General features: G+C 42.4%; 10 protein-coding genes and 1 long non-coding RNA gene across 16 annotated transcripts in view; 5 read left to right on the top strand and 6 right to left on the bottom strand.

Moving 5' to 3' along the window:
* The window catches only part of LOC133507332 (uncharacterized), a 43743-nt gene extending 33331 nt beyond the window's left edge, over positions 1-10412 (bottom strand). The window contains exons 1-3 of one of the 2 annotated variants that reach the window (XR_009796799.1): positions 9615-10412; positions 9390-9494; positions 9227-9293 (exon numbers count right to left, since the gene is read on the bottom strand). This is a non-coding gene — a long non-coding RNA (uncharacterized LOC133507332). Of the gene's footprint in view, positions 1-9226; positions 9294-9389 lie in introns of both variants that reach the window. The other variant, XR_009796798.1, reaches the window with a different exon arrangement.
* skib (v-ski avian sarcoma viral oncogene homolog b) overlaps positions 1-21626 on the top strand; it is a 56291-nt gene extending 34665 nt beyond the window's left edge. Inside the window, exons 2-7 of the mRNA XM_061832254.1 lie at positions 16829-16942; positions 17156-17259; positions 17433-17629; positions 18485-18765; positions 19542-19772; positions 19946-21626. Of these exons, the coding sequence (XP_061688238.1) occupies positions 16829-16942; positions 17156-17259; positions 17433-17629; positions 18485-18765; positions 19542-19772; positions 19946-20113 (1095 nt within the window). The 3' untranslated portion in view covers positions 20114-21626. The remainder of the gene's footprint in view (positions 1-16828; positions 16943-17155; positions 17260-17432; positions 17630-18484; positions 18766-19541; positions 19773-19945) is intronic.
* Positions 21627-25452: 3826 nt separating this feature from the next.
* On the top strand, positions 25453-34163 carry plch2b (phospholipase C, eta 2b). The gene is made up of 19 exons (XM_061832253.1): positions 25453-26192; positions 27079-27322; positions 28714-28843; positions 29042-29212; positions 29282-29375; positions 29453-29656; positions 29764-29884; positions 29963-30134; positions 30351-30461; positions 30535-30621; positions 30686-30786; positions 30943-31031; positions 31112-31297; positions 31372-31479; positions 31568-31692; positions 31784-31868; positions 32241-32387; positions 32492-32565; positions 32628-34163. The coding sequence occupies exons 1-19, from the start codon at positions 25961-25963 to the stop codon at positions 33678-33680; spliced, it is 3534 nt and encodes a 1177-aa protein (XP_061688237.1). The 5' UTR covers positions 25453-25960; the 3' UTR covers positions 33681-34163.
* Positions 34164-34553: 390 nt separating this feature from the next.
* Positions 34554-46140, bottom strand: si:dkey-183j2.10 (glutamate receptor U1). Its single transcript, XM_061832257.1, has 12 exons — positions 46015-46140; positions 45420-45441; positions 44769-44864; positions 44605-44686; positions 41407-41438; positions 41144-41323; positions 40853-41076; positions 40370-40467; positions 38569-38786; positions 37738-37957; positions 35873-36117; positions 34554-35524 (listed from the first exon to the last, which is right to left on the bottom strand). The coding sequence occupies exons 4-12, from the start codon at positions 44663-44665 to the stop codon at positions 35408-35410; spliced, it is 1395 nt and encodes a 464-aa protein (XP_061688241.1). The 5' UTR covers positions 44666-44686; positions 44769-44864; positions 45420-45441; positions 46015-46140; the 3' UTR covers positions 34554-35407.
* A 470-nt stretch (positions 46141-46610) lies between these two features.
* On the top strand, positions 46611-61116 carry brpf3a (bromodomain and PHD finger containing, 3a). 3 transcript variants are annotated; one of them, XM_061832252.1, is made up of 13 exons: positions 46611-46952; positions 48152-49651; positions 51064-51220; positions 51711-51842; positions 51919-52047; positions 52852-53164; positions 54256-54537; positions 55891-56388; positions 56811-56865; positions 56967-57055; positions 57501-57598; positions 57687-57841; positions 60178-61116. In XM_061832252.1, exons 2-13 carry the CDS (start codon positions 48174-48176, stop codon positions 60362-60364), a joined length of 3573 nt encoding a protein of 1190 aa, XP_061688236.1. In that variant the 5' UTR covers positions 46611-46952; positions 48152-48173; the 3' UTR covers positions 60365-61116. The 3 variants fall into 3 exon arrangements, with proteins under 3 accessions (XP_061688236.1, XP_061688234.1, XP_061688235.1); XM_061832250.1 differs by having other exon boundaries at positions 46613-46952; positions 55870-56388; XM_061832251.1 differs by having other exon boundaries at positions 46613-46952; positions 48148-49651; positions 55870-56388.
* A 3757-nt stretch (positions 61117-64873) lies between these two features.
* mon1bb (MON1 secretory trafficking family member Bb) lies at positions 64874-75434 on the bottom strand. 2 transcript variants are annotated; one of them, XM_061833561.1, is made up of 6 exons: positions 75068-75434; positions 70949-71037; positions 70257-70784; positions 69204-69996; positions 67902-68049; positions 64874-66133 (listed from the first exon to the last, which is right to left on the bottom strand). In XM_061833561.1, the coding sequence occupies exons 2-6, from the start codon at positions 71019-71021 to the stop codon at positions 65906-65908; spliced, it is 1770 nt and encodes a 589-aa protein (XP_061689545.1). In that variant the 5' UTR covers positions 71022-71037; positions 75068-75434; the 3' UTR covers positions 64874-65905. The 2 variants fall into 2 exon arrangements, with proteins under 2 accessions (XP_061689545.1, XP_061689544.1); XM_061833560.1 differs by having other exon boundaries at positions 70257-70787; positions 75068-75426.
* A 515-nt stretch (positions 75435-75949) lies between these two features.
* Positions 75950-77200, top strand: tcta (T cell leukemia translocation altered). Its single transcript, XM_061833391.1, has 3 exons — positions 75950-76342; positions 76426-76477; positions 76555-77200. The coding sequence occupies exons 1-3, from the start codon at positions 76132-76134 to the stop codon at positions 76595-76597; spliced, it is 306 nt and encodes a 101-aa protein (XP_061689375.1). The 5' UTR covers positions 75950-76131; the 3' UTR covers positions 76598-77200.
* Positions 77201-78586: 1386 nt separating this feature from the next.
* On the bottom strand, positions 78587-86495 carry glyctk (glycerate kinase). The gene is made up of 6 exons (XM_061833389.1): positions 86331-86495; positions 84693-84765; positions 82984-83344; positions 81974-82125; positions 81724-81899; positions 78587-80621 (listed from the first exon to the last, which is right to left on the bottom strand). The coding sequence occupies exons 3-6, from the start codon at positions 83322-83324 to the stop codon at positions 79749-79751; spliced, it is 1542 nt and encodes a 513-aa protein (XP_061689373.1). The 5' UTR covers positions 83325-83344; positions 84693-84765; positions 86331-86495; the 3' UTR covers positions 78587-79748.
* Positions 86496-86737: 242 nt separating this feature from the next.
* prelid3b (PRELI domain containing 3) lies at positions 86738-92948 on the bottom strand. Its single transcript, XM_061832125.1, has 6 exons — positions 92387-92948; positions 90504-90672; positions 89720-89809; positions 89378-89448; positions 89198-89300; positions 86738-88351 (listed from the first exon to the last, which is right to left on the bottom strand). The coding sequence occupies exons 1-6, from the start codon at positions 92416-92418 to the stop codon at positions 88232-88234; spliced, it is 585 nt and encodes a 194-aa protein (XP_061688109.1). The 5' UTR covers positions 92419-92948; the 3' UTR covers positions 86738-88231.
* A 610-nt stretch (positions 92949-93558) lies between these two features.
* LOC133507263 (tubulin beta-6 chain) lies at positions 93559-99853 on the bottom strand. 2 transcript variants are annotated; one of them, XM_061832124.1, is made up of 4 exons: positions 99759-99853; positions 98471-98579; positions 98291-98401; positions 93559-97755 (listed from the first exon to the last, which is right to left on the bottom strand). In XM_061832124.1, the coding sequence occupies exons 1-4, from the start codon at positions 99813-99815 to the stop codon at positions 96599-96601; spliced, it is 1434 nt and encodes a 477-aa protein (XP_061688108.1). In that variant the 5' UTR covers positions 99816-99853; the 3' UTR covers positions 93559-96598. The 2 variants fall into 2 exon arrangements, with proteins under 2 accessions (XP_061688108.1, XP_061688106.1); XM_061832122.1 differs by having other exon boundaries at positions 98291-98579.
* A 4547-nt stretch (positions 99854-104400) lies between these two features.
* On the top strand, positions 104401-140030 carry gnas (GNAS complex locus). The gene is made up of 12 exons (XM_061833034.1): positions 104401-105619; positions 108361-108433; positions 112627-112681; positions 112762-112881; positions 117622-117719; positions 133016-133070; positions 135709-135782; positions 135915-135973; positions 136048-136168; positions 136279-136409; positions 137498-137565; positions 137982-140030. The coding sequence occupies exons 1-12, from the start codon at positions 105475-105477 to the stop codon at positions 138126-138128; spliced, it is 1146 nt and encodes a 381-aa protein (XP_061689018.1). The 5' UTR covers positions 104401-105474; the 3' UTR covers positions 138129-140030.
* Positions 140031-141648: the final 1618 nt, after the last annotated feature.

The raw sequence follows: 141648 nt of genomic DNA, 5'->3' as shown, positions 1-141648 counted from the left end.
TGCTTCTTAACCTCCGGTATTCATCCCTTTTTCATCTTTCCAAATAAACCTGCCACCTGCCTTCCTCCCCACCGACTGGTTTTGAGCAGTGCGTTCGCGGTTCACGGCGAGGGGTGGGGGTGGGGGGTGCGGGGTTGCATGCGGTCATGCGGCTCATCTTACTAGACGCGACGTTGCAAAACCGCAGCGCAGCTGACTTCTGATCTGTTTTTGTGTTTTGATATTTTTAAAAATAAAATTCCAGTCCTCGACATCCCTTTGGCTCACCAAAATGTCTGCGTGTCGCTTGGTACAATCAAATTGCTTGTGTGAATTTATATAAGAGGCCACAGGCGAGACATTTTGGAAGCCGTTTTAGGAAACATAAAACAACTCTTCATTTGTTGCAAAACAAAAAAGCAACGCTAACTCTGATTGATCTTTTACATCTTTTATTTCCTATTCATGCTCACTGAATGGAATTTTTTCAGGGCATTTTCTTGTTTTCATTTAAAAACAAAAAAAAGTTACTAAAATGTATATATTTTTTTTAAATCAAACTCCATTTAAAAAGCAGATCTAATATTTGTTGTCCAAAAATGTCCCATATTTAGTATTTGTCAAATGCATCATGATTTAAAATAAAATGAAAAAAAATACATATAAAATGTATAAAATTCATGTAAAAATTTTAGATTATTTCATTTTTCATTGTATGATTCTTTCTTAAAATGTGAAATACAAAATGTCCTAGATTTGTTTTCATTCAATCGTGCCTTATTTTCAACTTAGAAAACATTTTCTTTAGTTGGATGCCGCCTTAAAAAAATCTTTAAAATATAAGATTTTTTAAAAATGCTGGTTATATTGTTTTTCATTGCATGTTTTTTTCACAATAAAAAAGGGAACAGCAATCTTTTCTGAAATTTAACTGAGCATTTTTTAATCCAAAACATTTTATTTAAATCCAGGATGTTTTTCTCGTTGCGTGATGCTTTTGACTTTGAACAGATTACATGTTTTTTCATGGTGGTTTGATTTAAAAAAAAAAAAAAAGAAAAACTCACATATTTGTTTTGGCACTTTTAATTTTTTTAAAAATATATTTAAAGTTATACTTTATACTTTACTTTTAGTAGCCCGCATCCATCCGACCATTTGCTCCACTGCTTGTCTCCATTATAAAAAAAAACAAAATAGGAATATGTAATCATTTTTGTTTTCATTGCATGGTGCTTTAACCTCACGCAAGCTTTTGTTTTCAAAACTGTTTCACGGAACTAAAACGTGGTCAGGGTCTCGGCCCGAGCATCATTAAGGGGCTTAGCTTTGCCCCTGGCGGTGAACAATGGGACGTGCCCATGTGTCCCTGCGGCCCGTCCAACTCCTAGACTGAGAAGTCTCGACACTCCCCGGGGGATAAGATGGACCTGTTGTGCCTGGGCCTCTTCTAAGAGGTGTGATCCAGTACCTGCTGTTGCCACTGATACTTTCTGTGTGTGTGTGCGTGCGTGTGTGTGTTTGGAGCTGTTACTGTTTGGGTTGCTGCGAGGTTATCCGGTGACATTTTAATCGTCTTTGGGCCTCCTTTGCCATGACATTAGAATTAATCTGCCGGATTAAAATCTCAGCCAGTCAGACAGTGATGTCGCTGTCTTGCTGTGTGGAGCGGAGTGTGTTTTGTTTTTGTTTGGGGGAGGGGGGGAGGCAGTGGGGGCTTACACGCACCAACCAATGTTTTGCAGTCTACAAAACAGACAGATGAGAGGAGGAGAATTGCGGTTTTTGAGGGCAGAGAGTGAGAAACCACCATCTTGTTCCGCTCCTCTTTTATAAGGGGGGGGGGGCAACGATTCCCTCGTAAAACACACACATTACCCATTTGTGACTCAGTTGGAATGGGTCGTTCTTCATCTTGCATCATAGGTCAAAATGTGTGTTATGGCAGAAAAAAATATTTCCATACATTGTGGTCAAACATCGCTATTTTATTTCAATTTTTTTGTTAACTATGCAAACACAAACACACCATTCAATTAATATCTTCAGTTACTCTGTACTATAAAGACTGGAACAAAAGAATCTATACAGTTAGCGTATTATATCACTGACAAGTTTCGATATGCTCAAGTCAAAAATCAAGACTTTTGTTTAAAAACCAAACTGTTTTAGGGTAATACACAGATATCGATTTGTGATACATTTAATGGATTACATTATCGCTGATCGATAGTAAGGCACCACATTATTGAGAAACCATATATTGGTCTTAATATAGCCATTGTTACTATTTTTTTTTTTATTTTTAGGGCAAAGTATTGAGATTATACAGTATTTATTTTAGCGGTCAAACAATAATAATGGAGTTCAGCCTGCAAAAATGAGCAATTACGATTGCACTGCGGCGAACGCGAGGGTCGAGGTCGGTGAGCTGAACACGAGCTGCGCACCGCCGGCCGAGCACCAGATGAGGGTCAGTATAATGCCAAGGGATTAAGCTCGCATAGCCAAGATGGCGTTGGCACTGGTGTGGCGCAGAGATCAAGTTCTGTGGAGGCACGCACATGCACACACGGACACGTATGGAGCGCAAGTCTGGAAATAAAAGAATCAGAGGAAGCGCCGCGGTGCTCGCTCCAGCGGATTTGCAATTTGCGCGGCTCTGCACGGAAAGCAGAAGAAGTAATAATGAAATAAGTAATAATAAGAGGAGGTCAGATCTTTCTCTCTCTAACCTTCACCCCCTGCAGCCTCCTGCTTAACATCACAGCTGCTTCTGCATTGCAATCGTGCTAAATGTGAAAAGAAGCAGAAAAGCAAGAGGGTGCGCGTGCGCGCGTGTTTTAGTTAAAGCTCATAAATAATTCTCTAAGTTATCGCCCCTCGTAATTCAATTGCATCACTGTATGGGTTTGTCTGAAAGAAACCAGAGTGTGCTTTAAAAGATCATGAAAATAAACAAATTGATTGAGAGGAAAATAAAACATGAAAATAACAATTAATATTAGTATAGTCACCACTGAGAACTAGTGGACTTTTATTAATATTATTATTATCTTCGTGGCGGCATGGTGCCGCACCTGGAAAGCGTTGGCCTCACAGTTCTGAGGACCCGGGTTCAATCCCGCCCCCACCTGTGTGGAGTTAGGGTTAGGGTTCTTGCCGTGCCTGCGTGGGTTTTCTCCGGGCATTCCGGTTTCCTCCCACATCCCAAAAACATGCAACGTTAATTGGACAAATAAAATTGCCTGTAGGTGAGATAGTGAGTGCGGCTGTTTGTCTCCATGTGCCCTGCGATTGGCTTACAACCTGTTCAGGGTGTACCCCGCCTCCTGTCCGTTGACAGCTGAGATAGCCTCCAGCATTCCCCGCGACCCTTGTGAGGATAAGCGGCTCAGAAAATAGATGGATGGATATTATTTTAGTACAGTGAAGTTTTATGGGTACCGCCCAATGACTGCTGTTGAGAGTGTAGTGCAATAGCGGTCTAATTGCATATCTCCATCTAATCTATCAATATTTCATGCAAGATAACATTCACCTGTATTGAAATGCAGATGTACTGGCACCCAATCTTAAAAGAAGGACTTATATGTCAAAATTGGAATTAAACCTCAATTTATCCCTGTATTCATTTGATCTAACCCTTTCTGTGCTCATTTATGTCCCCAAATTTTGACCAAAATTACATCAGCCCACTCGAGGTCTGCGTTAGCTCAATTGTCCATAAATTGTTGTTCCATTTTGAATAAACTGGGCATGTGAGGTCTCTGCCAGAATACATTAAAAGAGATGGATCGTTTTCTTAAAAAAAAAAAAAAATTATCTTTCGATCAATGTAATAATATTACATGAAATCAATCATTTTCCTCGTCAAAAACAGTCCCTTTTAGGCGATTAGATGGGATTGACAGGTCCCCGCTGGGGTTTACTGTCAATCTGGATGAGAGCCACAACAATATTCATTAGCATAATATGGATACTGTCAACACAGTCATTGGAAGCTCTCAAAAGACGAGCTGCTGTCACGTAAGCTTCCTAAAACTTTGTACTAATAAACATATTGTTAAATGAATACCTACTCCGACCATACCGGTCAAAACCAAGCTGGTAAAAGCAGAAAATGGTTCTTGAATTGGATACAAATTACACACGTGCTTTCCAACCTTTATTGAGCCAAGCCACCGATTTTACATGAGCGAAACATCACACAGCACCGAAAAAAAATATCGCATCACGTACATAAAGTATAATGTACGTTGCAGTAAAGATGGTCTTTATACCCTCTATCTGAAATCTGGGCTTGTTAACCACGAAGCTATTCTGTTGTATGAATGGTAACAGTTAAACAGGTTAATTGTCGCATCTGCCATCTAGTGGACCTGTTGTGCCTGTAACACCCTCAATTTGCAGGGGAGTGGGACGGAGCCCTGTCAGAAAACAACAAAAATTTGCAAGCAAAGGACGGTTACCCGCCATAGGGCTTCATAATTGCCTAAAGATGCCACAAGATGACGGCAAAGGGCTCCCTCAATTCACTTCGACATAGTTCTTCAGGACCTAGCAAGTTTACCATAGATTATTTGGAACAAATTAATAATAATTTTCAAACCAATTTGGTGAAATTGGAGAATTTCCCACAGCACCGAGGTCGGGCAGTTCCCGCATTTGACTGTGCAGGTGTTCCTAATCAAGTGTCCTCCACAAATCGTGCCTCTCTCTGGCGAATTTGCCACCACGCATCTATTAATACTCGCCAAACGTTTTGTCCTCCAAAAATAACTTTGACCAACACGCCGGCGCTAATAACGTCCCAATTGCGGACATATCGGTTACCGGCCGCCTTGGTTCAGGGCTCGCCGCTTCTGTTGAAATGACTTACGAGCTCCAAATGCGGTGAGGTCATGCGTCATGACACGGGACGCCTCCGTCAACAGGCAGGTGAGCACGTCCCGTTGTTATGGTCGCCGTGTTTGGACCTCAATCGGAATGTCTCGCTTTTGATTCGGCGCGCAGAAGGGTCGTTAATCGTCCGGGCCAAATAACACTACACGCTTTTTTATTATGACAACAAAGAAAGGAGAAGAGGTTTGATTATATTATGATCGCCCGTGAACCAGGACGCTTCCAGGGCACTTGGTTGAGTTTTAATGAGATCCAATACAAGAGCCATTACTATAAATATGCTCACATTTGACACTGTCGGAGAGCTACTCGATTGAAGTGTTTATTCTAGTGAGTTTTGTGTTTTCCGCAGCTACTGACTGCGACAAAATGTTTAGTTCAATAGTGGTCTAAGTTCAAACGAGTCCAATCTATGAATATTTTTTGAAAGATGAAGACATTTACCCATACTAAAGCAAAGCAAAGCAAATTTATACGTATAGCACACTTCATACACGAGGTAACTCAATGTGCTTGATTAAAGGCATTTGAAAAGAAAGAGATATAACATTTAAAATGGGATAAAAACAATAAAAATGACAAAATATTTTTAAAAAAGACGCACACAGTGCAACTAATATGATCAAAAACTGGATATATTCTAAAAAGCATGGGAAAAAAAAAGAAGAGTTTTCAACCTGGATTTAAAAACATTGACACTTGGGGCTAACCTCACCTCTGTTGGCAACTTCTTCCATTTGTGTGCAGCGTATTATAATAGCTAAATGCTGCTTCACCCTGTTTGCTTTGGACTCTGCGCTCCACTATTTGACCTGAGTCAGCCGATCTCAGAGCTCAACTGGGTTCGTATTCCGTAAGCATTTCTTTTCTGTATTCAAGACCTAAATCATATAGTGATTTATCGACCAGTAGCAGAACTTTAAAATCTATTCTAAAGCTGACTGGAAGCCAGTGCAAGGACTTTAGGGTTGGAGTTATATGCTCGGACCGCTTTGTTTTGGTCAGAACGCGAGCACCATTATTCTGAATGAGCTGCAGCTGTTTAATACTATTTTGGGGGAGTCCAGTCAGAAGACCATTACAATAGTCAAGTCTACTTGAGCATGGATGAGCTTTTCCTGCTCTGTTTGACACATACAAGACTTCACTCTGGATATGTTTTTCAGATGGTAGAAAGCAGTTTTTGTGATTGATCTGATATGATTGTTGAAAGTCAGGTCGGAATCAATCAGAACACCAAGGTTTCAGACTTGGTCTTTGGTTTTTAAAGATAGAGAGTCCAAGTGTTTACTAACAATAATTCTCTTTTCTTTATTGCCAAAAACAATTGTCTCGGTTTTGTTGTGATTTAGTTGAAGAAAATTTTGGCTCATACAGTTATTTATCTGATTTAGACATACTAACATTACATAGACAAACTAACGTGCAGATGCACTGGTACCCCAGTTAAAAATAAAAGGTCTGCGTGCTATAATGGGCTGCCCACTCTATGTCAAAATTGGAAGTAATCCTCGTGACGATAAGCTCCCTCTCAATTCATTCCTGCGAGATAAAAATGACAAAAATGGAATTAGCCATTCCAAAGTCAACCTGCTTCTCCCCTCCAAATTCAACTGGGATAGATTCCACCTCTGTATGCATGTCAGGATTACTGACGACTAAATTGAGCTACTAAGAACTCGAGTGGGCTAAGGCCATTTTTGTCATTCGCAGGAGAGTATTACGGTTGCCAATACAGGTTTAATCGAATGATGGTCTAAGTCCAAACACGCGTCAAATGGGACTGAATGCAAAAATAGATGGCCTCCCTACGCCAAAACTGGAACTAAACATTGATTAAACCAGTATTCACCTGTCAGCCTAATAACATAGTTGCCAAAGTCATTTTTGAAAGTTTTCAGAAAACAAATTGACCTGGATGATTGACAAGCTAAAGTGCACTGACTTAAAGATAGGTAATTTTTTTTAGCATGCACATTTTTTTTTATTTTTATTGATAATGTAACAGGGCGGCACGGTGGATCAGCTGGTAAACTGTCAGCCTCACAGTTCTGTGGTCCCGGGTTCGATCCCGGCTCTGACTGTGTGGAGTTTGCATGATCTACCCGTGCCTGCCTGGGTCTCCTCCGGGTGCTCCGGTTTCCTCCCACATCCCAAAAACATGCAACATTAATTGGACACTCTAAATTGCCCCAAGGTGTGATTGTGAGTGTGGCTGTTTGTCTCCATGTGCCCTGCGATTGGCTGGCAACCAGTTCAGGGTGTACCCTGCCTCCTGCCCGTTGACAGCTGGGATAGGCTCCAGCACTTCCCGCGACCCTCGTGAGGATAAGCGGCAAAAGAAAATGGATGGATGGATGGATGGATGGATGGATGGATGGATGGATGGATGGATGGATGGATGGATGGATGGATGGAATGTGACAGTAAGTTAAATAGGACTTGGGCAATTATGCTAGAAGAAAAACAAGATTCATTTCTGCACTGAAAAGTGACAAAAATGGAGTTAGCCCCCCTGGTCAATTGAGTGGCTAAATGGTCCATAGGTGGTTTGTCTATATGTGCCCTGCGATTGGGTGCTGAACAGTCCAAGGCGGTGTGAGTCGCTCTCACCCAAAGTCAGATGCGACAGAACACACGTGACCGGAATGATGTTTTCGAAAATTATTGAATGGACAACAAACGTAAAATATTTCCTGATTTTGTTTCCTGTGATTTGGATGGTTACAGCTATACTGGAATAAAGTCCGACGCTCGGATGGAGACATGTGGGCTGTTAAGCGGTTGCGTCGCATGTCGCGCCTTTTTTAGGGCCGGCGTTTCCTCTCGACTCGGCATCTCATCCAGTCTCGAGCCCAAAGGCAATTAGGACAATCCAATAAGCTTGGCTGTAATGCCGACCTCATGTCAAGCCCCTGAGGCTCTCCCCCCACCCCACCCCCCGTATGTGTGCGTCAGGGCTGTCATGGCCGGGTGCAGCTACATAAACACCATGACCCTAAAAGTAGAAGCGCTAGGGAATAAGCTTAAGAGAGGGGAAATTAAAGCAGAACGCTGGGATGGAGTTTCACGGACATTTTGGTTAGACACCCCAGACCATCCTCCAACTGTTGCAAGGTGACCACAGCGGACTTTATATAACGCAAAGTCCTACAAGTGATAGCGAGGACGCATCCGGCAAACCGCGGGGGGGATCCGATGACGACGAGCGGACCTTCCCAAACAGGGATGCCGTTTCCTGAATGAGCCGTGCCAGTTGGCGTGTCCTTGAGGGGAGACAGTGTCTCCCCCCCCCCCCCCGCCCCCCCCAATCAAGTGCACGTGGAGTTGGGGGATTACGCCGGTGGGGTTAGTGGAGGGAAGGAAGCCGTCATCCGAAACTGTTGTGTCTTCTCGGTTGTTAAAGCAGAAGCCGGGGCGACGGTACGGCGCGAGAGTCGTCGCCCCAGGAAGTTCAGCTGGGGGAGACTATTTCCGTCTCGACGGATAAGATCCGACTGATGTTGGGCTCCTGAGATAACTTTCTTTACTTTGGTTGTTTGTTTGTTTGTTTGCTTGTTTTACGCGCCGCAACAGTTGCTGGGTGAGTCCTCCTGTCATTGCTATGACGTGTAAAAGTAATGAGGACAAAGGCATTTCCTTGCAAGGACATATTTTGAGAGGTTTTATACATCCATCCATTTTCTTTGCCGCTTATCCTCACGAGGATCTTGGGGAGTGCTGGAGCCTATCCCAGCTGTCTACAGGCAGGAGGCGGGGTACACCCTGGACTGGTCGCCAGCCAATCACAGGGCACATAGAGATAAACAGCCACAATCACAATCACGTCGAGGGGCGATTTAGAGTGTCCAATTAATGTTGCATGTTTTTGGGATGTGGGAGGAAACTGGAATGTAAGAAAACGGGTTTTAAATATGTACACAGTATATACTTCATATATTTATTTGTTTGTTTTACTTTCGCTCTGGGAATTATCACTGTTAATATCACTTGACCACCAGCAGCTTTGCAACATTCTGACCAGTCAATCAAAAAGAAAAAAAAATTGCTATGACTACTACTATTAAAAATAATAATAATAACAGTGAATGCGGAAAAATATATTTATGTGACAAAGCACTTTACTTAAAAGTCATGATAGTTGAAAAAATACATCACGTGTACGGTTTGTGTCCAGGGCTGAACAGTATCGTTTTTAAGTTCAAGATGTAAAAGAAATTCAGCGAAAATAAATAAATGAGAAACGCAAATTACTACATTGTTTAATCATAAAAATTAAGATTTTTTTTGTAGCTGTAAATTCATTATGTATACATATATATGTATGTAAGGTGAGACTTACCCATGTTCATGTCGAGGAAGCGATGTCAGGAGATCCAGCTAAAGAGCCATTAAGGGCTACAAAGGTCCTGCAAGACAAGACAATCAGAAACTGTCTTTAGACTTTGTTGGTCAAAAAAATTAGCAAGCTCAAAAAGAAAAAAAAAAGTTCTACGTGGTCATACATGATGGATAATCTGTGCAGAAAGGAGAACACTGAACAAGCTTCTGTCTGTTATGGACAATCTACAGCATGCACTGGACACCACCATCTCCATACAGGGGAGCGCCTTCACAGATTGATTGATCGACTTATTTATCATTTTTTAAAAAAGTGTTTTCAAACAATTTCACATAAAACTGGAAAAAGTTGACATTTCTCGTGACGCTAGCGATTCTAGCGATGCTACGTCCACGGTCGAGAAGCTTCGCGCTATCTTTGGCAATGCTCCACTTGGCAAAATATGAACAAAAAGATGATTCCTCAACTATGCCGGCGAATCAATACGTTTGTGACGTGAGGCCCACCCCTGGAATCGCAGAGCGGCTCTAATTAAAAAATAAAGCATGTCTGCTCTGGCCCGGGCGGCTATTAGAGTCTTGTTTAGCCTGCAGATTTGCTTTGAAAGGCCGCTTCATTAAAGCACCTCAAAGCCATATCATACAATGGTCAGTTGAAAAGGCCAAAGCTTGAATGGAGTCCTAAAGACGTGAAGGGGTGGGGGGGAGGTTGGACTTGGCCTTCAAGTAAACATTCCTGCAGCTCACTGTTTCCTCTGTGTTCCCGCTCCCTCGGCCCACCTCCCTCCCACTCCGGTTCCCACAGGGGACTCGCTCACTCGGCCACAGGAAGTCTGAGGAGGCAGGCGGGCTGCGAAGTCTCCGGCGCGATACGGCGCTGAGCAAAGGAGGGTTTTGGTTTGGTGTTTGCAGGCCGCGCTGTTTTCCTCCGTTGCCGTAGTTGGCGCTGTGCTTCCCCTTCAGTCTCTGAGGTTTTGCCCTTTATTTCCCCAACCAAAAATATTTCAACAAGCCAGACGGTGGAAAACTATATCATGGGGTGCAGTAATTGGGACATTGTTAATCGTAAGACATCGAAGGACACCATTTTTGCTTATGGGATGGGGGTGGCCCAAAAATAAAAAATTTGAAGTTAGTATTCTCTTCCTGGTTCATGACGGGTGATGAAAGATGACAGGGCTTTCCCATTTTTTTATTCTGGCGTTAAGATACAATTTTCCATTGTGACTGAAACAGCAAAAAGAGCAAATAGATGTGGCGGAAAAACCCATAAATTGCTGTATTTTTCTTTGTCCTTCCATTTTCATGTTAGCGCGCTACTTCCTGGTTTACAGAGGATGATGAACGACGATTGTACCATTTTTGATTCTGAAGTGGGAGAAGCAGTTCCATTGTTATTAAAATGGAAAAATAGAGAAATTCAAACGGCAAAAGCAGCATAAAATACAATACAAAATTGCTGCATTTGTTCTTATACATAGATATAATACTGCTTGTCTTCACTAGTATTATCTAGGGCCTACCAATTATTCATTCATCCATCCATTTTCTTAGCCGCTTATCCTCACGAGGATCATGGGAGTGCTGGAGCCTATCCCAGCTGTCAACGGGCAGGAGGCGGGGTACACCCTGAACTGGTTGCTAGCCAATCGCAGGGCACATTGAGACAAACAGCCGCACTCACAATCACACCTAGGGGCAATTTAGTGTCCAATTAATGTTGCATGTTTTTGGGATACGGGAGGAAACTGGAGTGCCCGGAGAAAACCCATACAGGCACGGGGAGAACATGCCAACTCCACACAGGCGGGGCCGGGATCGAACCCGGGTCCTCAGAACTGTGAGGCCAACGCTTTACCGACTGATGCACTGTGCTGCCACTACCAATTATGATTTTCGGCAAAAAAAGAAAATGGGATAAAATAACCATCCATTTCTATATCATCTGTCGTTATTAGTACACAGAGCGAGCCAATCAATGTTGAGATTTGGCAAGTCACTTGTCATCTGTCAACTGCAGTGCGCACGAGGACAAAATTCCAGTCGCACTTATACACAAGTTAGAGTCTTCAATGAACCTAACATTTTTGGAATTTGCCAGAAAGCCAAGTATCCTGAGAAATCACAGGGTGAACATGCAATCTGATATTCAAACCCAGAACGCGATAACTCGATGGCAGACATGCCAGCCACCAGCATAGCTAGCCAGAGAACCAATAGACTTCCATAGAGAACCTTTTAGAACCAATGCTAGCCAGGTGTCTGGCCACCATTGCTGTATTTATTGATTTCTTTTAGGCTGGCATGCCACTTTCTGGTTCGGAAGAGATTAGATCAGACAATGGAAGCAAACCATTTTTTTGTTTTGTTAGCTGACATGCTACTTCCTGGTTGTTGTTGTTGGGGGGAGGGGGCGGTGTTGGTCATTTAACCACCGGGACATGCAGCACAAGACATGTTATGACTCCCGGGCCAAGCTATGTCTTTGAAGCCCGTGAGGTCAGCGTCGCATTTAGCCATGCGGGTCCCTAGTGGTGTCTGGGGAGTGTCTGCTTTCGGGCCTCTTGTTATGTCTGGGGAAACCTTCCCGCGGACGCAAAAAAAAAAAAAAAATGTCACAGTAGAAATTGCCACCGTCATCCTTTGTCGTAGCACGTAATGAAACACTAAAACTTTACAAACCCTCGAGTTGGGGGGGAAGGTGAGAGGACCGTTACGGAGGGCGTGCAGTCTGGGTTCAAAAATGAACTCGTACAAGACAAGACAAACAGTGTGTGAGCGCTTGCGTGTGTGTGTGTACTGTACCGTGTATGTGTAAAGTGGTGACTGGTTAAACAGGTCGAGGAGACGTGTCAGACAGACAGAAGGGGAGTGTCCAGACAAACGTCTTGTGCAACGCTCCAAGTAGAGCATGAATAGGCAGAATGACAATGCCAACTGTTTTAAAAATGCAGCCCGATTGGATTTTATACAACAAACCGGCTAATAGTTCGTAGGTTCAATCTCAGCTCAAGCCTTCCTGTGCCGAGTTTGTAAGTTGTCCTCGGTACGTGCTTGGTTTTCTCCACTTACTCTGGCTTCCTCCCGCATTTCAAAAACATGCATGTTAGGGTCACGCTATCGTCTCCACGTGTGTGAGTGTGAATGGTTGCTTGACATGTCTTGTATGCGCCCAGTGAGCGACTGACGGGCAATCCGGGGCGGACGCGGGTCCTCTCTGCCAAAATCAAATCGGATAGGCTCCACTTTTACACCAAGCCCAATGAGGACAAATTAAATAGAAAACGGATTGATGGATGGCTGCGTTTTAAGTCAGCCAAACCCGATTATTTGGAGACAATTTGTGACCCTGCGCCCTTTTGAAAAATAGGTCACAGCTTCAACAACATAGAAGGACAAGACAACAGTTTTGGCCCATGTCGAGATGACAAAAACTGTTCCATAAACACTAAATCTGAACACATACAATATCGTTGCAAAGTTGTGCTCTGTGCACCAAACTCCCAAAGAGTACAACTAAATCCATAGTACCCGTCCTGGTTTCCTCAGGTGGGATCCGATTGCTAGAATTTTTCCACCCCTTAAAATGTGAACTTGCACGCGGACTGTTGGGACTTGCCTGCCTTATGGCAAATCTCCGTGAGGTGCGGCCAATGATAACTGAAGGTGCTGATACTTTTGAAGGTTCAGATAAGGTTAGTGTCAAAGTAGTGGTTTGGCCCCCAGGAAGTGACTATTAAGTCACTGTGATGTGCTTTGAAAAGAGTAGAAAATGTAGGTGTGTGGATCTGTTGGTCTGGACTGCAGCCACCACGGCTTTCACCCCTCCCAGTCGAGGCGCCGTCAGACCACACGAAGTCTTCAACATGGAGTCACGGGCCCATTAAACTAATTGCCCTTAAACGCTTGTGCAGCTCAGCCAAAAAAAAAAAAGAGAGAATGCAACGTTACACGCAGCTGCAGAAAGGGATGTTCGAACGCCGCAGTGACGTGTGGGGACGGCAGATGTTGCGATACGGAGAACTTCCTTAGCCTGCAGGTCCGCACTTGTCACACGAGAGGATGTGTTTACCTTGGCGGAACGTGGAGGCCCGCACAGGCCTGCTGCTCGCTTACTCACTCCCATGACGTTCCGCCTCCAGCTCATGTCAAGCGTTTCCATCACCTAAACCAGCGGCCCCCAACTCGTTTCACCCCACGGACCAGTTCCTACTCATGCCGTAATTTGACGGCCGTCATAGAATCATATCATAAAGTAGTCGCAGCCCAGCGCATGTTTCTCTTCAATGAGTTGGTGAACGTTTAGAGGTAACACGGATTTTTTTTCGTATATATACTGTATATATACAGTGAAGGAAATAAGTATTTGAACACCCTGCTATATTGCAAGTTCTCCCACTTAGAAATCACGGAGGGGTCGGAAATTTTCATCGTAGGTCCATGTCCACCGTGAGAGAGATCATCTAAAAGGAAAAATCCAGAAATCACAATGTATGATTTTTTTCATGATTTATTTGTTTGATACAGCTGCAAATAAATATCTGAACACCTGAGAAAACCAATGTTAATATTTGGTACAGTAGCCTTTGTTTGCAATTACAGAGGTCAAACGTTTCCTATAGTTGTTCACCAGGTTTGCACACACTGCAGGAGGGATTTTGGCCCACTTCTCAACACAGTTCTTCTCTAGATTAGACAGGTTTCTGGGCTGTCGCTGAGAAACACGGAGTTTCAGCTCCCTCCAAAGATTTTCTATTGGGTTTAGGTCTGGAGACTGGCTAGGCCACGCCAGAACCTTGATATGCATCTTACGGAGCCACTCCTTGGTTTTCCTGGCTATGTGCTTCGGGTCATTGTTATGTTGAAAGAGGCAGCCACGACCCATCTTCAATGCTGTAACTGAGGGAAAGAGGTTGTTCCCAAAAGTCTCACAATATATGGCCGTGGTCATCCTCTCCCATGTGCAGAAAAAAAACCCCAAAGCAAGATGCTACCACCGCCATGCTTCACAGTAGGGATGGTGTTCTTGGGATGGAACTCATCATTTGCCTTCCTCCAAACACGGTTTGTGGCATTATGACCAAGAAGTTCCATTTTGGTCTCATTTGAACACAAAACTGTCTCCCATGACTCCTCTGTATCATCCAAATGGTCATTGGCAAACTTAAGACGGTCCTCGACGTGCGCTGGTTTAAGCAGGGGAACCTTCCGTGCCATGCGCGATTTCAAACCATGACGTCTTAGTGTATTACCAACAGTCACCTTGGAAACGGTGGTCCCAGCTCTTTTCAGGTCATTGACCAAGTTCTGTCGTGTAGTCCTGGGCTGATTCCTCACCTTTCTAAGGATCATTGAGACCCCATGAGGTGATATCTTGCAAGGGGCTCCACTCCGAATGAGATTGCCCGTCATGTTTAACTTCCATTTTCTAATGATTGCTCCAACATGCCACAAGCTGAGCTAGTTTTGTCTAAATTAAGCTCCTTAACTCACACCATAACACCAAGATGCTACCAGATGGCACCAAAGCAATAATGTTGCACAGACCAAAAACACTGAATAGGCAAAAAAAAAAAAAAAAAAAAAAACCTCAGCAAAGAACAGAGGATCTCAGTGTCTCTGTGCTCCCCAGTACCAAATGCCCCACGGACCTCTGCCAGCCCGCAACCCTGCGGTTCGGAAATACTTAATGGGGGAAGAGCGTGCCTGATCCTGCTCATGTTCCCGTTCCTGTGCGCCAATGCAAATGGGAGACAAACCTCATTTAGCATTAAGTGAGAAGCTCTGCTCGCCATGAATCACGTCTCACAGCTTTCACACACAAAGCTCTGCGAGATTTGCTTGGTTGGTGCGAGTGTCGACGTGCATATGTGTGCGTGGGTGCATGTGTAGGAGCGTGTGTGTGTGTGTGTGTGTGTGTGTGTGTGTGTGTGTGTGGTGTGTGTGTGTGTGTGTGTGTGTGTGTGTCTGGTACAGTGCGCTCAAGGGTGGGAGGTGTTAAGTCAGGTCTGGCACATCATACCTGAGCTAGCGATGATGCACGTGGCCTCATGCTTTTCATTTTAGTCATTTTATTCCTGAGGTATAACGGGCCACTTTTTGCCGTTTCACGTTATTGTAGATTTTTCAATGATACATATCTCACTTTAGATCACAGACTTTTCACTATATCGCAGAACGGTGCGCTGAACCTAAACTCATTCAGACAAATGTTACTCCGGTAGCGAGATTTGTGAGTAGGAAAGGAAAAGGTAGAAAATGTCCAAAGTTTGGGATTATCTCAAAATAAAGTGCAACGTGTGTACTAGCACACTGAACACAGTCGCTCAAAATGTACAGGTCTCGTCAGTCATGCCCGCAGATATAAAGTTGCAGGTGTGATTAGGGATGGAATCTCAAGATCTTAAAATAACTTACTAGAGTAACATAATATAGCTGTTAATTAAAAATAAAATAAAGAAATACATAACTAAAATAGAAAACACAAATTTCAAACTCAGAAATGATCATTTCCAATTTCAACTGATATGAGTCAAACATGATATAAAACGGCATTTAAAATTTTTCATCAATAAAAATTCTTGATCTGACAAACTATCTGAAAAAAGTTAAATGCACTGGCCTGTCAAGGAATAAACACGAACGGCCTATGACTGAAACCATGAAAATCATATTTACACATGAAATGTATGAACTAGTTTTGGAATCAGAAATCAAGGGTAATGGGTTTTTCCAACTATTGTTGCATCGCCGCGACTGCCGTAAATAGGAGGCTGGCTTGCTAGAACGCGCCTTGTGTTCGTGCGCTTGATGTATTGGCCACACTTTAATCAAGCGACAAGGTGGATGATAGTCGAACGACTTTTTTTGGGGGGGAGGCACCCCATTACACGATCAACCAAAACTGCCTCGCGATCGACGCATTGAGCACCCCTAATCTAACTGAATTCCCTCTGACACGCCTCATTATGTTGCTGACTTTCGACGTAAATGCGCTCGCAGTACGTGAAGCAGCTCGGAACATGCGCTTTTGGTGTCACTTCCGTACATACTCGGTACAGTTAACTTGCATTTCCTGTTTCTGGGTGAATACTGATTGTTTTGGAGCAGGCTTGTTTTGTTAACAACGTTTATGAAATAAACATGTAAATTAGGACATCAAGCGTACACAAAATAAGCGACGTCTTTCAATATCTATTATTTCTGCTCGTGACAAATTTTACCCGGATGATTTTTCGTGCTCGACTGTGCAGATTTGCGAGTGGGATGGCGCAAACGCGCTCGTAAAATGTGAGTGACTTCTGAATGTATACCGTGAAGTGAACATTGCTAGCTAAGTTAATCGTGCGTACCACCGCTAGTTAGAATAAAAAGTTTTTAATTTATGTCAATGTTAACGTACGTGTCGGTCTCGGTACGCCGCTTCTCTCTCACCCAAAGCCGGCTGGGATAGGCTCCAGCTAACCCACGACCTTAATGAGATCAGACGGTCTAAATATGCAGGGATGTTATTCATATCACACGTGCGCTTCTGTTTTCATGTGTGAAAGGATCTCCGCCATTTAACGCCTCCTCCTCACCCCCCCCCCCCCATCCCACGCAGTCGCTGAGCCCCGTCGCAGCCAAGCGGCCGAAACTGGAAAAATTGCAATCTCCGTCAGCTGACAGCGAACGCAAAGCCGAGTGGCTGCAGTCGCTGTCCAAGTCCACGCACAAGGTTGGTAAACAGGCCGCCGAGTGTGACACGTGCGTTTGGCGTTAGATGCAAATTTGAAAGCGATGACGCACGACCTCCTATTATTGGCGATGATCGGCCAATAACAATCACGAGGAATTATTCAATGAATCTTTGAGTGTGTCAGTCACGGCCATTTGAAAACTTGAACGGTTTTGCTTCATCATGACTCACGCTTGCCGTTTTGGTTTCCAGGACCTGAAACAAGTCCAGCTCAAGCAGAGGCCTTCGGCGTTCCGGCCTTGGTCTCCAAAAGCGTCCGAGAAGGAGAAATCGGCAGTTCAGAGTGAGCACGAGAGGTGAGTTGTCAAAAATGATAGCGGAAATGGTTAAAAGCCGGCCGGGGTGGGCGCTCAAGAGCCGGGTCATTCGGAAGTGACAAATTTGAGGAAAGGATTCTTAAAAATTTAAAGGCGTGTGTGGCCATATTTTGCCCACCCATGCTTGAAATGGAACCCGGTTGCCTTTGTAGGTCCAATTTTAAGAGTCAGGAGACTTTGGCACAAGCTCCCGCGGGCCCTCTGGTGCATCCTGACAACAGCCACGCTCATGGCAGGGGGCTTTCAACCATCCAACAAGAGGTGCCCAATGGCGACACGCAAGCTGCAGCACCCCACCCCGGCGATATGGACACGGATGGGGAGATCGACGTGGATGACTGCGATGATCGTGAGTCCATTCTGTCATAGCGACGAAGGCTGAACAAAGTCCATCATTTACCGTTCAAAAGTTGCGTTGAGTACTAGAAAGAAAGCGCACAGGAAGTGGCTCAAGTGATCACTGTGCAATGGCGCCACCAAGTGTTCGGAAGTAGACATTAACAGCGCTATGATGCTGGAAAGATTTTATAATAAAGTGTTGCAAGATTAATTTCTTTAAAAATACTACAAAATCTAACATTGAAAATACTATATTTACTATTAAAAAACACTACATTTACAATGCAAACTGAATGCGAAAATTATTTTTAAAATGAAAAATAATGGAGAATTTGTTATGCAAAATTACAAAATGTATTATTAAAATCACTCATGAGATTATAAGAAATATTACAAAATGTGAAAAATTTCGACAAGATTTTGTTTTACTAAAAATTACATCTTTATGTAATTTATAAACATTATCAATCACCTGAACATGTACAGTACTATAAAATGTAAATTGTTTAAAAAAAAAATTACGAGATTTTTTGTAAAAAAAAAAAAAAGATTACAGATTTATTGTAAAATAGTACTACAAAATGTCTAATAATACTAAATACTACACAAATTATATTTAAAATGTTTCTTCAAAATATATTCTAAAAATACTACATAATTATCCAACCATCCATTTTCTTTTGCCGTTTATCTTCACGAGGGTCGCAGGGGGTGCTGGAGCCTATCCCAGCTGTCAACAGGCAGGAAGCGGGGTACAGCCTGAATTGCTTGCCAGCCAATCGCAGACTACATAATTAATTATTAAATATAATGAGAACATTTGTTGTAAAATTGCACATCCGTAACTGCGAGCATTTCTCCGCAGGTGCGTTGCTGCCCTCCTCCCTCGCTTCACCCCCCTCAGCCTGCAACGGTGGCCCTCAGACGCTGACCCCCCAGACCGCAAGTGCCTCTCCCCCCCGTGAGGCTTCAACCTGGCTCTCAGGGCCTGCCTGCCCCGAGATGGACGCCCTGAGACAGACGCTCTATACCGGTGTGGACACCAAAGAGACTCGAGAGAAACTCCTGCAGGAGGTGGTCAAGATGCGGCTGAAGCAAGAGGAGAAGCTGGCGGCCGCCATACAGGCTAAACGCAACCTTCAGCAGGTAGCCAATCACGTGTGTCTGTGTGGAAAATCAAAATACAATGAAGCAGAAGCGAGACCAGGTCAAATACTTTGAGTGGGCTGAGCCCAAGACCAAATTTTAAAGAGTACCTTTCTGAAATTTGATGAAACCTTTTAGAAATGGAAAAAACAGTTTGGTAGATAACCCAAATTAGGGCAAGCCTCGCCACTGATAATAAAAATAACTATAAGCATAATATATTTATTCAACGCATTATTGACTTATATGGTCATCTTTTCCTTTGAGTTAGAAAAAAACAAGAATATAATATATACAGAATAACTACACAAAAAAGACAAACTCATTGCCATGCAATGATGTCATTACCTTGGATTTAGACCATTTTCACTTGTTTGAAGCTAATTTTATATTGAAATAAGGGGAGTACGTTATTGTACACTCGATATACATATGTGTATACATACAATATGGAGACTTGAATCCTAAAAAGTGTATTTAATATTATTGTAAGCCAAACTAGTGTAATATGGTTTGAACATCAAGACTGCACTCAAGTATAGGAAAATAAAAATCTGCACTTAAGTACTGATTCATCCAAAATATATTCCACATAAATTAAAAAATACTACCCAAACAAATGTTTGGGGGGTGCCTGGGGTACTGTTCACAAGGGTTAAATCCAAGTGTCTTGTACTTAAAAGTCAAATACAACTGAAGTGCACTCAAAAAAATCACAAGCGTAAGATACGAAGGTGAGATATGAAATCACAAGGGATTGGCGCTCGTTTTGGCAGGAGTTGGAGTTCGTGAGAGTGGCGAAGAAAGGCCGCCTACGTGAGGCCGTGGAGGCCAAGAGGAACCTGCGGAAAGAGATCGAGCGCCTCCGAGTGGACTGGGAGAGGAAGACGAGGGAGGCGGAGGAGGCGTGCGGCCGACTCAAGCGAGAACTGGAACACGAGAGGCAGCAGCGGGGCTGCGACAAAGGATGCGAGGCCGAGAGACTCCGCGTCAAGTACGCCGCCCAGGTGAGAGGCTCAGGGGAGGCGACTGTCCTCGGTCAGGGTAGAACGACTCGGAACACTTTATACCTTCTTTGCTCAAATACCGACCTCTGTACTGCGTAGCGCACACTTTTGCTGCAGAAGTGAAAAAGGTTGAACTGGAAAGTGTGTTTTACCTCCGATCCTTTTCGCGACAGATCGACGAGCTGCACTCTCAGCTCCGGCAGGCCGAGGCGGACCGCGAGCAGCTGCGACGGGAGCTGCAGCAGGAACAGGAGGCCCGGCAGAGCCTGGAGACCGCGGTCCGAGACCTGCAGTCCCAGCTGGCGGCGCAGGATACGACGCCGTGCACTGCTCCGTCCTAAAATGGAGATCCCGCCCCCCCAAAAAAGAACAATTGAAAGAGTACTTTTATGGATGTATGATGAATGCAAAGGATGAGGTTTTTAGGAAAAGAAAACTGGATGAGAGCGCATGATGTCCAGGACTCCATCGGTGACTGTTTTTTGCTATAAGCTAATTTGGAGAGAGGCCACATCACACTTACTTGAATATGAAGGGAATAGTCACACAGTCAACATTGGTGCCACAAAAAGTATTGGTACACTCCAAGGTGTCGCTGCAGACCACTGGACCCAAGGGACACCCGTTTACCACTATTCGCTTTTAATATCAGCTTGCTTTTATATATATATATATACTGTAGAGGATGTACTTTTAAAGATAGCCTATATTGCTTGTTTATTTCATAGGCGAGAAAAGCAGCCATATACCGACGTGTACGCATTTAAAGCCGAAGTATTGGACGCTTTTTATATTATATATATATATATATATATATATATATAATATAACTCAGCTTAATATGTTCTTGTACATTCTTATTTTTAAAAAAAAAATATGCTCTCATATCAGCAATTAATGCTCTCCTAAAAGGCACACACACACGCAAAATGAGAATTTTTTTTTTTTTTTTTCGTTTTCTTTGGAATGCGGTACCTCTGTTTTTTGTATTTAGTACTGTAATTATGTTTCTATGGCTCATTTGAAAGCATTTGTTTTTAGGGCTCTTAAATCAACAAATGGCGTTTATATGAACAGCATTTCTACGTATATAAAAAAATGCAAAATGAGCATATATTTTTTTACTTCAGGAAAAACAAAAAAAAAAGAAACAAGGAATTGCACTTTTTGAACAACGTTGCGCCCGCCTGTTACATGATTTAGACAAATTCAAATGAAACACTCATTCACTCAGTATGCTCTGATGTAAATACAACAATATTGTAAATAAGATTTTGTCGCTTGCTCCTGGATTTTTTTTTTTTTTGTTGTGCTCTTACTTGAAACCAAAAAGAGACTATATTTGGATTTTGAAAACAGCTTAGTATCACACAAACAGGGCATTTAACAGACTTTGGACGAAACCCATCAAAATACGTTACCTTTGATTGTTTATTTGAGATAGAGTATTATGAAAGATATATATTGACGCTACTGACCAAAAATCTGAAACAATTAAAATGTCTGTACTTGCCACTCGGATTTAGAGTAGAAATCAGGCCTAGTTTAGACGAGAAACACGTGTATGTCTTACCAACTTCATCATCATGTTACCCTGGCTCAGTATTTGTTGGGTACAGTGTTATATAGCACTCGCAGTTTTCTTACTGTAGCTCTTGTGGTTTTGGTTTGGATATAGGCTTAATTCACTTGTTTTCTTCTTTGTTTTTACCCCCCTTCAGAAAATGTGTATAATACCAATTAAAAATCTAAGTCAAAGAGAAAGTGCTCTCGAGAGTTGTTTTGTCATCTGTGAATGCTGATGTACAATGCAGTCAACCCGTAAAGGCATTTTTGAACTGCAATTAAGCTATCTGACTGAAAAAAAATATATAAATAAATCTTTGGAAGTGAACTCACATCACAAAAAGCAGCAGTTTGCCAAATAGTGAACAATTCTTCTTCTTCTTCAAAAGAAAAAAAGAAGTTTCAACCTGTTTGCTGCCGTTCCCAGTTGAGGTTTACTGTTAAACTAAATTGGGGAAAAAAATGATATTACACGTTCTGTATTCCAAAGACCAACATAGTTTTGGTAGTTTAGCTTAATGCTAAAATTCAATTTAAACAAACAAAACGTCATTGTGTTAGAACTACAAATGAGAATTGCCACCATGCTGTAAGGGTCCAGCTAACTAACATGCTATGTGGAGGCCATATTGGTAAGGGCAACTTTCGTGTCAAAGGCAATGCATGTAGCCTTCTTAAAATGGACGAATAAATTACAACTTGCTCACTTCTCAACACATTTTCGAGAAATTGATTTGTCAACGTCTAAACGTGTTACTGGTACAAAATAATTTATGTACATAAATCAGCAAATGTAGCCAGCTATTTTAGTTATTTTATACTTTAGTTTCAGAGGCTAACGTTTTAGGTTCACCCATGAAAAATGCTTTCCGAGGGAACATATGAACTATATAATGTATTGTTATGAATATGTACATTTATACTGCACATAAAAAAAGAAAAGTTTTTAAATTGAAAGATTTTATTGGAGAGGTAATCAAACATTGTAATAAGAGCCAGATATTTGATAGCACCAATGTTGAAGCAACACATGTCCATTGAATTAAAGCACAAAATATAGCAAAAACTGTTTCACTCTTGGCATACTATATAATCACGTCAATCCTTAAATCAGAAATGGTAATTATTTTGGGGCACGAAGAGCCTGCTGTACTCTTATGTGTTTAATCATTTTCATGAACTGTTCATGGGTTTTATTAGTGGAATAATGCAAAACATTCCAAGATCCCAAATTAAATTTTTCACACTTAAAAGCCATGGCATAAGACATTTTTATCTTCAACTTCAATTTTCATGTCAAATTCAAACATTCAAAGTTTTTAAACTTCCGTTTTGCTCATCGCTATGCCCCAAATTTCCAAAATAACCAAAATTTAAAAAATAAAAAAGACTTGATCACACATTTACATCCAAAATCCTCATTTTTTGACAGAATCAAAGCATTACAACTTCACCAAGTCTAGCTCATTCCCCCCTTCCCAAATTTCAAAATAAAAGTCCCAAATGAACACATTTCACCATATCTTTCCATTAATTCAATATCATTCCACAATGAATTCCACAGCATTTAAATTCACCTTCAGGTTTTCACCATTCACACATCACCTATTGTTTAATGATAGTTTTTAAATATTCATTCATTTGAAATTTATCGCTCAAGGAGAGTGAGGGGCAGGGGTTGCTCATTTTACATAACCACTTTGATTTGCCACCCAATACGAAACTCTCATTTTCTGGAACCAAATCTCCCCGGAAATTACAACCTTACGCCGTGTTCATAATCCTTTGGAACACGATATACAAATTAAGTACAGTATATCGTCATAATTGACAAGACGCTCTGGAGTGACCATTTGCTCGTCCTTCCTATTGGTCGGGTGAAAATCCCTCCACGAAAGCAAGACTGGAGCTGCACTTGAGGATTAGCGCTCGGGAAAGATTTACAGGTGGTCACATGCTGCGCTCGTCCTGCCTTCGAGCGAGGATGCCTGCGCAACCTGAAGGTTAAGGGGCCTTTTTACGTCGGAGGATGAACCAGACCCGGTGGGATGAGGACATGTGTACAGGACATCAATTTTGCAAAGAAGAGCGGCAACGGTGCTGATGGGACAGGAGAGTCGGATGCAAATGTCCACTTCAGGGATGGCCGCCGCCTCGGGGGTGGCGCCCCCATCACCGGGGAAGAGCGGCAGCCCCCCGCCGACGGCTTCTCTCTCCCCGAGGACGGGCTCCTTCCAAGGTGTGGGCTCCCCCAAATTGCCTCCCAACCCTCCAAATACCCCCACCATGTCCATCATGAGCTCCCCCAGACTGTGGCAGAAGGCCTCCATCTCCAGACTCGCAGAGGAGTTTTTCTGGATTGGTGGGAGTGTGGTCGCTCAGCCCAAATGGAGGCTGGGCCAGTTTGGTGAGACTTTTTTTTTTGTCAAACAATTGCGCAGATTAACAAGTATATATTGGAATATTTGATATGGAATACCCACATGTGGGAGTTGAGCAAAACTGTATCACTGTATATGACGTTTGCATGCATTAGAGTCGACCTGCGGGGAGGCACTTGAGGCAATAATGGGCATATGGACTGGACACAATCCTTTAGGATTAGCCAGGATGCGTCACATGCAGTTTTCAGATTACAAACTAGTAGGGTTACCTGATCTCGGTGCGCACATGCATGCATCCACAAAACTTAAAAAAAAAAAAAAAAAAAAATACAACTGTATTTTACATAATCAAAAGTTGTGCTGCATACATGCATTAACCATCAGGTTGACAAAATGGTGGTGGTGGTGGGGGGGGGGTGTTAGGGTTATGCTGTGTAAGAAATATACACGGGTCATGAATAAATTCATAGTGTATCGCCTCCAAGCCTCCGCTCAAATGCAGGGAAGACAATAAGTATTTGAACACCCTGCTATATTGATACGGTGAACATTTCAGAGCCTTCCATGATTTCTAAGTGGGAGAACTTGCAATCCAGTCAGGTGTTCAAATACTTATTTCCTTCACTGTAGATACTGTACTTCAGTTAATCGGATGGTGAATAAAGGCAAGGAAATTGTTTTAAATGGGTTGTGCTGGGCAGCATGGTGGAGGAACTGGTTAGAGTGTCTCCCTCACAGTTCTAAGGACCAAAGTTTAAATCCCGGCCTCGCCTGTGTGAAGTTTGCGTGTTCTCTCCATGCCTGCATGTTTTCTCCTGGCACTCCGGTTTGTTCCCACATCCCAAAAACATGCAACGTTAATTGGACACTCTAAATTGTCCCAAGGTGTGATTGTGAGTGTGACTTGTCTGTCTCCATGTGCCCTACGCGTGGCTGGCAACCAGTACAGGATGTACCCTGCCTCCTGCCCGATGACAGCTGGGATAGGATCCCGCTCGCCTGCGACACTCGTGAGGATAAGTGGCTAAGAAAATGGATGGGTAACAGGTTGTGCTGCCTTAAAAAGAGAAGACGATGCACTCCTTGTGACGAAATTCATTTGTACTCAAAGATTCTGCCCAAATTCCTCAAAGCCTCATCTTGAATACACATCGTACCTACGTTGATCAGTTGGTGAATTAAATTGCGCAAAGAGGATAAAAAGGTTTGTCCTGTCTTAAAAAGAGAGAGCAGTAGGGAGTTTATGAATACATTTATTGATACTATAATTGCTTTAAGCCCCCTTTTGATTAGAGGCTCCACTTCAATTGACCCCTCCGTGGATATTGCGCAATCCGTGTCACTGACCAATCAGAGGCCAGAGATCTGCATACACCAAAGCCCGTTTTTGCTCCCGCCATTTTCTCTGACAACATTGAATGGTCCAGTATAAGTTTAGTTAGCGTTTTATCGCGTATTTGGGTTATTTAACAAAAAATATGGTTCAGAGGTGTAGTCACGGACTTTTTAATAGTGACGACAGGTATCCTGAAAGGCTAGTTGGTGGAGATCGATTCGTACCCTTTCCAAAACCGAAGACCCAGTACGAAAAATGCCTTCGATGGATCAAACTTTGTGGAAGACCGCATCATCAACTAAATTCATCTAATATCAACCGGAACACATATGTTTGCACGAAGGTATGCCCTATATTTGATTTTCAATAGATGTCTCGTATAAATGAATTCGAAGTTCTTCGCTAGCATAACACTGCTGCGTGTGAACGATTGACACACTTATACTTTGTTGAGCGATATTTAGCGATGATCGGACTGCACAAACGTATTGATTTCTTGCTGGCTCGCGGCTGAAGCTTAACCAGACTGTGTTTGCACGAAGATATGCCCTAAATTTGATTTTTAATACACGTCTCGTATAAATGAATGAGACGTTCTGCGCTAGCATAACATTGCTACGTGTGAATGATTGAATGAAATCAGAAGCATGGCGTCTCTCTCAGTTAAGAATGTATTGTATTTAGAATCTATAATATATCGTTGATTTGAATGAAATCAGAAGCATAGAGTCTGTCTCAGTTCAGAATGTATTGTATTGTATTTGCCATTTTTACTGTTTGTCTTACGTGAGCGCACGTGGCGTGACGTCACTTCAGGAGGCGTGGTTAAGTGCCCTGTACGGAGGGGTCAATTAATCACAAACGTAAACATAAGCCCTCTTGTTTGAGTTTATGCTACACATATGGCATACATTTATATGATTCGTCAGTATAAAACTCTGATTACTTTTTTTTGTGTGTGTGTGGGGGGGGGTCACTGTGCTGTAGTGGAGAGGTGCATGTGCACAATGCAAACGGGGACGCAGATGACCAAACTGAAGGGAAAGAAGAAGGGACTCATGCGCTTCTACTACTTGGATGAACACCGCTCATGCATCCGGTGGCGTCCCTCAAGGAAACACGACAAAGCCAAAAGTGAGCTGTGAATTTGTGATTCTTATTTTTTCTTTTTTAAACAAAAGAATAATCCAATGGACTCACGGTTCAGACTATGAGGAAGTCAAGATTGTTGCCATAGTATGGATCTGGGAATCACGCAGTCGAGACAATCCTCTGCAGCTTCACTTCAGGCTTGGTAGAGGGAAGAAAGAGAGTACATGTCATTTGTTCTTGCCTTATGGGAATACCCATCCAGATCAGCGTCAGTTAGTAACCCTTCTGCTACTTTTTATCTAAATGCGATTAAAATGACATTAACACTTTGCAAGTGGCAAATAAATCAAAGCCCTGGCCTGCTTTTCAGGCACTAGAAACACATGATGCGCCGGATCTATAGTACATTGCTATTAACCCTTTATTGATATCAACAGTCAAAAATCTATCTAAATATCTGTCAAATGATTTTCAGTCGCACTTTTCATCATTATGTTGATGTACACAAAATGGATGAATGGATGATAGATGGAAGCAGGGGTATGCATAGATGGACCCAAAATGGTGCTCAAGCACCAGCCCGTTTCCCTTGACAAAAACAAATGACCTTTTTGGTCTAACACCTGCCCTTTTGGCAAGGATTATTTTCCTGTCAGCAATTATTTTTAGCCGGTGGGAAATAACATCCAGCAGTCCCCAGCCAACAAATACTTTTACCGTGAGCCTTTGGAAAACTGCCACCAGTACCCCGTGCCCCCGTTCAACAAAAAATTTTAGGAACCCCTTTTTGGCATTGAAATCGATGTGCAGACCCCTGGGTGGATGTATTATAAGGTTGATTAGTCACAACATATCAAAATAATTCATATCTATCAAGGAAAATATATAACTATAACAGAGCTGTAATTAATTCCTCGTCTTGTCTTAGTTACAATTGACTCCATCCACGAGGTCCGCGAAGGGAAAAAGTCAGAGGTTTTCCGCAAGTACGCCGACAATCGCTTCGACCCAAACTGCTGCTTTAGCATTTACTACGGCGAGCGCGTCAAATCCCTGGACCTGGTCAGCACCAACGGCGAGGAGGCCCGCACGTGGATCACCGGACTCAAGTACCTCATGGCCGGCATCAGCGATGAAGACAGTTTGGCTCGGAGGCAACGGACCCGTGATCAATATCCTTTTGAAGCTGCCAGAGGTGGCAAAAGTAATCACACTCTGTACTTGGGTAAAAGTACAAATAGCGGTCAAAAGACTGATATGTTGCCTTCAAATTAAGCAAAAATATAAAGTATGGATTCTGAAAGTTACATAGAAAAGGAAAGAGGACTTTTTAGTACTAATACCCATTTTGGCAATTTACCCCAACGTAAAAAAAAATCTGTAAGACAAAGTTTCCATTTTCAAAATCATATTGCATCATTATATGCTTTTGTTTTGTTACTGTATTGAAGCAGAGGTCTTGAACAACAAGCTGCTGCGCAGCCTACTTCTGCTTACTAGTTTACCTGACAGCGCCCACCTCCGCTCTTAAAGGGGTACACTCAGAATTACAAACAGAACACGCACCCGCAACTTTATATCTGTGGGCATGACTGACCACAACTGTACATTTTTCAATTGTGAGTGACTGGATACTAGTGTAAAAATAAAAAGTACCCTGGTCAAAGTATCCCGGGCATATTCACGGGCATTCTCAAAACTCATCTATTTGCACATTTTTGCATAAAAATATCCTGCATTATTCGTTGAACCAACCTATTCTCTGTTGATATACCTAGGTTAAAGCAATAAAAGTAGAGCTAGGCTCACATTTTGTGGACTCTTGGTGCCAAGGAATTATGTTGAAGTGAGTTGAGCAACTTCATTTAGGACAAATTAGTGCTTTTCCACTATCTCGTGGAATCCCAGGGCTAAAGTTGAACTGATTTGTGACAGAAGCTGTGCTTTGTCTTCAACTCATAGCATCTAGGTTCTCAGGAAGTATCTTGAAGTGAGTTGAGGAGCCTCCTTTAGACAAAGAAAAAGCGTTTTCCCACCATCTTCTTGCGTCTTGGTGCCAATGAATTATGTTGATGTGAGTTATGGAGCTTCATTTAAACTAAAGCGTTCTCTTGGTGCCATAGAACTATGTTGAAGAGACTTGAGGAGCTTCATTTAGACAAGACTTAGTGATCATCATGTGGCATCTTTATACAAGGGAGCAATATTGAATACTATCATTTAGGAGGAAAAATTGGTCTTGGTCACCAGCTTGTGTCACCTACAAGTAATTATAAAACATTATAGTGGGGTGTCGAATTACTAGGAGAGGGCCATTCAGTGTGGTTTAGATGAATTGAAAAACTGAGTCCATTTTGACAAAGTAAGGAGCAAAAATGACAAAGAGCTGTTTTCAAATGTAGGGAATAAAAGAAAAAGAACATCAGAAAAATCTTAACTCAACTAAAAGTATTGAACCTTAAAAAAAATAGTTGAATAACAATTTTCCTAGACAGTTCCCGGCACCAAATATCGTTAGATGAATACCAACCTGCTCGTCATCAGCCTTGACTCCAACTCTCACGTGGCTTCAGCAGACTTTCTCGGAAGCGGACAAAAACGGAGACGGCACCCTCAGCATCGGAGAAGTCCACCAGCTTCTTCACAAGCTCAACGTGAATCTTCCCAGGCAGAAAGTCCGGGAGATGTTCCAGGTAAGACCTCGACCACTTACTTTCAAGGAAGACCCCCTGCCAAATTTTGCATCAGTCAGAATGCTAACATATGACAACAATTGAGTCTCCATTGTTTGCTTATCAGCATTTGGTTTTTGGTTCAGGTAAAACAGACTTATATGTAAGTAGTACAATTGTGGAAACAATGCGACCAAAGAGCGCCATATCATTTTACAGGAGGCGGAGACAGACGAAAACCAGGGTTCTTTAGGCTTTGAGGAATTTTGCTTCTTCTACAAGATGATATCCACACGGCGAGACCTCTACCTCATCATGATTTCTTACAGCAACCAAAAAGAAGTCATGGACCTGCACGACCTCGCCCGCTTCCTGGAGAACGAGCAGAAGGTACAACAGCATGTTTCAAAGTTTGTCCGGTGAAATTACACAATGTAGCAAGTTAAGTTTGGTTGTCAGATGAGAGGTCTCGGCAGAGAGCACCTGATGGACATCGTCGCCAGGTTTGAGCCGTGTCCTGAGAACCTGCAGCATCTGGTTTTGGGAATAGACGGTAAGAGCGTGACGACGGCGGAGAAATGCCGGTGAAAAGCATCCCTTGACGTTCGTTGAACTTCTCCTGCCGTCCAGGTTTTACCAACTACATGCGAAGTCCAGGCGGTGACATCTTCAACCCTGAGCACAACCAGGTGAACCAGGACATGACGCAGCCACTGTGCAACTACTTCATCGCCACGTCGCACAACACCTACCTGACCGGAGACCAGCTGCTGTCTCAGTCCAGTGTGGAGATGTACGGTTACGTTCTCCAGGCCGGCTGTCGCTGCGTGGAAGGTGACACCCTTCACCCCGACGCTCCTGTTGCAACATCAGATGTGTTCCGTAACTCTACTGAAGTATAGAACGCAAGCACTTTTCCCACCTCTTCTCGTCTTTTGCAGTGGACTGCTGGGACGGGCCGGATGGTGAGCCCATCATCCACCACGGCTACACCTTGACCTCCAAAATCCTTTTCAAAGAAGTCATCGAAACGATTAACAAATACGCCTTCACCAAATCACAGTGCGTGCACGTTCAATCGAATTAGCCAGGACCAAAAAAAAAAAAAAGTTACTTATCACATCTTGCTCTCCTGTGCAGGTACCCGGTGATTTTGTCCATAGAAAACCATTGCACTGTGCCTCAACAGAAGAAGATGGCAGAATACCTGAGAGAGGTGCTCCAGGATAAGCTCGACCTGTCCAACGTCAACACGCTTGAAAGCAAGAAACTCCCCTCCCCAGAAATGCTAAAAGGAAAAATATTAGTCAAGGTGAGGCTGATTGTTGCAAATATTCCAGACAGACTAATTACAGTGTAACCTGCAGTCAAATACATTCCTGGACTGGATTCGTTCAATATACCCACAGTACTTATCTTTCTGCCAACCTGCCAAGTCGCCGGTCTACCTACCTAGTAGTTACCAGCCGAGGTAGTTATTTAGTAGTGCGAGTAGTTATTTCACCGACAACCGTTTGCCGCGTTTCAGGGAAAGAAGCTCCCAGCAAACCTGGACCCGAATGCCGAGGAAGGAGATGTGTCTGATGAAGACACCGGGGACGAGGAAGAAGAGGAAGATGACAAAGAGGAGGATTCCCAGGCAAATTTATCTGCGATATTAAACAATTTCATTGGATAAATCCTGCATGTAGTGTACAATGTGACTGTTTTAGGAGGAAAACAGTGGTCTGGCTGCTCGACACCTGAAGAAGAAGAAGAGGCGCTTTGGCAGATCCATCATCAGGAGCTTCAAACGCAAGGTCTTCGTCTTGGTTCGGATGGATCGGAACATTAAAATAACGCTCATAAATGATATCGTTGCAGAGGAAAAAGAGAATGCGACTGAGGAGTAAAGTCAGGTCTGACGGAGAGTCGGACTACAGCAGCAGCAGCAGGGACAGGACGCAAATTGTTTATCACCCGAAGTGAGGCTCTTTTCTCAGTCAGATTTTTTTGCACTTATGGTGGGAGCATTTTCATCAAGCAGGAGAAATACAATTTGTCAATGAGTATCGTGGTGTGGTGACCCGCTTCCCCATGTCTTGGTCCGTGCTACTTTACGTTTATAACGTTGTCTTCAGGAAGAGGAAGACAATGAGGTTGTCCCGTGCTCTGTCCGACCTCGTCAAGTACACAAAATCTGTTCGAGTGCACGATATAGAAACACAAGGTACCATTCACTTTATTTTAATGAATTGATGATCTGGGAATGGGAACGGATGTTTACAGCATTTTTTTTTTTCTCGGCAGCATTTATGAACAGTTGGCAGGTGTCGTCGCTCAATGAAACCGTCATGAACCAGATCGTCCTGCTGAAGCCCGGTCAGTTGGTGCGCTTCAACCAGCGTCAACTCCTGAGGGTCTACCCGTCCAACTACAGGGTGGACTCCAGCAACTTCAATCCGCAACCCTACTGGAACGCAGGATGTCACATGGGTACAGTGACACAATAATCATTCATATTATTGTGTGAATATTGACGGTCGCTGATCGTATCCCTTGTATTCCAGTTGCGATGAACTATCAAACAGAGGGTCGCATGCTTGAACTGAACCGAGCTAAGTTCTCAACCAACGGAAACTGTGGATACATTCTGAAGCCTAAAATCATTTGTAAAGGTTGGTTTGTTCATAATTACATGCAAGATTTGATAAGCTTTCCTTTCAGTAAAGGTGATATCACCTCCCCTCCCCCCCACCATCTCAGGTGCCTTTAACCCCAATTTGGAAGATCCACTTCCAGGAAAAAGGAAGATTCAGTTAGTTTTGAAGATCATCAGTGGACAGCAGCTTCCCAAACCCAAAGACTCCATGTTTGGGGACAGGGGAGAGGTCAACTAGACTGCATAACATATAGGCTACTTCTTTTCAACCTGTAAACATAATTACTGTTATATAACAGATTTTTCTATGCCACATCCAGATCATTGATCCCTTTGTGGAGGTTGAAATCATTGGTCTACCCGTCGACTGTTCAAAGCAGCAGACCAGAGTGATAGATGATAATGGTACAGTATATAAACATTATTATTATTATTATTATGATTTCACAAATGTGCATTGAATGGCTAAAAATGTTTGGATAGTAATGTAGCTTTGTCAAGTTTTGAAAGGTAGGTAGCTAGGTTGGTAGGTCGGCAGATAGGTAACTAGGTACGGGGCAAAACTCCAAAATTAGACCAAGAATATTTTTCTTATTTCTAGTCAAACCAGTTAAAATGGGACTCATCACGTAAGAAGGAAGTGGGTGCTGATTAGTTAGGTACTGTAGGTAGAAGACAGGTATCTAAATAGATATGTAAGGCAGGTATCTTATGAGGTGCTTAAACAGTAGATCAACATCATCAAAAATATGAACGCTGTATTTGACCGTTATTCAGGTTTTAACCCCATGTGGGAGGAGACGCTCGTCTTTCACATTCTAATGCCCCAGATGGCTCTGGTGCGCTTCCAAGTGTGGGATCATGATCCCATTGGGAGGGATTTCATTGGCCAGAGGACAATAGCCTTCACCAGCATGATGCCAGGTGAGAACCACAGAACTGGCCGTGAATAAGTTTTCATGAGCAGTAAATAAGAAGCATGAGCCGTCATCTGAAATAAACGAGATCCCTTCACTGTGAACTTGTAGGTTATCGACATGTGTACTTGGAAGGGATGGCAGAGTCTTCTATCTTTGTTCACATTTCCATCATTGATGGGAGGGTAAGCTCATTGCAAAATTATGCATCTTTAGCTTTTATTTTGGACAACATTTTGTATCATAGATAAAGCCGGCAACTGCTGTGCAAGTGGCCAAAAAGCACATCCAAAAGGCAGCTCAGAAGCACATGAAGGGACCCCACAGGCAGCCGTCCCTCGACTCATCCGTGCATTCCTCGGAAGATTGGCCTCCTCCACATCTCCGCAAGGATGCAGACTCCTTCTCCCAGGACAGCAGGATTGGAGAAATGTCACCTCTGGTCCAAGGGCCCGCCTACAGGGCCGCTATGCACAAAGGGATCATGAGCGAACCCGTGAGACGTGCCCACCGTGTCAGAATTCATGACCCAGCTCAGATGAGGAGAGGCATATTCAGCAAGATGTCGTCCACAGATTCAAAACCACCGTCGACGTTAATGCTTCAAGACAGCTTTGACCTGGACAGCCCTTCTTGTCCGAACAGTCCCACTGAGGACAGACAGGATCCAGCTGCAGCTAACTTCAGTGAGCTTCAGTCTTTGTCTGAAGCTGCTGAGTTACAGATACCTCCCACGTTTGGACCAAAGGAGCTTGAACCTCCCGTGGTGGTCCGACCAGAAGCAATGACTGAACAAGAACCACCGGGGGAACCTCCACCTGAAACCCCTCAATCAAAACCACAACCCCTAAATGCTGACGCCAAAATTGTACCTCTCATCCCTCCACCATCTCCGGCCCGGGTCAGAAGGACCTTGGAGGCATCGGCCACCCCCAGACCCACCACCCCAATACGAACAAAGGTCCGCTCGCGCAGCTGCCCTCGAAAACCGACCAGCTCCCCTATCACGCCCATGGTGAGCCGCAAGCCTGTTTCCCACTGGCAGACCTGGCGAGTCCAGAGCACGGGCAAGGACAGCGGCCGCCAGGTGAGACCTATACCCAACGGTCTGTGCTTGTCAGACAGCTCGTCCAGCAGCGGGAGCAGCTCGGACAGCCTGGAGTTCAGCGACGCCCCCGTCGCGGCGGGTGCACAGCAGTGCGACGGCACCCTGCAGAGGGAGATGAGGGCGCTTTTTGACGAAAAGATGAGAGAGATCAGATGTAAATCGCCACTTTTCTTCGATGCTTGGGATGTGTGAACATGTTTGGTCCTAGATAAGCTTGTCGTTACAGGTTAGGATACCAGGATTTTGTGGTACCTTGACTCACACGTCATCAAGTCATAATTTGTTTTGTGACAGAGTTTGTACCAGAGTATGCTCGTACAGTGAAGCCCTACATATGTATGATTCATCATTCACAATTTGGGGATTTATTTTGAGAGATTATCCTCCATTATCTGATGAATGATTATTATTATGATTGATTATTTGATTTTTTTTTTGTGCTCAAGTTAAAGCCATGTGTCCTACAAAATACAACTTTGGAGCTAACTGGTGGTATCTCCATCACCTTTACTGCGATTACTGTACTTGTAGTAAAAACTTCACCCCAATAGCACTTCCTGATCAATTTACAAATCAAGATTTCTTTTGATTTCTTTTTTTACTTCTTCATTCTCCCATTGAACACCTACATATCTTGTTTATTATTGCTTTTTCCTGTTTGATTTATTTTTTCCATCTTTATCTAATAGCCTACTTTGAGCTGTTTTTGTATATGTTCAATAAAGATTGTTAAAAAATATATATATATATATATATATATATATATATATATGGTGCCAAACAAGCGCCTAAATTAAACTGAGGGCAGGGGTCTCATTTAGCCAGGTCAAAGTTTTGGGTAATGGTGTTTTTCTGTCATCTTGTGGCATTTTTAAGTAACTACAGACCTTTTTGTGTGAGTGTTTCACTACTCGTATCAGCAGAAAAAATGGGCATTGACTTTATATCAAGTATGTTTTCATTGGATTGCACTGAAATGGCACTAATCTGTTCCAGACCAACAAATTAAATAACAAAAAATATAGAATTTTTTCGTTTTATTTCTTTCCGTAGAAATATAATAAACTCTAATAAAATGTAATGTTAAGGAATTAACTTTTATAAAGTATAATTACTGCACATACTGTAGTATTCATGTGTCGGATGTGTGCCTTTAAGGGGTGTGGCCTGGTAAGTGATGTCAGGAGCTGGTTGTCACGTTGTCCAAAATAGCTTCATCTGTGCAAGAATCGTGGTTGACAGCAGCTCCCCGGTAGTGCTGTCTTTTGTTTTTGTGTTTCACTGATTGTCCCGTTCCATAAAGACATGAGAGCGCACTTGAACCCGAACATCTAATTTTGAACAAAATTACAATAATAATAATCAAGCTATAGCTCATAGCTCGAAAAGGTGGTTGGACTTGTAAATCAAGGGACTGCCATATTAATGCATGTTGGTAAAAGGACCGAGTGATACGTGATTGTACTAACAATCAAATAAATATGTGTGATGTAGTGAAAACTGTGCACAGAATAGGAAAACAGAAAAGGTTATAGCAATGCTACCAATTTGGTCAACCTTGTTTGCCTTGAGTGAGGTACGGTGACAAAAATTGATCATTTTTGCAAAGCACGCTATTGAAATTGTTGACATTCTAACCAATAAGATCCTTGTTAAAACATGACAACGTGAAATAACACCAACGAAAAATGTGTGATAGTTTTTATTTTAGGCTTCCTTAAAATTAATTTTTAGCAGCATTCTGCTCAATTGTTTACACATTTTTTTAATGCTAAGTTGGCTTTTATTTCAGTTCATAGTTAGAGTTGTTAGTTGTTTCAGTTATTGTATTAATTGTAGCGAGCTACATTGTAAATGTGAGATGCTTTCAATGGGTTACAATCCCAAATGGTCAGTTTGTCAGTGCGTGAAGAATGATTCTATGCCTTTTCTGTTTCTTTATCAGCAGGCTCTTGAGCTCGCTTTGTTGGGTTGTTGTTGTTGTTGTTCCTGAAACGCAAGCTGAACTCTTCGGACAGAACCCGGCAGAAGGATTTCTGTGGGCAGGATGTATTGAAACGAAAAATAAGAGAAACATTGTTGATGTTTCTTGTTGTATTTATGACTATGAGATTGTAAACAAGGACGCTTCAATTCATGGGTGTCCAAAATCCAGAATTTTTGGCCTTACCAACTTTAACAGAAAACTGATGTATCAGTTTCTTAAAAACAAAATAAAAACAGAACTGTTTGATTGATTTATATTAGCACGTTTGGTGAATGTCAATGTGGTCCTTGCATCCATCCATTTTTTCCTGTATGCAGTATGTGGTGGAAAAGTTTGGATGACTCTGCTTTAATCTGACCACTTGGATGAAAATGCAACTCCGGTGACGCCATCGTACCTTCTGCTCCGCCGCGCTGCGGCGACTCCTGGACGCGAGCTCCAGGACGGCCAGCAGTGTTCCCAGCGTCAGGCCCAGAGCGAGCACCGCAAACATCCCCTTGAGACTGTGAGGCTGCACAGCTGTCGCCTTGGCCTTGTCCGCGATGCAGCTGCTGGCCCACCATTTGCTCTGCAGATAGGTCAGCTCGCCCGCCTCGCTCAGCTGCAGGATGGCCACGCTCAGGTTCTTTATGATTGGAGATCCTTAGGGGAGGAGCATTCATGGTTGGTCAGAAGAAGAAAACGCATTTTTCTTTTAAAAATCATCTAAGGTGCACTCAGAGATTTGTTTTTAAATACATTAAACATGTTTGAAGAAAATCTGAAAACATGCAATGACGAAAAACTAGGCTGTGCAGTGATCTCTCACTTATCGTGGTTTGCCGATTCTGGATTAATTGCATTGCAAATTTTTTTTTTTTTTTTGCATATTCATATCATGCATAATTCACCATATGGCATGCTATTGAGTGTATGCCGTCATTTTTTTGTAGTAAAGCAAAATCCTTTGTAGCCTCAAACATGACAAATGTGGTAATAAAATGTAGCTCGCAGTACTAAAGATGATTACTGTATGTTTAAGAGGTTATAAGGTGTTTAAGAGTATTAGAAAGAATTCACGGTATACGAAGATAGTAGAGGTTAACAAGAGTGTGGAGAATATGAATAAGCATCTAGAGAGGTTCATACTGGTTTAAAACAATTAGAAGTACTGTAATTTCTGGACTATAAGCCCCTCATGATTATAAGCCTCTCCCAGTACATTTTTAAAGGAAAAAACATTGCGCACATACATAAGCCACACCTATCTATAAGCCGCATGTGCCCACTTCAAAACAAGAGATATTTACAAAGAAAGACGGTACTCAGAAAGAGTTTTCAAAGTTATAACAATATACCTTAGCTTTTCTTTCCAAACAGTACATGTGACGCGGCAGTAACACAGTAGCAATACGGTAGTAACACAGCACTAACAGGGCTGGGTAAAAAAAAAAAAAACATACTGGTAAAAATCACTGAGACACGGCAGTTTCACAGTAGCAACACGGTTCAGGCCACCTGCTTTTATTACCTCTGAAAGCTTTTTTCGTCATTTTAAATTGCTCCAGTTCTTCCCGCTGCTGTTTCCAGCGTCTCACCAGCTATTCATTGATGCCAAGTTTATGTGCAGAAGCTGTGTTTCCTTCTTTATCGGCCCGCTCGATTGCTTTTAACTTGAAAGCTGGTGTCTCCAGGGTCTGTTCATGCTAATTTTATCCATGCACAAAGCGTGAAGTTACCTTAAATTTGCGTTTTCCTCGACACATATATTCCACCCGTCTCACTCTTACCTTTTCTGCTCGAGCAACCCTGGCTGCCATTAAAAAGATGCATAAATTAGCCACATCACTGCATAAGCCGCAGGGTTGAAAGCGTGCGACAAAGGTCGCGGTTTATAGTCCGGAAATTACGATAATCCCAAAAATATGTTAGCTACTTCCTGTACCCAATTGTGGAAATAGAGAGTTCAACATTTTTTCAACATTTCAGTTTTCCTGATTTTTAGGCCTTGACTAAAATGGCACCCAGTGATAGACGTCGATGTGGAAAATTAGCCCTCTCTGCCCTACTCTACAAGAATTTGAGTGCCTACATTCACAGTTTCGAGTTACTTAGTCATGATTACAAGATCTAAGCAAATTAGTTTGCAGCTAGCGGCTTTGGTTGTGGTGTGGAAAGCCTCACGATGACCCAGTCGGGCACATTCCAGCCATCCGGTGGCTTTAAGCAGATATATTTTCGTCCTGCAGTGGCCCATTTAGCGCATTGAATATGAATCCTCACCAAGTGTGGCAGCAATGCTGTATCCCCTCATGCCGACCACCTCATGCGCTCTGACAAGGTCGCAGTGGCGCGCCACTGCCAAGTCCAGTGACACAGACTCCCCGATGAAGGCAAAGTTCCCCTCCTTTGCACGCTGGATGCCTTCATCCATGGATGATACCAGACTTTTACTTCTCTCCATGTGCTCGTAGATCCTACGATACACCGGGTTGTCTGAATTCTGGGCGAGGAAGGAAAAGTCCAGAAAGATAATTAGCTGTATAAAAATGCGGCGGAAGCTCGAATACGCTGGGGTGTGGGCCATAAAAAATGGCAACAACTACTTTTTTTATAAGCCATTTACAGTGGTGCCTTGAGATAAGGACTTATTTTCAAACCCTCCATGACCATATTCGTGAGAAGCAAATGAAAAATATGTGAGAATAATTATGTGAGTAATTACAATGTAAATAAATGAAACATTATGCCATATTTTAAAAGAATTTAAAGGTGTTGTTTGTGGTGTGTGCACCTTGGCCACCTGGGGGCAACATAATAGAGATATAGGACATATTGAGACATATCCCCAGTAAGCCATAGTTATTTTAGTTTTTCCTTGCAGAGGATAAAGAATATGTGCTTGTATCCTTATACTGTCTGTCTAGATGTGTTGTTCCACCATTTGTGATCAAATATCCATTACTTAAAGGGTTATAACACAGCAACCGCAATGCTATTCGTGAGCCCGTCTGGCGAGAGGCAAGGTGCACTCTGTTCGTCAGACAATCACAGTTTATCATCATCATTTTTATTAAGCAGCGAACCGGATGAGGAACAGTTCGTCATCCGCACCTTGAAGAAGCCCAGCGTGGAGGAGGCGCTAAGGCAGCCGTATTCAATGACGTCCTGATTTGCCAGGTCCTCGAATCCCTTGACACTCAGCTGAGTGGATTCTGGGTTTTTGGACGAGCTGAGGTTGGAGAAATAACAAGCGAGGATCACCACGGCAAACAGCCACCAGCTACAGCAGACGACGCGTCCGGAGAGTGCGCGGGGGTGCGGACCGGCACCTGGCAACGCAACACATAAATTAGCCATGTGGCATTCCTCCCCCACAAACCTCGTGACGATAAGCGGATTGGATGGATGGATGGATGGATGGATGGATGGATGGATGGATGGATGGATAGTATTTCCACCAATTGGCGCCAGGCCATAGACCACTGTGGTCAGCCAGTCGGGTGCTGCACGATGACATAACCCGCCTTAAAAACGTGGGAGCAGTATCAAGTATGTGACAATCGGTGCTAGATAGTGACGGGACCCATATTTTTTTTTTTTTTTTGCAGCAATAGAAATATGTGGAAGGCAGCTATATTAGTTAGTTATTATTAGTGAATTTCCCACCAGTAGGAGGCAACGCTCGGGGGCGATGCATCATACAGGAAGGGGCTGCATGTTGATCTATCCTAACATTAAAAAAAAAAAAAAAATCAAATAGAGTACAGTGGTGCCTTGTTATACAAACGATTCAACTAACACATTGTTCGAGATAGTCATCGTTCGGATGATTTTTTTTTTCTACTTTGAGTTATGAGCAAAACCTTCGAGCTAGCGAACACAATGTGATTATTATGGGAAGCTTCATAGATTGGCTCACAAATAACATCAGTGTTGTGTTTGAACTAGCCATCCAGCCATTTTCTTTGCCGCTTATCCTCACAAGGGTCGCGGCGAGAGCTGGAGCCTATCCCAGCTGTCATTGGCCAGGAGGCAAGGTAGACCCTGAACTGGTTGCCAGCCAATCGCAGGGCACATAGAAACAAACAGCCACACTCACAATCAGACCTACGGCCAATTTAGAGTGTACAATTAATGTTGCATGTTTTTGGGATGTGGGAGGAAACCGGAGCGCCCGGAGGAAACCCATGCAGGCACGGGGAGAACATGCAAACTCCACACAGGCGGGGCCGGGATTGAACCCAGGACCTCAGAACTGTGAGGCCAACGCTTTACCAGCTGGTTCACCGTGCCACCGTGTCTGAAATACAAGTAGTTTGAACACAACGGTGGAGCAAAGCACTGAGAGCATATAGCATATAGCAGTACTCATCAGCATATTATCTTATCTGACTAATATTACTGCATCTTACCGAAGTGCTGAATGCCTTCAATTACTGTATATCCGTATGCCTACTGTATATTAAACTTTCCTCAGATGGCAAAGGCCAGAAAGCGTAACGCAATGTTTAATTAGTGTCATTTCTTTACAGTCTGTTTAGTTATGTCATTAGTGTTTGTTTTTATACAGTAAAACTTACAAAACAGTTAACGGCTTTTCATTTTATACATTTCAGTGGGGAAAGGTGACGTAAGATGCCAGTGTTTTGAGTTAGAAGCATGGTCATCAAACAAATTAAATTTGTATCTCAAGGCATCACTAATTACTTTTTTAAAAGAGCAATATATTGTATGAGTAAAATGTGCATAATTTCTGAATTCCCAATAGCTTTGTGCCTTGCTGTGATTGGCCAGTCAGTGTTGCCAGTGTACGGTTTAGCGAAAGAAAGTTGAAAGAAAACATATCAAAGAAAGATAAGCACTCATAAACAAACAGGCAAAAACCTCCATGATGTCCAACTGCACTCTCTACCTTGCAGCGTTAGCGCCCCAGCAGCGTACCACAGGCTGTGTGGAAAGCTGAATGTGTTCTGTTCGTTCTGCGGCTGACTCCATTCACTCGGGCTAGCTCTGGGGAGGGGGAAAAAAAAAAATTAAAAAAAAAAAAAAATAATATATATATATATATATATATATATATATATATATATATATATATATATAGTCAGCAGCAAGCAATGAGTTGTATGTTTTTATAAAGTACAATATAGAATTCAATGTAATTTTGGTTACTAAAAACAATGCAAACATTTACACGGTGTTGAGTTTTTTTTATGGGATGTTTTAACAGACTAATGGCATTTCCATTCATTTCAATGTGCTTTAATTTATGAGCGTGGTCATGGAGCAAATTACACTATATCAGAGACCCAAAGTAGAATGTCCATTATATGTTCAGTTTAAAATGTTACTTCAAGCATTGCTGTACAATCCGTCAGCACATATTATGACCAACCTGGCCACTATAGAGATGCAGGCAGCAGTTACCAGGTAGGCAATGATGATACCGGCCCAGGTCTCTGCGGAAAAGGGAGTGAGGAAATCAAAGAAGCCCGCGCCCTCAGAGATGTCCTTCCTCAGCAGGATGCTTATTCCCGTCTGCATGAAGGGTTTGCTCATCCCCACCACCTTCTCCCGAGCCGCGGTGAGCGTCAGCGGGGCGATTGCCAAGTCGGCCTCCTGTGGGGAACCTTAAAATCAAGATTATTCGTATAACTTGATGGCATTCTTTTTGTCATTTTCTTACCCCTCGCACCACTTCGCCCACCATCCCGTTCCAGTGACCGTTGTCATCCTGTCTGCCATATGAGGCGTCCTTCACCAGATGCACTTTGTACCTGAAGTCCAGCTTCTTGGCAACTTCTGCCAGCAGGTCCATGCAGAAGCCTTCCAGTTGTGAGCCTTTGGACATCGTGTAAGGCTCTTGCTACAGTTCAAAGGTTAGTACAGTGTTATTAACATTTAAGTGTTATGCAGAATTATGAATGAAAAAAAAAACAGGAAGGTTACCAGGATTGTTGTAACTCTCAGCTCAGATTGTGCTGATAAAGAGGGAAACAATGTAAGTGTTACAACCAACACTTTTTCCAAATATTTTACTGACACATTTTTTTTTGGTCCTCTGCTATATTTTCCCACTTTTGGCCAACACAAAACTAAATGACCTTTCTAATGCTGTGAACATTTGCACTTATTCAATCGTTATGGACTTAAAAAGGATGACTTCAGCTGGAGAAAAAAAAAAAGATTGCCTCCTTTCTGATTCCCCCCCCCTCTATTTTTTTTGGGGGGGGGCATTTTTTTCACTTAAATATGGTTTCCGAACACTCTGTGGCCTGACCAGACCAAAAAAAAAATTGTAAGAGGTGTGTCCCAATAAATCTAGTATAATCTAGTATATGTCATGTCATTATCCAAGCCGCTTATCCCCACAAGGGTTGCGGGAAAGCTGGAGCCTATCCCAGCTAGCTTCAGGCGAAAGGCGGACTACACTCTGAAATGGTCACCAGCCAGTCGCAGGGCAGATTGTCACGACCCATCGGTACGGAGGGAGGACCCAAATGCAGGACTCCGTAGACACAAAGGTAGTTCGGGAAAAGTGTTTATTCGGTCCAAAGTCGGGGATCAGGCAGACAGTCAAGTGGGGCAGCGGTAATCAGGACGTCGGGCGTAGAGAGCAGATCCGCGGGCAGGCAGGGGTCGGCACACGGAAGATCGATCAGAGAAGGCAGGAGTATCAAAGACGTCAAGCTTATGGGGTCGGTACACCAGGGTTCACGATCAAGAATACGGGAGTGCAGGAATGGGGCATGAGTTGCGACGATCTGGCGAAGAGCAGTCGTCCACTGGGTCCTAAAAATACAGGGGTTAATCAACGAGGATGAGGCGCAGGTGTGCGCCTCCTAATCAGCGCCGGTGTGCTGGAATCGCCCAGCCAGGGCTGGACCGCCAGGAACATGAAACAGATAGGCACCATCACTGAGCGGGAATCGATCGCACGCTGCTTGCACCAAAGGCAGGCTTGTGTACCACGACACCATCAGTGACTCAAGCATAAAAGTAACACCACGTTTCAAAAAAAGAACATCATACCAACAGAAAACTGTGGTGATGGCAGTGTGATGGTCTGGGGCTGTGTTGCTCCATCAGGACCTGGAATACTTGCTATGATAAATGGAACTATGAGCTCTACTGTCTTCCCAAAAATGCCCGGCCATCTGTTTGTGACCTTAAGATGAAAGGAACTTGGATTCTACAGGAGGACAATGATCTAAAACACACCAGCAGGCCAATCTCTCGATGGCTGACGAAAAACAAAATGAAGACTTGGGAGTGGCCAAGTCAAAGTCCTGACCTGAATCCTATTGAGATGGAGTGGCATGACCCTAAAAAGGCAGTTCGTACTCAAAAACGCTCCAATGTGGCTGAGTTGCAACAAGGCGAGCTCCCACGCAAGCTTGAGGACCCTGCCGAGGGTGTCCATTGTTCCACGGCCAGGACAAAAATCACATTGCTCCTCCTGAATCTGGGATTCGACTTCCAGACAGATGCTCCTCCCCAGCACCCCAGAATAGATCTTACCAGGGAGGCTGAGGAGTGTGATCCTACTGTAATTGGAACACGCCCTCCGGTCCCCACGACCAGACAAAAACCTTTAATACCTTCCTCAAATTTTTTACAAAGGTCTTAGAGTCATGAGTGATGCAATAAATAAAATGATGAACTGACTTGTGTTCGTGGCTAACCAGTTCCTTCTGCATCAAAACACCACAGCAAACAGTTTCTAACAAGACAGGCTTACTCAAATGTATGTACCAACACTATTTTCATTTGTTATTGGGGGGGGGAATCCTGATTTTCAATCTTGACGCAACAAAATGCCGACCGACTCTCACATTGTACCCATGCGTTGCTGGGCCAGCCCATAAAAAAGGGCAAAAGACTGAATACTGCTTGTGTTTTCCTGGCTCATGTTTTGATTAAATGGATCAAAATCAAAGCTTGCTTTGTGCATTTCAGGTGGACAATTGGAGGGCACAACTATTGCTTTCCTGTCTCCTGGTGATCCAACCACTCTGGTCTCTTGTTGAGGCCGCACTCTTCAGTCTGCAGTGGCGTGTCCATTCAAGGGGTGTCAGTGTCATGGCACTGGGACACGAGAGGCCAGTCAAAAGAGTATCTATCAAAAGCGCTGGTTTGGGCCAAGGACCTCTCAGATCCTCCTTTTCAAAAAGATGACACTTATACAAGCACTTCCAACCCCATGTAGTTTAGACACACAGTCCCTTTGTATGCTCCCTCCACCCCCAAGGCATCAACATTGTTGATTTATGACTATTTTTGCATGAAAAGTCAACTGCTTTTCTTCTTTCTCAGCAGTTGGACAGGATATGGAGTGCAGAGATGCAGAGTTGACAGATTGTGCATTTATGTCATCTCAGAGCAAAAACAACATATTGAGAGTTTGGCAACGGGCAAGACGAAGTTGCCAAATACTGTGACCGGGTCACATTTTGGCATGTTTGGACCCAGGGACAAAAAAAAAAAAAAAAAAAAAACCCTCATCATATTTGACATAATGCCTCTTCTGGTTAAAATCTGTGCACTATGAAGCGACTGAAGGGACCATTTTTCCTTTTCTTTTTGTTTTTAACAGTATCAGCCTTATTCGGTAAGAGGTGAGCTGGAGCCTATCCCAACTGACTGTGGGGAAGAGACAGGGGTACATCCTGGACTGGTTGACAGCCAATCACAGGGTACATATGAAGAGTTTGTTTTCAAAACGAGACATAGGCATTTTTTTCAGATTTACGAAACTCGCGCCAGAATTATCCAGATCCGAATGGATAATTTTGGCGCGAGTTTCGTAAATCTGAAAAAAATGCTCGTTTTGAAAACAAACTCTTCATATAGACAAACAAGAATTTACACTAAGTCACACCTATAGCCAATTTAAAGATGTCATTAAATCTAGCGTGCATGTTATTGGAATATGAAACAAAGCCAAAGAAAATCTACAATTCATACCCAGGACCTCTGAACTATGATGCATATGTCCGACCCACGCATTCATTTTGACAGGAATCATTTTAGACACAGATCGATGAAGAAAAATACAATGCAAAAAATACTTCCACAACAAATGGTTATTGTTGTGTGTGTGAGGTGAAATGCATGTAAATAGTGTTAGCTGGGCAAATTCCTTACCTGCAGTGCATGTGCCAGTGTTGAAGAGGAACACAGCAGATAATACAAAGACAAACAGCATCCTGATTTTATGTTCCTTACCCTATAATAAAAAAAAAAACATGACCATCATATAGAGCACATGTTTTTTTTAAATAATAACACAGATGCAAATTGCAGCTTACCTGTGTGGGATGTCCTCTACAGTGAATTTGACCACAGCTCTAGGATGTCAGATCACAGACGAGCTGAAGTGAGCCACCACCGAGCCAGCAGTGACACTTGGTGGGAGGAGATTGTGAAAGTATGGGTGGGGAAAAAAAACAAAAAAAAAAAAAACAAAGGTAACAGATTATGGGAAAACTGCACTGTTCAATTACATTGGTTGTGTTTCTGGGGTGCTTGGTCAACGAGGAAATTAAACAACCAAGTATAGTCAATCTTTTCTTGTCTGCCTAGTTTTGAAAATTGATCTCCTGGCAAACATTTTACTTACAAATGTTAGGTGGCAGCGAACTTCACACCAAACATATATTATATTTTAAATATATGTTATTATATGTTAAATATATTGTGGGGGGGGGTTTTGCCAAAAGAGGAGGACAAGTGCTTACTTTAAGATTTTGTCATTCCCAGTTTAAAACATGAAACAAAACCAATTATGTGCTGATAACGTATGAAACTCTGCTAGCATACTGATAAAAAACAATGGAAAACAGCATAGAGGGGTTCACAAAACTAGTATTGGCATTGCAGTTGTTATAACCAGTTATAAAACAGATGTTTGAACACAACCAGTGCAGCAATACGTGTATGTACACTATAGCAATACTCACAGGCATACACAGTATTCGTTGTCTGTGGAAAAACAATGCAATGTATTAATTTTGAATTATGAGCATGGTCAAAGAACAGAAACTTAAATCAAGGAACCTCTGTAGTAGTAATGAATCACCAAGTAAAAAATGTAATCAAATGATTAATAGAAAATTTGAAATTGGTATTTTAAAGGATTGCAAAACTGTGTCATACACACCAGCATTTTAATTTAATTTATAGGCTTTTTTTTTTTCTTTACAAGGGGGAGAGGCAATAAAACAGCAATTGTTGCGAATGAGATTTGGGCGCTGTGGCGATTCCCACCGCGTGACTGAGTTGCTACGGCCCCACAGGGTTGCTTGTTTTGTGAATTAACGGGCAGTATTTTTGCAATGAGCCTGGTTTGTTTGTTTTTTTGTTTGTTTGTTTGTTGGTTTTGGCCGGTGAATGTTGGTGATGCCAGATGTCTTGTGTGCATTTGGATGACTGAGAAGAGCGGAACTACGCGTCAAGAAGCCCCTCACCTCACCTCACCTCACCCACCGCAAAAAAAAAAAAAAAAAAAAAAACTACTCGCCGATGGACAAACTATCGGTTTACTTTCAAACTCACTTTGTAGCAATCGAGTGACGTCATGCACGCTGTGATCCATAATCCCAGTACAGTACTTCATAGTGATCAAAGGCGCTTCTCTCATGGCTCTCATCTAACTTAATATGAAAGGTCGGGTGAAGCACACTATGGTGTGTGTGAAGAAGGTCTTGTCGTTTTAGTGTTATAAAGTGTTTTATGTTTTGAGTTTGCAGACGTCACATTGCATCTCATTGTATGTCTTTCTTGGTGTTAGCATTTTTTGTTTTGCCTCGTTTGACCCTGTCTGCAGCCAGGTCGGCATGGCAAAAATTTAATCTGTTCTCAATTGGATCAAATGGATAAAGGTTAAATAAATGAAAACGCCAAATTTGGATATTGCAAAAGTCGTCAAATAGCCAGGGTTCGGTGTACTGTATTCATGATGAGGACAGAACAAAACCACATGCCTTGTTTTTTTCTCTCATCGGGTGTCACGTTATTGCCGGACCGACGAGTGCTGTGACCTCGCGTTGCTAAACCGACCAATCACAAATGGGTGCGCGTTGCCCGCGAAGTAGAGCTACGGTCTTTGATTGGCTGACTGCGTTTTTTCCTTCAAAAAGGGGCGTATTTTTCGAGCCAGTTTGACCGAATATTTAGCCATATCAAAGGTACATTAATTTGATATCTTTGCGGTTACGCGACCGCTTGACTACGGGCCGGGACCTCTGGGAAGGTTTCAGTCACCGCCATGTGAACAGCCAAGTTTCAGTGTTTATTGGTAACCGTAAAGGTTGCAGCGAGGATGACGCCGCGTCGCTCCCGAAATGACCGGCTAGCTAGGCTAACAGCTAGCATGTCGGCCACCGCCGCCGCGGTGGTTCGAGCCTGAGCTGACATTTAGCGAGGTGCTTTTTTTCCCCTTCCTCACCCTCCCTCCCGTTTGTCACTCGCACCGCTGAGGACCACTTTTCACGGTAAGTCGGGCAGACATGTTTGGCGTTTGGAGTCTTATTCGAGAAATTATTTTGCTGTCGAAGTCGTATGTGTGTATATATATTTAGTTCCCTGGACGACTGAGTAACGTTATCGTAGAAATTGTTGCGTTTTGTATTTGTTTGCCGTGTATGAACGCAATGGACTAACTAAAGGTGAATACAGCAATGTCATGTCAAATGTAGACAAACATTTGAATTCCGCACGTCAGCACGGTGCCTAATGTGATTTTTTTTGTTGTTGTTGCTGCTATCGGCATAATGTAATTGTGTCGCTGTGCTGTTGTGAGCTCAAAATGGCTGACGGACGTTCAGCTACTCGGGTTGGTATTTAGCGCTTCTCAACCGAACTATACACAGCATAAGGAGTTAAAAAAAATGCATTCTCCCGAATGTGATTGGACAGAGAGGAACGCGACACCGGTACTGGCTCCCAATTGGAGCAATTGGCACAGAGAAGGGGCGGGTCCATACGGCCAGGGAACTCGCACCGGCCAAAACATTAGGGATACCAGTACACCCCCACAAGAGCCAAATACAATTTATAGCAAAATTTTTACCTTTACAAATACCGGAAAATCATTTTAAATATAACGAACCTGATTGTCACGCCAGTAAGATTGTATGATACGTTTTAGCTACATACGATGATGCAGTGCCATTCTTTCATAGAAATAAACATTGTAATATAGCACCTTCCAAAGATCCATCAGTATTTGCATTACAGTTGATCAAATGTAGATACTAAAGTGGATGTGGTGTATTTTCTCAGCTAAATAAATTGTTGATTAAACCTGCAGTACTCAATTATTTTTCCCTATCACCCCAGTCCCCATAAAAATGAGTGTATTAAAGTAACAACAACAGTTATTAGGTGTTTTTACGTTTTCATTAAAAAATAAAATGAAAAAAAAAAATCACAAACTGTGCCCTTTACACACCATATTTCTTGTCTTGTGAAAGGTAGCCTGTTTTGGCGGGCAGGCGCTCTGGAGATTATTTTATGCAAGACATTAAAAAGTCATTTCACGATAATAGGTCCCCTTTAATATTGTTGAAATGTTGTTACTTTGTCACAACTCTTAGTCACTGCATTAATATATTTTCCTTTGTGTGTGTGTGTGTGTGTGTGTGTGTGGTGTGTGTGTGTGTGTGTGTGTGTGTGTGTGTGGGCAAGGTAGCTGCTCTAAGCACCCCCCCCCCATGCAGAAGGCGAGGGGGTGGGAATGTAAGAAAACTGTAAGTGGACTTAACATGGGTCGCGGCCGTGGCAGAGGGCGAGGCAGGGGCAGGGGCTCGGCGGGCCAGTTGCGCTCTCCCTCGCCCTTCAGACTGGAGCTCTCTCCCTCAAGGGAGACACTGACATACGCTCAGGCGCAGAAGATCGTGGAGGTGGACCTGGACGGCAGGCTACACCGGATCAATATCACGGATCCCCTGCCGGTGATCACGGAAGATGAGATGATGGCCCAGGACATCGTGGAGTGCAACAGCAACAAGGAGAACAGCGTACAGACTCAGAGAAGGAAGCCCTCCAACAGCAAAGGGAGAAAGAATGTCAAAAATGTGTCTCAGCAGAACAAACGATCAGGCTCCCAACCGCAAACGGCATCGACCAATTCTCTCCAGCTCCATAGTCCACTCCCGGAGCCCACCTTCCGCACGCTGGGCTCCGTTTGTCCCCCGGACAGCACTCCTTTGCCCGCCACCTACTACCGCTTCATTGAGAAGTCCGGAGAGGAGCTGGACAGAGTGGCCGAGTATGACATGGACGAGGAAGACCTGGCCTGGCTGGAGATGGTGAACCAGAAGCGAGTGTCTGACGGCCACGCGTCCGTCTCCGCCGACACCTTCGAACTGCTGATCGACCGTCTGGAGAGGGAGTCCATCTTGGAGTCCCGCAGCCAGGCGCTGTCCCAGTGCGCCGTGGACGAAGACGCCTTCTGCTGTGTGTGCCTGGACGACGAGTGTCTGAACAGCAACGTCATCCTCTTTTGTGACATCTGCAACCTGGCGGTCCACCAGGAGTGCTACGGCGTGCCATACGTTCCCGAGGGCCAGTGGCTTTGCCGCTGCTGCCTGCAGTCGCCCTCCCGCCCCGTAGATTGCGTGCTGTGTCCCAACCGAGGAGGGGCCTTCAAGCAGACTAGCGACGGGCGCTGGGCTCACGTGGTGTGTGCCATATGGATCCCAGAGGTGTGCTTCGCCAACACAGTGTTTCTTGAGCCCGTGGAGGGGGTGAAGAACATTCCCCCTGCCCGCTGGAAGCTCACTTGCTACCTGTGCAAGCAGAAGGGCCGGGGCGCATCCATCCAGTGCCACAAAGCCAACTGTTACCGAGCCTTTCACGTCACCTGCGCCCAGAAAGCTGGACTCTACATGAAGATAGACCCTGTCCGGGAGACGGGCATCAACGGGACTACCTTCTCTGTGAAGAAGACCGCCTTCTGTGAGCACCACTCTCCCGTGGGGTCCCGACGTGACGGGTCCGGAGATGAATCAGTGGAGGGGAGACTGGTTGGGGGCAGGGGAAACAGGGGGCAGCGGTCATATACTCCCAGCTCCCCCAGTCCGCCGGCGAAAAAGGAATCCAAGGGCCAAAAGAAGAAGAAAGGGCCCGGTGGGTCCACCCGTCGATCAAACGTGCCTGTGCTGCTTGTGCCTCAAATTCCCTCTCACAGGTGAGACCATCACCATGCATTCCTTTTCACAGCTGAAAGGAAAAATTATGCCACTGTCACAATTATAAAGTTTCCACATCTTCATTAAAGGTCTCTAACATTCTTCCAATAAACACGATGGATAAAGAATTACAGCACATTTACCGTACACACTTGTCACATTTGTTAAAATCACTTGGTTTGACAGGGAGGATGGTTCCCATGCAAATGACAAGTATAGCTTTCATTAACATGACAATTATGATAATTTTGAGACAACCAGCTTCCCAGTATTGCTCACTAAGCAACTTTGTTAGTATATTTAGTAGGCTTTACGCGATCAGGATTTTTGGGGCCAATTTTCTTCTTTTCCTTTCAGTTTATCCTGATTAGGGGTTGCCAAAGCGTGTCATCTTTTTCCATATAAGCCCATCTTGTGCATCTTCCTCACTAACACCCACAGTCTTCATGTCCTCCCTCACCACATCCATCAACCTGCTCACTTTGAGCGAGAACCTCAACATCTTCATTTCTGCTACCTCCAGTTCTGTTTCCTGTTGTCACTTCAATTCCACCGTCTTTAATCCGAACATCATGGCCAGCCTCATCACTGTTTTATAGACTTTGCCCTTCATTCTAGCGGAGACTCTTCTGTCACATAACACACCAGACACCTTCCGCCAGCTGTTCCCACCTGCTTGGACCAGTTTCTTTACTTCCTTATCACACTCTCCTTTGCTCTGGATTGTTGACCCAAAGTAATTGAAGTCGTCCACCCTCGCCATTTCTCCCCAGACCCTCACTCTTCCCCCTCCACCTCTCCCACGTGCATATATTCTGTTTTACTTCGGCTAATCTCCATTCCTCTCCTTTCCAGTGCATGCCTCCATCTTTGAAATTGTTCCTCCACCTGCTCCCTACTTTCACTCCATATCACAATATCATCTGTGAAGATCATGGTCCAGGGGGAATCCAGTCTAATCTCATCTGTCAGCCTATTCATTACTACCGCAAACAGGAAGGGGCTCAGGGCGGATCCCTGATGCAATCCCACCTCCACCTTAAATTCTTCTGACACACCTACGGCACATCTCACCGCTGTTCTGCTGCATTTCTCCGCCACACCGGACTTGCACGTGCAGTACCACAGTTCCTGTTTTGGTACTCTGTCAGAGGCTTTCTCTAGGTCTATAAAGACAATGTAGCTCCTTTTGACCTTCTCTGTAGTTTTCCACGAGCATCCTCAAGGCAAATAATGCATCTATGGTACTCTTCTAGGCATGAAACCATACTGTTGCTCGCATATACTTACTTCTGACCTGAGCCTAGCCAATCACTGAGTTTAAAAAAAACAACCAATTTCTGGATGACACCTCTGTTTGAGGAAAGACGACTCTCGCGTATACCTGGGAATTATTGTATCGTCTCTGCAGGCTGAACAAGATCTGCACAGGAGTGGAAGTCCAGCGAAAGAATCAGTTCATGCAGAGGCTTCACAATTACTGGCTACTAAAGCGACAGTCGCGGAACGGGATGCCTTTAATACGACGACTTCACTCCCACATGCAGGCCCACCGGACTGCTGAACAGGTGTGGAAAGAATGTGGCCTAATCTAGTACTGTGATTCCCAACCACTGGTGCCATGAGAAATTCTCAGGTGTTCCACGGGAATTTTGCAATTTTAGCAAGAAACGTGAATTTGATGCAAATAATTTGCTTTTGCGAGCCACATAAAATGATGTGGCAGGTCGAGTGTGGCCCCCTGGCCTTGAGGTTGACACCTGTCGTCTAAATGAAGCTCAGACCACAAGATGATAGCAGAGCAAATCTTAGCGCCAAGGAACTCAGTTGAAGTGCGTTGAGGAGCTTCACTTAGACAAATGTATTGCTTTGCAGCCATCTTGTGGCATCTAGAGCCTATTATGATAATTATTTTTTGTTGTTCACACCAGGGCTTGACCTCTATCACCACAAATGTTGGGGGAACAATTTATTTTTTGTGACATTTTTGGTGGTGTACAGTGAGACTGGATATCATTTTAATATGTGTTAAAAGTTAGCACGTTTTTACGTGTTCAGAAAGTGCCGGATGAGAAGCTGTGCGCTGCCCGAGAGGAGCTGCGTTACTGGCAGAAATTGAGGCAAGACCTAGAACGAGCTAGACTTCTGGTGGAACTCATTCGCAAGAGAGAGCGGCTAAAGAGAGAACAAGTGAGTCATGGATGTGATTTTTGAGGAGGAATTCTCACCAAAGCCTGAGCATTCAACCCTGGTATTTTCTTTTCAGATGAAAATTCAGCAAGCTGCCACAGAGCTGAAGCTGACACCGGCGCTAGTGCTCCTGCGGACCACCTTGGAGCAGCTGCAGGAGAAGGACACAGCCAAAATCTTCTCTCAGCCCGTCAATCTAGCAGAGGTTGGTGCATGTGGCAGATCGTTTAAAGTGGGGTTGTCAAACTGATTTTTCTCACGGGCCACATTGTTGTTCTGGTATCCCACAGAGAGACGTTATAACTATGGAACAAAAACATTTAATCACCTCATAATATTTACATCAAATTATGAACTAGTTTTGGAATCAGAAATCAAGGGTAGTGTTTTTTCAACTATTCACATTTGGTAACACAAAAATGCTTGTAATATCTCAACTTGATCATTTATGATAGATGACAATTTGAAATTTTGGTACAGATTTTAAAAATCGTGGAAGTTGACACTCTAGATTTGGCTTCGCAGGCCACATAAAATCACGTGGCGGGCCAGATCTGGCCCCCGGGCCTTTAGTTTGACATCTGTGGTTTGAAGGGACATGTTATTTTTTTTTTTTTTAAATCTTGAATGCTTGCCCTTATTTAGTCAGGGTTTCAGACTTGGGGCGAAGGGCAAGGTACACACTGGACTAGTTTCCGGTCTATTATGGAGTACTTATAGACAAATGAGTATTTGTTCTCAGATTCACACCTATTGATATGGAAAGAAGCCAGAGTACCTACCGATCTCTGGACACATGAGACAAATGTATTAAACACTTAATCATTGCACTGCCTCTAACGTAATTCTCCCCTCACACAATTTTTCCATTTAAGCATAAACTACACTTACATATATCACGTCAAAACCAAAAGCTCAGCAGAGCTGCATTGTTGTTGGATGCCATGTGAATTTTCTTCCATGTCTGTTTTAAAGCTTTGCTCACGTTGTCATTCAAATCATTCACGAGGTCCCAGACTACCTGGAATTCGTATCCCAACCCATGGACCTGTCCACCATGCGAGCCAAGCTGGAGGGACACGCCTACTGCTCCGTCGCTGACCTGGAGGAGGACTTTGAGCTCATGATCTCCAATTGCTTGAAGTACAACTCCAAGGACACCATGTTCCACAAAACGGCCTTGCAGCTGCGTGAGGTGGGCGGGGCCGTCCTCCGCCACGCCCACAGGCAGTCGCAGAGCATCGGCCTGGACCCCAGCACCGGCATGCACATGCCTGAGTCTCCCAATAAGCACGTTTTCCAGCAGTGCACCTGGGATGACAGTGAGTCACAGTTTAAGCATCATTGTTATGTTTAGACTGGCTTTACACCGGATGTGCATTCACTGTGACATGTGTATCCAATTTAATACACTTATACACTTGAAGTGATTCATATCTAGTACGGCTATGTTTACACTGGTGAAACACACGCAACAACCCTCATGCTCAGACGTCCAAATTGCTAAACAACTCCACAAACATCAGCATGGAATTATACAATCCATCCATCTTCTTAGCCACTTATCCTCACAAGAGTTGCGGGAGGGCTGGAGCCTATCCCAGCTGTCAACGGGCAGGAGGTGGGGTACACCCTGAACTGGTTGCCAGCCCATTGCAGGGCACATAGAGACAAACAGCCACACTCACAATGACACCTAGGGGAAATTTAGAGTGTCCAATTAATCTTGCATGTTTTTGGGATGTGGGACGAAACCGGAGTGCCCGGAGAAAACATGCAGGCACGGGGAGATCATGCAAACTCCACACAGGCGCATCCGGGATTGGACCCGGGACCTCAGAACTGTGAGGCCAACGCTTTCCAACTGCGCCACCGTGCCACCAGTTATACAATACATAGATACAAATATTAAACGTTACATAGGGCCTATTTGGCCTGGGCTGATCCGGCTCTCCATTTAAATGAGGGTGCTTTTGTACACTACATTTGTAGCATATTTGGACCACAATTAATTGTGATTGCAATGAAAAAGCATACATTAATTACATAATTAGCTCAGCGCATTGGTATGGTAAACCAAGGGTCGTGAGTTCGTTTCTGGGGCCTCCACTCCCCAAGAGGGGTTGCGGCCGGAAGGGCATCCGGCGTAAAAGCTGTGCCAAACAAATATGAGCGTTCATCTGAGATGGCACGCTGTGCTGACCCCTAACGGGAGAAGGCGAAAGAAAGTTTATTAATTACACAATTAGACTATAAGGAATAACAGTTTTTGTCACATTTTTTGCTTTGATTCGATGAGCATTGTACTGCTCTTTCTGGTATGTGAGCCTTGGCCACCAGCGGCAGAAATCACAATAGAATTTTGACTCGTGACATGATTCAAACTTGGGCTTTTATTTTTGTTCCCAAACAGTCGACTCCCTCTTGGACCCCGACAATAGGCTTCACCTGAGCACGGACGAGCAACTCAAGGCCTTGCTGGACAAACTGGACGTGGTGACGTCCATGCGGACCAGCGGCGGACGAACCAAACGCATTCGCCTGCTGCGGCGAGAAATCAACACTCTGAGGCAGAAGGTGAACCAGCAGCAGCAAAGCACTCAGACGCTTAATGCCAGGGATGATGAAGAGGAGGAAATGAAGGAAAGGAAGAAGACAAAAAGGAAGATGATAGATAATGCAGTTGTATCAGCAGGTAATAGAAAAACTTATTTTGCGTAGAGCTGCTACAAAATAGTCGCATAAATGCTATAGCTGAAAATCTAGTAGTGACCCAGTAGTCAAGTTTTTACTACTGTAATGTATGAAAAATGGTAGAAATTGGTGAATGTCGGGGTAGTTGTCATTTTTTGCAAATAAGGTCATGTTCCTAACCTAATTATCACTTTGGTGTTACTGGTGACAAAACTACCGTAATTTCCGGCCTATAAGCCGCAACCTTTTTCCACATGCTTTCAACCCTGCGGTTCATGTGGTGACGCGGCTAATTTGTGCATTTTTTTTATCACGGCCGCAAGGGGCACTCGTGTGGAAAAGGTAAGAATGAGACCGGCGGAATAGACTTTTACCGGCCCTGTTGGCGCTGCGCTCGCATTAGCGCTGTGCTAGAGTGTTGCTGCTGTGCTACTGGCGTGTCTCAGTGATATTTAAGTAGGTTTAATTTAACCGGCCCTGTTAGCATTAGCTATCGTTAGCTAGCTAGCATTAGTGCCGCCTTTGTAAATATCTCGTGTTTCAATGTGGGCACTTGCGGCTTTTACACGGCTGCGGCGTATGTATCTACCAAATGGTATTTCCTTTAAAAATGTGCACGGTGAGGCTTCTAACCTGGTGCACTCTATAGGCCGGGAATTACGTTAAATTACTAGTATAAGTGTGATAATCTTTAATCTGAAAAAACACAATATCTTGTAGCCATCCATTTTCTTTGCCGCTTATCCTCACGAGGGTCGCGGGGAGTGCTGGAGCCTATACCAGCTGTGAATGGCCAAGAGGTTGCCAGCCCATCGGGGGGCACACAGAGACAAACAGCCACACCCACAATCACACTTAGGTGCAATTTAGAGTGTACAATTAATGTTGCGTGTTTTTGGGATGTGGGAGGAAACTGGAGTGCCCACGCAGGCATAGGGAGAACATGCAAACTCCGCACAGGCGGGTCCGGAATTGAACCTGGAACCTCAAAACTGTCAGGCCAACGATTTCCAGCTGATCCACCATGCCGCCATAGCGTGTATCATTTTAAAATAGAAAATAATGTTCAAATTCAGATTAACGAATTTTAAAAAATGTGTAAAATGTATTTGTATAATTAATTTTAAAAAATCCAATTTGTTACTTTAAATTTGTAAAAACATTGTGCCATCTTTTAAGATTTTTTGTAACCTTTTGATGCAAGCAGTTTAATTTCATTATTCGAATATATGACAGGCTAATTTAAAAAAAAAAAAAGTGAAGTGACAGGACTCGAGACCCCCTTTTTCTAGTTGCTCATTCATTATAGTGATCCATGTTTTTCCTCATACAGACGACTCTCCTCCCATGTTAGAACTCACGTGTCCAGTGTCATCGCCGCTGCCAGGCGACGCCCCGTTGGAACCGCCCGTCCTGGGCATCGTAACGGGAGGGCGACGGTCGCCCGGGCGCTACTACAAGCGCCAGAGATCGTCACGGAGCGGCGGCAAAAGCCACGGTGAGGATGAAGCCGAATTGGGTGAGACGCCGTCTTCCCGGCCAGAGGTCGTGCACGAGGGTACGCCACTGGGAACGCCGCCCGTCCTGCCCGCGGTGGGCGTCGGCCGCCGCACGTCAATCCTGTTCAAGAAAGCCAAAAATGGTGTGAGAGCCGGCAAAAAGAAATTTCCCCCGCAGCACGGCGGAAAAGCGGTGGAGAATCCGACCGACGGCTTGGCCGGCGACTCCGCCGGGCTGCCCCGCGCCAATGTCACCATCTTACCACCCACTCCTCCCTCCCCCTCTTCGCGCCACCTGAGGCCTCGAGGCCACAGCTCGGACAGCGAGGCGGACAAACACGCTAGCGAGGGAGGTGAGCGACTACTTGTTTGTGTCTTGCGGATTCCTGAGAAGGGGAAACGTTCCACAGTCAGGGCCCCAAGAATGCAGTGAGGCTCAGTATATTTTTTCAATACAACCCCCTAAGCTTTTGTAACTTAGCAACATTTCATAGTTTATTGTTAATAGAGCTACAAAAATAGTCTCAAGAAGCCATAGCCGAAAAGACAGAATGTTAGCTATTTTAGAGTCATTTTCCAGGGCTACTTCAAAGCTGCACAAAAAAAGTCCCAAGAATCCGTCCTGGCAAATGAACAGAAACTCGGCGGTTGTGGTTTGAAGCTGTCATTTTGGGAGAATTCAATAGTTAAGACTTCACAAACGTCATGCAGTCATCAAAATTGTGATGAGCATTTTGGGGAGATGTAAATTTTTATTTTTTTTTTTAATGTTCAGGCCCTACAAATGGAAAAGACCTCTCAGAGGAAGATGACGATAACCAAAAACTCAAGTGAGTGCCACATAATCTTTTTTCAGTGGACTTTAATGTGAATTATTATTTTTTATTATTTTAAAGAGTTAATTACCCAACCCCCTCCCCTGTCCCTCCAGTTCTCCAGTGTCCCCTCCCAAACGCAGCCGAGGGAAACCCGCTCTGGCCAAGGATGTCATCAACGACCACGGAGACATCTTGGAAACGGGTTTGTATCGTCGGAGGACACAGTACGTTACAGCCTTAGGCCATCAATATGACATTTGTGTGATCAATGTGTCTTTTCATATTCCCTTACTATTTGACACTGGCATTTTGACCATTTTCCAAAATTCTGGTTTTTGTGTTTCGGTGAGGGCATTGGAGGGTCGTGTCCCTTTTGTATATCACTCAATTCGACATGATTTTATCTCTGTGAGCAGCATTCAGTGATTCCTGTTTACACCAGTAGGTGGAGCCTAGGTAGACACTTTGAGCCTCACTGCTCTAGTAAATAAATGACTCTCCATCCAGTTTCTGAACTGCTTATCCTCACCAGGGTCACGGGCATGCTGGAGCTTATCTATCTGCGGGCGAGAGGCGGGGCATACCCTGAACTAATGGTTTCAAATCCAAATCAACTGTCAACTTTTGTTGCTCTATGTTGTCCACAGGCAAGCCTACGCTTCTTTGTCCAGACAGCGATACAGAGTTGGCCCCTCTGGATTTGGTGTGGGCCAAATGCAGAGGCTATCCATCATACCCGGCTATGGTGAGAAAGAACCCGCGACACCTTGTCGCCTCGGTTCCGCCAAGACACTGAAAGAGCGATTGTTCACAAATCCCTCTCACTGCGGCAGATCGTTGACCCCGACATGCCCCAGGAAGGACTCCTCCATAACGGCATCCCAATCCCAGTGCCTCCCGTGGAGGTGCTCAAGCTGGGCGACTGGAGGCGGATGGAGGCCGGACAAAAGCTCTTCCTGGTCCTTTTCTTTGACACAAAAAGGACTTGGTAAGATCTCGAATGGCCTGACAGAACATGCTGGACTCTGACATGTTGCACTCATGTTTATGTTTCTGACCATAATACATTTTCAGATGTTTTGGAGATTTCAAATTGTTTTTTTTTTTTTCTTCTAAATTTTTAAACACATGATAAAGGGCAGCCGGTGTTGCCACAAAACCTTCAAGTCCGTTTTAAACGTCAGGAATTGCTTACAAGAACATTTATTTTGGTTAATCAGAACCACTTTAAATGGAGGCAGTCAGTAGCGAATACTATTTAACACGAGATTGATTGGTGCATTCTGAATACAGCCACATCTCCAGTTATGGTTTCGATAATTACCCCACCAAGTGATCACGATTCGACAAATTAGACATCTTTAAAATTGCCAGCCCTCTAATTTAAAAATGCATATTTGGCATCTGTGTTCACCGACAATGACGAGCTCATAGACAAAGCACAGAACATCCACATTTGAACACAGAACCATCAATGAAGGCCTGCCCGCTGCATTCCCAACCTGGGGGGGGGGGGGGGGACGACACATCCTCTGCTAGCCGCTGGGACATCCAGGTGACTTTTGCAGAACTTGGATAAATGAGAAAATAGGAACTCATTCTAGGGTCACCACAGTAGCAGTTTCTGCGTGGTGACAATTTGGAGTATTTGCAGATAATCGTGGTAGTATGGCAGTAAGATAAGCCATTCTACCCAGAGGATAAAGAGTATACAAATGTAAGTACTGTTTGTACATGTTTCTGAACCATTGTATTCAGTATGTTTCCAAAAGTTGCCGTTTATGTTTAGTATGACAGTAACTTCAACAGGGAATGGCTTTTGGCAAATTCTTTATAGTTTGCCAAACTACTGCTTATAGTAAAGTGTCTTGAGTTCGCTGTCACCATAGCGGACTCGTATTTCAACTGGCTGTTTGCAAGTCGGGGTGAATTGAGCTCGTGCACCTACGTCACCGAAGTCACGTGACTGGCCATACTGCCGGTCAAGCAAAGCATTGCTCAATGCTAAGTCGGTTGGAGACGACACGAAAATACGTCTTCCAGAGTTTTGTCCGATCCCGTTAAACATTCAGAAGGTGATAATAAACGAAGGTACGTGGAAAAATTAGATTAACTCGGCATAGAGGACCGATATTTAATGCCAAAGTCGATGTTTTTGCCGATAAGAAAGTGGACTGTTAACCCGCTTCCGCTTGTCTTGGAAAACTGGATCCACGCATGGATCTGGTGAGTAAGTCGTCGAGAGTTACACGGAAGAGTTTAAAAGCGTAGAAAAGTCTGGATGCATACAAATACTTTGTTGCTGGATTTGTTCTCAATCAAGAATAAATCCCACATAGTGATGGAGGTACTCAGATTTTTTCAATACAAATACCAATACTTAAATAAATGACCCCTGGTTTGACACAAACTCGCATTCATTAACTATGATTGGAAAGAGGAAAAAAAAAAAGACAGCGAGTCGGCTCCTCTGTACACGGAAGCGTGTTGCGGCCACACATTAAACTTAGGTAAACCTCTCCGTGACAGAGTTTTTTTTTTTTTTTTTTTAAAGATGCATTGCTCTCGAATGACTCCAAAGTGTATTTAAAAAAAAGAAAATAAACCACTGGGATAGGCCTGAGCCCTCGTACACGGAAACGTGTTGCGGCCACGTTAACCTACGCAAACTTCTGTGTGACCGATGATTTATTTTCTTTTTTTTTTAAATACGCATTGGACTCATTTGAGAACAATGCATATTAGAAAAAAAAAAAAACATCTGTCGGGGAGAGGTTTACCAAAGATTAACATTTGGCTGGAACACACTTTGTGTATGTTGTAGATGACTCCCTGTAATTTTCTTTTTTTTTTTTTTTTTAAAGGCATTGTTCTCAAAGCCAATTTGGCATTATAACTATTTCTTGGGAATTTGAGATTGAGAAGAATAATTCATACCTGAAGTGACGCGATCGCTACTCTGTCATGTGTATTTGGTTGGGCACCATCCATCACGTTTAATTGCCAAAATCCATCAATCTTTTCTCATTTTTTCAGATGGTATTCTATTGAATGATCCCTTTAAATATCTGTCTAGTCTGTTGTAACAACCACAAGCACAACAGGTCTCGGCCATTGCGAATATTCTACTCCGGTTCAATGTCCCCCCCCCCCACACTGTCGAGCAGCTCTTTCGACCGGCAATATGGTGCCGTGAAAATGGTGACGTCACGTGTACGAGCTCTATAGGCTCCTATCTCCCAAAAATTCGGATGGCGTGTCGCTCATTTCTCAAGGCGCCACCGTCGCATTTAAAAAAATCAATTTTCCATCATTCATTTTCAGGCAGTGGCTCCCTCGGGATAAACTGCTGCCCATGGGAATGGACGACACCGTCGACAAACTGCGCCTGATGGAAGGCAAGAAGCCGAGCGTTCGCAAGTCGGTGCACACCGCGTACGACCGCGCCATGATGCACTTGAACTGTATCCGGGGCAACCTCAACTTCACGCCCATCTCCAACTTTATATGACTTTCTTGGCGCCGAACCTCAAACGAAATGGGAAATGATCCAGGTGCTCTTACGACGTAGGTTAAGTAGTGGGGAGAGTTTGACTCAACCACTTCAAATCAAATCATTTTTATTTTGTTTTGGCCAAGGTTATTCCAAACGTGTAAATAACGAGCGCTTAAAAGGGAAACTTGCTTTTTGTGAACGTCTCCCTTGACACTCTCGTCACGGCTGTACTTAAGGCACATTATCAACAAAAGACACGAGATAGCGTTTACTATCGCAGTGGAACCTCCAAAAACAATCTGCTATTGTTGACGTCTCAGTTGTTCTGATTTCAAATCATTATTTTTACTACGTATAATAACGTACCAAACGTCTGCTAACTGTACAGGTAATATTTTGAGCGCCATTCCTAAAGGATATCAACCACTGTATGCATCATGTAGCAAAAATAAGATGAGTATTAAGTAGAATTACTCACCCAATAAAATGACCTGACATGGAGAGTGAAGTTTAAAAGGTACTTTATTCCTAAAATAAATACAATTAAAGTATATAAATAATGAGTTAAAGGAAAAAAAAAACATTTCTAGAAGATAAAAATCATATCTTAGAAAACAACTTGTTTTTAAATATTTTTAGGGAGAGTATTGGAAGCTCATGAAGTACTTTTGTCTTTTGCGAAAACTTTTATAAAAATTTCCCCCCAAAAAGCCTTAAATGAGATTCAATGTGAAAAGCAGAGGGGAAAGTTTTTTTTTTGTTTTTTTTTTTAATAAATGATGTGAAATTGTGAATTGATTCTCCTATAATGAGCCCTTTTTCTTGGGTGGGGGTGTGATGAAGAAGTAGTACATAGTACAATTTTCCACATTTTTTTAATGCTAATACTAAATTATGAAAAACAATTTATTATTCGATAATAGATCCTAAATGTTTTGGACTACTGTGATAGAGCGTTGTATAGGCTGGAATCCGATTGTAAAAATTAATGTACGTAATTGGATATTTAAAAGAGCTCAAAATTAAATGGCAACTGTTTGACGCAACACAAAAGTGTGTCGTGGGACCCCCCCCCTCTATAATGAGGCTTCAGAAATGTGAAGTAATACATAATTCTGTCTTTACATGTTTTCATCATTTATCTTTAGATGGGTATATTTAGAAACAAATCCCTGAATTCACTTTACATTGCTTTAATGAATTGTATTGCACATATTAATACTGAGAAGCGAGGACCCGAAGTTCCATATCCAGTTCTATCTTTTATCATTAAAAAAAAAAAAAAAATGCCATCACTGGTGCCTTTTTCTGCAGTGATGTCACTGAAAAGACAAAGAAAAAGCCAATGTTGGAGGTTCTGCTGTATTTAACTTTTTTTTTTTTTTTAATCAGTACACACAATATATTGTAGTCCAGCCATGACGTGATATAAAGTCCATGGGACTTGTAGTCTGTGCTTATGGTTTTTTTTTTTTTTCCATATTGTGAAAAGTGTATGTGGAGTACCTGCTAAGTGCATACGAAGACTACTGCGGTCCTGTGACTTTTTAATAGACTTGAAAAGCACAAATTGGCTCCTGTATGTGTGTGGCACATACGATACAATTATGAGAACTAAGCGTAGTTAGAAAGGTGCATGTTTATAGTTTTGTATATATGTAAATGTTTGTTTATACCAGCCAACAGGAAGTAATTTAAAAAGGAATGCTGTTTTAGAAATGTAATTTATAACAAAATGAGAAAAATACAGAACAGTCCAGATTATTGGGGGGGGGGGAAATAAGTCAAATAACGGGAAAAGCCTTTTTGTGTGTACAATGCTTTGTAGCTCTTTGTAATAGTGACGACAAGTCAAAAAAGTTTTCTTTTAAAAAAAAAAAAAAAAAATCTAATAAAATCACAGCACAACACCTGAGCCTTCCCGAGGTTCTCCTTTCTCTGGCAAACCTCATCTTCAAGAGGCCATATTTTCTCACACAACAATAAAAGCTGTTTGAAACAACTAAATGCCTCTTTTTTCTTTTTTCCCCATAGCGGTCGTAATATCCTATTTTAGACAAAAAACGCGCAACTAAATTCCACCTGATGTAAAAAAAAAAAAAAAAAAAAGACTGGATGGCTCACTGGCCACCAAAATTAAAGTCGCCATCCATCAACTTGATACTCCCAAAATAACCATGCTGACCTGTGCAGTGACAGCGTGTGAGAAAACATTCCATGGGTAAGTTACAAAGATTTACTTTCACACTTAGTTGGTAAAGTTTTTTTTTTTTTTTAATTTTCTGATGAGCTTAATTCACTTGAACAAAGTTTTGTTTCCGGTTGTCGTTGTTGACTGTTCACTCTCTGCTTCACCTTTATAGGCTGACGGTTTTTCGCGAAAAAGCGATGTCAATATTTTCCCTAACTTCATCAGTGGATAAGCAAGAAAACACATTTTCTGTGAAATTTATGATGAATTTCATAATACAGAACTCTGCAAATTGAATTATATTTTCAAATGCGAGGAAACAATTTTACATTTTCTGTCTGAAATGGGACGTCGCAGCGACAACAAATGAGCAATGCGTTTAGCATGTATTTTCCCACAGTTAGTCCTCATTTCCAAAAATATATCTAACCGACTTAAAATGTAATGTTTTTCCTGACAAAAAAATGCTTAATTTTTTTCTATGTTATGATGATAGTGCTTCACAGGGTATTTTGGGAAAAGTTAACATGTCACGCAAATCAGGCCCTAGGTAATATGCAAGGTTTCTTGCTAGTCACGGTGTTTTTCTGTCTTTCCTTTGCACTTAGCCTTTTTTGGCTTGCCAAGAATTAAAAATCCTTCATGTTACCAGAACTTAAAAAACGTCAAGCTCACACGACCAGTTTTAATTCTACATGCCAAATTTAGAGAAAAACCCCACCATAATCCAACCTGTCTTCCACATATTTTGGGAGTACCAAGATGGCGGCCTCCGGGCTTCAACTAATTGACACACCGCTAGGCGTGTATCCGCTATCCAGTCTTTTTTTTTTTTTTTTTTTTCCCCAGTGGAAGGAGCGCAGAGAGACATGGGAGGCTGTACGCTGTACCTTCACCACTCACCCACAAAGAAATTCACAGAATGTTAATTGGCCCGAGTCCGAAGTGGTCCTACTATCAAAATAAGTTGGAATCACAACAAGAGATATGACATTGAGGTATATTAATTAAATCCAGAGTAGTCCGTTCTAAGTTAAATATATAGTGCAAATGAACCCATGTACAGTACTCCAAATGACTTTATTTAAAACACTATCCATCAAAAAGCATGCACCTGTATCCATCAATTTTCTGTACCGCTTATCCTCACCTTGAAGAAAATATTAAATTCTCTTGAAAATTCTCTCATTATTGTGGCATTTAACAAAATTATTAAATTGACCGACTTGACAAATAATGCAATGTGTTTTTCCAAACTATTTCAACTTGTGGCTTCACCTGTGTTTCTACACACATGCACGATTCCAGATGACCATCGCGTCTCCCCCATAAAAGTAATTCAACAAAATCCTGTTCCAATAATAAGAGGGACAACGGTTTTAGTATTAATTTAACGATATTTTTATTTGTGTGGTGGTAGAACTGCAAATTGTTACAACAAACTCATTCCGCACATCTAACACTTACGTCCTTGTGCAATTTTAATGCGATCAGAGACTCAAGACGATTTTAAAGCACCGGTGTCAAACTCGAGGCCCGGGGTCCAACTACAGCCCGTCACGTGATTTTATGTGGCCCACAAAGGACAAACTTTTGTTTGATTCTTGTGAAAATCTGTACCAAAATCTCAAAAACTCATAATCAGAAATGATAACGTTGGGCAATTACAAGCATTTTTGTGTTACCAAACATGAATAGTTGAAAAACCCGCGACCCTCGATTTCTGATTCCAAAACTAGCTCCGAAATTTTCCGTGTATTATGATGATTATGATTTCACAGTCGCAACGGCCCTCTGGGGGAAGCCGTAACTACAAAGTGCCCCCTGACAAAAATGAGTTTGACACCCTTGATTTAAAGTGACAACATCAAGACAAGAATGATGAAGGTGCTGTATTAAAAAAAAACAATTAAAAAAAAGCACCTTTACCAGATGTGACAGAAAATAGATCAGGAATTCTCTACCCAAGCACATTGCAATGATAAATAGTTTCAAGTCCTGCTGATGAAAACACTTAAATATGCCGAGTTGTAACAGACAACTTTTTCCTGTATGGAATATTTTACGTTTGCACTACAAAGGATTGAGTATTCAAGCCACACTGTAAAATAAGTATATCACGAGAATATTAGAAGCTGTTTTCCCAAGTCAAAATTCTATAAACGCAAAAAAGGATTCTTGATTAAGTAAGTTTTTTTTTTCTCATAGTGTTCATTTTTTTCAATAGTTGTTATGGGGGGGGGTAGGATTTTATTAAATGATTTGAGTTTTTAAAGCCATTTTCCAAGATTTGTTTTGTGGGATGAAAATAATATTTTTCAGAGAGGAAAAAAAAAATGGAAAAAAAAAAAAAAAAAAAAAAAATCACATGTGAAGAGTCATATTTATTTTTCGTGACGTATTCTGAGGAAAAAATTCTTAGTTTTTTGAGGATACAAATTATTCCTAATATGAGATTAATTTTGAAATTAAAGCAATGCATCGATCTCCTTGACTAAAACAAATGTAATCTATAATCTATAAGGGGGAAAAGAAGTCGTAATTTACAAGAAAAAAGGAATAAAGTTTTTTCACTGTGAAAACAACTTTAGCTACAAAAAAAAAGAAATTGCTTTATTCTTGGAAAAATATGACCACTGGTAAGGTAATGACTTTTTTCCCCCCAGACGGAACACGACTTTTTATCCCCCAAAAATAAAAGTCTTTTATCCTGTAAAAATAGTACTTCATCTAAAAAATATACACCTTTATTCTTGGAAGATTCCAACTTTTGGAGGGAAAAAAAAAATGCAAAAAACAGGACAAAGGTAGAACTTTTTTCATTATAAGTGCCAATGTACTAGCTAAACATTTTTTTTTTTCCTTTCTGTCAGTTATCAAGGTCATTTGCAAAAGTTGAATCACGGCAACTGGACTCTTTTGTTGTGTTTCAATCATGTTTTCTGAAAATGTCCAAATGTGATTGAGACAACGATGCAACTGGGCTAACACAATGACTTTTTATTCTCGCAATATAATATTCTATGTGACCCGAATTCCCTCTCGAGTCCTCTAAGCGCTGTACTAAACTGAAGACAAACAAACAAAACAGTTTCTTATTGTCATCATTCGATGTTATGAGCAATTGTGGGGTGAATGTTTTTGGGGCTCTGAGGTTTCATATCAAGGATGTTTCTCCTTTGTCCATCTCCACTTGCATAATCCTGTTAAAGAAGTCTCCCGTGGAATACATTCATTGTTTGATAAAACTAAGTAAAACCACTTAAATGTCTCTGTCCGGCGCCACCTCCGGCTGAAAATTAAAAGTTGGTCCTACCTCTTGCTTTGCTGGCAAGTGTCAAAAAGGTCACCATTGACGGGTCCCCTCATAGCAGGGACAGGAAGCCGTTGTCGGCCGAGTCCGTCGGCTCCGCCTTGGCCGCCCGCGAGCTCTTGGCGGGGTTCGGCGTGGTGGAGTACTTGGGGGGGTACCTGATAAAGAGGCGTTCCTCCTCCTTCTTGATCCAGCGGAGGAGCTTGGTGATGACTGTGATGGCGCACGCTTTGGTCACCAGTGGACTGAAGCACGTGTACAGCTCAAACTTACTCGTCACCTGCGCAAAATAGACAAAAAACAATCCTCAGACCTCAAAAAATATTTATATATATGCTTCAAAAGCCATGGTGATGCTACCATAGCTTTTTCATAAAGATAATGTCAGCTTTGTTATTATAGAGCCCAATGATTACTTGCTAGTTGTAGTAAACTAAAAAAAAAAGTCAGCCAATCACAAGACACTTGTTTCTTTTTGTTAAACTTTATCAAACACTAATCAGTATTATAATCTTGCACATCTACTTTTCCTTAACCTCTTTGAAGATTATGCTCGTGAAATTAGAGAAAAATCAACACGACCTTGTTGATCTAAAAAAAATTGAAATAATTTGGATGGTATTCTGGTTTGTAATACAGTACAGCCTCGGTTCTCGAATGTCCCCCTTTTCGAATGAAAATTTCGAGATTTTTTTTGCTTCTGTTTTCCGACCAAAAAAAAAAAAAAAAAAAAAAAAATCGGTACTCGAACGCCCCCAACAAAACCCGGAAATGACAATGCGCGCGGCCAGCTACCAGCTAAGCCACTACGCGTTTTGCTGTGAATTCCCACCCTGCCAAAAAAAAAAAAAATTAAATATAACGTGCGCGGCCCGACCAGGTGACCCGGCCACGACGCGCCTTGTTATTGTGAATTCTAACGAACCCCCGAAAAAAAAAAAACGGAAATAACATAACACGCCGCGCAACCAGCTGACCCACCCGCGACGCGCTTTGTTATTCTGTATAACGTAACATCTGTTATGCAGACGTGTCCCGGTAGACTATTAACCCTCATCATGGCTCCAAAGAAGGCAAGTGGAAGCACATACAAAAGAACTCCTGCACCTCCAGGAGGAGCAGAAGAAGACGTTGGAGGAGGAGATGTCGTCTGATGAGGCTGAAGGCAAGAAGGATGTCCCAAGTGCTGATACCAAGGCTATCTGTGCCAAATGGAACAAAATCCGTAATTTCGTAGAACTCCATGACCCCGATAAAGCCGAATGTAGCGGAGCGCTGCAGAACTTTAATGATGTTGTGATGAGGCACTTCAGAAATGTGCTTAAAAGACGACAGAAACAAGTGACACTAGTTTCATCCTTTGTGAAAAGGGGGTGAGTCAGTTGATAGTTTTGCTTTGCTTTTGTCTTGTGAACTTTAAAATTCTGCTCTGTTCCATGAGTATTTCTGCATTTTTGTTTTGTTTCAAAGATTTCGTTAACTCGAGTTACGAGTTAATGTTTTTAGGTGTTACTTTTTGTAAAAATGAATTTTTTTTTTTTTGCTTTTTCTCCCCTCATTATTGCTTGTTTAAAGTTGTTCTGCACTTTTGTTAATTAAAAAAAAAAGCTTACAAGGCTGGGGGCCGAGTCGCTACAGATACAGCAATACACTCCCAGCCTAGCCTGCTCTAGTACATTTTAAGCAAAAAATAAATATATTTCTTAAATTATTCCATTATATAAAGTATTTAAACTATACATGTATCTTACCATGAAGTTTATTATCAGGAAAAGCTAAAAAAAAATGCTTTAAAAAGCTCATTTTTTTAGGCTTGGAGCGCATTATTTCTTTTTCCATTCATTGTAATGGGAAATATATTGATTTTCGGACAAATCACTTCTCAAACCGCCTTCCAGAACGGATTGTGGTCGAGAACCGAGGCTGTATTGTATAGGAAACCGACAATTGACATTTCCATTGTGACTTGACTTTAATGTTCTGTAAGAGTGGTAGACCACCGAGATTATAATATAATAAATAAGGGGGCAAAAATAGCGCATACGCACCCACGCTAGCAGAGTTTCCCTCTCGGCCACGTGGTAGATGAGCTTGAGGGGCCGAGAGCTGCTGTGGATGCGGCTGTGCATGTAACGGTAAAGGTCCAGCAGCCTCATTTTCTCCTGCTCGTTGTGGTACGGGGCTTCCATCTCGGGGCTGTTGACGACAACAAAGTCCCCGTTAGCGTCATACACGAGGATTCATTCAAAAGTGGACAGGCAAGACAATTAAATGCTCTTGCATTAGACAGAAGAAGATACAGAATTAAATTGTGCATGCACCTGTTACCATTCAGGCATCAGAAAGTTATGGCGCCCACACACAACACGCCCCTTCAGAAAGTCAAATTGCCTTAACCGTTACGCTACCTTTTCTTCACCTTTGTCGGAATACATCATCGGGTCAAGGACAGATGAAACAGAATGAGAACTGCACCATTTCAAATTAGTTCAACTGACCTTGTCCAAACTCCTCGCACGACAGCTACTATTGCTGACATAAGTCTATTAATGTGATTTCCGGCCAATAAGCCGCAACTTTTTTCATACACTTTCAACCCTGCGGTTTATGCGGCGATGCGGCTAATTTGTGCATTTTTTCCAACGGTCGCAAGGGGGCACTCGAGCGGAAAAGGTAAGAGTGAGACCGGAATATATGTGCCGAGGAAGTGACTTTTACCAGGCCGGCCCCGTTAGCACTGCCCTAATGTGTTACTGCCGTGTCTCAGTGATTTTTAGCAGTATGTTTTTTTTTTTTTTTAACTAGCCTTGTTAGTGTGGCGCTAGCGTTATAATCTCTGTGGACCGTCTTTCTTTGTAAATATCTCATTTTTCAATGTGGGTTTCAATGTGGGCACTTGTGGCTTTTACACAGCTGCTGTGCATGTATGTACCAAATGGTATTTCCTTTACAAATGAACTGGGTGAGACTTATAACCAGGTGTGCTCTGTAGGGCGGGAATTACAGGAGATTGCGGACTTTATCTGGAAATTATTTGCATCTTGATAAAATAAAAGCAGTTGTGGGTCAGGTCTTCTTTCCTTTCGTAAAGATTGGTCAGGAGGATTAAGCTTTGCTCGAGGTGGCTTAAAATTTGCATGGAGGCACCTCTCCTAAAGAGGTTTAGCAACCATTTCATTAGGATTAATCGTTGCAGCATTTGGACCAGTTCAAGTTAGACCGAGTTTCGCTGGCCAGAGTTAGCAGGCCGAGCCTCCAATTCAGCCACAACGCTACGATTAGCTGAAGACCTAATGAAGACATGGACTAAAGCACGCCACAACAAAATCAGGAAAGAAGAAGAAACAGACCTGGTGAACTGTGTGAGCTGGCGGTGGTTGTCGGGCACGTCGAAGGGCTTGTACATGAAGTGCCTGAGGTCGGCGACGCCCACCTGGCTCACGCTGTACGACTGCGCCTTGGCGATCAGGGCCAACGAGCCCTGCGCCACCATAGCCTCCTCGATGCGCCGCTTGCACTCGGCCACGGCGTAGAAGGCCTCTTTGTCAGTGGAGAGCAGCAGGAGGCACACGGTGCACTCGGGCGGGTCCAAGTAAGAGATGTACGCATAGAAGTAACAGTCGGGGTTAAAGAGCGGCAGGCAAATGGGTGTCCAGATCTCGCCGGCTTGGAAGGCGGAGGAGGCGCCGATCAGGTTGAGCAGCAGGTGGACGTCAGCAGGCTCCAAACGTGCGTCCTCGATGACCGCCCTCTCCTGCACCACGGTCAGCAGCTGGTTCTTAGCAATGAGGATGGAGAAGACCAGGTTGGGAGTGATGGCCTTCTGCAAGATTTGGCTGAGGGAGTCTCTGAGGGAGGAGGCCAGCGGCAAGCAGTGCACGGCTGCCAGCAGGAAGCTGGGGTCGGAGTCCACGAGGTCGAGGAGGCCGTCCAGGATCTTCTCGGAACCCGCCAGCAGCCGCCTCAGGTCGTAGTTCTTCTTGTGCTCGAAGATGCGCGAGATGCTGGCCTGCGTGAGCATGCTGATGATCTGGTAGTAGACGTAGAGGAGCTCCCCGCGCAGCTGCTGCTCCGATTGCCGGCTGCTCGACACGCACACTAGCACCAGGGGGCCTTTCTGAAGGAAGACCACCGTGTGCTCCTCTGGTGGATGCGCCAGAGAAACATACGTTTAGCTGCAATTCAACAGTCAAGACTGGATATCTTCTAATCGGCCTTGGGGGTGAACAACTTCAGAAATTTTTGTAGTCAACACTAAAGTCACGATAGTTGGATCTATGTAGATAACATCACTGATATTCTTGTCAGTGGTCAACTTCGTGTGTGCGTTTTTTTTGTTACACCAGAAGTAACTATACTAATGTAAATGTATCATGCGAATGGTGTATTTTCCTGACACTCACCTGAGTAGACGGAACGTATGATATTATCTCCACTTTGCACAAAGGACACCAGTGCCATCATGACGCCCATTGTAGACGACAGAGCCTCTTCGCTGCCATATCGTGAATAGATGGGCTTTCCGGCTTCGCTCAGCACAAAAATGTGCTTCCTGTGCTGCCGCCAGCTTTCCGCCGTCACGTCCTCGTCACGGTGGGACGTGCCGTGAGCGGTGGGGGGAGATTCCTGGATGCCCGTCTCCAGCAGCGGCGATGACCGACCCTTCACGCCGAAGCCTTGCTCCTCCAGCTTGGCCTTGGCCAGCACGGTGACAACAAACTCTCCAGAGTCACTTTGCGCTCCGTCCACAACTTCATCAGGAGGCTCCTCACTTTGCGCCTCGGTCGCCGGGGGAGGGTGAGAGCCTTCTGTGTCCTGAGGGAGTTCTTCTGGAACATCTTGTTTCTGCTCCTCGTCGTGGGCGGCCTTCCTAGCCACTAGATCAGGAAACATGTGATTCCCCAAAAGCGAAAGCGACGTGGCCAGGGTGTCTGCTGCCGGGATAACAACACAATGACAAATAGGACATGTCATAATAAAATGAGCTTTATGGTGCAGTGACGACTCTGTAACTTCCAATAACATCCCAGGCTAAACTTAAAAATGTGAATTTCTGAATAGTGAACCCCAAATATGGGGGGAATTTCCGGGATACCTGCTGTGTTGCCTTCTATCAGTGGACGACAAATCTTGACTCCCTGTGTCTCTCCTTCTTGATGATTCTCCATGATACCATGCCAGTCACTGGAGATATGTGAGGGGAGGGGGGCGGAAAATAAAACAACTGCCAATAAGGTAACATAAAGGTTAGCAAGAGGTTTTGGGTTTGAATCTTGGCTCAGGCTCTCCTGTTGGGAGTTTATATGTAAACCCTGTGCTTTCATGGGCTTCGCTCTGAGTACAGGGAGTCCTCGGTCTACGACAGATCCGTTCCGACAGTAGCGACTTAACTCGAGTTTCAACTTAAGTCGGATTCCACCATTAAAATCAAAATTTACATCAAAATACTTTGTACTAAAAACAAATACATTGAAATAAACAAGATGATTTACTTAGCATTACTGGTGAGAGGTGGATGGAGAGAAGAAGGGGAGACTGTACTTAGCTCGTGTGAAGGAACCTGGTCCTCAATCCTCTCCATCTCAAGTATCAAAGAACCTTGTTTTGTAATCATTGTGTCCAACAGAGGAACGGAACCCTTCACATGCGCTAAAATACGGGCTTTGTCTTTAATAATTGTCACCACGGTCGACCGACTGAAGCATTGGTGGTGTTGGTGTCTCTCCTCTCTCCAATCTTTTAATGATCTTGAGCTTTGTTTCCGTGGTAATGGATTTTCTTTTGGTTGCAGAAGCATTGCTAAAAGACACAGCTTTCTTCTTTGGGGCAATAATGTTTAAAAAGGAGGGCGAAAAATGCAAAGATACTCCCAGCGCACAAACAGAGAAAAGCATTAACCAGACAAAATGGCGGACAGGGGAGGTAAAGTCGAAACATCCTGGGTCGAGACCGTCTTAACCAGAGGACTCCCTGTACTCTGACTTCCTCCCACATTCCAAAAAGACGCAAGTTAGGTTCATTGAAGACTCTAAATTGTCTATAACATATCATGTGAGTGTCAATGCTCTTCTTTTCTTTTTTAATCTACACGAGCCCCAGAACTGGCTGGCAATAAATCCAGGGCAGCTCTCGTTTCTCTTGCCTTCTCTTCTCAGCTGTGATAACCTCCATCCAACCCAGGTCCCTGTGCTGGACTGACTACCAGTTTAGGGTGGACCTTGCTTCTCCCACTCAATGTCTGATGGGATAGGGCCACTCTGGATCCTATAATTGACTGGCCACTGGTCCAGGGTGGAAAAACAAATTTTCTGAACTAAAGTCTAATTGTATGGGCTCCAGCACATCCCGGGTCGCTGCAAATGACAAGCGATTAATCTAAGGAGGTCACTCGCCAAACGTCATCTGAAATAGGCTCCAGATCGCCCACACCATCAGTGAGGTCAAATTCTATGCAAAATGGATCAATAGACTGTTTTCGACCACGTGCCTACATCCGGGGCAACTGGCCATGTTGGATGGGTTTACTCTCTGTTCACTCTATCACTTTTGCATACAGACTGGACTTAGCAAATGTTCGTACGACTGTTAAAAGTGATGCATGATGGCTAAAAAGACTTTGGAAAGTTATCGGGGCTCATTAGATGTTGTTTCAAGAAACCGTTACGACAAGAATATCGACCCGTATGCCTTGGAGAAACACAAATGGAGCACACAAATGTGGGCGTCGGTAACCTATCCAGACATTGTCAACTATCTCCTCTTCTCGACAAGCGCTTATACTATACACCAGGGATGCTCAGACCTTTTTACCCCAAGATCAACTTTTCAAGCAGCCTGCCTCTCCCGAGCTACCGACGACTTGGGGTGATAATGAAGATGATGCTGCCAAACCGTTTTAAGGTGTATGTTATGTTGCCTCCTATATTTAAAATACAAAATTAGCTTTTTGTGCACCGTACTGTCTGTGCGTTCATCCTGGATCACGCTGTGCCAAGGTAAATCTTAAAATTACACACCATCGCATCCTGCACTTTCTACTTTAGCTTAAGACATGACCTTTCCCACTCAAAAAAAAGAGAGAATCCCGTCCAGTTTAACCACTTTTTCTTTGATTATTCACATACTCCGACAGTCAGTGCATTTTAAAACAACAGCATTTCTTTATTAACTTTATCCATTAATATCGAAAGTAAACATAAGCATCATGTCTAGCTCGTCTTTGCTCTACACTGCCCAGACTGTGTTGCTAACTAAAGCAGCGGTGGTGGACGCTGTCATTATAAAACACATTGATGGGCTGTGTAAGTACTGTAACATTTGTAATTATGGTCGGGGACCGGGTGTAAGGTAAACTATGAAAAGAGAGTGTGGTGGAGCAGCGGTCGTTGTGATGCCTAAAAGAAACCATTTATTACAGTACTTATATGAATTGTGCCATTGGATGTAACCAGTATTCCACACTCATTGAATCACATTGCAAAATGTCAGACTGAATGTTATACTTTAAATTTGGATTTTTTTTTTTTTTGCGTGGAACACAAAATATCTGCGAACGGAATGCATCAGCGGTGCACAATTGCGCATGCAGTTTAGAGTGAACATTGGTTGATGTTTTTTTTCTTTTTGGGGGGGCATGCCGTCCGGCGATCGACCAAGGCTGCCTCGCGATCGACCGATCGATCGCATTGAGCACCCCTGCTATAGACCAACTAAAGAATTACAAAGGTCTGGAGACCTACAACCAATTCACCAATGGCTAGGTTCGTGATCCGGTGGTATCCATTGTAAGAAACCAGTGTCTCCACACTGCTAAGGTTAGTGTACTGCACAATGCAATTTTAATATGTACCGCGTGATTACAGTCAGTGTTGTGTTAAATTATGTTGATTATAACAATGAAAGAGGTGCAAATTATTAGTTTCGTTTTTGTTAACGAGAGGGAGAGAGAGGTTTGACCGGAACGAGTCCCAAGGGGAGCCAGCACCTCTTTCTCGACAGCTACATTTTTAACTCAACTCACGAAACAGCTAGCGGTGCGGTAACTCGTTTTTGCCAACTTACTATAATAAAACAGAAAATACAGATTTTGGAGACATGCGATACATTCACACACACGAGTATTATGTAGGCCCTTGGCCCTAAAGAATACTTCTCCTTCACAGAACTTAGTTATTGCTAAGTAGGTGTGAAATTCTAAAAGGTATCCAATAATTACCAAGAACAAAATGCTCCGAGTAAACGCTGACATAAGGGAATGACTTGGCTGCTAGATCAGCTCTGCTAAAACGAGACAGCCACAGTTGTCGCCGTTTGGTTGATAACTGCTCCGTTTTCTCACACTGATTCTTGATAACAGCTGGCAGTCGAAAGAAAGAAGCTTTACGACGTCCACTTTCGTTTGAGCAACCGATAACATAGCAGTGCTCCCCCATTCGTACGCCTTTCTGACATGATTCCTGCTTAGTTACGGTTTGTTTATGCAAATTCACCAAACCAAAATGGCAACCGCATTCTCAACCTGAAGGTGTGTGACGTCAGTCGAAAACAGCCTATACTGTGGAACTAGATGCTTTCCTGTGAGTTCCGTCCGGTGTTCTATGGTATTCATCACACTTTTTCTCTTTGCGAGGTAGATTTCTGCTGCTGCAGCACAAATACAACACGAAAAAAAAAAAAAAAAACTAAAACGCAACGGGCCACATCTTGAGTTAAATCTAATGCTAAGGCTCACGAGATTTTTTAATACAGTATGTCGCTTGACGAGTTGATTATAACTTGCGGCCGTGTCATAATAGTCATCCCAAGACTCCTGAACAGCGGCATGAATGAATGGCTGCAATTATAATAGCGTCTTGTCACATGACAACAGAAAAGCTGCTGGCAGAGTTTTATCACATAAAGTGCACGGTGGAATTATCTATGCATGTCTATTTAATACCCCACCAAAAACACAGAAAGGCGAGTATTCAACTGCGACATACTGGTCGCCCAGAGGTTAACGTTTCGTTAGTAATGTATGGTTGTAGCGTTGGCTTACACCCCATGGTGAAGGGTTATTTTCAATTCTTAGCATGTATTGGATTAAGTAAATGTTGATGCTAGCGTAACCTGCTAGCAGGCGACACTAACTCACAGTTGACAGAATAAGGTCCCATTTGAAAATTCGTTTCAACAGGGAGCTCCAATTTGAATCACAAATTCGAGTTGAACTTACGATATAGCGTAGAGAAGAAAGCTGGATTCCTAAATTGCTACATGAAGTCTCTGGTTGGTCGCCAGCCTCCCATTACGAGCCGGCCCGTCAGTGTTAGGAAAACAAACGCGACTCTCACTTCGCGAGATACATCCGGATTTAGTGACGTCAATGCTCATTTAGCCAATCGGCACATTCGTTGCGACGGACTGCCCCAACCCCATAGTTCATTTAAAACGGCGGCAATAGCAAATTCTTCTTTCGAAACATCCAAACGATGCTTTTTATTTACAAGACCGAGGAGGCATAAATTTGTAATAGTAATGTGCAAAGATTATAGTCTAACTATGCTTTTCGTTTCCGTTGCGAATGTACTACGTAAAATACGTAACTTCCAATGCACCAATCCGACCAGCGGAAATACGCAACCTAAAATACGTCACGTTGCATATGCAAAACAGGAGAGGAGTCGCACTAGGAAGACGTTCGTGTTGATTGTTCATTTTGTTAAATGTCTGCTGAAACACTGATGCATTTATTCTGGCAATGTCCCTGTGCAGTACCAACAAATTCTGGAAAATTTTACTTCGGTTTATGGATTATTAATATTATATACTCTAATTTCACTCGTCAATGAAAAACAATTTTCAATAACTACAGCAAAAAATAGTCTTTGTGATAAATTGAATATATATTCTTGTAAATTTCCATATTCAGTAATCCAAATTTAGTCATTGAAAACATTTTCAAGTACTCTCAACGTTATATTATGATCATCATTAAATGTTTTTGGTTTAGATGAGCATGTCTCTTTTGCAGTATTATTTTATTTATTAATGACGATTAATGGGTGTATTATTGCGCGTTATTGTAAATTTAATATTGTCAATAAAGATTGTTGAAAAGAAAAAGGCGGTGCGGTAACTTCGTATCCCTCAACCACACTTGCGAAGCGAGTTTAGCGTAGCTTGCTTGGTTCCGGCGAACTGGCTCGGATTGTTGGACTACCCGTAACCCATCGAGCGATGTTTTACAAAAGGACTTTCTCTGTTTATTCGTCAAAAGGTGGAAAGTAAGCGGGCATCATGGAAGAGCCTTGGGACTTTGAGTTTGTTTCCCGTGTCGCTGACGGCTGCTTGTCGTTTCTGTCCGAATTCGTGGAGGACTGGCTCGCCAACGACATGAGAGTGTCCATATTCAAAATCCTCCTCAGCTGGTTAATTTTCAGTCTCCTAGCTATTCACTTCGCATGGAGGGTTTACGGGAACACGGTGAACGATATGTATTACCGACAGGGTGAGTATTTTTTTTTTCTTTTTCTCCTCCTTGTTTGCTACCCAGTTGCTAACGGAGCGGTGGATGATTGCTGTGGCGTTCAGGGAGCGGGCAGAACGGGGGGACACCCGACACAACGCCTGGCCTGGGCAGATGGTAGGTAAACCAGTAAACGCTGTTTTGTGTGTGAGTCCGTGTTTGTGTTGCATCATGTTATTCTGTCATTGTTGCAGGGGGAACACGGCGGGGGAACCATTCAAGTCTCATAGGGATTAGCTGACATCGATTTGGATTACTAGGAACTCCCAGGGACTATGAATGCATCTTCAAATTCAGATTTTTGTTTTTTAAAGAGTCACCAGTTCATTGAAACTGTACAGTTCACTGGAAAATGAGTGTAAATACACAATGGATTATAAATATTGTGCCTGGTTATTTTTATGAGACGCAATGCCTAGAATCAAAGTTGGTGTGGAAAAGTTCTCTTCTTTGAGGGAAGAGGGAAAGAAGTCCAGCAGTGAGACTGACCTCGCTTACCTTTTTGTGTCGCATTTGCCTCCAAATGTGCAACAAACTCGGTAATTTAATACTCTCGCTCTTATAAAATTAACTATTGTAGACAAGGTCAACCATAGGCCGGATGTGACCCACGGGCCGAAGAATGGCCAGGTCTGCCTTAAAAAGCACTCAATATTGGACCTTTCCAATGGCGATCTTAAGCTCCGCCCCACATCCCACAAGCTTCCAAAACAGCGACTCGAACACGAGCAGAACATGTTTGAAGTCGATTCTCTATCGCGTATTCCAAATAATATTGGGGTATGTTTTCTGCCAAATGCGCCAGACTTGTCCAAGAGAGTTCTACAGAAAGGCCTCTACTATTTCACGCAAGGATATGTACACGGATTTAAGATTTTGGATGGAGCAGGACGCAATGTCAGAGTAACAGCGAAATGTTGGCGATCGATGCAAAAAAAAAAAAGTTTGACGCCTCTCAAACTTCTGATTGAAATCCAACAGGATAAAATAGTGCAATGGTACTGCGCATGTAAAGCAGGGTGAGTACTTTTTACTTGGAAAGATCACGTTGATTGTAGTCTTTATATGCGAGCGGGTGTATTCATTTGACTTGGTTCGTAATGGAAGCTAGTGCTCTGTCTCAAAAGTCAGATGTGATCCAAATAGGCAAATAGACATTTCTCTTGCATGACATGGCGCATTTATGTATCCCTAACCCAACTCTTGGGCATAAAACATGACACACTTCATTCAGCAGGTCAGTGATACACTAACAAAGTGAACGTTGTTCTCCTGCAGTGTACAAAGCACTGATGATAATGAAATCACATTCTCCCTCACTTACCTTGGAACATACAGCCTTGTGTTTGTTGATATTGTCCATACTTAGTTGTACGTGCGCTCTTCCTCAAGCCTTAATCCATCGTAGACACTTCGTCAACTGTGTTTTAGGCTCTGGAAAATGAATCAAGCGGGCTAATTGTAACCTAGCAGGATAACTTTCATCAGAATTGCACGTTCCCCAAGCGCATCTGAGGAACGTCTTCTTCAGAAACATTAACTTTTCCAAGCGCACGCTACTGACAACCAGCATTGCTCATGGGACAGTACGGCAAGAAGGGTGGGTCAAGCCAGGGGATAAGACAATGCGGCTATCTGATTGGCTATTATTGTACTGTGTGATTGACAGGGCGTAAAGGTCCATTGGTCTTCTGAGGATCATATTAAAGTTTGTGTATGAGTAATTAATTCGCCTTGTGTTCCTTATGGTCAGTTGTAACTCGGCAACAATGCTATTCTTGGAAGCAAAATGGAAATGTACACTGAAGCTACAGTACGTGGTTGTTTTGAATACATGTGTAATTCAGTTTTATGTTCAGTCTAACATCAAACGTCAGCTGGGAGTTTCGGTAAACAGCTTGAAGCCACTTTTTTTAATGTTCTCTACCTGCCAAACTGCCGCTTGATGGAAGTGAGCCAAGTTTACCGCTGATTGATGCCTCGTAATTTCCTTACTCATGTCCCAATAAACTAGTTTTGGTTTTATTTCTTTTGTTTTAAAGTCCCATTCTAGTCCTCATCTGCGAAATCCCTACTGATCACGCACAAACAGACACACATGAAAAACACACTGGCGCATAAAATATTTTCTGTAAAATATATTTTATTAACTGAATTGAGTACATCAGAATACAGCAAAAGCAAATGTTTAAAATAGAGCAATTTTTTTTTGTACTAATGGATTAACATAATGGAACCTTATTGCATTGCTAAGATATACGAGCTGTGGAGGTAGATGGCTGTACATCATCATTGGTGGCAGATGTATCAGAATATTCAAGTGCTCCTGATATTGCATACAAATACAGTATCATTTTAAGATAAAACATGCATGGATTGAACATGTAATTACAAAATAGGAATAGTATCGATAACCAGCAAGACACAGGAAAAATGAGTACTTTTGCTGTTGCCATTTCAGTAGACTTATTATCTCCAACAGGTTTTGATGAACATTAACTTTTAGTTTTGTCACTTTTGTACTAAAATAACTATGGAACGTGCCAATTTGCCATCGGTGATTGTCAATCAACCACTTGGAAAGGCAAGAACATTGGCCCACGACCCTTGTGAGGATAGGACTGGTTATGTTGACATTTGTATCGCAAATCATCTTTTCCCTTTTAAATTATCATTAAGCCTTTCCAGCCTTCCCCCAAAAAACAGCAAACACTATTGTATATTTTAATGAGGAAAAACAGCACTCCATAATATTGCAGTTGATAAAAAGTGAAATTATAAAATTAAACCACCTGGGGCCATGTAAGAGACTGATACTGTATGTTTATTGATGTATTATTATGAATCGCACTGACTTCTAGGTAGTCCTTGCTGCATCACAGAAGTCAATCATTTTACAATGGAGCATCTCTTGCCTAGGACTCAGTGGGACGAATAATGTCTAACTCATTTCTGAGCTCTTCAGAACGGCGCTAATATTAGCCCTTCTACGTAGAGGACAAAGAAAATATGACTGAGTACAACTGCCTTTCTTTGGGCAGTTGTTTGGCTGTTTTATATACACAAAGTCTCATTGTCTTTGTTCCATGTTTATTTTGACAGTAAATGTTAAGTGAGAGTGGCAAAAAAACAGCTAGTGGTGCTTACTGTAAAGTGAGTTGAGTTCACTCGGGTTAGGGTTCAATGCTTTTTTAAAAAAACAAAATCTGTTATTTATTTTTCGGGGTAATGTAATAAGATTAGTTTGAAAGTGTTAGGTGGCAGTGTTTTAGGAATATTGTTTGTGGTGTATTTAGGGTTTAAAAGATACTACTTTACTGAGAACTAGAAACAGTGGTGGGCCCATGCGGTTCTCTGTAGTGGATTCAGGTCCAGTCTACTTTCAGTCCTATTTGGCACATTGTGGAATGAGGAGGATGTGCACATCCATGACATTGGTGCAGGTTAAGCCTGGTACGAGTAAATTACGCCCACCAGAAAGATGTGTAAAAAAAGTGAAAGAATCATTGTTTTTAAGGAAACTGCTCATGTCCAGTTTCTGTTTTTTGGCGTCTTCATACAACTTTGCATCTGTGACGGCCCCGGCTGCCTCGGTGGGCCCATCCTGGCCATCGGTTCCGCCGCTCAGGAAGACGGGACTGTCTAGCAGGGGCTGCAAGCCTCTCAGCTCCAGTCCCACTCTCATAGCCAGCTCTTGGTTGCGACCTCCACGGCCTTTACCCGTCAGCTCCACGGTGGGCTCGCCCCCCGCCAACACGCATGCGGCGCCCCGTCCCTGTGACCGGGCCTGCTCCAAACTGTGCATGACGCGGCGAAGGTCCCCGCTTTCCACGCCCACCTGCGGCCCCAGCTTCAGCACCTCTGAGCCGAGCTCGGACGGAGTATCCCCGCGAGAGCAGGCGAAGCGGGCCAGGAGCCCGTAAAGACGGGACACTGACCTCACATCACCGCACACGCCTGTCGATAGCACAATTGGACGGAAACCGAGCTGGAGCGCCCGGCGGCCCGCGTGCTGAAGAGCAATGCTATTGGAACCGATTATTGTATTGAGAACGTGCCCTGCCTTGTTCGTTCCAACTTCTTGTCGGAGTGGAAGTCTCCCCAACACGTGCTTCACAGAAGCAGGGGCAGAGTTCAGCAAGCTGTAGCGCTCGAGGACCACCAGCACCTCTTCGCGACACACCGGGCCCTCCACCGTGGGACCGCTCGCTATCAGGTCCAGTGGATCGCCAATCACGTCAGACAGTATCAGCGCCAACACCTGTGAAAGAGTACACACTGAACACACGTCCATGAAAAATGGAAAAACATACAACATCTCTCTTTTTACAGCATTGCAGCAAAAACTATGATAAAAACAAATGAAAAAAAATTTTTGGGGTGGTTTTGAACAATGTTTAGTGTAAAAATCACAAAAATTAAAGTATTTTTTGGCCTGTTAAAATAATCGTTTTTAATTGATTAATAATAAAAAAAACAATATAGCATACTGGGTTTTTCCACCTCCTTATGCAAAAAACATTTTTGTGTAAATGAAAAAAGAGCATTCAAATATAGTGATTAAGTTAAAAAATTTCCACTTTTTCTTATACAACTTTTTTTCTTTGATAGAAAAGATACACTAAAACAAAAAACATTATCTTTTTTTCTTATTTTACAAAAAACTCAAATCAGAAATCCTTTTGTTTAAAAAGTAAAACTTATTTTGTATCTAAAACAATAATAAAATCAAACATATTCCCATATCTAAATTCTCCATAAAAATGGCTTTTTTATACCAATGGTATAAAAAGAAAAGAAAATTGATATGGGAAGCGTTTTTCAAACCTATTAAATAGTTTGAGAGTCCTGCTTCCCACTGGATCATGTCAATGGTTTGAAAAGAGAATGTTTTTGAGTGCCTGACTGGAGGATGCTGCAAAGAGTGATTAAAATATAATGTATTTGAATTTATAATTTAAGTTTTTTTACTAAATAGAACCACGGTGGCCCAACTGTAAAGTCTTGGCCTCACAGTTCTGAAGTCCAGGGTTTGATCCCGGGCCTGCCTGTGTGGAGTTTGCATGTTCTCCCCGTGCCGGTGTGGGTTTTCTCCGGGCACTCCGTTTCCTCCGGCATCCCAAAAACATGCAGCATTAATGGGAGACTCTAAATTGCCCCTAGGTGGGATTGTGAGTGCGACTGCTGTCTGTCTACATGTGCCCTGCGATTGACTGGCAACCAGTTCAGGGTGTACCCTGCCTCCTGCCCGACGACACCTGAGAACCCTTGTGAGGGTAAGCAGCTCAGAAAATTGATGGATGGACAATTATAACCCCTCATGCAGAAATTCAACAAAAAGTCAAAGTAAAAGCATCAGTTACCTGAGCCGGGTGAGCGCACTGCGCAAGCCCTCCGCCCTTCAACACGGACAAGGCACGTCTGACGGTGTTCAGCTCCTGAATGGTGGCGCCCCCGCCCGCCACTTTGCGGGTGATATCGAGTTTCTCTTGCAGGGTTATTGGCGGAATGGGTGCGGGTAGCAACGCCGAGCCCCCACCTGGATATGGCGATTACCCAAATATTATAGGGTAGTGTTCAGGAGTATACGGGTACTTAATACCTAAAAGGTACCTGAAATGAGCACGAGAAGCAGGTCTCTCTCCGTCAATGCGCTCGCCAGCCGGGCGATGCATTCTGCTGCCTTCTGGGAGTCAGCGTCGGGCAGGTTGTGTTGAGCGCCCTCCATGACTTGGATGCGGCTGCTTTCCTTTAATAGAAGGTGGCTGCGGAGACAAACGGCATCATTGGTGGAGGTGCCTCCACACTTGCGTCAATGTTGACCGTAAAAAAAAAAAAACATGACACAAAACCTGTCATTGAAAATTTTATGAAACATTTCATGGAAATTTGTTACCTACCCTATTTTTCATTATCGTAAAACTTTCCTGTAAGATTTTACTCTCATGTAATGACTTTTTTTGATATTATTATGACATAAAATTAGTTCTTTTACTCCGACTACTTTCTTGCAATATGATGACTTAACTGCCACAAGGATTGTTTTAGTAACATTTTTTAACAAATATAAATTTTCTTTTTTTACTAAACTCTGTAATATGACTTAATACTCAATAGTATGACTTTGTAATTGTAATTAATTGTAATTTCTTAACATTTTCTTACCTTTAATCTATCTTTTAATGATATTCTCATTGAATTCTGACTTCTTTCAAGCAATAGCATGAGACTATATTAAGAAAAACAATCTTCATCAAATTAGAACTTTTTCCTCAGAATTTTCCAATTTTATCCACAAATTCTCATGAAAACTCATCACTTGACTTTTTTTCTCCTAAAATAATGAGCTTCATTTTTGTAACGAGTTAATCACAAGATTACAATTTTGTAATTTTAATCTGATAATTTTCTTATTAAGAGTGTACGACAAAGATGACTTGTTTTTTAGCAACATGACAGAAAATTCATAATTCTAAAACCTTAATTCTCACAAATTTACCAGTAACCTTCCAAGATTATTACAACAAAATTCCAACTTTTTTTGTCACAGCCTTGTGACTTTATTATATTATTCTAGTAATCGTAAAAAAAATAAACTTTTCGACATTGTTGCTTTTGCTTACTGTTTGCCATGCTGGCGTAATGCCTGCTGAATGCCACGAGGCACGCTGATGACCCCTCGCACCAAGTGGTCTCCCAGAATCCTCTCGGCCTCGGTGGCCATGCCCAGCACCGCTTTTCCGAAGCCCACCACGTGCACATTGTTGCTCAGAGGGAACGTGCGACCGCTGCACACCAAGGAATTGCCTCGGCGCTCCAAATGCTGCCGGAGGGCGACGTCTGGCTGCACGGCCTCCAGCGCCGCCGCAAACACCTCGCGTGCCCCAGCGTGTAGTGACATTTTCCTCCTCCCCAGGAGAGCCAGGAACGGTTGGGGCCGGATCAGAAAGAGAGCATGTGCCATGGATGCTTTATAGAGTTTTCCTGAGAGTGGGGGGAAGCAAGCCATAGTTTTATCCATCCATCCATTTTCTTTGCAGCTTATCCTCACAAGTGTCACAGGAAGTGCTGACAGGGGCGGAGGCGGGGTACACCCTGAACTGGTCGCCAGCCAATCGTAGGGCACATGGACACAAACAGCCACACTCACAATCACACCTAGGAGCAATTTAGAGTGTCCAATTAATATCGCATGTTTTTAGGAAGTGGGAGGAAACCGGAGCGCCCGGAGAAAACCTAACGCAGGCATGGGGAGAACATGCAAACTCCACATAGGCGGGTCCGGGATTGAACCCGGGACCTCACAACTGTGAGGCCAACACTTTACCAGCTGATCCACCGTGCCGCACCCATAGTTTTAAATCAATTTTAAATGTTGGCCTTTTTATAAAATATTCACTGAAGCGCTATTGTCTAAATTGTGCACATTTGTAATTAAGTCAACATGATATAGTCTGGTCCTTTTGCACATGCTCTACACATACAGTACAATCAATAACGCAACAACACATTTCATAATTTATGTTAATTGTGATTTATGTTGTTAATTTCAATCTAATGATCTAGTTGTAATCCACTTTTTTAGAGGAAACATCTGAGGGTCCCGGTGATATATTCATTCAAAACCAAAAGTAATTAGAATGTAATTAAATGTAATTAGTTATATTACTTTGAGGAAGTAATTGAAATAGTGACTGTACTATTCCATTTTTCAACAGAGTAATTTTAAAGCCGGTATATGAATGGCCTACTTGCGCATTCAGTAAAACGGGTCGAAGCACCTCGGAGGAGACCGAGATCAAAATAACCGACTTTAACGTCTACTGAGATGATGGTGACCTCTCACAAAAATCTGCATTTCAACATTTCTAGCTCTCTTTTTAATCGACCTTTTACGACATACAGTATCAATGGCCGTCATGTCTTTTGAAATGTTTGGCACAATCTGTGCTTATGCAGAAAACATTTGTTTGTTCCTTAGTGGACATTCGACTCGCCTATCACTTTTTTGACAATTAGTTGCTCCAGCGGACGAGATTAGACGTTGAACTGATAAAACAAGCGTAACGCAGTGAAACATTCCTGAACTAAAGAATCATAAAGAAAACATCAATGTGATCCCCTTTAGTCAATAAGTTTGACGGGTCGAAGTTAAAATCCATTACGAAGACGTAAGCAAAACCCTCCTGCTGAGAAATACCTGCAAACATTTTCGAATGGGAACCTCCTCGATGTGTTCCAGCATAGCAGGCGAGCTCGTGTTTCAAAAGTCAGACTGAAGACTAAAATCAACAGTTGTGTATCGAGCGTGTAATAATTGACTTGGACTCACCGTCTGACCCGACACCGTCCCCTTCCCTGTGCTTGCAAACAGCTCTTCATTTGTCCCACTGCAGATACTCATACTGTACACACGTAAACACATGAAAACAAGTTTTTAGTCCTGAAGTTGTTTTACAGGCAATGTTTGGGGTTCTATTTTCAACAAAGCGCGAATGACTTCACCATCGTTGGTACTGTGGCAATGAAAAAGTCAACAAACCGCTGGTCAAATGCCAGGTTTCCGAGCAATACAAAAATGAGACCATTTAAAAAAAATAGCTCCACCATTAAATGGAACAATTTGTACAACTCATATGGAAAAAAATATTTAAAAGGATGTAAGTGACCCCACCTTGAGCCGTCACCTTATCGAGGGTGAAGGGGTTTGCGTGACCCAATCATCCTCGGAGCTACTGTAAGTTGTAGAAAATGGTAAATTATAACAGATATAATAATAATAATAGAAAATTGTAGTGATTCACCACTTATTAATGGTGGGAAAAGCTTTGAAATTGTTTATATTGGTTTCAATAACAAAAAAACTGGCAAATGAGATATACCCAAGGATCAAGAATTCAACTTTTTTTTGTTTCGTGCAGTGGTGTCAAAGTGGTTCTCTCACTCTCGAATTTAGATCAGCCTCGTTGTCAAGCAACACAGTGAAATAATGTGTTGAATTCTTGTCAAAATAATACACATTGGGTGGCAACTACTTTTTGTTCCACTTGGGGAGATGCAGAATGGGTAAGCACCACGGAACGGCATGCTGCTAAGCACAGTTGCATTTGGAAATTTTCAAATAAATACGTTTGGTCATCAAATAATCAACAAAATAAATACAAGAGTCAACAATACCTGCATAAGTTTAACTTGGAAAATGTCTAGCACTGAGATGATCTCACATAGACAAAAAAAAAAAAAAATCCTAGATATATTCAGGGAAAGTTTACTGAGTAATTGATTCAGTCAATTGCAGGGCAATTAACAAATTTCCATTCAAAATGGATTAGATTTATATGGTGTAATTAAATTGTACGGAGTAACTGCGATAAAACAGCCAGGGTGAATTTAGACAAATACTGTATTTACCAGGAACAATGGAGGGATTAACATTTTATCTTTTGAATAAATCCATTCCTAACAATAAATCTAATTTACTTCACGTTAATATTTTGAGTGTATTGGCAAACCTGCACAGTCACTGTGACATCTAATTATACACCGACAATTTCAGTCAACCAGTACAGAATTATAAATCAGTGTGATTACTGGCTCACTGTACTTCTTAGTTGCTGAGTTGGGGGGGGGGGGATGAATCAATAAATTATTCATATATTTATTAGAACTTATTTTGATGACTGTGCATCTATTGGTCAGGTGTATTTGTATAATTATTGGCATCGAAACAGATGTTATCTAACATCACTTGTGATTACAGTAGGCGCTTACCACCTACTGTATGATGTTATATTTTGTTGGGTTTTTTTTGTTTTTGTTTTGTTTTGTTTTTGTTTTTACGACGACATCTATTCGTCCCGTGTGACGACCTGACCATCGTCATATGGCGATTCTCCACTCTTGCTAACCCCAAGTAGTAAAACGTTACCAACGGCAAGATTCACGCAAATACGTCATAATCACGACATACCTCGAAGTTTCTTCGGCGTTTTGTCTAAATGCGTGCTGTAAATATGTTATCCATTTTGATTTTAAAAAGTATGGAGACGTAAAGTTATGACTTGAAAACATCGAAGCTCAAAATTAAAGCCATCGAGCCTGCTTCTTGAGTTCTTGGTGGTCAGCAAAGCGGCGTAAGCGGTGCGTTACCGCCACCTGCAGGCGATAAATGGAACCTACAAGAGTGAATGGCAAATTATCAATCCGTCCATGAACTGAGCCGCTTATCCTCACAAGTGTCGCGAGAATGCTGGAGCCCTAACTCAGCTATCTTCGGGCAGGAGGCGGCGTACACCCTGAACTGGTTGTTTGCCAAATAAGTCAGAATGTTAATTAAAATGAAATAAAGAGTTGACAAAGTACTTTTACAAAGTCATCAAAATGCTTTTAATATATGAGGACATTCTCCAGACTTGGCATGACCGTTTTACAGAGGCACAAATTACAATCCCCAACTCGGTCCATTTAAAAGTCTTATTTCATATAAATGTGCTACATTAAAAAAATACTAACACAAAAAAAAACACTGTTCAATTGTCACAATATGAAAACCTAAGTAAATGTTGAGCTCCATCCGTATGCAATATGCACCAGCTTAATTGGAAGTGCAAATGGAGAACGACTGCAGCCTAAGCAGCAGCTTTCTTATTCATGGGAGCAAAGGAACTACCAACCATTTTACACATCATCAAAATGCAATCGCCGCAAGGTAACTTGATCCCTTCATACAACTTAAATACTTGACTATTAAATAACACCTAATAATTTACAAGGTTATATACTGGTGCCCAGTACAGAATGTTACCAAAGAGGTCGCAGAAGAGGGTTGAAGCAGCAACTCCAGCACCCGGGAAAAAAAAATAAAAATATTTGTGCCATTTACTGTATCCTCCGATACGGAAAACCACTTCAATGTATACAACCATTCCCATAAAGGAAACTACTTCCACTACCATTTCCTTGTATGGATCTTTTTGCAATGTCATGACAGTGCATTGCTCTGTGCGCTCAACAGTTTTTCATGCCACGATTGGCACATTTGCTCAACATGTGCCAGGTTAACAACACTGTTATTAACTATGGTGCTTTTCTGAGGCTGGATTGACACTCCTGGTCCAACCGCCCAATTCTGATTTTATATCAGATTTTTTTCTTTTCCATTTTCACGTTCGTTTCAGGTGACACATCCAATATGGCTGTGTTCACACATGGAACCTGCCCGCAATTGCACTGAAATAACTCCACTAATGTCATCAGCTGGCAGCGACAACACAGAACCAGACAAGGCATTTAGGGAGCCTATGCTGACCCCCCTTAATTTGAATGGCCACTGTACGCAATTATTTTTCTTATTTAATGATGAGCACACCTGAAATGTAGCATATTTAGACCATGTTAACCATCTATGATTTGGATGTATTTTCCTTCACCCATTGATGGATTACAATGACGACAAATTGGCATTGATGTGGTATATCCCATCTGTCTGTTTACTCCTCACTCACACTGGCACCTTTGGAAGTGCCCTGATTCTAATATGAAGCTTTCTAATTCCCTGTGATTTATTTTCTTTTTACGCTGCCTTGGCATGTATCACAATTGTACCACTTGAGAGCAAAAAATAAATAAATCTTGTCACTGGAACCATGCAGTGTAAATCCAGCCTGAGAGACATTTGGCACCTTCACCCCCCCACAATGTCCACATTTTCCTGAGTGCCCACGACCGGTCCCTGACACTGCACCGAAGCTTGCTGCTTCTATGCAGGTACACCGTCGTATTGCGTACACAACACAGAAGAGGCAGCAGGCGGTGTCAAGAGTATGGGGGGGGGGGGGGGGGGCGCTATGTTGTAAAAATAGAAAGCAGAGGTCATTTGTCAGTGACGGTGGCGGCGGCCATGGGGGTGCGTATCGCCCCGCGCGCCGTCGCCGCCAGCTCCTCGATTTCAGTGTTGAGCCGTCGGATCACCCACTCCACGGCTTCACGGCCCTGGAAAGAATGAAAGAAAAAAATAGAATGGCTAAAAATGTAAATTAACCCGCATCGATTTACAGTTTACCAGGTAGCATTCTCAGTGGGGGTGGGTGCCTGATCAATTAATTTAAGTTTATTTGTCAGAAGATTCATTTTAACTTTTTTTTATGTGGTTTCATAGTTCAATATGTGTTGAGCTTCATTGAAGGCTCTAAACAAGACATTTGTCTTTACATGCTCTGCAATATACTGGCGACCAATCCAGGGTTTAACCTGCATCCCTCACCAAATGTCAGCTGGAAATGACTCCAGCTGTCCTACAACCTTAATGAGGTCAAGCACTATAGAAAATGCAGTGATAAATGAAATAAAAGCAGACTAAAAACCAAAAAGGCGGCACGGTGGGTTCATCTGGAAAGCGTTGGCCTCACAGTTCTCAGGTTCAATCCTGGACCTGCCTGTGTGGAATTTGCGTGTTCTCCCCGTGCCTGTGTGGGTTTTCCCCGGGCACTTCGGTTCCCTCCCACATCCCAAAAACATGCTAAATTAATTGGACACTCTTAATTGCCCCTAGGTGTGATTGTTAGTGCAGCTGTTTGTCTTTATGTGCCCTGCGATTGTCTGGCAACCAGTTCAGGGTGTACCCTGCCTCATGCTCGTTGCCAGCTGGGATAGGCTTCGGCACTCCCCTCGACCCTTGTGAGGCTAAGCGGCAAAGAAACTGAATGGATGTTTGTATATTTTGTCTCTTGTAAGCCTTTGTTCTCCTCCAATATTTTCTAGACTCTCTTAAAAGTTATACCTCATATTGACATGTGAGGACCAACCAATATTTAGTTTGATGTGTCGTTGATCTCTCACCTTCCCCGCATTGGTCGAGATGGTGCTTGCGAGAACGCCCTCCAGGTAGCTGCTGAGACTTACTCCTTTTACAGAGATGATAGCTTCTTGTGTCAGGATTGTTCTGTGAAAAATCATTTTGAAAGTTACAAATGAACTGTCAGCATGGTGTGTTGGTTCAGAACACTTCTGTAAACTTACTTTTTAGAATCCTCAGGGTGGGGTTTATACGTTAACTTCTCATCCACAGACACCAAGTTAGTGAACGTGATCTACAGCGCAGGGAGAGATACAATATTACAAAAGGACAAAGCTGTCAGACGGGTGCACGGCACTCTTCAAGTACACTTCATTGCACAACAGGCAAGTCTTCATTCCCCAAAAGGTTATTAGCACACCACTTTACAGCCAAGATGTTCGAACATTAATAAGTGCCAAAATGAGCATTACTAGCTTTGTCAAGGCATTTTTTTGTATTGAATGTCATTCTCCGCGTCAGACACGATGGCAAACATTCACTCCCGTTGAATTTTAAAAACTCACATTTGTAGACTGAAGTTCCAAACGCTTCTCGTGTGGATCCACAACTGAGTGCTCTTGAATGTATGTGCACGTCCGCGTGTTGCCAATGATCTGTGAACAAATGTAAATGCAAGTTAAGTGTTGTTGTTTTTTTTTTTAAGCTTTTTTTCGATTTTTAAAAATGCACGGTGGGCTGGATGAAGCCGACATCCTCAGGGTACGCGAAACAAGCAGGGTACACCTTTTATTGGCCACCAGTCAAACATTTACATCTAAAGACAATTTAGTCTTCAAGGGAACCTAATTTGCTTGTTTTGGGAATGTGGGAAGAAGCTGGAGTGCAAGGCACAGCGAGAACATACAAACTCCACATGGGAAGCCCCAAGATGAGATCCAAACTCAGAACTGTGAGGCAGACATGCTCACCGCTATCCACCATTCTGCTTTTATCAGTAATAATGAGGAAATAACCATCCATTTTCTGTTCCGTGCATTTACATCATCGTAAAGGTCGCTCGGCATCTTGATGATGTATGTTCAGACCGTGAAGCTACTTTAGCATTATCTCGCTTCAGCTAGTCATCATTGCAGAGGTCATAAGGGGTGCAACACAGGAGACGGGCGCCAACAAATTTAACATTCTTGTGAGCTCTCGCTTTACCTCGGAAAGTTACATCACACGCTGTCACGGGTTGTACCACGGCCGAGACAAAATTGGCACTCACAACTACTACAGCTCCAGTCGGCGAGCAGCTCTAATTCTTCAGTGCAAGGACAGGAATAGGTTTTGGTTTGAGATACTTACGGACTTTACAATAGAGGGAAGACCCCACTCAGTGCTGAGAAGCCTTTTGCTGTGTAGGCGGCCCTGTTGGTCCACAGTCCGGTCCAAAACGTCTACCCCGAACACGCTGGGATTCATTGGATTGGGATACTTTTGCATCGCGGCCTTGGTCACCGTCTCCCATGGGTGACTGTTGGATGAAAATTCAAACAATCAAGCTCACGTTCAAAGATTTAAAATAAATGAATCGCGCCACAATGCAGTGATTACCAGTTGTCATTGGCCTGTTTTATTTAATATTTATGAACCAGGAGTGTTTTTACAGTCAAATATTTACTCTATTTATGACATTTAACTAGGGAAATTAAAACTCTTGGGTGACACCGAAATAAATTATGCCAAGTACAGTGTTCTGTAACAAATGTGTGGTCCAAGATTTTTTTTTTGGTGATTTTGGACAATCTTGATACACTGTATATAATTTGTTAAATATTACATTTGTTTTGCTCATGATGGTCATGTTATGTTTTTTTTTTTTACATTGTACAGGTTTTTTCACTTTATATTCGGGGTTCTTACCCTATGGGTGTGTGAGAATGTTTTTTTTTTCTCTAAATATTAACAAAGCTAATAGATGTCGCAAAATTGCAACTGATTTGGGAAGAAAATGTATAAAAATTATTATTATATACATTATAATTATTAAGTCAGAAACAAAAATGTTAATTACTAAGAAAATCAGATAATAAAAATAAATAAATAGTGGATGTCACATCCAGATTTCAACATTGTCCTAAGTCAATGGAAATAGACAACTTACAAAAAAAGTAAGCTAACCAGACCTGCCAACTTCCAGAAAATAATTTCTAAAACAATTTGTCTGAATTTCCAGATTTTTAACATTATATGAAATGCATTAACATGGGATAGTTGTTGCAGTATGTTATGTAATAGGATTAAAAGAAAAATCTGTACACTGTTCATTTTTACATCATTACTTAACTGTACTTTCAAGATTTGTTATTTTAATATATGGATTGGATTAATTATACCTACTTTTCAAAAGTAATTTGGCCAACTCTGCCTGCTCGTCACTTTATTGGAAAAATTGTCGCCACAGTGGTCAGATAAATGGCTAAAGTAGATATAGTGAACAAATTGGTCGGTTGGCAAAACTTTGGTAAACTCGCTCCTCTATGTTGTTAGTGGAAGTGGTGCACATCAGTTGATGACGATAAATACTGCAATTCATTCATTTGAATGGGGTTTGAGAAAGGTCCTTCGTATTATACAGGTCAAGAAAATGTGGTTAAAAAAATAAATAATACCCATGATAGAAATTAGCACTGCATGGTAATTTTGTTTAATCGGCGTTGGGATTGTGAGAGGGTCCTTGCGTTTAGATCCGCTGTAATAACTCCCTGAACACAATAGTTTTTAGAACCCATGACGTAAGGGTAATATAGTTGAATAAAATGTCATGTCCTTTTTCCTGCAGAGGTTCGTCGAAGGTCATCAGTGTCTGGTTTCCACGGAGACGCGTGAACGCGCCCCGATGACGTTTTGCTAGTGACGTCACAGAGTCCGCGGGGGGAAAGAGAGAAAAAGAGGGAGAACTAGGGCAAAGGTGACGCGACTACACGGTCATCTTACGCAAGAAAGCTGCCACCGGCTTCATACACGTGCATCTTCTCAACGGACTACTCTTATTTTTACTTGAGTGTGACCTATCCTATCACTTTTAACAGTTAAGTCCAACGAAGACGACCCCCCAAAAAAACCTCTTGCTAAGCTACTTGGATGAAGTACCCGGATGTTCCGCTTTACGAATTGTGTAACGCTCACGCTGTCTGAGGTTTGACAATGAAGCCGCTGCCGCAATGGGTTATCGCATTAGCACTCACTTGAATATGTGTTCCGAGGTCCAAATCTTCATTGTGGGGCGAGTTGGGTCCGGATGGATGGAATTCGCTGGGGTGATTTGTCAGAGTGACGCCGGCCGGTTCAAGCACTTCTTCGCTTGCTTGCTACTAGCCTCTCCTCTCCCTCTTCCTCCGGTTCTCGGGAGCAGTCATGTGACCACGATGACGCACTTCCGGTGTTCAGGCATGCAACGCGGCGCGTGAGAAGCCTCCTGTCAGTCATTTTTTTCTTTTGCAGGCAGCTGATAGCGTGTTAAAATAGAGCTGAGTGACATAACACGAAGGCATTTTTTTTTAACTATGTGTCCAAGGTTTTATCTTCCTTCCTACCCTCAGTTTTGCTTTTTTATCTTGCCTCCAATCATTCATCATGTCCTTTTTTCTTTCATTCGTACTTCATTCCTGTATTTTTCTTTGTCCCTTCCTTCCTTTTTTCTTTTGCTTAAGCATACTTTTCTGTCCTCTTTCCTCCCCGCTTTCCTCCCATCACTTCACCTTGCTTCCTTCCACTTCAGAACTGCGTTTTTTTGTTCCTTCCCTCAGAGCCGCTGTCTTAATTCACTTTAATCTATTTTTTATGCTTCTTGCCTTTGGTAACGGCACCTTTTGAAATAAACAAGTTCATTTAAACGAAATATTCATACTTTTGGTTTTTATGTCAAAATTCCACAATGTACCCCCCACCCCGTTAGTGAGTATTGCATACATAACCTTCAATGTTAACACAGTTGTCCCCCATGGAAGGGTGAAAGTTCAACCTTGAAAGACCAAGTACTGAGTTTAGGCTGCTAAATACACAGTGTCGACATGAGGGACCACATACAGTATTTCCAGAAATTGTTGCAACTCATTTTTTCTATATGATCAGGACTTTTCAGTGACTGTTTTGGCTCTTCATTCAAAATTGTTATTTTATTTTTTATAGCTTTTCAAATAACTATTTTATTCTCATAGCAACATGACTAATTGTGTAACGTTACATTTTTATTGTGTTTGCAGAAGACTCATTTTTTTGTAACTCAATTTTTGTATCATGACTTTTTTCCACTAAAAATGTGACTTAATTTTCAACATTAGAACGTCAATTCACACACACACACACACATACACACACAAAAAAAAAAAAACACAATAGGACGACTTTTTTTGAATGTGTGACTTTATTCTGGTAACTTTACAACTTTATTCTCAGAACATAACTTAAAGAAAAAACTGTAAAATTTTATTCTCGCAACATTGCAAATTTTTTCCCAACAATTTTTTTGTCACAACAATACTTTTTTCCCCACAACATTGCAAGTTTGTGTAATTTGCTCAACTATTCCTGGAACATTACAACATTTTCCATTTACATCTTAATTCTGGTAGCACTATGACTTGTTTGTTATTATATTCTGCAAATATTCCCGTATGCTTGTGATTTTTTTTTTTATGCACACAAAACTTTTTGAGAACTATATAACTGTTCTCTGGACATTCTTTTGTTTTGGGGAGTTGTGACTTTTTTCTGGAAATGTCGCGACTTCCTTTTTATATAATCATAAACATAGGCAAACGTACAATTTCATTGTCGAAACATTGGGACTTTTTCAAGTACTTTGCAACTCAACTCCTGCGACATTATGACTTTGTGTTTTTTATACTAACAGATGAATGAGGAATTTAGCATGACTGTTACACCTAATATGTCAAATTTATAACGAGATTACCAAAGAGTGATTCATTACCCTTGTTAAAGGACTTTGTGCCCTCAGTGGCTTAAAAAATTTGAATTATTTATCTTTGTGGTTGTTCTTCTTCACTCCAAACCTTATTTTTTGAACTGATCTGAACTTATTAATGTTCTATTTTAGGTGAAAAATAATTAGCATTGATAATTTACGCATGTTAGCCGATTTCTTACAAACTACAACAGAGTACACAAGTCTAGATAACTTTATTCCTGCACTTATCGCATGGCGCAGACACTCAAGGCAGTAAAATGTGTAATCTCAAAGTCCCAGGCTGCTCACTGTGGGAGGAAACCGTGTGACAGTCAAGCACATTTTATCAGCGTCAATACTCGCCACTACGCACTCAGAGTACTGGTAAAATGTTTTAAGTAGTTGAGTAATGCAAAGGCGTATTCGAGCCGTGCTGAAAAGACACAAAATTAACAAATAATACTACAAGATAAAGTTGAAACGTTCTGACAAAGTTGTTAAAGAGAAAAAAAAAAGATATACATGAATTTGTAACTTTATGAGTGTAAAGTTCAAGTTTTAAAAGAAAAATGGTAATATATTTGCAAGTATACAACTGCGCCAAGATGAGGACTCCTGCGGCTTTTGAAGTTATTGTTTAAAAGCATTCCTAGAAAGTCATATCAATACAGGAACACTGTCAGATTTTGTGTCACAAGTCTATTGCTGACTTTGAGCACCAATCAGAAGTACAGTATTTCATAATTTATACCACCTGCCGAATATATTACATTTGGGTATTTTGACATGATGACTTTCTTCTTGCAACTTTCTGACTTTATTCTCATAACTTTACTTTATTCATGAACTGTATTACTTTATTTTCATAACTTTATTCTTGTAACATTCGCACTTTTAACTAGTAATATTGAATCTTAATTCACGTAACATCACAATGTTTTTCTCAAAATTTTACAATTCATATTCACATAACATTCTGACTATTATCTACTATTATTATCTTTATTGTCATACCAATGCAACTTTTCTCATTGCATTGCATCTTAATTTTTGTACTAATGTGACTTTTTTTGTAACTTGAACACTTTTTTAATATATATTTCAATGATACATGTGTGTAGAGTCACTAGAAAAACTTGGAAAAAAATGAATCAAAAATAAAATGAAATACAGATTTCTTAATGAATACAGAAATAGTGACGCCAATACGCAAAGTCAGAATCCCAGTAGCGACCTGTACATAGTCTACACTATTCTGAAGGGCCAAAGGGATCTGAAGCCCTCCATCGATCCATCCATTATCCATACCGCTTATCCTCACTAGGGTCACGGGTATGCTGGAGCCTGTCCCAGCTAACTTCAGGCGAGAGGCGGGGTACACACTGGACTGGTCACCAGCAAATCACAGGGCACATACAGCCTCAGTTCTCGAACATCCCCGTTCTCGAACAAATCGGTTTTCAAATTAAAATGTTGAGATTTTTTTTACTTATGTTTTCAAACGAAAATCAGTACTCGAACGCCCCCAACAAAACCCGGAAATAACAGAACACGCACAGCCAGACCAGCTGAGCCACGACGCACTTTGTTGTGAATTCCCATGGCGCCCAAAAAACCTGGAAATATTACGCGTGCACCCCGACCAGCTGGCCCACCCACGACGCGCTTTGTTATTGTGAATGTGAACGAAGGCCCCCCCCCCCCAAAAAAAAAAAAACGGAAATAACATAACGCGCACAGTGGTTGATTCGGTTTCCGAACAAATCACTTCTCGAACCGCCTTCTATAACAGACTGTGGTCGAGAACCAAGGCTGTACTGCACATACAAAGAAGCATTTGCACACACATTCACACCTATGGACAATTTAAGAAAGAGGTTTCAACAAACCTACCATTGTGGCAATATGGGAGGAAACTGGAGCACCCTGAGAAAACCCACACAGGCACTGATGTAACATGCAAACTCCACACAAGCACGGCCAGAATTGAACCTGGGTCCTCAAAACTGTATGGCGGATGTGTCAGTTGCCGACCATGCCACCAGAGCTGGAGCCAATGACCAAAAATCCATCCATTTTCAAGAGGATTTGTGCCCATAAAATGACTTTGAGCAAGACGGTTTGTCTTGGACTAGCCCAGAGTCAGTCGGAGGGCACGTACAGACAACCATTCCCACGCATGGACAATTTAGAGACTTCGGTGAAACTCACCTGCACGATTTTAGAATGTGGAAAGAGGACAAATAACTGGAGAAAACCCACACGAGCACAGGGTGGACAAAGTCCACTCAGGAATCCCGGATCTGGGATTGAAACCTCAAATCCCAGATTTATGAAGCAGACTTGCTAACCACAATTTCATTTTGCTGCCCTACTGCCAGACATATTCTATTCAAATAAAATAAACATGCAATGCATCTTAAAAATGATTACAAACAAATATAAATATTCCACAGCACCATTTCCTCACAGATTTTGCACCGGAGACGTTTCAAGGTCTGTCCTCATCCGAGGGTTCTCTACGAATTTCTGTCACTGTTTCCATCGTAACTTCCATTTGAGGCTGGACACTCGGGGCTGTAGACATCACGGGCAACTCTTGCTCGTCTTCGTCGTCCACTTCGGACTCGATGTCGGCCGTGGCGTCTTGGTACTGCTGATACTCGGACACCAGGTCATTGAGGTTGCCCTCTGCCTCCGTGAACTCCATCTCGTCCATGCCCTCACCCGTGTACCAGTGGAGAAAGGCCTTGCGCCTGAACATCAGCGCAAACTGATCGCCCACTCGGCGGAAGATCTCCTGAATGGCCGTGTTGTTGCCGATAAACGTGGAGGCCATTTTGAGGCCTCGAGGCGGGACGTCACATACGGCAACCTTGACATTGTGCGGGATCCAATCTACAAAGTGGTTGCTGTTCTTCTGCTGGACGGCCAGCATTTGTTCATCGACCTGTTTCGTGGACATCCTTCCCCGGAAGACGCCAGCGACGGTGAGGTAGCGGCCCCGCCTGGGGTCGCAGGCTGTCATCATGTTACGGGCGTCGAACATCTGCTGGGTGAGCTCAGGTACGGTAAGGGCACGATACTGCTGACTGCCACGCGCCGTCAGTGGAGCGAAACCTGGCATGAAGAAGTGGAGCCGGGGGAAAGGCACCATGTTGACTGCCAGCTTCCTCAAGTCAGCGTTCAGCTGCCCGGGGAATCTCAGGGACGTGGTGACCCCGCTCATGGTCATGGATACCAAGTGGTTGAGGTCCCCGTACGTGGGCGTGGTGAGTTTGAGCGTGCGGAAGCAGATGTCATACAGCGCCTCATTGTCAATGCAGAAGGTCTCGTCTGTGCTTTCCAGCAGTTGGTGCACCGACAGGGTGGCATTGTAGGGCTCCACCACTGTGTCGGAGACCTTCGGCGAGGGCATGACGCTGAAGCTGGTCATGATGCGGTCAGGGTACTCCTCTCGGATCTTGTTGATCATGAGGGTTCCCATGCCGGAGCCTGTGCCCCCGCCCAGGGAGTGAACCAGCTGGAAGCCCTGCAGGCAGTCACAGCTCTCGCTCTCGTTCCTCACCCGGTCCATCACCTGTTCTATCAGCTCCGCCCCCTCGGTGTAGTGGCCCTTTGCCCAGTTATTGCCAGCCCCTGAGTTGCCTGCATCGACAAAAGCAGGACTTGGTCAAAATGAATTTGGATATCACAAGGTGGTTCAAGGTGACTTGTTGTGACCCGTTACTAAGTAGCACAATGATTCTGTGGGGAAATATCCACTTTTACCTAAGAAACTGAAACTATCACCCACCCTTTGCTAGCATAAAATGGGAAACACATGGGCTACATCTCTGAGGTGTACCCTGTTGTTACCCTTTAAGCAACGACTATCTGAACACAAATGGTGCAGCAAGTTACACCTGCAGACAATACAACAATATTTACAGGCATATAATCTTCGTCCCCTGTGAAGAAAGACTAATATTACTGCAGTACTGAGAAGCCGAGAAAGGAGTAGATCAGTATTTCTGTATGTATGTCTTAAACTGTCCCCAGTTGACCAAGGTGCACTCACCAGATTGAGCAACACAATGTGGGAAAACTGCGACAGTTTAATATTTTCCTAAATATTCAATTAAGATGTACCCGCCTCCTGCCCGAAGGATTATAGGATAATATTTTTGGATACGCAGCTCACCATGAATAAAGTTGTCCGGCCTAAAGAGAGCACCGATGCGACTGCCTCGGATGCTGTCCATAGTTCCGGGTTCCAGGTCAACCAGCAGAGACCGAGGTACATATTTACCACCTGGACACAGAAAACGAGACGCAGTCATCATCGGTAAGGCCGACGTGGACTTTCTCGATGACGCCTTACCGTGTGCTTCGTTGAAGTAGACGTTGACTCTGTCCAGTTGGACCGTGCTGTCGCCCTCATAGATGCCCGTCTTGTTGATCCCGTGTTCCTCGCTGATCACTTCCCAGAACTGCGGGAGAAACGGCACCATTGAAGATCAGTACAGTGATTCCATGAGTTGAGTGCCTTACTTTCTTTTTTTTATGTCTTAAACATAAGCTTGTAATTTGCGATAAGATTCTAATTGATACTTATGAGTTGTGTGCTGTACATAAAAGATTAAGCCAACTCTATTAAGCAAGTACACTTGAGGGACATATCATACTGTATGTGTCACTTATTTATCGCCTTCTTCCTCTTTCTTGTTTTGTGTTGGCCGTGATAAAAAAAAAAAAAAAAAAAGAATGACCCACCCTCACCAGTCTGGCCCTTATCGCTTCCCAGAATGGCCGACAGAAAACACCCACGTCGGTCAATGTTATTGGTACTGCGATACCACGTTTTGAGTCGTAGTGAGTTTCACAGTATCACACAATATTTGTGGAGGCCTAAACTCCCAGTTTAACACAAAATGTATTTTACCATACATTCTCTTCATAACAGACAATATTTCTGTTTTTGTTTTTTCTAAATATTATTCATGTCTTATTAAAACTTTAGCAATGATATTATATTTTTTAACTATACAAATATGTGATGAAAATACAGTTTATATATTTTCTGATTTGTAATTTTTGGCAAATGCACATAATGTGAAATAATTATTAGGAGGGTTAAAATCAGTTTCAAAATGAAACATGTTACCTTAAAAGGTAAAATAGATCGAAACATATCCACCAAAAATGTGTATTCCAGTATTAAACCATCACCATGTATTAGCTATTAAGTTGGACATAGAAGAATTATTTTTATACATTTAGTTTCAACGTAACTGACAAAATTACGAATACTAAAAACAAACTGTGAATTAATTATGATAATCAAAAACATCTCTTCAGACATATTTTTGGGTTGTCTGCTTATAAACAAGATGCATTAAGCAGTTTAGCTGAAAACCAATTTATTCATTTTAATTCCAGTTTAAAATGTAAATTTTTAATGCAAAAAAATACATACTGTATCACATAATCGCCATAATTGATATTTTATATGGCAGAGTGGGAATTGTATTACAACAATTAACTCATTATATTGAAACTTGCCTTTATATATATATATATATATATATATTTTTTTTTAATAAGGATTTTATACATGTAGAAAATGTTGTGGTCATATATAAATAATTTCAACCATTGAGTTTAATTACCTTTGAGCCGATTTGGTTGCCACATTGTCCAATTTGCAGATGTACAATTTCACGCATGATGACGCCAGCATCAACTACAGTTAGCCAAGCGGGTGGGAGCCTCTGATATGCCAGAGTGCTGCGACCGGTTTTATATAATCACCAGTGATGTCATGGCTGATGTCAAGGAGGGAGGGCGAAGAAGGGGGGGGGGGTTCTTATTATTTCAGGCGTGCACATTGGAATAATAGAATAATGTATGAATATCGGGTGGCACGGTGGCACAGCTGTAGAGCGTTGGCCTCACAGTCCTGAGGACCAGGGTTTCAAATCAGGGCCCTGCCTGCGTGGGTTTCCTCCGGGCACTCCGGTTTCCTCCCACATCCCAAAAACAGGCAATAATTGGACACTCTAAATTTCCCCTAAGTGTGATTGTGAGTGCGGCTGTTTGCCTCTCTGTGCCCTGCGATTGGCTCGCAACCAGTTCGGGGTGTACCCCGCCTCCTGCCCGGTGATGGCTGGGATTGACTCCAGCACTCCCACGATCCTCGTGAGGATAAGCTGGAGAGTTGCATCACGACACCATCAAGTGGGTCATTCGCCAGTCGCACTAGTCGTCTGCACTGACCTTTATGTATTTTGCCCCGGGCTCCTTCCCTGTACCTTCTGAGGTATTAATGTGTGTACGTGTGTTTATGCATGTGTGTGTTTTTGTGTGCTACCCTGACTCTTGCCATGTGTGTGTAAAACTCTCGTGTGATGCTTCCACTCTGGATGCAACCAAATGAAAGCTAGCCAATGGGGTTTGGCTACTTTTGACTGGAGAACAGGAGATGGAACTTCATGGTGACCACGATAGTCTGACTCCTCAGTACATAATGAGGAAAATGTTAAGTTTAAAAACTATCACAAAAGCTTAATACATTCCTGCAATACATACAAAATGCCCATAGGTGACAGCATTACTTTGTAATTATTTTCTGTCTTAGTGTCTGTCAAGCTCAAAGTGATTTTAGTTTGTTTGTGTCCTAAAGTGGGAGTTTGCAGCGTTAAAACTGTTCACAAGATTTAAATGAAGCCTCCCGTCGGTAGTCCCCCTCCCCCTTGAGTACCTTACCTAAAACTGACCTAAGCTTCACGAACGTGCACGAGCATGATTCTCAAATGGCGATTCAGAATGAATGACATGCAATTGTGAAAATAAGAAGTTGTGAACAATAGATGGAGAGAAAGAACATTTCCTGTTTGAACCAAGCGGCAGGGCTAGCAAGACAAAGCTAGTATTAGCACTGCAAACAAGCCAACATTAGCTACAGCTGCTACGCTGCAAGCGTGACTCATCCTTAGTTAGTATATAACTCCAAAGTTGAAGTTGGTGTTTTTTTTTGAGAAGGTGGGATCAATTAAAAATGAATGTGGTGATACATGTACCTGTCAAGGAGAAATGTTTCCAGTTCTGCATTGGTTCTAAACCCTCTCAGCTGCCTGAGGTCCCTTCGCTCGACTTTTGGCGAGTACATGTAATCGCCACACAGGTGAAGTCAGACTCAAACCTGGGTCCACAAAACTGTGAGGCAGATGTGTATGTATACCTGTGTACGTAGCTGGCGAAATGCTTTATTAGGCACTTAAAGGCGCCTTACAATTTAAAGGTCAAGTGTCATCCCTATAAACATGCTAAAATTGATATTGAAATGAAAAATACTTATACATTATTCACTTCAATGTCCATGCGAAAAAATAAGTATGAGCGGAGAGCGCGTCATCCGTACGCAAAGTTGCGTAAGTGTCATTCGACATCCAGGTGGTCGCCGTATTGGCTGCATCTACTGCCCGTGACGTACCCTGGACATTCGCCATTGAAAACACGCTGTGGCCCCTACTGTAGGACACGCCCTTTCAGACACGGAAGCTCTTTTCGAAGAAGAGAACATCTCACAACCGAGTGAAGTGACCAGGGAAATATTACACTATCGTTTCGAGCCATATTTAAATGATATGCGGATCACTTCTAACTAATAACAGACTCCCAGACAGTATGTATGAGACAGCCCGGCGGAAGCCGTGCTCGTCCGCCGGCGAGCTTGATGCGGAAACTGTCCGACGCGCACATCGACACATTTCGTACGCAGATGTTTTGTTACGTTATGAGAGACGGATTACGTGGTCCCCCCCCCCAAACTATTTTTTTTTTTTTTAGTAGCTGTATACATACCTACCAGTCATTTGGAACCCACGAAGCTCTCGTCCTTTGCACCCGTGCAATCTATTTTTCACGACGAACCGGGTCTCTTGGAAAGTTCGAGCAATATCCAGCAATGCAACGAGCCGGCATTTTGGCTATCACACGGAACAACGAGCTACCTTCCCACAGGTAAAACTAACGAGTCCGCTTGAACGCGCTACTGTCTCCTACATCTTTTCCTGCTTCTTGTCGAAAAGAAATCCCTCGAGAGGATTTTCATGGCGGGAGTTACAAAAAGCCATATACGTCAAAATCATGTTTTGTCTTGAAAAAACGGATGGGCCCATACCAGCTGCCATTTTTTCATTAATAACATACTAAAAATCATCCATTTCATGACAGTTGACTTTTAAAGCATTATTTATTTGCTTCTGAGGCACAACCTCGTGGTGGTAAGCTACTTTTGTAGCCACAGCAGAACTGGGGCAGTCTTACGAAAGCAATTTCATCTTGTTCCTTCCACGTTAGAATCAGACAATTTTAGGCACATCACATTCAACAATGGCATCATGATCATGAGAAAAGATGATGGGGTTGAAAGAGTGAATGGCAAAAACTAGGATTAACAAAAGCCATAAATGTTCAACCAAAGATACTGTATATTATCATTCACGGCGCATTTTCATAGTTGTTGATCTGTTTCTCAGTCATTTACTGTATGTTTTGCTTCCGGAGGTGTCCAAAATGTTTTGGTCATAAACGTTTGCGTGTGTGTGAAAGAGAGAGAGGGGGTGGGGGGGGGGGGGGGGGAGAGAGAGAGAAGACAATTATAAAATATAGAAAAAGGTAGAAATAAACTTTTTTTCTCGTGAAATTTGCGGGTGTGTTAACTGTTTATAAACAATATTCCGTGGGTCGTGAAAGATTAGTTAAAAATGCCCCAATTTGGGTGACAATAGTAACTGCTTTGAAAATTGACCGGCAGTGAACGAGTTAAGTAAGCCCTTGTTTTTTTTTACACAAGTTAACTGTTATTGTTTGATACATTATATATGGACAGGTAAACAAAAGGAGGTCTTCAAAAGAGGAGGCTTCTCTTCTTGTGGACCTCCAGCTTGAATCATGTGATACGAGCCCTGCTCCATTCCAGGTGTGTCAAGTCAACTTTGTGAGATCAAAAAACGGAAACACTACGAAGCGTCACTTCAAAACAAAAGCAATCCGTAACGCAAGTCCAGTATGGACTCTGGAGACTTCATAGGAGAAATACAAAAAAAAAAAAAAAAATGAAAAAAAAAATAAAATTCTGAACTTCAGAAGTGTGAGGCAGATGTGCTAGCTAACCAGTAGTTAGTTCCCTTGCTACCTCTAATAGTGTCCACAAAAGCGCTACAAATTAGTGGCCACTAGAGGGCAAAAGAGTTGCTGTTTGCAACGACTATCTGGATGGTCCACCATAACACAAAAACTTGTTTCCTCACACAATTGAATAAACTTTATGCAGGATGTTAGTCTAATGTTTCGTTGAACCGATGCAATTTGGGTTAAGGTGAGGGTTAACAAAAAACATATGAGCATCAATCTTTGGCGGACCCAACTGATGTTTTGTCAAAATGTAAAGGGACTTTTGAGACACTTTGCCAGTTGAACAAAATGTTTGCTTTCTGCCAAATGGCGGGAAAAGTACCAGTACTACGAATAATTGGTATTTGTTCATTTATTTATTTTTTTGGCAAGGTATTGAGGTACTTAGGTAGTAGTGTTCCAAGTACATCGAGAAGACGACGGCCAAACTTGCATGAAGTGCTTTTTTTTTTTTCTTTTCTTTTGGGGAATGCACAGAGGCGCACGGCGAATCAGCTGGAAAGCGTTGGCCTCACAGTTCTGAGGACCCGGGTTCAATCCTGGACCCGCCTGTGTGGAGTTTGCATGCTTCCCCCCCGTGCCTGCGTGGCTTTTCTCCGGGCACTCCGGTTTCCTCCCACATCCCAAAATCATGCAACATTATTTGGACACTTTAAATTGCTCCTTAGTGTGATTGTGAGTGCGACTGTTGTCTGTCTTTATGTGCCCTGCGATTGGCTGGCGACCAGTTCAGGGTGTACCCTGCCTCCTGCCCATTGACAGCTGGGATAGGCTCCAGTACTCCTGCGACCCTTGTGAGGATAAGTAGCTAAGAAAATGGACGGATTGATGTTATTTAATTATTTTAAAAATGTTTAGGGCGAACAAATGGTTTTATTGTCAAAGGTGCAGTCGGAGCTTGGGTTAGGTTAAGGTTACAACCCTAATGTAATAGCAGTAATTGTACTAATAATTATTCAATGGTTTTTTTTTTTTCTTCCGAAAACCATACCCATTAAAAAAAAACAAAGATAAAAAATGTTTGGAAAGAACAGTTTTTTTTTTTCAATTTCTTATTGTGAAAGGTGTTGCCGGAGCTCGGCCTCCCCAAGCGGACAACTTGACCGCCATCCGTCGTTCCCAAGGTTCCGTGAGAGCCGCGTTGCCCCACCCCACCTCTTCAACGCTATCGATCTCAACGTGCAATTCTCCGAGGGAGAAAAAGGGGGCACAAATAATGCAGAGCGACGCCGCCGAGGAACACTTACGTATTTGAAACGTTCGCGGTCGCCGGCAACAGGCAGACGAGCAGCCCACACCCCCGCCCCCTCGGCTTGAACAAACAACGACAACCACCTTCCCCCTTAAGGGAAAAAAAAAAAAAGGCTCTCTACGATCGGATGAGGGCTTGAAAACACGGCGGTTGGTTCCATGTCTGGTGCACATGTATGTAACCGCCGTCCAGCAACGGGGGAGTGCGAGCCGCCCAGCTAGCTTGACAAGCGGGGATTTGCCATCCGTCAAACACCTGGACGTCGAGCTGCATTCAAGGACACGCAGCTGCCTAAAGAATTGAGAGGAGAGCGCGCGGGGGGGAGAAGAGGAGAAAAAAAAAACACCGCCGATGTGAGGAGAAAGCCACATTAACGTGACGGGGGGAGAGGAGAGCAAGGAAAAAGGACGGCGGAGAAAGGGGCCTTTTTCAAGCTGGGGTCTTCTTGCTCTTTGGCGCCGAAAGGAGAGGAAAAAACAAACAAACGGGAATTAATCGACGACGACGACACGCTCCGGTGAAGCCCCGATAGGATATATTAATTTATTGTGCAGTATTCAGCCTCCTTCTGCAAGTCGAGGATCGTGGCAGCATGGTATGGGAGGGAAATGGTGGTGTGTGTCTTCATCCATGTCCATTTCACATCCCCTCGTAGCAGCGTTGATGACTTCATTGCGGAGTTACAGTGGAAACACGGCGCCGCTGTCCTGACTCTTGTTGCCAGTAAATAGCCTCCTCCATCCATCCACCATCCCTATAGATGCCTTCCATTCTGAGCCGTGTCTTCCACTTTTGGGACCGTCTTGGAATTTAGGTTCCATTTACCTTAACCCTACATTAATCCTCTTCACACACCCTACCTTCCCACTGTTTTTTTTTTTTTTTTTTTTTTTTTTTGGGTTTTGTGGGTTTTTTTCTGGGTGGGGGGGTTGGGGATGAAGATGGGCTGTCTGGGCAACAGCAAGACTGAAGACCAACGCAACGAAGAGAAGGCCCAGAGGGAAGCCAACAAGAAGATCGAGAAGCAGCTCCAGAAGGACAAACAGATATACCGAGCCACTCACCGGCTTCTACTATTAGGTGAGCTCTGTCGTCATTGTGCGTGTTCTTGTGTAGGTGATCCAAATCTGGCCGCGGTGACCCGATTGGTGGACGGCTTCCAGGTCCCGATGCCTTGACGCTGTGGACCGGCAACTCCAACGTTTATATCTGTTCATTTTCTTTTCAGATAAAGCGGTTCTTCGCTATCACCCAGGTCCGCATATCCCAACGTTCCGTGATCCTCCACGCCAAGGACGGCGTTGCACTAATCCGCTCGGACTGCGGGCAAATTAGGGTTACTTTTGGGATTAGCTGAGTCCCGTTTGTTCTAATCTGAAATTGATCCCCGATTTGGGCGCCTGACTTTCAATAATAGCGGGATGCTCTGCCAAAGAGTCTGCAAGAGGAGACGACATTGTCTGTTTGCTGATGATTGCAAATTTTGGCCTTAAAGAGCTATGGAAGGAACAAGTTGTCAGGTTTATTCAACCTTCGGAGGTTGTTTTATTGAAGTACCTCAGGTACATGCCACACCAGTAAAGAAATAGAGAACAGAGAGCGAGACAGTAACTCAGATAAGTAGTTTTTTTTTTTTTTGTGTGTGTGTGTGTGACCGGACAGGAGGCTTTGGATATACAACCTGCCATTCTGACAATATTTAATTTGACTTGCGGAATCTATGTTACTGACCTCACCTATGGGCATGAGCTGTGGGTCGTGACCGAAAGAACAAGATCCTTGATAAAAGTGGCCGAAATGAGTTTCCTCCGAAGGGGGGCCGGGCTCTCCCTTAGCGATAGGACATCCGGGAGGGGGTCAGTGTCGAGCCGCTACTTCTCTGCATTGAGAGGAGCCAAATGAGGTGGCTGGGGATTCTGATTCAGATTCCTCCCGGACGCCTCCCTCGTGAGGTGTTCCGGGCATGTCCCACCGGAAAGAGACCCTGAGGACGAACCAGAACACGCTGGAGAGAATATGTCTCTCGGCTGGCTTGGGAACGCCTTGGGATTCTTCCGGAAGAGCTGAAAGAAGTGGCTGGGGAAAGGCAGTCTGGGTGTCCGCGACCTGACCTGGAAAAGCGGTCGATAATGGATGAATTGATGGATGGTTGGATGGATGGACTTGCAGGAAAAGATCTGAGAGATGAGCACTGCGTGGTGGGAGTGAACTCAATAAGGAGCAATTCGGCAAATACTATACAGGGAGTCCTAGGGGTAAGACAGTCTCGACCTAAGACGTTTCGATTTTACAACGCCCGTCCGCCATTTTGACTGGCTAATGCTTGTCCGTGTTTGTGTGCCGGGAGTATCTTTGCATTTTTCGCCCTCCTTTTTTAGACACTATCTCCCCAAAGAAGAAAACTGTCTTTTTGCGATGCTTGTGCAGCAAGAGAAAGTCCATTACCACGGAAACGAAGCTCAAGATCATAAAAAGATTGGAGAAAGGAGAGACACCAACACCACCAATGCTTCAGTCGGTCGACCGTGGTGACAATTATTAAAGACAAAGCCCGTATTTTAGCGCATGTGAAGGGTTCCGTTCGTATGTCGGACACAATGATCACAAAACAAGGTTCTTTGACACTTGTCGAGATGGAGAGAATTGAGGACCAGGTTCCTTGGCAATAGCTAAGCACAGCCTCCCCTTCTTCTTTTCCATCCACCTCTCACCAGGAATGCTAAGTACATCATCTTGTTTATTTCAATGTATTTGTTTTTTGTACGTAAATTCCGACTTCAATGGTGGAATCGGACTTAAGTCTAAATTCGAGTTAAGTCGCTACAGTAGGAACGGATCTAAGTCGTAGACCGAGGACTCCCTGTACTACTTCGCTTCTTTTCGGGTTGTTAAAGGAGGTTTAAAGATGTTAATTGCCATCGGCAGTTGAAGTTTGTCAAGCTAAACATCAAACTAAGAGATTTAGATGGATTTAAAACAACCACAGCTTTGCCTTGGAAAAGTATGTTTAGATTATTGCAAAGAAATAAAAAATAAAAAAAAACTCTATGTGGGGTACGGTGGGGTGTTTGAACATCAACAGTGGAGAAAACTTTGTAGGCAGATAATATAACCATCCATCCATTTTCCAAGCCACTGATCCTCACAAGGATCGCGGGAGTGGTGCAGCTAATCATAGCTAACTTCGGGCGATAGTGGGACTACACACTGAACTGGACGCCAGTCAGTCGAATGGCACATATCGACACCAACACTGAGTGGAAATCGATCCCATACTCCCGGCACCAAAGTCATGCGTGTGTACCACTGCACCATCAGTGATAAAGGCATATATTACTTATCCTCAGCAAAGAGCCGCTAATTATTTACAATCTATTTAGTTGCAACATTGCTATGTTATCACAAGGTGCAATATTAGGCTGCTAGTAAACAACATTACGTGTACTTTTCGAATTGTTGTACTTTTTATTTTTTACGTGTTCTAAATAAAAGGTAACAGAACTCGTATTTCAAGGCACTAATGTGTTGGATGAATGTCCGCTTCTCCCGTCCCGATGCGTGCGGTAACACCAAGCAAAACAAGAGGGCAATGTGAACATTTCAACCTCAGAAATTGAAAAAGATCGTCAAAGCCAAATGATTTGAAATATTGACTACAGAAGGTAGGCCGGACCTCTTCAGCTGCGGTGGTGGTCTGCATGTACAGTATTTGTTTCATCTGTCTCCTCCGTTGCTGCCACGGGTCTTGAGGCGTCCCGACATCATTTTTAAAGTCCCCGTTCTCCCCATGTTGACTTTCTGTGTCGTCTTCCTCTTTCTAGGGGCCGGCGAATCTGGGAAGAGCACGATAGTCAAGCAGATGCGGATATTGCACGTCAATGGCTTCAACGCAGAGTAAGTTGCCTTCGCAATACTTTTATTTCCATGTTAGCTACAGACACCTGCTTGTAGCTTGTCACTTTTTTGTTTAATCCCTCGAAAAAATCTTGATGCTGGCAAGAGAGGTTGGCTTCACGTCGTCATTATAAACTCATACTCGGCATCAGTAAACACTGTGACTGCAGGGGTCAAAACAAGTTCAGTGTCGTGAAATCGTTTTTGAAAAGATACAACGTTTAATTATTGAAAGACGTGAAGCTACAGTTATTTATTTACTTAACTAGTTCATGTATATATGTAAATTAAGTCTTGTATATTTGGCATTTAAGCCATGCTTTTAAGTCCCCATTATGTTGTCATTCTCAATTCAATTCAGTTTTTATGGTACTGCTTTACCACATATTTTGGATGCTTTTTTTTTCTTAAAGCAAAATTTCCAAGAACCCCCCACTTCCCACAAAATCTTACAGTTGAAGTGTTTTTTTTTTTTTTTTTAAATGATCTCAGTATAAAGCTGGTGAAGGTTTTTAGTCTTGGAAGATGAATTTAACTTTAAAGTCACTTTAATGAATACAAATCAGCTGCCGTAAATGCACTCATCATTTCAATATGTTTAAAACCACCCAAAATATAAAAAAAAAATAAACTGTTAGCTACAGTACTTTAGCGACACGATCAGGTTTGGCTGTGGCGCAAGCGGAGATGCGATTCTACGTTTTACAAGCACGTGGAACATTGAGATGTTGATTGAAGCTCATAGTTCCTTTAAAGACCGGAACTTGATAATTACATGGAAAGCGTTATTACAAGAAATCCCCAGAAGGCTCCCAGTAAAACACAACTATTTTTTTATTATCATGTAAGCCATCTTATGTAACATTCGGCTCTAATGAAATAATTCATTCTTGCTTGTCTTCATGTCAGCATTATAGTTGAGTCAAATGTTTTGGAGTAAACAGTCACAGTCGGCATGACCTGAGAAGAAAGCGCTATTTGTTTGCCTTTACCCGCAAACACCGCTGCGGGTCAGACCCTCGTTCGTCTACATCTTGTGAGTTTCCTAAAACTCGAAACCACGTCGAAGCAGCGGAAACAAAAGTCACATTTTTTCTATTTTTAAGCATCGTTTTCCTCGAAAGGCTAAGTAAGCATTGTCATGTGGCCGTCCTCACAGCGCCGCCTGGGCTTTTTGCAGTAACACTTTACCTGCATTGTGTTGTATTTCAAGGTACGGGTTCGTTCCCGAGTTGAAATTAAAGCTCCTACGTATCAATCCTCCCCCCTAATTTTTGATGTCTGTTTATTAGGTTTGCGAGGTCATTTTGGTTGTAGATACCCAGGATGCCCTATTTCAAGCTATTCTCCTTTTACGCCTGGCTATTAGAACAGACTGATTTCTCAGTAATATTCAAAATGTAAATAAGATTTGCTCTGATTGGATCGCTATTATTCTTAATTTCCGTTCCCACTGACTTGAATTGAAGATGTCTACGACATTCATCACTAGCGACAAAGAATTCAAGTTTGGGTATTTTAACCGCCGTTAGATTACAAATTGGAAACAAAGTTCAGCATTATAAAACACAACATATTTATACATTATCAACTCTTTGTATGGTTTCGCAGTGGCTGAGACTTGCTCGCTTAAACCCGGAAATGCTGTGCCGTTATCATCCATATCCGTAAATGAATCATAATCATTTTGTTTTTATCATTCTCTGCACTGCTCAGTTGAAGTTGTAGTTTTTATTTGAATGGAAATTCTAAAATGTTTTGTTTCCCATCGTTTCATCATTTAATAATAATTAAAAAAGAAAAATTGATTGATCATTAGAATGGTCGTTAGTTCCAGCCCGAGCATGCAAAGTACAAATCATCAAAAATTATGAACTCGGGTAAAGGAAATAAAACTTCTGTGTGCACTTATTTTCGACACTAAATGTTTGCTCACTTGTTGAGCTCAAAATGTTTGACAATTTTTCGATTACCATGATCACAATTATATAAATTTCAGGTGTTGTAACTGATACACACCAAAAAGCCACGAGCATTGCAATACCATTTTATTTTTAATACAAAACCCAACAGAACAAATTCTGCTAAATATGGTATTATTAACAGTATTACAAACTGTAAACCGTTAACTAGCTCGTCAATTGACCCCTCCATGGATATTGCGCAATCCGCGTCGCTGACCAATCAGAGGCCAGAGATCTGCATAAACCAAAGCCCGTTTTTGCTCCCGCCATTTTCTCAGACAACATTGCGTGGTCCAGTATAGGTTTTGTTAGTGTTTTATCGCATATTTGGGTTATTTAACAAAAAATATGGTTAAGAGGTGTAGTCACAGACTTTGTAATAGTGACGACAGGTATCCTGAAAGGCTAGTTGGTGGAGTTCGATTCGTACCCTTTCCAAAACCGAAGACCCAGTACGAAAAATGCCTTCGGTGGATCAAACTTTGTGGAAGACCGCATCATCAACTAAATCCATTTAATATCAACCGGAACAGATATGTTTGCACGAAGGTATGCCCTATATTTGATTTTCAATACATGTCTCGTATAAATGAATTCGAAGTTCTTCGCTAGCATAACACTGCTGCGTGTGAACGATTGACACACTTATTCTTTGTTGAGCGATATTTAGCGATGATCGGACTGCACAAACGTATCGCTTTCTTGCTGGCTCGCCGCCGGAGCTTAACCAGACTGTGTTTGCACGAAGATATGCCCTAAATTTGATTTTTAATACACGTCTCGTATAAATGAATGAGACGTTCTTCGCTAGCATAACATTGCTACGTTTGAATGATTGAATGAAATCAGAAGCATGGCGTCTGTCTCAGTTAACAATGTATTGTATTGTATTGTATTTGCCATTTTATACGAATTGTTTGTCTTACGTCAGCGCACGTGGCGTGACGTCGCTTCGGGAGGCGTGGTTAAGTGCCCTGTACGGAGGGGTCATTTACTTTAATTACTACTATAGCTCGTACTTATCTCTTGACATTCTACTTTTGAAGAATTGTCCTTAAATTATAATTTTTTTTTTTTAACCACTGCATACATACATAGTTAACCCCTAAATACTGACTCGCACTTACAGCCTGTGTGTAATGCACAAAATCATGAAACGTCACTGTTCCAAGCCATATTTCATTCACCGTAATGTTTTGGTCATGGTCCAAAATTTCCAAGCTTTAGAAACTTTGCTAGTTAAGGTTCGACTGTGGAGAATTCAGTCTCATAGTAATTTATAAAGGGATTCAGCAACTTTTTTCAGTCATGGATTTACTTGCTTGTACTTCCATTTGAGTATTCACTGATAGCAAATACAGATATTTGGTAATGACTTTACGTCTTTCACTTGTGATAAAAATATGTTCCCTGGTCCAAAATATATAAAAAAAAATACAAAATAAAAATGTTTTTTGAAGATGACATAAGTTTCCCTATAACTATGGCAGGACAACTGAAATTATACTTCCTCATACCATCGTCTACTTTTTTTTTAATGATATGCCTGCTGCCGAAGATCACGACGTTCGGTGCCGGTGTGACGGTCTGAGTGCTCCCCTCCGTGCTGAAAAGTCTCCTTGTGATTAATGCGCATGCGTTACGAATAGGGGAACTCTGGGTACGTAGTAGATGTTTATTGGGATATCCCCCGATCTCATAGTTCCCCTTCTTCTACATAGAGGTAGCTAACATACGTTATACGCTAACCCTAACCAAACCTTAAAACTAAATTTAATAAAAAGATATACACATATATGTACGTTCGCTGTGTTTGTCTTTCTGAGACGTCCACAGCGAACATGAACACTCTGCGACAAGTTGTCGAATGGCACATGATGAAGCGTGGGCGGGGATGTTTCAGACTGGCCGGAAGTTTGCAAAATATAAGCGCATGCGCGTTAATCACAAGGAGACTTTTCATCACTTGGAGCGCTCACATTGTTCCAACAGCTCCATGGAGTTGAACATTCGCAGCATAATTTACAGTCTGATTTTGCGTTGTCGTCTCGGCTGACATGGTGTCCTACTCTAGCTGCCCAGTCTCCGAGTCGTCGTATGTGAATATTGTTCCGAATACAGACGTACAGTCTGGGTATTGCACATACTTAGTAATATCAGTTTAGACATTAGAAGTGGAGTAAAGTTTGACTGGAAATTATCGTCATGACATGTTTTTTTTGTACACAGGGAGAAAAAGCAGAAAATACATGACATCAAAAACAACATTAAAGAAGCTATAGAGGTAAGACAAACACACTAAAATGCAGAATTTGTTTCGGAGCTCCTTGAGTTTAAAGATGACCCCTGCCGTCCCCTACCTAGACCATCGTGTCCGCCATGAGTACACTCACGCCACCGTGCCAGCTCGCCTGTCCTGCCAACCAGCCGTGCATTGATTACGTCCTCCACCAAATCAACCAGAAGGATTTCGAGTTTCCATCGGTAAGCTCACAAGTCGATCTTTGCACTACATTCCACATCTTGTTTGGGGGAGCAGACTTGCGACGTCTGTGGATGTTCAGTGATGGTCGATGATGTGTAGGTGTGCTGCATTGGTCATGTCGGATAAACCACGCACACGAACGGACGGACCCTGTGCCATTGTTTCCACGTCATGTGTAGGGTGATGATAGATTGTTTTTTACAGTGCCCATACCAGTTAAGGAAGCTAATAACGGATCATTAGAGCCAGCATTTGTTTTTTGGTGAAAATGAAATTATTGGCATCCAGATTTGAAAAAAAATAAAACTCCATTACGATAACTGACTGCGTGGTGGTACACTCGCCTGACTTTGGTCGGCGTTGGTTCAGTTCCCACTCAATGGCTGTGAATGTGAGTGTAAAAGGTTGTCCATGTCTATATGTGCCCTGTGACTGACTGGCGACCAGTTCAGGGTGTAGTCCGCCTTTTTCCCAAAGTCAGCTCGGATAGATTCCAGCGCCCCGTGTCCCTAACCATGATAATTGGTGGTGACAATGCATGAAAAATTCAATACTTGATACAAATGCCTTTCGGTACATTTATTAAGAACAGGTTTTCAAATTTGAGACATTTTATTTATTTATTTTATCCTAGGAAATATGTAGTTTGGTTTGAAAATTCTAAGAGAAAGCGGCAGGGAGCTCCCATGCTCAGCAGGATGTCTTACAAAGTTAAATGAAAACTTTAATAAATAACTGCCTAAGGACAGTTTCATAAAGTAAATAAAAGAGAGGTAGAATTATCACAACTACCACTGGAGTGGGTCCCTTTTCCACCTGTTGATGACTGGCTCCTGTCATTCTCACGTGCTCCTGCTGTAGCAGCAGAAAGTGTTAAGCAGCCATTAATACCCTCCAGTTTTAGACATGAATGTTTTGCTGTCATGCACATGCACAATTCTCTTGCCGTTTCCTCGATGTGGATGCGTCCCGGCAATAAAACTCAATTTTACTCTTCCTCTCGCTCACACACAAACACTTCTTACTATTATCATTGACCTTTTCCCTATCAATATTATTAGCAACCATGTTTCAAGTGGTGAAACCCCTCCACAGAATCACAAATATTGTTGACATGGGAGATTAGAAGCTAGCTGGATTTTAGCTGCAAGCTCCCCTCTTGCATCATTGTCCACTCGTAGGGGTTAGCTCAAGGCGAGGCACTGGCAGCTTTATTTATACAGTGTGTTTAATAAACAAGGTAACTCAATGTGTTTTACATGATTGAAAGTACATTTAGTGTCAGGAAATCCACGTCATTAACACAAACTGGCACATCTGCAGAAACTGTGAGCGAGCAGTGCTGCTGTGACTGTTTATAAATTAATTAATACCCTAATAGGGTGTAAGTAATGTTAAAAGTAGTAGAGGACTAGGATTTATTTAAATTTATCTTTGAACCAGTATTTGCTCCCTGGACTGTCTCAGTTTGGTAAAACTTTGTCTTCTCTGTCCTTTGTGTGTGAGACTGAGAGCATTATGCATGCATCGATGGCTTTTACGGTGTGCTGTGCAAGGGTAACCAATCACGTTGTGCTGTGGGCATGACAATGCAGCAGAGAGAAGTCACAGATAGAGAGGCTCGCAGCGGCTCCATCAGAGACAAAACAACCCAGTATTAAATTATTGGTCGTTGGATTATTTATTATGCACCAAAATGCCAACAATAAACCCTGGTAATCGGTCTGTCACTAGTGTGGGGATGCTCACATTTTAAAAATCTGTTAAGTGTCAGCTAAAAAATGGTAGGCGTGTACTCCCTCAAACATTAATAGGATGCGTCTTGGGACTCTTAATACCAATGTCCACAGAAAGGTTTGAAACCTTCAACTCTCTGAACCAAAAACAAGAAATGGTTATAGAGCAAAGGCAGTAGGTTAGGTGTGGCCCAGGTGAGTCAGGCAGTGGTCCCTCAAGTGTGCCTCAAATTAGCAGGCGCTGGGGGAGGTTGTTTATTGAATGAGTTTCTCACCTGAGAGCTCCTATTAACAAAGATTGTCTGCAAATACCCCTAATGGGACTCAAATGATTCGCCCAGTGAGCGACAGTCTTGCACCCAAGCCTTTGAACCAGATCACACAATGGCTTGTTTATGATTTCTGCGGATTACTTAAAAAGGATGTACCAGATTAATCATTAAACCTGTTTTTGCCTGTTAATCCTGCCTGGGTTCTGATGTTAATCCGTCTTTCCGCCACCAGGACAGGGTGCTGTAATCAGGAACTGATGAGTGGGCTTCATTAGAACAATTTGCGTGTACGTTTGGTTGTCCTGTAATCACAATGATCGTATTTCACTTGGAACTCGGGCCAGCGAACATTGGTGTTAGGGGAAAAATAGCATGACAATTCAGGTGTATTTTTCCTAAATTCCAAGAACAAAAAGGATTACAGTGACGCACTGAGATATGAGTTTAATTCATGCTCGTATCTCAAGACAAAACATTTTTTTTGTCAAGTAACAGTATATTTAAAAACTATTAAGTCAAGACAAGTGTATTTCAACCACTAGTATAATTATTTTTTACAAGGAATCTATTTTGTTAAGTATTTTTTTCAGAAATTGTTGCTGAAACTCTTGCATGTGCTGGCAAAGTTGTTTGAACTCAGCAGTCCGTTCAAATGAGTCACAGTTGTTCTAATGAGCATAGTTTCCACTAATGTGTGCATATGTTTATGTGTAAGTGAGGGAAAGTCTTCCGATATTGTGTCTGGAACGGCATCGCTCGTGTGGTTTTCTGATGATGGGTCTCGACTGGAAGGAAAGTTACCGATAATGCTACATGATGCTGAAATTTGCTCTCAGTGAAATGCGATTTGAAGGGGTTCAAGGAGATTTAAAAAAAAAAAAAAAGAGAGCTATTTGAATTTAGCTTTAAATGTTCATTGTGGCAGTGTTAAGTGTCCGTTGTGGTGGTGTATTGGAAGACCTCCAACTGATTGGCTTTGCTTCTCTCTCTCTCTCGCTCTCTCTCGCTCTCTCTCCTCTCTCTCTCTCTCTCTCTCTCTCTCTCTGTGTGTGTGTGTGTGTGTGTGTGTGTAACCCTCCCCACCGAACCCCCCCCCCCCCTCCTCCTTCTTTTGCCCCCACTTTATACCACCTTACCCAAGGGTGTACTGGAAACTTGATGAACTGGTTGACTCTGCTTTTAGGCAGGGGAGGAATGCTAATATAAAGTGTACAGTATTTAAACTTTTGTTTTTTTTTTGCTTGCTTCTTAAAATACATTTTAAAAACCAAGAATGGGAGCTTGCTTCTATGATATTATGTTATATGGATGATAAAAGATTGGAGTGCACCGTCGGACAGTGATGAATCACTTAGCTACAAACTTCTATCCATCCATCCATTTTCTTTGCCGCTTATCCTCACGAGGGTCACGGGGAGTGCTGGAGCCTATCTCAGCTGTCAACGGGCAGGAGGCGGGGTACGCCCTGAACTGGTCGCCAGCCAATCCCAGGGCACACATAGAAAAACAACCATTTGCTCTCGCATTCCCACCCATGTGAAGTGTAGTGTTCAATTAACCTACCATGTATTTTTTTGGGGATGTGGGATGCTGCTGTGATAATCTTATTTTCCTCACAGATGAATAAATATAGAAACCGTTTGGCATTTTGAATTGTGTGTAAACATTGGGCTTGCAAACCATCATTTTATGAAGTTGTTGTTGAAAGTTATAGCTATCAGATTCACATAGTAAACCTCTACTGGCAGTTTAGCATATTTTGAATTTGAGGTGTGTCTTTCATAGCGCATGGCGCAGGCAGTGCGCTGGACTGACTTTTGAAAAATTAATTTGAGAAACATTTCCTTTCTGCCAAATGGTGGAAAAAGTACCAGTACTATGAGTAATTGGTATCTGTTAATTTTTGTATGGCAAGTTATGAAGGTACTTTTGTAGTAGTGTTGCAAGTACATCGAGGAGACTACGGCCATACTTGCAAAAAGTGCCATTTTTTTAATTTTGGGGAATGGACATGAGGCGGCACAGTGGATCAGCTGGAAAGCGTTGGCCTCACAGTACTGAGGTCCCGGATTCAATCCCGGACCCCCTTGTGTGGAGTTTGCATGTTCGCCCCGTGCCGGCGTAGGTTTTCTCCGGGCACTCCGGTTCCCTCCCACATCCCAAAAACATGCAACATTAATTAATAGATGTGATTGTGAGTGCGACTGTTTGTCTCTGTGTGCCCTGGGATTGGCTGGCAACCAGTTCAGGGTGTACCCCGCCTCCTCCTGCCCGTTGACAGCTGGGATAGGCTCCAGCAATCCGGTGACCCTTGTGAGGATAAGCGGCTAAGAAAATGGCTGGATGGATGGAATGCACACGAGTGCTTGGACTGAAAATATCTTAACTGAGCTCCCCCCGCATTGTATGTAAGCGTCTAAAGATCTTAGTGAGGAGATAGGCCCTTGCGCAGTGACAGCCAAGCTTTGTGTCAGCACAAAGCTCTTGGTTTCTTCATGAACCCGATGAACTCTTCTGTTTCCTGCCACTGCTAGAGCCCCGCTTCTCTCTCTCCTGACTAACCACCATCACCTCCTCCTCCTCCTCCTCGTCCTCCTCGTTGTAGCACAGATGAGGACTTATAGCAAATGGACACGGCCTCTGTCTAATAAGCGGGCTCTACAATGTCAACTGTGCTTGCAGTCATTTTCACCTCATTGAACCCTCTTTCTCTCCCTCTCTCTCTTTCCAGGAGTTTTATGACCACTCAAAGATCCTCTGGCAGGACGATGGCGTGCGGGCCTGCTGGGAGAGGTCCAACGAATATCAGCTCATCGACTGTGCGCAGTAGTAAGTTCCGCTTCTGCACATGTTCCACTCCACCTACGCACTGCGAAGTATTTGGCTGCCTGGTTCGCAAAAGCGTAAAGTCATGCTTCATTAGTGCGGTTCCACCTTGACTATGACTGACTGTTTGTTCGGACTCGTTTGTACAAACAAAAAGGTGACTGCTATTTATCAAGACTTGTTTCCACCAAGCAGTGTCGTTCAGTTCGTCACATTATTCGTTTTTAGGTGGATCCCTTAACAGACACAAGACACGAGAGCGGATCAGATTAGTCAGTCATTTTAAGAATTAATATGATTGTGTGGGATTTTCCTGTTTTTCATTCAGTTGTTTGAGATAAGAATATTTACTATAATTTATGATTTTACTACTACGTTGGGGTAAGCGTTAGGGCAAGGGTAAGTAAGTACTGATGACGCCTTTTTTGATCAATTGTTTATACCTGCACATTCAAGGGGGGATTATGGAACTTTTTTTTTTTTTTAATAAAAGTAATTTAACCGGGTGGCAGGGTGGCAATTTTTTGCCTTATTGAGATAAAAGTCTCCTAACAGGCCACAAACAAGTAAATAACACTTTTTTTCATTTATGTTTAAGTTATATGATAACTTTTATCAATTTATAATCTCGTCTTGGGTTTTCTTAGTAGATCGTCCCAAAAAAACAATCAGAATCAGATTAAAACAACTAAATATTTTGATGTACTGAAGGATATAATGCATGAAAATCATGATGTCCCAAAAATGGGACACTGCCCACGAATGGGTTAATTGGCACTCGCTTTTTTGTCAGTAGTAGCCCCTTACCTTATTGCAAGCCCGTAGGCTCTGCCCCAGGTTTTCAAGGTTGCTAAAGCCGTTCTTGGTGTTGGCTCCACCGTAGCGGTGGCAGTGAGTCATTTGCATGAGACACGAGCTCAAAATCAAAACAGGCTGATTTCAGTGAGGAGTTGTTACAGACATGTCAAGACACCAGAGAAATGAACACTGTCCAGAAAGTCTGTTTACAATGGATTTTGGAAATTCTTACAAAATGACGATGAGATTTTTTTTTTTTTTTTGCCTAATCGGCTCCATCACTGATCAAGGGAGATTGTATATTTTAATTGGGCCTGTATCTGCTTACGGCCATGCTCCCCTGAGAACGCTCGATCTCGTCAGATCCCAGAAGCTCAGCGGCTCTGTGACCTAATGGGGCAAGCCGAAAGGAAAAGAAGAAGTTTTTAATGCATATAAAAGAGGAGGCTGTCACCTACCCACCTTCGGCCCAATCACCCATGGCATAATTTAAAGCATTATCTAACATAAGAAACATAGAAGCCAATATTGCCCTTTCAGGAACATTTAGAAGTGCCTCCTAAAGCCATCAAAGAAGAGTCACAAATTTACCATCCCTAAATGATCAGAATGGTAGCAATGCTGCCTCAATTTGGGCCAGGAAAAGCCCGCTGATTTAATACGCCTCCCTACGGGCACAATTAGTTGCACAATGCAGGATGCATAGCCGGTTTTGTTTCAGTCAACCACGATAGACATTTTACCTTTTCTTGTCGAGTTCCCATCTTTTAGAGGGTGATTTAACAGAACCTCTTTCATCAGCAAGGTACCTGAAATGCAGTCAATAAAAAACCAAGATAATCACTAACTACATACAACAAATCTTACTTACACATCTTAACAATTGGTTTAACAATTGGTTAAGATGTGTTCAAATTCTAAAGAGACTTGGTAGACACATTGTATTTTTTATCTTTAACCGAAGGGCCTATTTGAACTCTGTTGCTAACCTAAACAGCATCATCTACCAAGGCATGTAAGCAGTCTCTCAAATGAATTCAAGTATGTGGTCTTCCCCCACCATTGTAAGCGTGTTCCCTGTGCAGTAAGGAAGATGATCTTATGTTATGCGGGGATGGCAACTTGAAGGGTTATTTGGATTCCAGTAGGCTTAACAGCCGAATACAGTGAACAGCCATAATAGTGTTCTTTGTTGGGGGCTATTTTCAGCAGATGTTTTGAGGAAAGTTATTTAAAGCAGCAGTAGCGTGTTTGCATCTTGACTGAGAATCATCTTCGCAGCTGGTGTTAATTTTAATGTGGCTACTTGTAATCAGGTCAGGCTCATGAATGTGTCAGCGTGGTACAGAGGTTGCATCCTGAAAACCTTTATTTCCCAGATGTCCTCTTGTTTTTCGTACGTCAGCATCAGGTGACAGATTGCGATTCGTGTTGAGATTTGTCTAGTGCGTGTTCATGTCAATTTTATTTACCAACTAATACTAACATCAATATTGGTGCCTGGAAGTATGAAGGAATCAACCGTCATTCTTGCGCTATGCTGAGATCCTGCTGAGATTTTCTGGAAATGAGAACCATTTTTGGAAATCCCTGTAAAGCAAAAAAAAAAAGGTGGACAAGAAGTGCAAAACAATGTAACAAAATTGTGAAGCACTTTTACATTTCAGAAAACATACATTTTCTGAGATGCTTATCCTCACAAGGCCCAGCCAATCGCAGGGCACATAGAAAGACACCAGTCGCACTCACAATCACACCTTAGAGCAGGGGTGTCAAACTTATTTTTGTCCAAGGCCACATTGTAGTTATGGTTTCCTTCAGAGGGCCATTATGACTGTGAAACCCTAAAAATATTTACCCGCCTCATCATGTTTACATCAATTTATGAACTATTATTGGAATCAGAAATCAAGGGTAGTGAGTTTTTCAACTCTTTTTCATGTTTGAAATGCTGGTCACATCACAACATTATCATTTATGGAATATGACAATTTGAAATTTTCATCCAGATTTTCACAAGAGCCATGGAAGTTGACAAACTAGATTTGCCTTTGCGGGCCACATAAAATCATGTGGCGGGCTGGATATGGCCCCCAGGCCTTGAGTTTGACACCGAGGGGCAAATTAGAGTATCCAATGAGTGCATGTTTTTGGGACGTGGGAGGAAACCGGAGTGCCCGGAGAAAACGCATGCAGGCGCGGGAATAAACATGCAAATTCCACGCAGGCGGGGCCGGGATTTGAACCTGGTCCTCAGAATTGTGAGGCCAGCTCTCTACAGCTGCTTCAAGGTGCCAAAAACTAATTTAATGAAAGCAGAGACACTTTTACATTTTTGAAAATACATTAACATAAGCAGAAACTGTTACGTTTCAGAAAACAAACGCCGAAACTCTTTTCCGAAAGGCGAAACAAATGGCAATCGAGACAACTCATAAATGGAACATCCAACAGGAATCCAGCACATTTTCCTGGAAGGACACGCCCTGCTCCAATATTATTGGCTCCAGCACACGTACCACTGCACGATGATTGGCTAATATATCCCAGCAGAATATCCTCTAACTGCTCCAGACGGTAAAAGAAGTATGTGACTCATTAATTGTGGCGGCATTAATATAAATGCCATTAACCCAAAACCGTGTCGAACAACGTCCAACGTGGTCGAACCCAACTGGACCGATCATCGTATAAAAACAAGCGTTGCCGACACACCCCCGCACATTGAGCAATTGATCACATGGACACAATGAACAACGAGCCTCTAAAGGCCTTTGATCCTGTACTCGATGACATTTCTTCAACCATAAAAAGATAGATTAATAGTTAAGGGAGAGGAAGTTGGCGCGAATTAAAGTGAAAGTGTGGATATTTGAAAGGAAGCTGCCAGCGCCATTCATTTCAACTTGGATTCTGATCACAAACTTTTTCATGCACCGGCATATTATGCGTGATGAATAAAGGTAAAAACCATCCAAAAAAATTTACTAATACCCAGTAAGAAGGCATAGGAAGCCGTACTATCAAAATAATTAGCACCGATGCTACGCTAATTACAAACTTTCAACAACAACAGAAAAAAGGCGCAGCCCAAAGTGATGTATACCAATTCTGATTTACATTGGACCCCCGCATACTGATGGTCCAATCTGCTATTTTTTCTTTTTTTCTTCTATTTTTTTTTTTTTTTAATTTTGCTTCACTCTTTTTTTTTTTTTTTTTTTAATAGCAATTAACGAGATGCTATAAAACAGCTGCGTCAGCCCGAAGCCCCAGTTCACATGCTGGCTGTCAAGTTGGACTTAAAAAAACGTTAAATAAAATTTCCCTGCTCACGGCGCTTCCATCTTTCTCACCGTGATTTGTGTACTCTTGAGGCAGGAAATGCTATGAACCCAAAACCCTCCCAGTTGCCTATCCAAAGGTTCGATGCACTTTCAGGGTGGATACAAAGCTAGCTAACTTGCTCCATGTTGCACTTACCGCTAATAAGTGTAGATGTGAACGAAAGTGCTCAAGTTAGTGGGGAAGGGACAACTCACGTCTAACTCTAAAGTCCTTTACGTACCGCCGTTTTAGCCACACCCCAAAATTCTGAAAATCTCAATTGAGTGCTACATGGGCACATGCTACATGAGCCACTCACAGCCGTGAGTGGCTCGGTTGATCGTCCAAGCCGTGAGCTCAGTCCCCGAGCCCTGGAGCTCGCTCGCCGCTGTGAATGGAAGTATTCCTTCCCGATCTTCCCGATCAACCGATACCGCTAATTCTTCGTCAGATGGGGATAAATCCGAGAAATCGGCGCTGGGCATAAATGGTCTCTCGTGTAATCGAGCCTTTGTTGCGTCACGTATCACGTCAAATCCGCGGACGTAGGTCATGTGACTTGCGAAAATGGCAGCGCCCCTGAAAATTCGTAATTGTCGATTAAAAAAATCTTCTGAAAAGACTATTAAATGAGAGAGGTTTTAACATCACATTGTCAAGATGGAGTACATATTACATTACGGATTGGTTACATTATTAATGCAAACCAGTAAATTTCCCCTTTAATTTAGGTTTATGCAAGCTGCGTTTGCCTGGGAACCAGTCCAGGGTGTCTCCTGGCTCTTGGCCTAAGGGATCTGAGATAGACTTCAGACCACCTCCAACCAAAAAGACAAGCATTATGGAAAGTGGGTCGCCACTTATTGACCCGCCTCGATTTTATGTTATCACACAAACGGGTTTCACAATATTACAGGCCCTGTTATGTCAACTATTACTCTCCTTTGACGATTTCCTAATGAAATGTTTCCGCTGCGCGCTGCCCATGAGAGCCTGTGCTGGTCACATGAAACACATTGAGGGTGGAGGCTCACAGTGAACACGCTCAAGGTTGCCAATTTCTGTTTCTCTTCTGTGTTTTGCACGTCCGTGTATGTGTTGCACCTTCGCATGTTTGTCAAAAGATTTACGTCCTTATCCTGAACTCTCAGCAAATAAATACCTCCACCAAGGAAGTTTAAGAACACACTCCGTGCTGTGATGCTGGTTGACTTCCAAAAGTAAAAGAAAGTATCAAAATAAGAATAATGAAGAGGAAGGATGAAGTGTTGTGGCATTGTGTTTGAGATTGCAGGGTGAAAGCCGCATCGGACTGAATGAGTGGCAACAATGGGGAAATAAAAGTACAGACATTAACAAAACAAAGAAAATAATGAGACGGAACCCATTCAGTCATGGGTCATATCCTCGCCCATAAAATGTGGATATTTCACTAATTCTGAAGGGGTATGTAAGCCAATCATAACTTTTTATTGCAGGACACAGGCCAGATTACAGAATGGAGTTGGCCATATGTGAGACCCCCCCAGCCATACTTTGCTTACCCTTGCTTTAAATTGTCTGAAGTGTGAATGTGAATGTGAGTGTGAATGTTGGTCCATATGTGCCCCCGCGATCGACTGCCGACCAGTTCAGGGCGGACCCCGCTTCTCTTGACCAAAAATCATATGGGGTAAGCTCCAGCTGTATAGAAAATGGATAGATGGTGGATGGCTGAAATGGTGTCAAATGTGCTGTGGTGCCTTAAAGATACGAGCTTCATATGTTGTGTGGCTGTACTCGGAACTCAAAACACATCCCAAATAAAAAATGGAAAAAAAACGACAAAAGTTGTAGGAATTAAAATGAATGAGTAAAAATAGCAGTGTATTATGTTATAAAAATCTAAATAAATTTCACAGCTCGTCAGTACGGCAGTAATATAAGTCATTCTTCACAAAGGATAAACAATATACACTTATGGCTCCTGATGCAACATTTGTGTTCAATCCATTGCTTAAAGCAAAATTTTCAACTGGTGGGTTTGGACCGAAAAGTGGGCCGGGAACCTATTTTGGTGAGTTGCCTACAGCATACATGCAAGCATGCAATCGTGCGATTTTTATTATTATTTTTTTTTTCCTCCACCACACAACAAATTCCTACATAAAAATATTAGGTAAGTGACCAGAAGTGTCACTGCCTCTCACTTAGGGAACTACTTTACCCTGTAAAGAGATACCTTAACTAGCTGATGTCAATATGCCTTTAGTTGAAGCTATTTTTAAACATAATATGCTCTTTATTGTTCTTAATGTCGCGACTGTGCAGCAAAAGGAAAATGCGGGTAGAAGGGTGACAACTGTTGAGAAGCACTGTTGTAAAAGGTTTGCACTGCAACATAGATGCTCTTTAGCATAAGTTAAATAAGTTTACGGACTGAAAGGCTAAGACATGATTTTAAAATGTGTGTGCTATAGTTTTTGACTTATATTTAGTTATGTTTAGGAAGCTTCAACTGGGTGTTGCATTAATCATCTTGAAGCTTCTTTTTCTTTTTCCTTTTTTTTTTTTCAATAATTTTCCACCTTTTGCCCAAGTGCTGCTTATTCTGAAGTGAGTTGAGTTCACTGCCACCATACAGCGTTCGGAACTCAAGTTTTTGCTTGCAAGTCAAAGCAAAAAAATCTTTAGAACGACATGCATTTTAAAACTCCCAAGTAGTAGGGTCACCCGTATCTCAAGACACAACTGCGTTTCGATGTGAGAATCCTCTCGGATTTCATACAATTCCCACCGTTCCTTTACCTATTTTAGAATTGTTGTTTTGGGTGTTTTTTTAGGAATAATTTGTGATTCATTGGAAAATAAAACCAATAAATAAAAGGCCCAAATTCCTTTTCCTTCTCCCCTCCATGTATCCTCCTTTTCGCCTCTTCCTCCTCTCAATTATGGATCCAACATTGGGCTGGGTGGCCAGACCGGAAGTGTGCTCCCCTCCCCTCCCCTCCGCAACCCACCACGCTACCCCTCCTTCTGTGTACTTATGTAAACGGAGAAGCAGAGAGAACTAGAGGGGAGAGTTATTTTTAGCTCAGGCGGGCTTCAGAAGGAGAAAGAGGGGAGCGAGTGTGCCGGTGTTATTGATGGAAGGTTGTTGTCGTTAGATGAACGCATCCACCCTTGATCAACACGGGACCCCCAATTTCTTCACACTGGTTTTTAAGGCCGTTTAGCTGTGCCGTCACGTCATTATGCAACACTTAATCATTGCAACTTTCCTTGACTTTTTAGATTACTTTTAAATATTTTTTGTTTGTTTTTGTAGTGGGGGTGATTACTCACATACATTGAATGCATGCTGCTGGCCAAGCCTGCCATTGCCTTTCAATTATAATTCTTTTTTTTTTTTTTTTTTTTTACCGTAGTCAATGTTTATTTTTGTGTAAGATAGCAACTGTCATGAATAACTGGCACAAGGCTTAATCAAATTAATTATATGATACTAGATTGCATGTGTGCATGTACCTCGTTTTTCCAAATATGGCATGGATATTTTGTATTTCTTTATATTTTAACTGCAGGGATGATTTCTAGGTTTTTCATTCTTTTTCAAAAATTTGTGGTTTAGGCGTGAATTGATACAACTTATAATATAGCCTGAATGCTAGTCAAAGTACCGTAATTCCCGGCCTACAGAGGGCACCTGGTTATAAGCCTCACCCAGTACATTTGTTAAGGAAATACCATTTGGAAAATACATAGGCCACAACTGTGTAAAAGCCAGAAGTGCCCACATTGAAACCCGAGATATTCATAAGAAAAGACAGTACACAGAGAGTTTAACGCTAGCGCCGACGCAGTAATGCTAGCTGTGCTAACGCTAATGATAGCGCTGCGCTAACACCGCCGGTTAAAAAAAAAACAACATACTGGTAAAAGTCACTGAGACACGGCAGTAATATGCTAGCGGAGTGCTAACAGAGCCGGACTGGTAAAAGTCACTTCCTCGGCACATATATTCCACTGGTCTAACTCTTACCTTTTTCTGCTCGAGATGTTAGAAAAAATGCACAAATTAGCCGCATCACCGCAAAAACTGTTAGAAAGCGTGTGGAAAAAAGTCACGGCTTATAGGGCGGAAATTACAGTACATATTTTTGAGTACTACTACTATACAGAGTACAGATACTTGATAATCCCATTACATTTTCCTATTTTAATTTAATTTATTTTAGTTTTATTTTATTTTTTATTAAAACATTATTCAAAAACAGTTCTTAAATGGCACTCAAGCACTTTTTCAAAGAGTAAAATTTATTTCAATATGACAACACGAACAGAATAAATCCCATATTACAAAAACATTATTACAGCTGCATTTGTACACTGCGTGTGTTACCGACAGTATTCTAATACAAATGTTAATTTCCCTGCTCACCTATTTTATAATAGCTTACATAGGAAAATAAACACATTAACTTTCATTTATAAAGTGTTTTGAATGCACTTAACAGAGTCATTCCATGACTGCTAGTGTAAACACGAATGGCGGCTGCATGAACAGCAAGCCAGCAATAACTACGCGGGTCAAAAATAATGCAGAAACAAACAAATACGCGGGGGCGGGGGGTCGGGACCAGGCCAGACCACAAATAGAGAAGCTGTGGATAATTAACTCTCATTATAATTGTATTGACAAAAAAAAAGCAGAGATAAAAGAACCGCACGTGATCTAAATATGCACGCTGGAGATGTCCATCATTAAAGATCGTGTACAGTGAGTTTTTTTTTTTTCCCCCCAAATACACTTTATCAGGGGTGCCTAATGCGTCGAGTGCAATCAACTGGTCGATCGCCGAGGCAGTTTTGGTCAACGGCGTGACCGCGTGCCAAAAAAGATGTCAGCCTACCATCTATCTCGTCGCTTGATATACATCGATCACGCGTGTCGAATGATTGACGGTGGGTTTGACCAATTCTGACGTGTCACTATAAAAGCACGTTCTCACAAGCTTGCCTCCTATTTTCCGTCTGTCTTTTTTTTGTTTTGTTTTGTTTTTTTTTTTTAGAATGGCCAAGTCACAAAGATCTACCCACTACAAAAATGCAAAACATTTATTTTAAAGTATATTGAGGATTCTTTATGTGTAAGTGTATGTTTGTGTGCCTTTTATAACTGCATGAGCCAATGTTACACAACATAATTAACTTTAAACATTTTTTGTAACTATCTGATTTCACATTGATGATCACTAAACACCATAAGAATGAAAATGCACACCTGGGCTGTGTCACTCACATCAGTGGATTCGTCCAACTGCAGTGAGAAACACTCACAATCTGCGATGTCCTTCCACACATCGGTCATTGCTTCACAGCGCCGTGTAACTGTACTCCATTACAGCTGCAGAGATTTTATTGAAGAAAATATTTCCGCCTCATTTTTAAAAGATCGGAACAACGAGTCAGCTATGGCTCTTTTACCATCTCTTCGTCTTGGAAAGACTTCTTGTTATTAACGATGATGTGACGAACCCGGAACGATGCTTTGGTGGTGACTTTCGCTGTTCAACTATATTGTGTAAAAAGTGACTGCTGTGAGCCAATTGAGATTTTAGATCGTTCACTTTTCTCATTCTTGCTTTTTGGCGGAATGTCGGTGTCGCATTTTCCATAAACAGTTCGAAAATGCCACTACAGATTTCACTCCTATGGCAGATGAGGTAAACGCATTTTGAAAATGACATCGTAAAAAGAAGTCCGCCTCCCGTATGAAAGTGATACGTTTTTGTCTTCTTTACTTCGGCATCCACTCATGTTTGATAAGATTTCTTAAGCGAGGGCTTAAAATAGGGGGAAGTCGCCAACTAGCGTATTTTCCTGTCCTGTGTCGTTGTTTGCACATGCGCAGTGAGCTAAAGGTCAGAAAAATACAATGGATGTTTTTTTTTTTTAATTCTTTCTTGGCATGCCGTCGCGATCAACTGCTACTAAATGGTGTGTAATGTTTAATATTTGCATTTTCTCGTCTTTTATTATTACTGTCTGTGTTGTCACGACCCAGTGGTGATGCTTTTGGAGTTTTATCTGTGCAATTTGGGCATCTGTGCATGTGGGTTGTTTTGTCAGCATGAACACAGACGTATCAGAACTTTGTCGGTTGAAGTGTACATGGACATAGAAGAAGAAAATCAGATATTTGCATTCAACCAGAATTGGGTGGTTAAGGTAGTCTAAAGCCAACGTGTCTCTGTGATTCGGCATGCTGGCAAGGACAGGACAGACATGGGCCCCCATCACTTAAAGCAGGCCTTTTTCTTCTTAACATTCAGATGCATTCGTGGACTATATACAGACGTGTTAAGCGGCGTTCAGTTATCTTATCGTATTTCCTGTATATGTATTCTTTCAGCATTAGCTGCTTTTGCTGCTTCCCTTCTTTGCACTCATCTTCTCTTACCCACCGCAGTTCCTGTTCTTGTCCCGTCTCTCCCTCTCGCTGGCCCCACTCCAGTCGCACAAGATTTGGAGCCGATTGTCTATTTATAGCACGTGTGGTTTTGTCACTATGACAACCAAGCTAGAGGCCAGGGCGCTGGGGAGCTATTTTTGGAGTTGCCTGTAATGTCAGACACAGCCTCCTATTTTCTGTCTCTCTCGCTCTCTCTCTTTCTCACCGAACGCGTGTGCGACCGTGCATCCCTTTTCGTGTGTATAAATGATTCATAAGGATTTTTTTTATTATTATTATTCTAAAAAGTATCAATCATCTTTATTTGCCAAGTATATAAAAAACACAAGGTGTTTGTCTCGGGTAGTTGGAGATACTCTAGTACTACAACATCCAGCCATTTTGACAAAAAAAATACTTTTGAGAGATAGAAACACACTACAGTCACTGGTAATGAAAGGTTACCGGTAATGCTGATATAATTACAAATGTTAAAATGATGCATAGTCCTCTAGTAATTTAGATCAGTTTGAAATGACTAATGCAGTGATAAATGTGGTAGTGACAACCATGCAAATGGGCCGGATAGTTCTCTTTTTGCGAGCGTGTGTGTGTGTGTGTCCGTGTGTGTGTGTCCGTGTCCCGTTTGGCTGGAGAATCTGCACGGGTGGCTAATGTTGGTCAATAACAGATATGCAAATGGTGCGGAGTGACCATACGACTGCAGTGAGTGAGTGAGTGCATGAATGATGTAAAAGTGTCCTGACAGAGATGTGACAACAATCTCAAGAAAAAAAAATTGACAGCAATGGAATTGCAAGTTAACTGTTTAAGAAGTTCAAGGGAAGCGGTAAGAAATTGTTAGAATGAATGTCAGCTGGTTTTAGTTGGAATTGATCAATAGCATCTACTTGAGGGAAGGAGCTGGAAGAGGTTGTGACCAGAATCTGGAGGGTCCAAAAGGATTTTGCATGCTCTTGTCTTAGTTCTGGCAAAATGTAAGTCCTCAAGGGTGGGTAAGGGGGTCCCAAGGTTTCTTTTCTTTTTTCCCCGGCAGTCCTGATTTTTCCGTTGATGGCAGAGTTTGTCATTTTTGTAGCAGCACCAAAGCAGGCTGTGATGGATGATTCGATGACTGCTGTTTAGAACTGCCTCAACAGCTCCCGTGGCAGGCCTCTGTTCCTCAGAAGGGAATTTTTGAGGATGGTGTTGATGTTGGACTTCCACTTAAGATCCTGAGAGACTGTAATTCCCAGAAACGTGAAGGTCTTGACAGTTGACAAAGGACAGTTGGACAGTGTGGGGGCAGGCAGCTGGAGTGAAGGACGCTTCCTGAAGATCATTATCAATCATACTTTTATAGTTCAAGTGGTTATTTGTAGTGGTTAATACGTATTAATGTGCGTTTGTTTTTTTTATTTCTATTCCAACAGTTTTACTGGAAGTTGTATTTGCATCTTTTATTGTGTGTATTAATGTCCGCATGTGTGGGTCTACATTAGTTTTTATTAGAATTTACAGACATTTGTTGCTTCTTTACAACAAATGTACAGAATTGCTAAAAACAGAATGTGGTTTCTTCGTTGTCTGGTAAGGAGATGGCATTCTGCTGCTTGTAAATGAGAGGAGCCATTGTTGGAGTTTTGGCAGCTAATGCTAATAATGTCTGGCGCTCACTGCTGAGGAAGTGTGCAGTCTTTATTTGAACCAGAGCATTTAATCCATCAGCAAATTATTATTTCTTAATTAAGATGTTAAATGAGTTACTTATTCGCCATCATGGAGATAAAAAAGGTGAATTCTGTTTTAAATTGCATGTTGTTCAATTTGGTAAAAACTTGAGTGCTCGCTGATGTTGAATTGCCCACATTAAAGCTGGATAGTCTCATTTTGGCAGGTGGTGTAATACAATTTTTGAGCACTGTTGATAAGACATGTAAATTGTTTTAGTTGTCTTTGTGTTCTGTGAAGACTTAAAGTTTCTATTTAGACGGTAAGCTATCCGAGAAGATAAAAAGCCAAACTACAACACTGTAGGCCAAAAATAAAAGGTACTTTATCCTGTCATGTCGATACAGCGGTTATTTTACACTCTGTTGCTGCAGGAGCCGCAGTTTTAATATTGGTATTAATAGTAAGAAGTGCTAAAAAAAGAAAAAAATATAGAGGTGTGTTTGTCCTGAGTGTGCAGGCTGGGATAAACAAGAAGGCAGAATGCAGATAGAGGCTTTGACATGTTTTTTCACGTCTTTTTTTTTTGTAGCTGCTTTTATCATTTTTATGTTCTTTGGCAGCAGCATGGTGTTCTGTTAGCGAGTCTGCTTGACAGTCTGAGGTTCTGGTTTAGAATCTGGGCTCCAGCCTTCCTGTGTGGTGTTTGCTCCCTGGGTGCTGGAGCTTCCTCCCAACTTCCACATTCCAAAAACATGCATGTTAGGTTAATCCATCTATTTTTCTCCACCACTTCTCACTTGGGTCGAAGGATGTGCTGGAACCTACGTTCAAACGTTTAGTTACCATTTTTGTTTGTCTATGTGCAGTAAATAGAATTTCATCTTTATTTAAGTAGGTTTTTCACATGTTTTTAAGTGCTTTGTTGCTGTTCAAACTGTGGGTGTTAGTGGTTACATTATTATTAAATATACCTTTCGGAAATAAAACCTCTGCCTCGTTTTAGATGAACAGTTATTTTCAGGTTGAGCCAAGTATATTTTGAGGTGGTACTTGGTATTAAGGTTTTCAGAACCACTACGGTAGTGTGTGTGTGTGTGTGTGTGTGTGTGTGTGTGTGTGTGTGTGTGTGTGTGTGTGTCTGTGTGTGTGTGTGTGTGTGTTGAGGGGGGGGGGTGTCAATAGCTTAGTCTACCTACCCCAGCCTAGCACCCCCTCTCTCTCTCCTTCTGCTAGTGTTCTACCTTCAACCCTCTTGTCACATTTCACCGCTGTCTGTCACATTCCTGCTTACCTCAGCGGGGGTTGCATACCTGCCCCTGAGAATGGTGGCCATGACCCTTTTTCTTGCATGGAGGACCAGCGGGAAGGCATCAGAATAGCATCAAGACAATGTTTGCTTTTTTTTTTTTTTTTTTTCAAGTTACAGTACAATAGTTGTTCCTGGGGAGGGACAATGCATTCATGAGCTTATTAGCTCGGTTTATTTGCATGCAAATTAACCATTTATTACAATTACAATATTTAACAATTAGGCCTATCCAAATGTTCATATCCAGAATCACTGTAATTGGTATTCAGTATATCTAAAGTGGGGTACACACATATACATTTTTAAAATCTGAAACCAGAATACAGGTTTTTTGCTCTTATAGTGCAGTACATTAACATATCTCCATCGGTGATGGCGAGTCTCCTCCCTCAAACAGTTGTAGTACCATGACTGACCTTTGTGATCAAGACTGCTGGAAAGAAGTAGAAGATAGTTATAGTTATGGTTGCATGGAAGGGCAAAACAGTGTCACAAATTGTGAAAGTTTTAGGTTTCAGATAACAAAGTAACATAAGCCAAAACACTGTTAAATTTGAACATGAACAAAAGCAGAAACACTATTACAAAAGACTAAACAAATTACAAAATTACTTATAAATAGTAGTAATAGAAGAAAGCGAAGAAGCTGGGCTAACTGTTAGCTTATCTGGTACAGTAGTCTTCAAAATAATTGCAGTCCAATGTGACGAACCAGATTCATCCATGTTTTCAGTATATATTTTTTTATTGCTACATGGTAAACAAGTTGCTCGTCGGTGAAGTTGATTCTCAGAAAACCAACAAGACCTTTTTTTTTTTTTATATTTATTTTTAAAACACAGCAACAAATTGCCCAATTGCATAGCCTTATTGTATCATGAATGCAGGGTCTTGGTGATTTCCTGAGAATCTGCTGCATCTACTGGTAACTTGTTTGACATGTCCATCCATCATCCATCCATTCATCCATTCTACCGCTGACAGGCATTGAGCAGAGATCCCTCTTGACACACCCAACATCACAGGATAATCGCTCAGCGTATGGTAATCTTTTTGAAACAGACGATGAACAGGCCTTCGCTAGCATTGCTCAAAAAGAGGGTAAAATGCTCCAAATTCGTACTGTTTATTGGGGTGTGTGTGTTCTGTGTATCCATTTGAAATATTGGACTTTTGGCTGGCCAGTTTCCAAACAGATCAAGGAATAAATATTACTCCCAGTTAATCATTTGGGATAATCTTCTCGCCCTCTGACAATTGGGCCTTTGCTTATTTTGAAAGGAAGGCAGGAATGCAAAAAATGTCTTTTCACTTAAAAATGTACAATTGTTTACTAACAAATGCTTTTAGAGTAGTATTTTTTTTTTCTCGCTTCCTTTTATTTTGTCGAGTATCATATTAATGCAGTTGTTTTCTATGAACAGCCGCCGCCACGTCTTAGCAATTAACACACATTCAGTGGCGCTTTCCTGGGTCGGCGCCATTCTGAGCTCATTGTCGGCCTGCATACCTACCCCATGCACATAGCGTGCACATACACACATGCACACACTCTTACTACAGCGGCTCCATTGACTCTCCACTTTGGTCTGACCAAACGAAAAACGCTGCTGGTGAGTCAGAGCGGCTGCCTGCCTCTGATCTCACTATGAATTACAGCAGACGCCTCCTGGTGGCCATCTTGACAACAGCGTCCTCTTGCCCTTCTCACCATGTATGATGATCATTTCGAATTCTCTTTGCTTCTGTTTCCTGCAGCTTCCTAGACCGGGTGGATGTGGTTCGCCAACACGATTACACGCCAACCGACCAGGTGAGAATGCCACTGACATTTGCTTTTGTTAAAATAGACAAGTAGCGATGATTTATTCAATTCATTCTGTGAGAATGTTGAAGGACAACAGTTGACATTTAAATTACCAATTGCATATTTCTTCACTCTTAAATATCCCATTCCGTCAAAGTGGTCATCTGGGTAATTAAAGTGTTTTTATCATTTATTGCGCCAAAGCATGTATTTTACAATCTCAGGGAACACCAATAAAAAAATAAAGTGCTACCTCTACTTACGAATGTCTCCAGTAATAAAGAATACAGGTTACAAAACGGTTCCTTGGCAAAATATTGTCTCTACTTATGAAGGAAAATTCAGGATACAAAAGGAACCAATAGGCGCTGGATTCGCAGGCCCCAAATTCCACCAAACGTAAACATCCTGTATCTTGGTTTCTGTTGGACGATAGAGGTGCTCTCCCAATGGCTATGGCCGTAGCATCTTCCTGGCATCCCATTGGCGCGGCAGGATGTCAATCTTTACCCCTGATGCTTTCCGTTTCCCTGGGACACGCAAGTGTGACCGAATCACACGCTTTCATACGCTAGTGCACATTGTTTGTGTTCTTTGCAAGTTTATTCGTGTTTCTTCACCACGGGTCCCAAGGAACTTTAGTGGAATTAAGTTGTGTGCGTGCATACATTCGTATTTGCATTCTCTCATCTGTCAAACATTTTCCTCCTTCTCCGTCCCCCACGATGCCTTTTGCTTGTCACTCACCCTTCTCTTCGCTTAAGTCACCAAATCTCAAAGGTAAATGAACATAATTTTTATTATTCTTTACATTATGTACTTTTAATGCTTTTTTTTTTGTGGTGGGGGGGCTCGGGGAGCTTGGAACAGATTAGACTATTTACATGTAAAAAGCGCTTCTACTTATGAAAAAGTCACATTATGAAACGACTTCCAGAATGTATTAATTTCCCAAGCAGAGGTATCACTTTATATAGAAGTGAAATAATGATGATTTATCGGTATAATCATAAACACACTTGTTCTGGCGCTGTTGTAGTTTAACATAAAGCTATCATTTTGCAGTATAAATGGAAGCACATGGATACACTTGTTATCGCAATCACACCGAGGGGCAATTTAGAGTGTCCAATTAATGTTGCATGTTTTTGGGATGTGGCAGGAAACCGTAGTGCCAGGAGAAAACCCACGCAGACACTGGGAAAACATGCAAACTTTACACAGGCGGCGCCGGGATTTGAACTCCGGTCCTCAAAACTGTGAGGCCAACGCTCTGACCAGTTGCTCCACCATGCCAGGAAATTAAGTGAAATTGGATAATTTTACGGGAACGCCTGATATCTCTCACGGCACAGTGGTTTTGTTACTGCGCCAATAAACACTGAGCCAGAAGTGCATCATTTTCAAGACAAAAAACACTTCCTTGAATTAGACGTCTCCCTTTTCCCATGAAGATAACTATGTACAGTATATGAGTTCATAAACTCTATTCTCGCATACACAAAAACGTCATTTGACTCAGCTGTTGACCAAATCAACAGCAGTAAAACATTTAAACATCTATCCATCCGGTTATGTTCACCAGAGTCGCGGGCGGACTGGAACCTATCCCAGGTATCTTCGGTTGAGAGTCGGGGTACGCCCTGAACTGGTCAACAGCCAGTCGCACATAAAAACAAATATTTGAACACCTACGACTAATTGAGAATCTTCAGTTAACCTACCATTCATATTTTTGGGAAGTGAGAGATAACAGAAGTACCCGGAGCGAAAACATGCAAACTTCACACGGACAAGGCCTGATTTGAACCCGGAGCAGAGATTCAAACAGACACCCTCCCCTTTGAGGCAGGCGTATTAATTGCTCATCCATGATCTGGCCCAAAATTTGTTCTTAGTTGTCAGTTTTTATTTTGTTTTATCCTCTAGTTTAACGTGCCATCCTTTCATATTAACGTAATTCCCGGCCTACAGAGCGCACCTGGTTATAAGCCTCACCCAGTACATTTCTAAAGGAAATACCATTTGGTACATACATACGCCGCAGCTGCGTAAAAGCCGCAAGTGCCCACATTGAAACCCACATTCAAACAGTAGATGTTTACAAAGAAAGATGGTACGCAGAAAGAGTTTAACGCTAGCACAGTGCTAATGCTAGTGCTAACGTTAGCCTAGCTAATGCTAGCCTAATGCTAGCAGGGCCGGTTAAAATAAAACTTACTAGTAAATATCCCTGAGATACGCCAGTAACACAGCAGCAACATGCTAGCACAGGGCTGGTAAAAGTCACTTCCTTGGCACATAGATTACACCGGTCTCATTCTTACCTTTTCCGCTCAAGTGCCCCCTTGCGGCCGTTAGAAAAAAATGCACAAATTACCTGCATCACTGCATAAACCGCAGGGTTGAAAGTGTGAAGAAAAAAGTCGCGGCTTGTAGGCCGGAAATTACGGTAGTACGAAAATGTACCAATACAGGATTCCCCTCATCTCCAGCTGAGTAAATGAACACCACTGGTCAGTGTTTGTGTAAATGTTTGCAATTGTAAGAAACGTCGAAGAGCATTTAAACAATTACTCAAAGTGGAGTTGCAAATTATTGTCAAATCACCTTCTAACCATTTTAACATGCTGATGTGTTTCAGGACCTGCTGAGATGCAGAGTGTTGACATCTGGCATCTTCGAGACAAGATTTCAAATAGACAAAGTCAATTTTCAGTGAGTAATGTTCACACACAAATGGCACAACTACAGTACGACAAACTTTGTTACAAATGGCACAAATTATCCAGTGATTTCAAGAAAGTAGCACAATCATCAATTTTTTAATGGGTACATACAACCCCCCAGTATGTTTGACGTGGGTGGTCAGCGAGATGAGCGTCGAAAATGGATCCAGTGTTTTAATGGTAAGGCTGTCGCTTCTTTTTCCTGTGATTCCGCAGGTGTTTGTGATTTGTTCGTTTCATTTTTGCGGTTGTAGATGTGACAGCCATCATTTTTGTGGTGGCGAGTAGCAGCTACAACATGGTGATCAGAGAGGACAATCAGACCAATAGACTCCAGGAGGCCCTCAATCTTTTCAAGAACATATGGAATAATAGGTCTGGCTGCATTGACGTATACACTGCACGAGTTGACCCAGCTGTCCTCGATGAATGGTCTTACGCGAGTGACAAAGAAAATTCACGTGGCGGTTTCCCCCTCTCGGCAGGTGGCTACGGACCATCTCCGTCATCCTCTTCCTGAACAAACAGGACCTCCTCGCCGAGAAGGTCTTGGCAGGGAAGTCGAAAATTGAGGAGTATTTTCCTGAGTTTGCACGCTACACGACACCCGACGACGGTAAGAGGCAGATTTAGAACACCATTCTTAAAAGGAAATAGTCTTGGATGCAGAATCCATACAGAGTCGGAAAAATGTAATTATCCCCACAGGGCTTCGGTTGACTCCTAAAATATACCTACTTTAAAAAAATAAGGTGAATTAACTTTTTGCAGAATTGTAAACTACCGCCACCTCAGAATCTATACCCGTCCAATTAATGTTGAAGTAACATTTTAACATTCTTCATCAAACCATGCCACATTATTATCTGCTAGCTTCATGCTAACATTTAATGCAAAACACCATAAACGGGCTTTCGAAACTAGCGTCAGTATTTGGCATCAGTGGTTGTAACCCTCTCAGCAACACGTTTAAACACAAATAGTGCATTGACACATTTAGACAGACAATATAAAAATGCTCACAGTCATAAATTCTTTATCCTCTAATCAAAACGACCAATACTACTCCAGCTTTCTGAAGGATTTTATTGTAAAACTCTTCTTTCTGTATTGTATCTTTCTGTATTTCTTTATATATATTATATTCTGTATTATACTCGCCCACTACAGAAGGAGGCCCAATAAACTATTGTACAAACTGATTCATTTACATTACATTTACATTAATAAAAAAAAATATATATATACACACACAATATATATAAACTCACTATTACAATACTTTACTACAATTTTTGCTATTGTTGATGGTGTTGGAATGGATTACTGGTATTTCCATTCTGCCCTTTATTGAAGATTAAATATTATTTGAACGACAGTGTATTCTGGTAGACTGACATGTGATGGCTCCACCATATTGTGTGGGAATCACTGTTGAATATTATTCCTAAAGTGTGTTCTGACAATATAGCGTCCACGGCATCTGCAGTTGAGTAGATAAACAACCCCTCACCACTCTCAAATAGGAATCTGTCTTCCAAGTCAAGGGCCTTGACCATCTTGTACTGTTTTTCATAGTAACAACTTTTTTGATTTAGAATTTTTTCTTCTCCCCGTTTGGTAGACTACACTAATTCATAAGCATGTTAAGTAAGTCAGCAGTGTTTAGCCAACACAGATCATTGTGGCTTTGTCATCCAACAGCAATACCAGAGCCGGGCGAAGATCCGCGCGTCACAAGGGCAAAGTACTTCATACGGGACGAGTTCCTGGTATGTTCACACTTCAGGTTTTACCTGTTGGAAATCTCACTCACCTTCAATGTCGTCCTCCTGCCGGCACTTAATGGGTTTGATTTTGCTGCTGTTTTGTCAAAAGCAGTAAGACTGTGGTACATTTCTATTGGGGATGCACCAAAATGAAAATTGTCAGCAAAAGTGAAAAAGAAACTAAGGCCAAAAACCGAAACATCAAAATAAATTAACATGACACTTATTAGTAAAATTGCATTTATGGCTATGACTATGGACTAACCACACTTAAAGCAAGGCGTTGAAATTGTTTAAACTCATATTAATGCTTCAAAGAATAAATAAATTACAAAATGAAAATATTTTTCAAACACTGGGAATCCATCTACAGTTGAAGCCATAATTTTGTTTCTTTAACTTAATTTCCCGGCCCACAGAGGATCAGCACAGCCAGCGGGGACGGCCGCCATTACTGTTACCCCCACTTCACCTGCGCCGTGGACACAGAAAACATCCGGCGCGTCTTCAGCGACTGTCGCGACATCATTCAGAGGATGCACCTACGGCAGTACGAGCTCTTGTGATGGGGTCGTCTCCCTCCCGCAATAGCACCCTCCAACCATTCCCCCACTCTGCCTTTCTGCTCCCTTTCCTTCTGTCTTCCCTCCCGGAACCATCAACCCTGTCAGGGTCCGTAATTCAGCGGAACCTGGATGAACGAAGGCGACTTTGGAACACACACACAAACACACACTACAGATTTTTAAGATCTCCTGCAGACCCAATCCAAAAGTCAGTTCTGAGTTTGTTTATTCACCGTATGCTGACCACCAATCAGGAGCTGGAGAAGATGAGAGAAACATAATGTTGGGGGGGTGCAAAGAGGTGGAGAGATAGGACGTCACAATTTTCATGTAGGAATGATTGAAGCAAAGCAGAGGAGGGGAGCTAAACTAAATATATTTATGTATGAGTTTATATAAGTGTGTGTGTGTGTGTGTGTGTGTGTGTGTGTGTGTGTGTGTGTGTGTGTGTAGGTATATATATATGCACACATACAAGACAGCCCCGCCCACACCTGCCGTCATCAACACATTACCCCCCCCCCCCCCAACACTTTACCACCACCTGCCTCTGGCTTCACCTCTTTGTTACTGCTGGACTATTATTCTTGTACAGACTGTAAAATGTATTATTTTGTGCAACTCTATTGAAGAAGATGGCGACGACAAAAAAAAAAAAAAGACTTTTAGAAGATCCCTGTGCCTTGATCACGACTGTACGTGTGTAAAAAAAAAAAAAAAATCAAACAAAAAAGAGCTAATATGTAAGTTATGTTTTCACTGCGCTGTACAGCTGGACGGCCGTGGGGGAGCCCTTTTGTCTGTCGCTTTGTTTCTATTTTTTTTGTTGTTGTTTTTCCTCTCCCCTTATAATTGTTCATTTTTGCTTTGACTCCTGGTTTATATAATGGGATTTAAAAAAGATAAAAAAAAATGAGCAGACACACCACATTAATGCTGTGTAGTACAAATACTGAACCTTAACACAAGTTAATATATATATAAAATGTCAGATTTTATATTTTATATATGCACACGTATTATCTTCCCTTTTGTGAGCGCTCACGAATTTGTTTGTTTTTTTTCCCAGACATGGGTGATAGGTTTTGGATTTGTATTTTCTTTTTTTTTTTTGGGGTGGGGGGGATTTAACTCTTTGCAGGGGAGGGAACAATACAATTGCAAAATATTTACTTGTTTCTACATAAACCAATATATTTTCTTTTCTTTTCTTTTTTTTTTTTGCTTGAAGAATACCAAACTGCTTCCAGTGTTTGATTCATTTTGACCAGGACTTCCATGTTCAGTCTACTAACAAGTGCTTGCATTTCATCCATCAATTTTCTGTGCCGGAGGTTGTGAGGAATGGCACCCAGGACTGGTCGCCCATGAATCACAAAGTAATGAGACAAACGGACATTCACAGTCACACCTACTGACAATTTAGAGAGCCTTCAATTCACCTAATGTATGCGTGGAGTCCATCTTGACTGACAAAGCCTGGTCATCAATCAATTGCAGGGCACATGACAAACGTTGTCATAATTATGATTATTTATGAAAAACTAAGGACACAAATAAATATAAGACGGTACATATATGGCGGTAACTGAGTACCTCCTTGTGCCGGCCGGTATTCTGGCAACCCTGCGCAAACAAACACACGATCTGAGGTTCGCTGTCTCATGTGAAACATTTGGAGGCCACAAGTATGAAATAAATTAAAAATAATGGGTATTGTACCTGATGAGGCCATCTTGGTGCCACATGACCACATTAAAAGTCAATTTTTGCATGGAATTTGCTACTTTGAAATGTAACGGAAAAACCTCAAGTACGGCAGTAACTGAGTGTGCTTTTATCGTGCCGCGTGATCACGTGTCTCCTACATGCAAAATATCACATGACAAAGCTTGGAAAACAGTTTCTCGAGCTTCCTCCGTATGTTGCGATAGCTAAGTTCGGCTTGACGACATGATTGTTTGAACCAGAACTTGCAAAAATGCTGTTTTAATGGCTGGTTTCTTGCAACAATAATTGTATATCATTTATTTATGTAGTAGATGATTTTCAGTTATATTGTAGCCACTTGCTAAAATCCCCCGCCCCATCTACACACATACCACCCAATATTGACAAGCAAAAAAACTGAATAATTGAAACTTTTTCAGATTAAAAAGGAGAAAATTAAATTTCATACAGCTATAAGTATTCAGACCGTTTTGCTGTGACACTTGGATTTAACTCTGGTGTCGTCCATTTCTCCCGACCACTCTTGAGATGGTTCTACCCTTCATTGAACTCCAACTGATTGATTACACCAGTGGTTCCCAACCTTTTTTTTCTGCAGCAACCCCCTTTTGGAGATGAAACAGTTTTTCGATAAATACGCAGAGGCTTAGCTTGCAATCACCAATTAACACTGCAGTGATCGTGTTTACAATTGGAAAATTACACTAGCAAGTTTATAAAGCCGCAAAGACTAAACAAAAATCCAAGCTTTTTATTTCTTCTAAAATTTAACATCTTTCATCCTTTCAATTCGTCATTTCAGTGGCTGGTGTGGGCTTGTGTGCTCTGTCGTAAAATTAGCTCTATCAGCTGGGTGTAACCTAATAATGACAAGTGTTCATGGTAGCACAGGGCAGCAGAACACCGGTGAGATCTGCCGTAGGTCTGTCAGAAGAATTTCAGGTGGAGGTGGGAGTGCACCAGGGATCCGCGCTGAGCCCCTTCCTGTTTGCGGTAGTAATGGATTGGCTGGCAGATGAGGTTAGACTGGAATCCCCTTGGACTATGATTTTCATAGATATTGTGATCTGCAGTGAAAGCAGGGAGCAGGCAGAGGAACAATTAGAAAGATGGAGGCAAGCACTAGAAAGGAGAGGAATGAAGATCAGCAGAAGTAAAACAGAGTATATGTGCATGAATGAGAGGGGCGGTGGAGGAAGAGTGAGGCTACAGGGAGAAGCGATAGCGAGGGTGGATGACTGCAAATACTTGTGGTCAACAATACAGAGCAATGGTGAGTGTGGTAAAGAAGTGAAGAAACGGGTCCAAGCAAGATGTAACAGTTGGCGGAAGGTGTCTGGTGTTCTATGTGATAGAACAGTAGCCACTAGGATGAAGGTCAAACTTTATAAAACAGTGGTGAGGCCAGCCGTGATGTAACGGATTACAGACGGTGGCTCTAAAGAGACAACAGGAAGTAGAACTGGAGGTGGTAGAAATGAAGATGCTGAGGTTCACGCTTGGAGTGAGCAGGTTGGATAGGATGACAAATGAGCTCATTAGAGGTGCAGCCAAAGTTGGATGTTACGGAGACAAGGTTGGAGAGTGCAGACTTCGATGGTTTGGACATGTCCAGAGGCAAGAGAGTGAGTATATTGGTAGAAGGATGCTGAGCATGGAGCTGCCAGGCAAAAGACCGAGAGGAAGACCAAAGAAAAGGTTGATAGAGGACATAAGGGCACTTGGTGTTAGAGAGGAAGATGCAGGAGATGGGCTTAAATGGAAAAAGATGACATGCAGTGGGGACTCC

This window comes from Syngnathoides biaculeatus, chromosome 10 (genome assembly GCF_019802595.1).
Source record: "Syngnathoides biaculeatus isolate LvHL_M chromosome 10, ASM1980259v1, whole genome shotgun sequence".
NCBI lineage: Eukaryota > Metazoa > Chordata > Actinopteri > Syngnathiformes > Syngnathidae > Syngnathoides > Syngnathoides biaculeatus.
Note: the sequence above shows the minus strand (reverse complement) of the source record. Positions and strands in the feature narration are given on the sequence as shown.

Coding starts and splice junctions, on each gene's coding strand:
- plch2b (XM_061832253.1), top strand. CDS start 25,961: ATGGCATACATTTATATGATTCGTCAGTATAAAACTCTGATTACTTTT. Junction 31,693..31,783: donor TGTTTGGGGACAGGGGAGAG/GTCAACTAGACT, acceptor TGCCACATCCAG/ATCATTGATCCCTTTGTGGA. Junction 32,388..32,491: donor CTTCACCAGCATGATGCCAG/GTGAGAACCACA, acceptor GTGAACTTGTAG/GTTATCGACATGTGTACTTG.
- si:dkey-183j2.10 (XM_061832257.1), bottom strand. CDS start 44,665: ATGCTGTTTGTCTTTGTATTATCTGCTGTGTTCCTCTTCAACACTGGC. Junction 41,077..41,143: donor TGGGCGAAGTGGTGCGAGGG/GTAAGAAAATGA, acceptor GGTTCCCCACAG/GAGGCCGACTTGGCAATCGC. Junction 40,468..40,852: donor TGCATCTCTATAGTGGCCAG/GTTGGTCATAAT, acceptor CCCCCTCCCCAG/AGCTAGCCCGAGTGAATGGA.
- brpf3a (XM_061832250.1), top strand. CDS start 48,174: ATGCAGAAGGCGAGGGGGTGGGAATGTAAGAAAACTGTAAGTGGACTT. Junction 49,652..51,063: donor CCTCAAATTCCCTCTCACAG/GTGAGACCATCA, acceptor TCGTCTCTGCAG/GCTGAACAAGATCTGCACAG. Junction 57,599..57,686: donor ATCCATCATACCCGGCTATG/GTGAGAAAGAAC, acceptor TCACTGCGGCAG/ATCGTTGACCCCGACATGCC.
- mon1bb (XM_061833560.1), bottom strand. CDS start 71,021: ATGGAGAATCATCAAGAAGGAGAGACACAGGGAGTCAAGATTTGTCGT. Junction 68,050..69,203: donor CAGCTCACACAGTTCACCAG/GTCTGTTTCTTC, acceptor TGTCGTCAACAG/CCCCGAGATGGAAGCCCCGT. Junction 66,134..67,901: donor GGGAAACTCTGCTAGCGTGG/GTGCGTATGCGC, acceptor TATTTTGCGCAG/GTGACGAGTAAGTTTGAGCT.
- tcta (XM_061833391.1), top strand. CDS start 76,132: ATGGAAGAGCCTTGGGACTTTGAGTTTGTTTCCCGTGTCGCTGACGGC. Junction 76,343..76,425: donor CGATATGTATTACCGACAGG/GTGAGTATTTTT, acceptor TGTGGCGTTCAG/GGAGCGGGCAGAACGGGGGG. Junction 76,478..76,554: donor ACGCCTGGCCTGGGCAGATG/GTAGGTAAACCA, acceptor TCATTGTTGCAG/GGGGAACACGGCGGGGGAAC.
- glyctk (XM_061833389.1), bottom strand. CDS start 83,324: ATGGCACATGCTCTCTTTCTGATCCGGCCCCAACCGTTCCTGGCTCTC. Junction 82,126..82,983: donor TTACGCCAGCATGGCAAACA/GTAAGCAAAAGC, acceptor TTGTCTCCGCAG/CCACCTTCTATTAAAGGAAA. Junction 80,622..81,723: donor AGTGCGCTCACCCGGCTCAG/GTAACTGATGCT, acceptor ACTCTTTCACAG/GTGTTGGCGCTGATACTGTC.
- prelid3b (XM_061832125.1), bottom strand. CDS start 92,418: ATGAAGATTTGGACCTCGGAACACATATTCAA. Junction 89,301..89,377: donor CACCCTGAGGATTCTAAAAA/GTAAGTTTACAG, acceptor GATTTTTCACAG/AACAATCCTGACACAAGAAG. Junction 88,352..89,197: donor TCTCGACCAATGCGGGGAAG/GTGAGAGATCAA, acceptor CATTCTTTCCAG/GGCCGTGAAGCCGTGGAGTG.
- LOC133507263 (XM_061832122.1), bottom strand. CDS start 99,815: ATGCGTGAAATTGTACATCTGCAAATTGGACAATGTGGCAACCAAATC. Junction 98,580..99,758: donor GCAACCAAATCGGCTCAAAG/GTAATTAAACTC, acceptor TTTCTCCCGCAG/TTCTGGGAAGTGATCAGCGA. Junction 97,756..98,290: donor GCCGGACAACTTTATTCATG/GTGAGCTGCGTA, acceptor TTGTCGATGCAG/GCAACTCAGGGGCTGGCAAT.
- gnas (XM_061833034.1), top strand. CDS start 105,475: ATGAAGATGGGCTGTCTGGGCAACAGCAAGACTGAAGACCAACGCAAC. Junction 105,620..108,360: donor TCACCGGCTTCTACTATTAG/GTGAGCTCTGTC, acceptor TCCTCTTTCTAG/GGGCCGGCGAATCTGGGAAG. Junction 133,071..135,708: donor ATTACACGCCAACCGACCAG/GTGAGAATGCCA, acceptor GATGTGTTTCAG/GACCTGCTGAGATGCAGAGT.